This window comes from Ochlerotatus camptorhynchus, unplaced genomic scaffold (assembly GCF_037179485.1).
Source record: "Ochlerotatus camptorhynchus isolate MF236.1 unplaced genomic scaffold, CSIRO-AGI_Acam_v1.1 ptg000316l, whole genome shotgun sequence".
Taxonomy (NCBI): Eukaryota; Metazoa; Arthropoda; class Insecta; order Diptera; family Culicidae; genus Ochlerotatus; species Ochlerotatus camptorhynchus.
The window spans coordinates 4,004,628-4,148,806 of NW_027040804.1; the positions used below are offsets into that span (position 1 = coordinate 4,004,628).

A 144,179-nucleotide genomic window follows, 5' to 3' on the forward strand; every position below is an offset into this window, starting at 1 on the left:
TTCCATTTTCGAACTGTCATATTGACAACATAAAATTGACAACAAAAATGTGTGTTCGAAGATGGATGAAATCAAAACAAACATTCCAAAAACAATTTCCCCAGTTGTCACTTTCACGGATGTTTTGTGGTAGACGTCGGGTCGGCCAAGTAGAGCTCTCACTCTCCACCTGCTGCCATATCTGCTTTGGAGGTGTTTAGTGTAGGTATATTGGTGACCGATTCGTCGTTTTCGTCGCCTTGTGTCCTACCTTTGGGAGGAGGTTGTCCGTATGTGTCAGTCTAATGGTGCGTTTCGAATGTGATACACGGTTTTGTGGCAGAGATAGTAGCTGGATTCATCAACAGACGACATCGTCGCCATCGGGACGCGCCGGAGATTTAGCACTGTGAGGGAAGGAAGAAGTTGCTGTCATCGACGCTGTGCGTGTTTAGGCAACAGTTGAAGCAGGCGGAAAATTTCTGTTCGGTTTCCGTGACCCAAAATCATCCGGTCCAAGTTGATTGTCAGTCCTTCGGTAGTGCTCTGGCACCAGCGCGGGTGCCCGGCGTATTGTGTCAATGAAAAATATCTAGAGTGTTTGGCGTGTGCGTTGCGTGGCAAGTTGTGAGAGTGAAGAAAGTGCTGGAAAATCATTCCCCCCCCCATCCAACAACCGTTCAAGTGAATTCCAATTGCATTTCAAGGTTTCGGTAATTGGTGAAACCGCGAATCATACAGCCATGTCTCCAGCATTCCTAGCGGTGATAGCCGTGATCCTATGTATTCTATTTCGGATTCTGAACGTCAGCAGCCAACCGCAGGTTCCGCAGCTATTCTGCAAGGATGGCCAGTTTATGGAGTGCTTCCACAAGATCGCACCCATGCTCAGAGATCCGTAAGTACCACACAGCTCAAAATGCCTCCAATTTTATCATAATTTAATTCGAATCATGAATGCAGGATTGCACAAGAAAATGGGGAAATGACGTTCACAACAGCTGGTAAAATATGCCGAACAAATTACACCTGGTCATAATAGACCTAGTTGCATTTTTTTTTCTTCATGCCGCATACACATCGTTCGAGGCGGTTGAGTAAGTCAGCCTTTTTTGTTTGTTTTCCTTTTGTTTATGTTTTGGCCTCTGTCGGATGAGTTCGTTGGGTTTCGGCTGCAATCGTTCGCATTTGCCACCCACCAAACTGTATAAGTAAGCTATTGTACAATTGAGATACTTACTACATGGCAGAAGGGCATAGGAAATGTTTCTGAATGGAGAAAATAAAATCAAACGGTATTCATTGATGATGTCATGCCGAGCTACCTCATGTTGAAGAAATATGGTGCGAATAGGAAGCACCTACAATGGTGAGCGTTAAAAATTCTGAACCAGATTTGACTCGACAGGAAAATGTTTCGGTTGAATGTTTGAGCGCTTTGTTCTTTTTTGTTTGGCAGTCCTGATAGAAGGGTACCCACGCTAGGCTTCGGACCTACCCCAAGATCGTGAGATCGGACGGTAGCTTGGTAAAATAGATGTTCGTTCGATTTGTTTCAACAAAATTGCCTTTACTAATTTTCTACTATACAAATGTGTACACTGTTACCCTATAATGGAACTATAAATTATGGTCTTCTTCTTTTCTTTATAGGGTAAGGTGGAGTAGGATGACCAACGGCGTTTTTTCTCGTACTATTCAAAGGATAATTAATATAAACGGTTTCCTAGATGATAGTTCAGCAGCTCGTTTAGCGATTTGGGTGAAAACCAATTTAACCCATGGCACGTATTACCCTACCTTACCCTACAGTTCTCTCAATTTTATCCTAAAATGCCTAAAACTCTCGTATGCCGATGACCTGAAGTTTTACTATACGATTAAGCAACCACAAGACACACGTTTCCTGCAAAAACAACTGGAAGCCTTCGCTGAATGGTGTCATATTAATCGAATGTCGCTGAACGTGTCTAAATGTTCGGTTATCTCATTTGGCCGCAAGCACTCACTCTTCCAGTTTGGCTATGCTTTGGGAGGCGTGAACCTACAACGCGAGTCAACAGTCAAGGACTTGGGGTTTCTGGTTGATACAAAATCGACCTTCAAGGATCACGTCGCGTACGTTGTGTCTAAAGCCTAATCGCAACTAGGACGTCTACTGCCTAAAAGCTTTATATTGCTCAATTGTGAGTCCTATTTTGGAGTATTCGTCCATCATATGTTCTCCTTATCACCAGAATGACATTCGTTGCATTGAGGCTATTCAGCGAAAATTCATCCGGTTCGCTCTACGTCATCTCAGGTGGAGTGATCCATTCAACCTACCCAGTTATGAAAACCATTGTTTGCTTATAACGCTGGAGCTACTGGAAGCGAGACGCAATGTGGCAAAAGCGTGCTTTGTTGGGGATCTTCTCATCCAGAGTTTTTTCAGAGATTTGTAAGCACCTAAAGATTTTTGAAATAATTTCTGATCAACATGATATTATGAGAGAATATATGACAGATGAGATTTGGATTGCTGGGCAGATGAAGATCTTCAGAATAGTACCGTATAAACTTGAAATCTTTAACAAACAACCAGAGGACTTCACAGAGATCTTTGAGCACCTACTTACCTTAACAATCAGGCTAAGGCCTTGTTGTCCTCTGCTGTCCGAAGAAATCGTCTACACTCTACTCGATCCATGGCCACACTTCGCCAGCCTCGTAGTCTGCGAAGGGTCCGCAAGTCACCTTCTACTTGGTCGATCCACCTTGTCCGCTGCGCGCCTCTTCTTCTTGTTCCTGTTGGGTCGCTTTCTAGAACCATTTTCACTGTGTCGTCGTGCGGCATTGGTACGACGTGCCCAGCCCACCGTAGTCGCCCAATTTTTGCAATGTGGCGATGGATGGTTCTCCCATCAGCTGGTGCAATTCGCGGTTCATTCGCCTCCCCCACGTTCCGTCATCCATCTGCACTCCACCGTAGATGGTACGCAACACCTTCCGTTCGAAAACACCAAGGGCGCGTTGGTCCTCCACGAGCATAGTCCAGGTCTCGTGGCCGTAGAGGACCATTGGTCTAATCAGCGTCTTGTAGACAGTCAACTTTGTGCGGCGGCGAATTTCATTCGACCGGAGCGTCCTCCGGAGTCCAAAGTAGGCACGATTCCCTGCCATAATGCGTCTTTGAATTTCTCTGCTGGTATCATTTTCGGCGGTCACCAGTGAGCCCAAATACACGAACTCATCGACCACCACGATTTCGTCACCGTTAATCTGAACTCGGGGTGGGAGACTAACATTGTCTTCCCTAGAACCTCTTCCTTTCATGTAGTTTGTCTTTGATGCGTTGATGGCAAGCTCAATCCGCCTAGCTTCAGCCTTCAGTATGATGTACGTTTCCGCCATCGTCTCAAAGTTCCGTGCCATGATGTCAATGTCATCGGCGAAGCCAAGAAGCTGGATGAACTTCCTAAAGATCGTGCCACACGTGTCTATCCCAGCTCTTCTGATCACACCTTCTAACGCGATGTTGAATAGCAGACACGAAAGTTCATCACTTTGCCGTAACCCCCTTCGAGATTCAAAAGGACTCGAGAGTGTTCCCGATACTCGAGCAACGCACATCACTCGATCCATCGTCGCCTTGACCAATCGCGTCAGTTTATCCGGAAATCCGTACTCGTGCATAATCTGCCATAGCTGATCTCGATCGATTGTGTCGTATGCGGATTTGAAATCGATGAACAAATGATGTGTGGGCACGTTGTATTCGCGGCATTTCTGCAGAACCTGCCGAATCGCGAAAATTTGGTCCGTGGTAGCGCGGGCACCCATGAATCCCGCCTGGTATTGCCCCACGAACTCTCTTGCATATGGTGACAGACGGCGGCATAGAATTTGGGAGAGTACCTTGTAGGCGGCGCTCAGCAGTGTGATCGCGCGGTAGTTGCAGCAATCCAACTTGTCGCCCTTTTTGTAGATTGGGCATACGACACCTTCCATCCACTCCTCCGGTAATATCTCCTCCTCCCAAATCTTGGCAATTACCCAGTGCAGCGGTCTAGCCAGTGCTTCACCACCGTATTTTAATAGCTCACTTGGTAGATGATCTACACCAGTTGCTTTGTTGGTTTTCAGTCGACCGATCTCCTCCTCAACTTCTTGAAGATCAGGGGCTGGGAGCCTGTCATCTTCTGCGCGTGCTTCAAGGTCTGTTGCCGTGCCACCTTCGTTTTCTGCTGCTTCACCGTTGAGGTGCTCGTCATAGTACGGATATCCCTCCAGTCATCTTCAAGAGAAGCTGCGCCAAGCTGCTCTTCCGTGGGTAGTGCAACTTCCAGCTGCTGCGCGTAGTCCTGGGCAACTCCGGCGTCCCGTAGTTGCTCAATGCCGAGTCGCGGCGTTCGACTTCGACGGGTGATATGCACCGTCGAGAGTTTTGAGCGCATGCATACTGCAACTAGGTAGTGGTCCAAATATATGTTCGCACTGCGGTACGTTCGGACGTTGATAATGTCGGAGAAGAATTTTCCCGTCGATTAGAACGTGATCGATTTGGTTTTCTGTGTGTTGGTCAGGTGATCTCCAGGTGGCTTTGTGGATATCCTTGCGGGGGAAAAAGGTATGTACTTCGAACTACCATACCCCGAGAGGCTGCAAAGTTCACGCATCGTTGGCCGTCGTTCGATACGGCATGCTGGCTGTTTGGCCCAATTACCGGTCTATACATTGCCTCCTGTCCTACCTGAGCATCCATGTCGCCGATGACGCATTTTGACGTCCCGTTGCGAACAGCCGTCGTACACCTGCTCCAGCTGCGTATAGAACGCTTCTTTCTCGTCGTCGGGTCTCTCTTCGTGTGGGCAGTGCACGTTGATGAGGCTGCCAACCAATCACGCGTTGGCGCATCTTACCCAGCACTACAAAGCCAGTTCCCAACTCGTTGGTGGTGCCACAGCTCTGGTAGAAAGTAGCCGCTCGATGCCCGCTTTTCCATACATTTTGTCCCGTCCAGCAAAGTTCCTGCAGTGCTAAGAGTTCGAAGTTGCGTGGTTGAAGTTCGTCATAGATTAACCTATCGCAGCCCGGGAAGCCGAGTGATTTGCAGTTCCATGTTCCGAGTTTCCAATCGTAGTCCTTATTTCGTCGCGTAGGTCTGTGTCGATTGTTTCGATCCGTATTTCTTTCTTCAGTATTTGTAACTTTATGTTTTTTTATTCCAGGGTGGCTTGTTGAGCCTGCCCCAACCCCCTGTATCGCCGGGGGACCATCGTGCACAGCTCTGTTTAGAATCCCACGCTAGCACTAGGACGGTGATCAGCCGCTCCTAACATGGAGAACAGACGCCGTTTTGAGCCGCACCTCCATGGTGAACAGACGCTCGGGTTTGGTGAAGCATTTCCTCTATCACCGTACTATGGTTACCGCGCCAGTGTTCGCGTCGCACCTCTTCACATTGCTATTGCCGACCCAGGCTTCGCCACCCAGCTGTGTCCATGTTTCAGCTGGTAGTATTTTGCTATCATATGACTCGGGGAGGCGTGAGGTAGGAACTTGTGAGGACCAGGACTAGGTATTCCACTCCTTCCAGGTTGTTAACTCACCATTTTGAGCACCTGTAAATCTTTAAAAAAAACTTAAATGCCATGTTGCTCAGAAATCATCCAAAAGACCTCCTGGTGATCATATATCTCCAGAAATTCTACAATATATATGTTTTAGAATTCAGCTTGATCAGGTATCATTTTGAAAAGCTTCAACTGCCGATCAATTCAAATCACATCTCCATGATATTCTCTCAAATACCAGGTTGCTCAGAAATTATTTCATCATACATTTCCAATAACTCTTCAGGATATTTTGTCAAGACTTAAGCTTTATCATATATGTTTTTAAAGATCTTCATCCGCCCAACAATTTAAATCGCATCGCTCAGATATTATCTCAAATAGCAGGTTGCTCAGAAATTATTCCAAAGACCTCCATCATAGATCATAGATCTTCAAAAACTCCTCCGGATATTTGTTTGAGACGTCAGCTTTATCAGGTATCATACTGAAATTCTTCAACTGCCCAACAATTCAACTTACATTTCCCAGGTATCGTGCAAAATACTATGTTGCTCTAAAATTATTCAAAAGACCTCTACGTGATCAGAGATCTCCTAAAGATTCTCATGATAGGGGAAATGACTCTAATATTGGTCTATGGATCTAAGATTGGGTCCATCGCTAAAAATCTGCTATTTATCTATTTTATCTAGATGAACGCGTCTATTACAAATGGTTATTTTAGGTGGCTATTGAAAATTTAGTCAATTGCTGAATTTATGTATGGGCCCAAATTAGGGGTATTTAAGCCGACATTACATCCATTTCCCCTATGTGTTTTAGACTTCAGATTGATCATATATCATTCTGAAGATCTCCAACTGCCCAACAATTCAAATCGCATCTCCCAGTTATTCTATCAAATACCAAATTTCTCAGAAATTAATCCAAAGACCTCCAGGTGATCATAGATTTCCAAAATTTAGCCCCACGCTGCCGAAAGCATTTCGAGTCGATGGTGTGTTATAATGCAATTCCAATTCGGTGTGTTCCATTATATGTTTGCGTAGAAACTAAATGCTTTAAAGTCGGCGACATGTACATCAAAACTTGTCTGGGAGTGTGTTCAATCACTTCAAAAATTGTCTTGTCATAATCAAGTCAACTTATATTGGGTTCCTGGTCATTGCGGGATTGAGGAAAATGAAAGAGCTGATGCACTAGCAAGACTCGGATCTTCTCATAAGTTCATCGGGCCAGAGCCCTTTTGTGGCTTATCGGTTGCATCTCTTAGAATGGAGCTAAAAGCGTGGGAATCTTCAAAAGTGGAGGAAAACTGGAAGAACACTTCTATTGCTAGGCAGTCGAAGCGATTCATTAATCCAAACATTTCTGTGACCCACAAAATCCTGGAAGTTTCTCAGAAAGATCTTAGTATATATTCAGGTCTTATAACAGGTCATTGTCCGAGCCGTTATCACTTGAAGCTGATTGGAAAACTGCAAGATTATGTATGTATGCTTCTGTGGCATAGAAAAGGAAGACTCGGAACATTTACATAGCACTGTCCGGCAATTTTCAATAAAAGGCGTAAGTTCTTCGAGAAGGGGTTGATAGAACCCTTTGACATTTGGAGAACAACTCCCAGTAAGGCAGTGCACTTTATTCGAAGTATAATCCCGTGCTGGGATAATGCTATTAGTCAAACGATGGCGATCACTCCTAATAATAGTGATACGGCATTTTTATATAGCTGAAGAAAAAAAAGTGGGGATATATCACAATAGATCAGAAAAATGGTCGCAGTGATGAAAATACCCGATAAGAAAAAAAAAATGGTCTTTCCAAAGAGCTATATCTTTACCAACTGAGCTAAAGGAGGCGCAAAAATGCCAACCATCTACGCTCGACCGAGTTAAGTATTAAAGCTGTTCCACATATACCGCCCTGATTTCATCTAGGCAAATCCAAATACTTCACACCAGCGTTTATTTACACATTTTCATTCTACCGACAGTTCGGAAAACCGCACCTCATTCGATAGAAGCTACAACAAAAGCTGCGCCTCTTCGCCGCGGCGCGTGGTGCGAGGTATAGTTGTATACATTGCCATTTTTATTTTCGCTTTTCACACATATCACTACCTATAGAACAATCGAAATTAAATCACCCAAAAAGATGCACTTTGGATCCGGCTGTGATTCACTTTTTAGAACTGCAATGCGTTGTGCGTTCGAATACTGCCGCTCATCGCAAGTCGGTCCCATTTGCGTTTTTGTCACAACTCAGTTTTCCTATGGAAATGGTAGCTAATCACCCTTAGTTTTGTAATACTGGATAAACTCAACAACTTTGTGCTGGAAAAGTTTGTAGAAACAGTCAAACGGGTTGTCCCATGGCATAAGAAGGAACGGTACGAAGCAAACTTAAAACGCGTTTTTCTCGGCTTACTGATTTGTGCTATGTGCGGCAGAATACCAGTGGCTGAAAAATGTATTGCTTGCAGCTTTCAGTTTTTTATGTGGCGCAAAAACAGGGTGCCAAAGGTAGCGAGTTCAAATCCCGGTTTGGGATGGAACATTTCTCGCAAAACTATTCTAAAGATCCATTCTGATTCATATGCTCGATTGTATTCATTAATTTTCTCTTCTGAAAATAGCTCGGCTATATTTCTGTTTCCGGATGTGTTTGTCTCATTAGATGCTAAATTAGAGAGTCGTTTATTAGGGTTACCATCAATGAAAAACTGTGGAAGTGTGCTCAAAGAGCACTAATCAGAGAGCAGGTGCAAAGTCCCCATAAAATTTCCTGAAAACCTCCCCACTCATGCTATGTTGCTTCAGACAGATGTAATCACTTCAACAACGCCCACAAAGGAACCGAAATCCACGCAATTTCCAGTTATGGAAAACGAGCCCCTGATTGCGTTCTTACGAATGTGATTCATCCCACACGTAAAGACCGGGAACCTTTTACTTCCCAATCAAAACTTATCAAAGGAAATGACTTTTAACCTTTGGATCATATCGCGGGCGTCTCCTCCGCGTCCGTCCGTCCAGTCATCCGTCATCGACAGAGCAGATCAACCATGCCGCGTTTTCATTTCTTCTGCCACAAGTCATTCGGTGGTGACACATTGAATAATGGAAATTCATTCAAGTTTTCCATCCGAAACGGTTACTTTCGCTTATCTGATGGCCGGCTGAAATGGCCCGCGCCGCGTGCTCGGTGCGGTCTGTGGATAACTCATCTTATCTCGTCTAGCCATAGGGTCTTTTGAGGTTGCTACCACGATTTAATGGATGGAGGTGGGCGGTAGCACCCGTAACCATTGGAAAGTTTTATTTTATTGTACCACGTACAATAATAACCTATAGTGTGGCAACTTTGTAATGCATAGCGTAACGTTTGTGGCAGAAGATACAGATGAGATTGAGATTATTAGACGAGCTATGAAATCAAACAAAGTCATTATTTGCATCAGGAACAGTGCAGTCTCCTCTCTTATCCTAGACCCTCACTGCCCAAGTAACATCCCAAGGTTTTAAAAGCACTCTGTTGATTGACATGGTCTACAAGACTATGATAAAACTAAAATTACTACCGCGTTGTCATCGAATGTGGTATAACTGTTCACGCTGAACGGTCCTACACATTATGCACAAACACGTGCTATCTTATACCACTGACAATGTTTCTTTTTTCAAAAAATGGCTGCTTCATTCAGTATACTACTGTAAAGGTTAAGACATTATTGACCATGCGAATCTGAACATCCTCCGGATACCTAGACCAGCACCGTACTCTGCAGGTGGCAAACATGACATTTGCCACCCAAAAAATCCTGAGGAGGCGTATTAATTGGTTGTAGAATTTATTTTTTCTAATGAGAACATGTATTCTGGCAATCAAGGCCAATAACAGTTAGAAAATGATAAGTTAAAGTACATAACATGATTAGTTAAAGTACACAACTCTGGATGGGAGCTTACCATCAATCATACTGTCATTGGTCGAAAGGTACAGGTATGTCTCTATGAGATCGTCAAGTTGACGAGAATAGGACCACATATAGTGGTAGAGGCAACAACAGCTGCAATTACAAATTGACTAGATGCTTTCGTCAGATGGCGACGAACACCAAACCTAAATCACAATTTTCCACTAAATAAAATATTATGTTATTTTCTTCTGTTAATTTGAACGAACTTCTGATGTTCAGGTGTTCTGATTTCTGATTGATCGTTGGAAGAGATGTTAGTTTTTCTTTCTTATTGTTTAATTAACCATATCATATACAGGTACTGTGATTAATTCATTTTTTAGATTTTTGGAATCCGTAAACAAGCCGCTTTAACAACTACAGGGCTGATGGTGAGTCACTTTTTAGTGATTTGGTCACTTTTTTCAAGCTAGTCACTAAAGTCACTTTTTCTTGTAATCAGTCACTATTTTCAACTTTTTCAGAGTGAATTTATATGAAGATTATCATTCTTTGCTTTGTGACATTTAATCGTTTTTCTCTATCTACAGGGTGTCTACTCATTTTCCTAAATAAAATTACCTGAGTTTTCTAGGTTTTTTCCAGAACTTTAATGGAGAAGTTCCAGGCTTATAATAAAAAAGCTATTTTTAAAATGCGTTCAAAATGCTTTTTTGGAAGATAAAAAACAACAGTAATTAACCCAAACGTGTTTAAGACATGGCAATCAGTTTTACAATAAAATCCATTGAATGTTGAAGTTTAGCACTTACTTAATTTATCACTTTAATAAAGTTTAAAAAAAACGTACTTAATTTGAGTAAGTATAAGATTTAAAAATATTCAATGTTTTGAAGTTTCGTATTCCATGGACAAGTTCAAGATATTTAATTTCAAAGTGTTAATTGGAAGGAAATGCTGAGAATTTCAGTGAATATCCATAAACAAGCTGCGGGAACATAAGGGAAGTTAACACACTGAAAATATGGGGATCTTACTGGAAGCTTTAAGATCCTCAAATCTGTTCTATTAACATCCGAAAATTTCCAGGAACTTTTAAGAAGTTCCTAGAATTTCAGAGCACATCATAGGTGTTAAGCAAATTTGAGAAATATAGAAAACTTTAGGGGTATTGTGCAAATTTTTAAGAAGTTCTAAGCACCTCAGAAAAGCTATATCCAGAGATCTTTGGGGAGTTTCAGGTCTTAAGAGCAGTTCCCATGACTTTAGCTAGGACTTTTGGAGCAGTTTAATGATCTATAATTGTAATTTTAGAAAAATTGAGAATCCTTAAGATGTTCCGAGAATTTCAAGGAAGTACAGAGACCATCAGGGAATTTATGAAAACTTCACAAATATTTCCAGATGAAAACTTCAGAAATAATTCCAGAGAATTTCAGGGAAATTTATCTTCAATAAAATTGAGAGCTTTACGGAAGCTTCGAGAACATCAAGACAGATCAGAGAATCAAAGGGCATGATAAAAATGATATGAACATCCGGAAAACGTAAGAGTATTTTAAGGGTGTTATATCATGAAGATTTCAAAAACTTTTAAAAATGCGAAAATTTAGCTAAGTTGATTAGAGGATCAATTAAAAAAAGTGCGACAACTTTAAACACGCAGCGATATTTTCATGAAATTCCAGAAATCTTCTAATAAATTTAGATAGTTTCATGATATTCAGCGAAGTTCCGAGTACTTCAAGGACGATCAGATAGCTTCAGAATAATCTCATTAACCTAAGCAAATTTGCAAGGAACTCAGTGGAATAATGGGGTATTCCAAGAATTTTATGATTGATACGAAATTGTCAGGGATTTTTGAATATATATCAAAAAATCTGCCGGATTATTATTAAACAAATTTAAAGAACTTCTGGTAAGCATAGATAAGTTTAGGGAAAATAAGTGATCATTTATAATGGTTAGAATACTTAAGGAAAATTGTCGAAACATCAAGGCGAATCAATTAATTTCAGTAAAGTTGTGGGTTCTTAAAATACACTGATCAATTTAGGGCGGTTATAGAACTTTAAAGAAATTCGGTAATCGTTTAAGCAGTTTTAATAACACCAGAAAAGTCTAGCCTATTGAAGAAGTTTTAAATTAGTAAATCATAGAACTATATTAATTATTTCGTTCGAATTTCATAAAAATTGCGAAAGCACAAAAGTTCCAGAAATTTAGAAAAACTTCGAAAACTTCACCGAAGGACAGGGGTCTTTAGAAACATTTTGAGAACTTCATAGAAATCTATGGAGCTTAAGGGAAGATCCGCAGACTTCAGGTATTTTAATGAATATTAGCAAAATGTGGGAGCATTTGAAAGAAGTTTAGTAAGCTCCGAATATTTAAGCAATTTCAGGGGAAGGTCAGTCCATTAGTTTCAGAAAATTAGTGGGAAATTTGAAGCAGTTCCCAGAAGTTCACTGTAGCTTGAACATTTTTGGGACGGTTCAATTAAATTCAGCTCAGAACAACAAGCTTCATGAGAACTGCAAAAACGTTAGAGCAGTTTTTAAAATTTCAGGAAAGAACAGAGAACCTTATTAACCTTATCTCTAAGAGAAGTCACATTTTAAAGATGTTTAGAGAACTTCGGCGAATTGTTAACCCTTTAGAGAAGATGCATGATAGTTAAGAAAACTTTAGGAAGTTCTATAAAGTTCAGGGAAGTTTAAGAATTTGATGAGTAGTATTGTGAGCATCAGGCTAGTTTCTCAAACTACAAAAGAACTTCAAGGCAGTTTCATTAACTTCTGGAAAAAAATGGGAACGTTCAAGTAGTTCTGAAGACATGTTGATGTTTCAAACTCAGGGAATTTCCAGAAACTTCAAGCTTTGAAAGAATTTCTTGAACGAGATAGAAAATATATGAACATCCGGAAAACGTGAGAGTTTTTTAAACGTGTTATACTATGGAGATTTCAAGAACTTAAAAAAATGCGAAAATTTAGCTAAATTTATTAGAGAAAATCATTGAAGTTCCCTTAGTTAAAAAAATACGAGAACTTTTAGCAAGCAGTGATATCTTCAAGAAATTCTTATAAATTTAGATACTTTTAGATAATTTCATGATATTCAGCGAAGTTCCGAGTACTTCAAGGACGATCAGATAGGTTCAGAATAATCCCATTAACTTAAGCTAATTTGCAGAGACTTACAAGGAGTTCCGTGGAATTATGGGGTATTCCATGAATTTTATGATTGATCCGAAAACGTCATAACCATAGATAAGTTCAGGGAAAATTAGTGAGCGTTTATAATGCTTATAATGCTTATAATGCATAAGGAAAATTGTTGGAACTTCAAGGCAACGTTAGAAACATTGAGGAAACTTTAGGAAGTCCTATAAAGTTCAGGGAAGTTTAGGAATTTGATGAGAACTATTGTGAACATCCGGCTAGTTTCTCAAACTACAAAAGAACTGCCTTTCATTAACTTCATGAAAAATTTGGGAACTTTCAAGTAGTTCTTAAGACCTCACACACTAAAAAAATCTGAATTTTACTGGTGATGTAAACATCCATGCATGCAAACATTCATGCATGTAAACTTCCTTTTCACGTAAACTAGCAGCTTGCAAGAAATGTTGCAAACAAAGGTGGAAAGTTGCATACAATTTATGGAATATTGCATGACATGTCTCATAAATTTACACGATTTATAATGTAAATTTGTATGATTTAAGACGCTCCATTTATGTGCATCATAGTAACGGAAATATACACTACTTTTTTTTAGCTGTGCAGAATAGTCCATTCTGATTTCCTTTTAAATATTCCTTAACATTTCAATAAAGCTATCCTCCTAATTCAATTTTCTTTTAGTTTTCCTTGGAATTACCTTGACATTCTCCTTTTAAATCTCACTCCTTGGAATTCTGCTCACATTCAAAGTCTCCTTAGAATTCTGTGGCATTTCTCCTCACAAATTCCTTCGATTTATTCCCATAATTTGTTTGGCAAACCTGAATTTATTTTCCGAATTCCTTTGAAAATGTTCTGTAGTTATTCTCATGTTTAATTATAATCCTCCTTTTAGTATTTTCAAAAAGAATCTAAGGACTTATGCTCCGGATTAGTTTTCTCCCACAACTTTATATAATAATCCTCAGAAGACCCTTGAAATTTTGCTCTGAAGGAGTTGTGCTCCTTCGAAATTTTCGGAGCTTTTATTAAAATTTTCTTTTAATTCAATTCAGGGTTTATTGAAATTCTACTCAAAACTTTCAGGCTTGACAATAAATCTAAAATTCCTCAGAACTACCTTGAAAGCAGATTGCATTTGATGTTTTTCTGAAAGATTTTTTTTTCCCAGAACTTCCTTGAAATAAGATCTTTAGAAATTATAATAAAATTCCACGAGCTTTTAAAACTGTGCATGGATTTTGACTTCAGATTCTTGAAAATTTCTTTAAGAATTATAGCTTTAAAGTCCAGAACTAGTTCACATTTAAAATTTCTAGAAAATATGCATATTAGTCCACTGTGGATCTGTGTGAATGTAAATAACAAGAATCTTTAAATGCGTATATTTTAAAATTCATTCTTTTCTTTAAATATCCTCAGTAAGAAAATTATTAAATTCTCTGAGCCTTCCAGGTATTTTAAGGAAAAAATAAATTTACTGAGGATTCCCGGTTTTCCAGGTTTTTGAAGTTAGTAGCCATTGGCCATTCACTTTCTAATCAATCTTGCATTTTAAAGGTTCATAGATACTTGTTGCATAAATCAAATATGTATTTTCTCATAGGTCACTTTTTAGTCACTATTTTTACAACTATAAGTCACTATTTGGTCACTTATTTCTTCAACATGGTCACTAAAATCACTATTTTTGACAGCAGGGGTCGCTACCAGCCTTGAGAGACAAGCAACATCACAAATGTATAAGTAAACATCGGTTCGGGTGTAATCCAAAATTAAGTTAAATATACCAGAACCTGACCAATCGCAAAAAAAAACCTTCTCCGTCTCAGCCCCCAGTTTATCCCATTTCGCAATTAATCAATCCACCTGATTAGTTTGGAAAAGCCTTCTCCGTAGCAACTTTCATTGATTACATTTCCAGCCGAGTGATTTTTATTGAACGACTCCATCCAACCAGTTTCTCTTATTCCCATCCATCGTCTTCGGTTCGGTCGATCAAACAAGAAAAGTGTCTAATTTTTTGCCCATTATCGCTTCCGTTTCGGTTCGATCTGGACCCGGACGGATGGGCTGCCAGACCGCTCACCACCCATCGTGTGCTGCTTCCAATAATTGAAACATTGTCGTCTTGTAAGTTTCCTTCATTAAATGTTTGTGTTTGCACAACCGCCCAGCCCTAGTGGGGATGGAAAAGCATGTCTCAAGGTCGCCGGATGAATGTTCGGAGAGGGCCGTTTTGGGAGCACGATATCGCGGGATTGGTGTGATGTCTTTTCGGAGAAGATTTCATTAGTAAGGCTGCACTGGTTTGGTGACAGCAAAGTACACCAAACGTGTGCAAATACTGAATAAAGTAGTTCGACGTTTTATTCGTTTCGCTTAACTACCTACTGTACGGCATCCTTTTGAAGGCCATGGTGTATAGCTCTTGAGGATATTCTTAGAAGAGAGCTGCACTTCAATTGGCAGTAAAAATCGATTTTCCCTTGGAGAAAGAGTTTCGGTCGTATTCAGCGCTGGTCGTTATGCAAACGGACCGAGTAAATATTTGTACCATTACCGACAATGGATGTTGGGGAATGGGTGGTATTTTGTGATTACTTTGGGTTATCACAATCATCGAAATACTTTGTGTGAAGAGTTTTGGAAACATTTTGTGTGCGGGGAGGTCTGCAGTCAAAGCTATCTCTTTAATGGCATAGATCCAGCAGTCAAAGCTGTCATTCAACGTTAACAAAACAAAAAGTTACCACACCGTAGTTCCATCTCAAAAGATAATCCCCGTCAAGGACAGTTCACCGATTGACAGCCTCACTAAATCAATTCACTCCATTAATCATCAGCTTTCCCGAGACGACGACTACTATGATGAAAACGGAAAGAAAGAAAGAGCCCCAAACCGGTCCACATAAGGGATTATTAGCGCACCACCACACGTCGTCGTCGTCGTCCGGACCCCGGACCAGGAGGGCATTGTTGATTACATTTAGTGTTCCGGTGAAACTCCATCAAACTATGGGAATTCAGGTGGCCAATAAGAAGAAGATTGACTTTCTCCGATTCAAAATATGTGTACACCATAAATAACATACCGAACATATTTATTTGAAGTTACATGAGAATGAACATAGAAATTGTGGATTCGTACATAAAAAATCCTCTAAACCATTTATGAAAGTATAAAGTCTAAACTTAGACCTCTGCGCTGCCGCTTGATTTTGAGTCAGCGCGCCGCTGTGATCATTTTTGACACGCCGTCCGTATAATTTTCAATACGCCAACGGTGTAAAGGCTTTAATTTCCTTCTGATTTTTTTAAAAAGTATTTCTCACAAACTACACCAAGCTGGAAAATAAAGCAGGCATGTTAAGCTTTAAGACGCATAAGAATTCAAAAACAATATCTTTCATTGGTGGAAAAAGTGCCTATTTGCCCGTAATGGCAAATATTGAAGAAAGAGGCGACAAGTCAAAATTGTAACAATCACTCACTAGAAAGTCCCTATTTTCGCCATATCCGCTTGAATTGCAATGTAAAATTCGTTAAAAAAAATAATGAAAATTGTCACAGTGCTAAAGTATGCTTAGTTCTTAGTTGAAAGTTCATTAAACTAACGAACGAAAAAGTCCAAGACGATACATCATCAAAGCACATTTGAGGAGTCAAGTTTCAACTGCAAAATTAAATAATAAGGGTGACCGGGAAATCGGGATAACCGGAAAATACCGGAAATTCGATGTCACCGGGATAAACTCGTGAACTTCGATGCCAAATTGAAAAAAAAAGCGATTTAGTGATGGAAATTACGGTTGTGTAACGTGTTGTGCACATACCAAATTGTTTGATAATCGCGCAAACCTAGAATGGGGATAATCCTGTGGCATCAACTAGTATAAAGCAAAATTGTTAAGAATAAGGGAGGTTAACTAAAGATTACTTTCATACATCTATTCTGCAACGTTTGAATTTTTTTAAGTTTTGATTTGGCAGCATGACCCCAAACGCTGATTAGGTATTGAAGTATGGAATGAATACACGCGTAATAAAATCGCAGCAATGATTCGTTGGGTACAACACAGCGTACTATTTTCATGAGAACTACTTACTTTGAAGAACTAATAAAAGAACTTTTTTGCAAAGCAGTTTTGAACAGATTTTAGAATAGATTTTAGAGATATGTAATACCAAGGTACTTCGGACAATAATTTCTAGGGAGTTTTGGGTTATGACTGGAGCTCCAAGTCAATTGTGTGAGATCAGTGTTTTTTTAAGTAGTCATGTGAACAATTTCTTGGGTACAACTTCTCTGGAACTTTACATACGGCAAGTTGGAATTTAAATTATCATCCATAACTGAACATATCAAATATTTGTTTCGTCATATCAAACACTTCACCAATAAGTAGCTTTTGGTTTTATATATAGTTAATCTACTGTTTGGTTTAAGTTTAATCTGTATCCACGTCTCTAAACTTTCACCAAGTTCATGTACCTGATGAGTTTAAATTTTTATTCTTGTCAATGTCCACAAAATTCAACCCTTGGATCATTTTCGTCAATGTCCTAAAACTCTAGTTTTGTAGGTAATTCTGAGTAGAATTCCAAGGTTGCTTGAATAGGAATCAATACAAATTTTAATGAAAATTCATAACAGCTTTGACGTTAATTCTTAAGAAATTATGAGAAAATTTGAACTAACTTCATGATCATTCTGAGGAGAACTTCAAGATAATACAAAAAAGAAATCTAAGGACATTCTGAGGATAATTTAACGAAGATTCTGGGACAAAAAGAATTCGAAGCATATTTTCATGTGAGTTTTCGGAGAAATCATAGGATTACAATTGAATATGAGTATAATTTCTATCGAATCTTAAATGAATTCGGTCAAAAAATTTAAGAGGGTTCTGACAAATTTTGTGCAGAAATCTAAGAAGAACTGCAAGTAATTTTTCAGGTGAGGATTTCATAGTTGTGAGTTGAATACCAAGGAAAGGAGCAAAATTCAACGGTTATTCCAAAATATATTCAATTAGAATTTTGAGAATACTTCTATTGGATTTCTTAGGAATATCCTTGGAAAATTCTGAGCTAAATTTCAAGTGGATTTCGAGGAATATTCTATGTATATTCCGGTGTTATTTTTTCAAATAATTCAAAGGAGAATCCCAGTTGTATTTCGAAGAATCCTAAGATAATTCCATGGGAATTTCAAGATAATATTACGTAAATACTGAGGTGAACTCCAAGTGAATTTTCAGGAGAATTCTTCAGGCAATTCCTAGCAAGAATTATTAATAATGTAATGAGCATTACAGAGTGAATTAAAATAGTTTTCTAAAGATGTTATAATCTTTTTTAAAATCATATTTTTCCTTTACACCAGTCAATAATACCTATCAGAATTTCTAGCTCCAAATATTTTAAATTCCATTATACATTTGGATTGTACTTTTGAAAAATGCGTGAAATTAGGATCATAGGTTATGGTACTTTATGGTATAAACATTCGGAAAAACCTGGAAAACTCATGAAAATTCATTAAGAAAAATGAGTAGACAATAAGCTATAATAATTATCAACAATATAAAAAAAATCGTCGGGAATCTGGAATTCTTTTCCATCGTTTTTTTAATATCCCACTATATAGGGGAAATGGCTCTAATGTTGGCCTATGGATCTAAGATTGGTCCCATCGCTAAAAATCTGCTATTTATAAAATTTATCTAGATGACGCGTGGGACGGTACTAATAGATATTTTTGGTCGCTATTGAAAAATTAGTAGATTGCTGAATTTATGTTTGGGCCCAAATTAGGGACATTTAGGCTGACATTACATCCTTTTCCCCTAGTACTGTATTTTGTACGTTTAAGCTCTATGACCCTTTTTTCCCCACGGTAGCACAGGAGATCTATAGGTTTTTGGTCCGTCTTACGTATATCATCAAGGAATCAAAAATATCTCCCAATGACAAAATGACAAGCGATCAACGAACCGAATAATAACGCTATGTCAGAAGTGGAAAGCAATAATGATATAATCTTCTTCCTTCTTTTTCATGACAAGCAGCCCGTGCAACACTACTCACTCGGGGTGGTAGAAGGAAACGAGGAATGTTGGCAAGCTGCTTCACGAAGTAAAGCCGAAGATGATATGTCTTTTCTCGATTCATATCAAGCTATGTCCTCATCCGTGTATATTGCAACAAAGCAGGCAAGCAATATATCATTATCTTTCTACCACTCGGATCGAGCTATGTTGCAGAGCGAGTTTGTCATGGTAGTCGTAGCAACCGTTTTGTCTGTATCGTTGATTGCTTTATGTGTTTGGATTCGCTGGTCAGAATTGATTTGAGTTTATCTTGTGCTCACGGTTCCCCTTTATATATTTATCTCACAAGTGTCTAGAAGGCTTATCAAATAAAAAAAATTCACTTCGGAACTTCTAAATTGAGCTTGATAACTTCAAAAGTGTCTTAATCCTATGATTTGTAAATTTCCCGCATCATTTTCCTAAAATCTTGTTGTTAGAGGTATCGCATATTAATCGAAGACCCTACCCCAATCTATTATTTTGAAATGCAATTGACAACAAAGTTTAAAGATTAAAAAGATAAATAATCTGAAATTTATTAAAACTCAATCCAAAATACATCAAATTTCCGCAAAGTGCAAGCTTGAAAATAATCGAAGAATATTAACAAATCTCCAAAAACAAAACTAAGCTTAAGATCGACAAAAGGTTAATGTCGGTACTTGTTTTCCTTTGTTTAGTCTGACACCTTTCAAGTTAAAATGTATTGAAAAATTTCTTATTTCCACAATTTTAAGATTGTTTGTCAGTCTGTCCAATTTCAAATGATCCAAAATCTCGACAGGGATCTTGCGAATTGAAGTTCAAGGATTTTATTAATTCCTGGAATCTATCATAAACAATTCCGATCACTCGATATTTTACTCATCATGTCTTATTCTATTTTTTTTTACTAGTTTAAAACAGTTTATAAGCTTAAAGGTTGAACACGAAAAAATGCGGACGCATAAAAAACTTTGCCATAAAAACATTTTTTGAGATTTTTTTTTTTCAAAATTTCTTCATCATGCTAAGAGTGTATCTAGAATCATAGTAGGCATTAGTTGTCAGGATAAGTTAATGTGTTTACATCATGGCTTCACCGGAACAAGCACGTCGCGAATCGATCCTGCGCGCACAAAACGAACATCCCGGTCGCTCCTGGCGGTTTTCGATCGAATTCCTGGGCAGGAATGTTATGCCTCGGTTGACCGGAAGAGTGTAAAATCAAGAAGAAAAGTTGTGGGCTGAAAAGTGAAACTGGGACCATGAACCAGCAAATTTACCAGGAGGAGTGCCTACGGAAAAGAATACTGCCTTTTCTCGACCAGCATGAGGTGAACTGCCTATTATTGCCGGACTTGGCAAGCTACCACTACCAGGGCCCCACAAAGTCACTTTCAATCGAAAATCTTCAAGTGACGATGAAGCTCTCAACCATCACTTTCAATTGAAAGTCATTCCGTCTTCTCTACGAGCAGATCCCCGTCAACATCAACAGAACCACTTTCGATCGGTTTTCATGCTGTTTGTTTTGGCTTGACTCGTGTTCATTTCTTCTTTCATTGTCAAAAGAACTTCCTTTTGCATTGAAGCGAAGCTGTTTGATCCAAATTCGCGCAGTTTTTATGACTTTTGTTGATTGTTCACTCGGTTCATTTAAGCGTGTGCGCATAGATCTGTGCACGTGGTTGTAAAATTTATCATTGTTGGGTGGTTTGTTTACCATCAATATGGGTACTTTTTGAACCGGGGTAACGTCTAGAGATCGAAAATTGATATGCGACGCCATTTTTAAATCCAGTTTACGAAAAAGTGGGAAATGCTGTCAAATACTTATCAATCAAGGTATTTTTGGAATCGGGATAGTGTCTAGAGGATGAAAATCGATATCCGACGCCATTTTGAAATCGAAGATGGTTGCTTCCGATTTACGAAAAAGTGGAAATACAGTCAAATACTCATCAATATTGGTATTTTTGTAATCGGTGTGAAGTCTACAGATCGAAAATTGATATGCGACGCCAATTCGAAATCCAAGATGGCGGCTTCCGATTTCAGCACAAGTGAGAAATATTGTCAAATACCCATCAATATAAGTATTTTTGGAATCGCGATGCCGTCTAGAGGCCGGAAATCGATATCCGACGCCATTTTGAAATCCAATATGACGGCTTCCTATTTCAGAAAAAAAAAATGGGAAATGCTGATGCCATCCCATCAATATGGGTATTTTTGGAATCGGGGTGACGTTTGGAGATTGTAAATCAGTATCCAACGCCATTTTGTAATCCATCAAATACCCATACAAACGGTTTTTTTTTTAAGAATCCGGGTAACGTCTAGAAGTCGGGAATCGATATCCGACGCCATTTTGTAATCCAAACGACGGCTTCCGATTTGCGGAAAGTGTCAAATATCCTAAAATATGGGTATTTTCAGGATGGGGATGAGACATAGATGTCGAAAATTGATGTCACGCCGTCTTTTTTGAAATCGGGCTAACATCTAGAAGCCAGAAATCGATGTGCGACGCCATCTTTAAATTCAATTTAAGAAGAAGCATCAAATAGCCTACAAATGGCATCGAATATCGATTTTTAGCATCTACGCGTGGTCTCCGTTCCGAAAATACCCAGATCTTAGGGTATTTGACACTTTTGTGAAACCCGATGGCCGCCATATTGGATTCCAAAATGGCATCGAATATCGATTTTTGATATGTACACGTTGTCCTCATCCCGAAAATACTCATATTGTAGGGTATTTGACACCTTTTATGAAACCCTATTGTAGTTCAACATAGCATCGGATATCGATTTTCGGCAGCCACGCGTTGTCTCCGTTCCGAAAATACCCATATCTTAGGGTATTTGACACGTTTTAGGAAACTTGATGGCCGCCATTTTGGATTCCAACATAACGTCGAATATCGATTTTCCGCACCTTCATGTCGTCCTCGTTCCGAAAATACCCATATTGTGGGGTATTTGAGACTTTCCCTGACCCCGATGGTCGCCATCTTGGAGTCCAGAATGGCCTCATTAATTTAATTTTGGTTCAATATAAAATAATATATTATTACTACACCTAATCTGGATGCCTTTCCTATCGGCAACCTATATTGATGTCTGCGTCGTCAGGTCGTGACAAGTCCAATGAGCCCCGAATTGAAGTGAAAGTGGAAAAAACGAAGGAAGCAGTTTTCGAGTCATTCATGGCGTCAATTGAAACAAGTCTTTGCTTCAAATGAAATGAACTGAAGCACTCGACGAACGAAACAAGTGATAGTCCTGTCATGTTTGAAAAGAGGAATGTTCATCGTGACTCGATAACAAGAAACACGATGACTTACACGAAAATGATATTGCTCGAAATGAAGCGATTTACGGCGAGTTCATTTTCTTTTCTTTGTTTCGAAAATGCAGAACCCTGACCACTACTCAAATTTCACCAAACAGTGGTACAGCGAAAATGGCGTCACAGTGGTTCTTAAGGAGATGAATCCGGTCAATACTCTCCGGAACTAAGGCCAATTAAGGAATACTGGTCAATTGTGAAGCACATACTGAAGAAAAAGGGTGGAACTGCAATTGGCCTGAAAGATTTCAAGCGGAAATGGAATTTGGCAGCCAAACACTTAAAATGGGAACAGGGCTCGTGCAAAAGATGATGGGCCTTGTACAAATAAAATATTGATAAATGGCCCATGGTAAGAAGGAAGACTGAAACAATGGTCTTACAATAAACATAATACCTAATAATGTATAGCTGTTACATTGAACTATGAAAAATAAAACGCATTTTATACCCCCAACAAGAATTTCGTGTCCGGATTTTTTCGTGTTCAACCTTTATAATATGGCTTTCCCACAGTCGACCTAATGACTCATTCAGCCTTGTTCGGTCCAGTATTATGAATAGCAACTTCTGTTGTAGAATAATTATGCTTTTTTTCAGTAATTCATAAATTAGATCTGGGTATCTTTATCATTTAATATTTTAAAACGCTATCTCGACGTTTCATTCCTCGTTGCGGAAATAGTTCTAATAATTAGGCAATGTCTTCTTATTAGGTAATTAAGCAAAGGCGGAGCACCTTCGTGATGCAAGTTCGCAGATCGCATAAAGATGCTCATAGTTCATATCTAAAAAGCGTGACGTATTAGAGAATAGATTTATTCTAGACTTTAAATCAGGAGCCCAAATATGGTAAAATACCTTTGTTATTGAAAGTCGTGTTGTTAGTTTTTAATCTAGTTGTGCAAGGTCTTGCAATATAAACTTTTGACGAATGCGTACAGATACGAAATCTATGCCTACCTTTTTTGGATGACTGACAAATCAATTTACATGATTCTATTTCTGAACGTTTTCTGATAATGTCTAAGTCACATTTTGGTATCTTTTCAAAATGATTCTGGTCACTTTTTTAAATGATTTTAGTCACTAATTCACTATTTTTATTCATTAACACTGCTATCAGCCCTGGGTAATGTCTGTTTGTCTGTGATAAAATTTTCGTGAAATTCCGAAAAAGAATCCGTCGTATACCACAAACCCTTAAGGGCCATGCACTTATTAGGTAAGATTAAAAAAAAAAACCTTTTTTACGTTTTATTACAAGCGACGCAGTGAATCTCATAAATACTTTACGAAATCATGAAGAATCACTTGAACAATATTTATTTAAATGGTTACGTCGGTTTGCCTGTGTGTATACCATCTTTATAGATTGAACATCTATGTATTTCATCTGCAATATAATAACAGATATCAAAACCAGAATTTAATTCTGTTCGATAAGGTAGCAGTTGTTCCTTCAAAATCGGCCAAGAAATGATTAAATGGGAGGAATGCCCAATTTTTACTTAATTAAAATATGCTCAAATATAGATCTAGTGTATCAAACAATCAATTTAAGTGATAAATATATTTTTTCCACCTGTTTGTATGCCACCTTCCCATAGTGCATCGTCGTCGTCGTCGTCGTCATGCCAAATAAAAAAGGGCAACAGCTTATCTCAAATCCGGTAGCAGCATGGCAGCATGGATGGAATCATAATTTGGTACGCTTTTTCCTTCGATTCGACACGGGGGTCGTCGGCAACTGGCTATCGGAGCTTTGGTGTTGCCTTTTTAATTTTTCATATTTGGAGCGGAGACCAACCATACAAGCATGCCAATTTGTGCGGACTTTTCGTTACGTTTGTGGCACGAAAGTGTGGAACACGTGTGTGAGTGAACGTATTTCACATAAATCCACCAAAATCATAAAGTTGTACTGATTAGGGTGTTGCGTTGGAGCAATGAAAAATTTCCATTATTTGGAACGCGTACCTACGGAAGACGGAGTAAACATGTCCAAATCGTGATGTATGACCGCAGCTGGTTCGAGCCGATTTATGATGCATCGCAAAATACCGCGTGTGTTGGGGTTTAATTTGCAGCCAGTGTTCGTTCGATGTTGAGTGATATAACGGCATGGCGCGAAACAATTGATGTCAATAAACTTTTGATGGTATTTTTGTTTTGGTTTCGGAATTCGGTGTCCTAGATTTGGGTGGGAAACAGTCGAAACTGAATTGGTTTTGACTTTAAATTCTGATCGTTTCTGGATTTAGATCAACATAAGATTTTCTTCACCTTAAATAAACAAATTCAAGAACGGTTTCGACTCAGGTACTCGCGCGTGGTACTCAGTACGGAAAACAAGATCAACGAACAACAAATCAAGGAAAAATGTGTTGTCTGCAATGGTTGTAAAATTCTGAATTACTGCCTGTTAAAAACAACCATTCTTGGGAATACAATACATTTCAGTCCTCCTGTTTTAATTAGGAGTTAAACATAATCTGGGCCGGCGCCGGTGGTATAGTGGTAAGCGTGACTGCTTTCTAACACCCCAATGGGTCTGGGTTCAATCCCAACCGAGGTCGGTGGGATTTTTCTGAGGCATAAATATCTCTGGTCACGTCTTCCTTCGGAAGGGAAGTAAAGCCGTTGGTCCCGGCCCATGTGTGTTAAATGGGTGCGATATCCTACGCAGGTGTGGAAGCAGCCTTCCTGCACATTCGATTGCCGTCAATGGATGGCAATCGATGTCCGTCGGTGATTGGCACTAGATTGCGGAACAGAGACCGATGTTAAATAAAGGAAAGAATAAGAAAGAAAAACATAATCTGGAGTAAACAAAAGGAAACGGAATTTGTACTAGCGTTTTATAGTGTGGTATTTATTTTTATCCCTAAGTCAATTCCATCTGCAAAATAACATGCCAAAATGAGTCGTCACGGTAAAGTAACGACCGTACTATACTGCCTACAATTGCATATAAGTCGTCAATTTTAAGATAACAACGCTATCCACTATCAATTGGCATCTACTAGCATAGTATGTGATAAAACTACGGACTTCGATCGTTAAAATGTGAAAACAACATTAAGTCATGTTGTCTCATCAATCAGTCCCAGTCTGAAATTCCATCGTCCAGAAGTCAACTTACAGTTCTGCTTTTTGAATTACCATATTTTTCGCTGATATAACAAAACGTGCCAACTTCATTGCAACTGATTGTAACTCGAAAAAAAATAATCAATAAATATGATTTTTCAAACATTTACATGGAAATTACGACTGCGATTTTCTCAATCACCTCTATTCCCGTTTTCGTACGAATCGTTCGTTTATTATCAGTTTGTTTTCAATTCTACAAACGAGCAATTCTTTACGAATTCGCAAATCGGTTTATTTTTGTATAGGGTTAACTACCCCATTTCCGGCCTATTAAGCACAACCCGCACTTAGTATTTCTTAATCTAGCGCAGTTTAGCACCAAACGAAATGTTATTATTACTGATGGCTTCCAAATTTATTTACCTTTCTATATGTACCGTAAGATTTGGTAAAGAGAACCCAATCGTTGATATATTGTTAAAAGTCTAGCACTGTTTCTTGACGCCAAACTCGCCCTACGGATTCTAATATCGGCCTAACGCATTGAAACGCCAATGAATTCACTTCGGCCTATCGGATGAAGATAAAAAATTGTGTCGGTCGGAGCGCTTCTTTTGTTTTTGAAAATAATGGGTGCAAACCTTCATATCACGCTTTCTCATTGACTTCGTTCGGTAGCTTATTAACTAAAGTATCGTACCAAACTTGTTAACTTGTTGACTTGTCAACTCTGAAATCATGGATTTATTTGAAGTTTTCTGCACGATAGACCCAAAACGGGCGATTAGGCCGAAGTAGTTCTCTACACTGTACACAAACATCATCCTCTGATCGAATGAAACCTCAGTCCATTAGAAACAAAACACCGAAATCGCTGTTTCGAATGATAGCTGCAACCGGATGACGGTTGTTTTGAAATCAGATGATTTTTCTCTAGAATACTGGATGAAAATTGTTATGAGAAGGGATAGGGCCTCAGTTGAAATGCGTAATGCTCTCTGCAGAATGACTGTCATACTAAATGGAAATGCATTTGGTATTGGTTCAAAACGATGATGTAAATAATTCTATCGAATGTAATTTGGTTATCTGAGCTGACAAACGAGGTGGAAGCATATGCATCGCTATCAGAGCTGCTACGAGTGTAGGTAAAGGATGAAAACCAATGTTTGGCTAATTCGTGGTGGAGGAGGTTTCCTCCACCACGGAAAAATTTTCTATCCTATGGCTTATTATGGCTATGCAGTATGGAAATGTAGATAATCAAATTATAAATCTAATTAAAAGCACTTGCATGTCAAACTATTCTTAAATGTTTGTCCTCGGAGTGTCGTAAGTTTTATAGCTAATTTTCAAACGAAAATCATCCTGTATTTGGATGACAGTCATATGGATGTTCATCATCTGACGACGAATTCAACCATAAGAAAATCATCCGAAATTCAAATGCATATTGTTAAAGGGCTCGAGCAATGCAATAATCATTCGAAGTATTGCGGATGTTTTGGATCAGTGTACCCTATTTGATTTGGTTGAAAATTTACAGAAACGTTCCTTATGACCGACTATGCCTTTTTGCATCTTCATATCGCCAATATGAATCCAGCCTTATTTTTGAAAAGGGCCCATAGAAAAATATCAAGCTAACCTTCAGAAATTTTTTACTCGAAAACTGTTTGCCCGATCGGTTTGGTGTCTTGCGCAATATTGCAGATAATGGATGAACCTACTTGAAAAAAATATGCACTCTATAAAAAAACACACAACTTTTTTTTAAATTTCAAATAAAATCTTAAAAACAATTTTTCTCAAAAATAATTTTTCGTATTTTTTTTATTTTTTGATATGTTTTAGGGGACTAAAAATGCCACCTCTTTCACTATAGGTCAAGATGGAAAAATGATGGACAAAAAACTTATGATTTAAAAAAAAACCCAAGTTTTTGGAAAGATATCCAAAACATGGTCCAATCACTTTTTCGACTTTATATAATGAAAGTACATCAAATTTATAATAAAATAGCACCCAAGTAAATTTTTGCTAAGTCGCACCGTTTTCGAGATGTAGCGGCTTGAAAGTAGATATTTTTAAAATGTTGGTAGTTTTTGGCCAACACAACCAGGTATATGGCAACACAATCTAAACAACTTTTAAACGATAAAGATGTATACTCCACTATTACTTCGAGGTTAGGCAGTGGATTGAGTGATGATACGAAGGAACTTGTTCTGCAGTTTTTTGAAGACGATGAAACCAGCAGAGCAATGCCTGCGTAACAATAAGAAAAGATGGTAAGCGTCAGTCAGTTCAAAAAAGGTTAATGACGACCACTTTACGGCAGTCCTACAACCGATTCAAAGAATTTAATAGTGAAGTACAAGTTGGGTGTTCAACCTTTGCGAATCTCAGGCCTAAGAACTGTATATTGTTAACTAGTTCAGGGACACATAATGTGTGTGTATATTCATGAAAATGTTAATTTGATTATTCACAACTTAAAGACATTTGATTTGTCGATTTATTTGAAGTCGATTACAGATAGTTTTATATGTTAAAGAAAAGCAATAGATTGCTGCCTACGACGCTGTGAAAACTGCATGGATTCATCTTTTTTCGAACAAATGTTATTGGAAGAAATCGTGGAAAAAGGCATTAATGAAATACAATTTGAACAGATGTGATATTGAAACATTAGTTAAAGAGCCGGATGAATTTGTTCCTATTTAATTGGAAAATTTGATAAATTAATACCTCATGATTTTATAAAACAACAGCAGTCTTTGTTTTTGGAGAATTAAAAACAAAATTTACAGGAAGGTGAATTTGTAGTAATATGTGATTTTTCAGAAAACTACACATTTGTATTACAAGACGAAGTACAAAGTCAGCACTGGAATAATCAGCAAGCAACTATTCATCCATTTATCATTTATTTTAAACATGAAAAAAAAATTAATCATTCAAGGTATGTAGTAATTAGTAAAGATAAGAAACGTATGGCTACCAGAGCTAGTCTAGCGATAAAAAAAAAATGCAAGGGAACTATATGATTGGGCTCAGAAGCGAAACGAGGATCAGCTGACTCAAATTTTCGTTTGTTATACAACTACTGAAGAATATGAAACTCATAAACACGAGCTCAACGGACAAAACTCAAGGGCTATAATCATTCAAGGAACTCAAAAATACAGCTCATTTATTCCTATTTCTGAAAGACAAATAGAAGTCAGACCTAGAGTCAGACACTTTTCAAACTGTTATAATGAAAAGAAAATTATTGATACTAAGAATTAAAGTATGGATTTTTTTTACAACTATATCAATCTAACAATGTAAAAATAAATTAAATCATTCTCTAAAAATCGCAATTATAAGTTCTTTGCGTATGCTAGCGAGCGAAATATGTATTTGCAAGAAAATAAATTGTTTTAAAACATACACATTCCGGATAATTTAGATCATATCGATGAACCACTAAGAGCATTTTCATTGTAAAATTTTCTGATCTTTCGGAAAAAATATTTTCGGAACTGGAGAACCACGAAATACATTTAAAAATGGCCCAAAACTACCAACATTTTAAAAATATCTACTTTCAAACCACTACATCTCGAAAACGGTACGACTTAGAAAAAATTTACTTGAGTGCAATTTTATTGTAAATTTTGTGTACTTCCATTATATAAAGTCAAAACAGTAATTAGACCAAGTTTTGGATATTTTTCCAAAAAAAAAATCAGTACTTTTTTGTCCATCATTTCTCCATCTTCACCTAGAGTGCAATAGATGACATTTTTGCCCCCTAAAACATATCAACAAATAAAAAAAAAATACAAAAAATCCTTTTTTGAGAAAAATTGTTTTTAAGACTTTATTTGTAATTTAAAAAAAGATGGGTAAATTTTTTTTCGAGAGCATATATTTTTTAATAGTCTCATCTATTACCTGCAATATTGCACAAGACACCAAACTGATCGTACAAACAGGTTTCGAGTAAAACTTGTCTGAAGATAAGCTTGATATTTTTCTAGAGGCCCTTTTCAAAAATAACGCTGGATTCAAAATGGCGATATGAAGATGCAAAATGGCATTGTCGGTCTTAAGGAACGTTTCTGCAAATTTTAAACTAAATCAAAAAATACAAAAATAAACCGATTTGCGAATCCTTAGGGAATTGTTCAAACATTCAAGTTTGCCTGGTTTAGCATTTAAAAGATTAAAAGCCGTGTGATTTTTTTTCTAGTTTAGTGCTCATTTGATTTTTTATTGCCTAATTTGAGTTTTAAAATAAAATATTCTAGATGTTAAATTGAATTTTTTTAGTTGCTTCAATTTTATTTTATTTTTTTTTTATTTCTTCTGTAACTTTTCAATTGATTGTTGCTTTTTTGTGATTTTACCGGTGAAAATTATAATTTTCTATTAAAACTCTGTAATTGAAAATTTAATTTTTGTCTTTCAATTAAGGAAGTTTGAATTTCCGGTCTCAGAGATGATCATTCCTCATCTCTCTCACATTTGTCTGTCTATTGACGGTTTCAACAGTAAATTTGAGCTTATACAAAAAATGAACTACTACCATGTTTGCTGAAAATGTATATCAATGGTCCAATCAGGGGTTGAAACAGTTGACGTTTTACACTACACTCGCTTCGTTGTCGTTCGCGACAATCTGCTCTGCGACTCATGCTCTACCGTCGTCTCTCTCACACAACACGAACGGTAGAATAACATTCGAGCTAAAAGAAAATAATCAAAATAGCTATCATATGACATGTGTGATTTCGTTGTAATTCTTTAATGTGGTGTAAATTAAACCATTTCTTATAAGAAATGTTATTACTAGGACATCGTTGCTTGCTATTTTCAGAATTCACACAAGCACAACATCAGCAACTCTTATTATGAGAAAAACTAAAATACATACATTCGTGACGGTCTTCGGTGACAGTGCCGTATGACAGAGGCTGTCATATGACATTTTTGTTTGGTATTGTACTATGATAGCTTGTTTTGCAAGTGTCGGAGGCAAAGGCAGTCGATTATCACAGAAAATGTGTCGAGTACCGTGACCGCTTACAAGACTGATTCCAATATGTAAAAATGATTTTTTTTTCAGGATTTTCGCAAGCTTCAGAAATCAAGTTTTTTGTATTAATGTTTTGAAGTCATGATAACATAAATATTTGTTATGTGAGCTGTTACGAGATTTCTTTGTCCAAAAGTTTCTAAATGTTTCGATCCTTCATATTTCTCAGACTTCGAGTTTTAAAATTTTTGTTTCTAAATTATATTTTTATGTCATGATTTTTCAATCAATTTCCATATAAGATCTTTAGCTTCACGTAATGTTATGTAAAATTATTATAATCAAACAACCAATTCACCAACAATTGTGTTGTAGATTTGTTTTTATCCATCGGGTGTCTCGCGATTCGCGAGTTTGGAGTGACGTTTGACAAGCGGACAAAAAACGCATTCGTACGAAAATGGGAATAGCACAAAAACGTTCGAACGAACGATGTTCGAAAGTTAGAATTGCTTCGAACGAAAACGGAAATACGAAATTGCCTTCCTTTCGAACGAATTCGGTTCGTACGAAAACAGGAATAGAGGTGAATGTCTCGTTTTTTTCATATGGGAATGATTTGCGATTCTAGATAGTACAATATTCGCTAAAATAGCAGTGCATTGAGCTAATTTTCTCGTTCTTCTACTGTGTCAACCACGCTACAAAGTGTATTAATTTAACGTTAAGATTTTGCATAATATTCGCCACGGGGAAACGAGATATTCGCGTTTTCAGTAAGGTTCTTCCTCAACTTCGTTTGCTCGTAATTGAACTCTAGTAGATTCCTCAAGTTCTCTGTCAAGGCAGATATGGGTATTTCTAAAAATGGCTTTGTCGTCGTTCCGGATACTGATGTAGAGTTAGACAGAGTTGTCTCTAGCGGATTGACGTGCAAATTGTGCACATAGTTATACCGGCTGATATAGCCATTGACATATATGTGTAAAGTAACAAAGGGACTACTATGAACAAGATACACCCGTTACGAAACGGAACAGCAGCACCATTCAAGCGCAAACCACCATCAGCTGATGCCAGGCAACGGGGGTGATGAGATGTGGTGAGTGGGAAAAGCTTCCGAAAGTGCCACACGACACCATCGCCTAGTAGTGGAATGGCCACCCTCTCTGCTAACTAAAGTCAGCACCGCAGAGTACCTTATTGTTATGCCAGCTACGCTCTGTTGCGCGTAATTCAAAACATGATGGGCACTTTTGCTAAAACAGAGCCCTGATTTTCATTCGTTTAATTAAATTTATGTAAGCGATGTAACTCGATACGATCGGCCGATGATGGGAAGCGTAAAAGTTTGCTGAGCTGATCGCGGAATCTTTAGGGCTTGATGACTCAACTATGAAATAGTTATATATTTTAATCAATGAACTCTCGCGCAACACGAGAAAAGGGCCTATCATTGTTGATCGATTCTCTGCATCGATTTTCTCTTTCGCGAATAACCCGAGTGCAAATGAATTTTCCATTGAGTGTGTTGTTTCAGGCGCAAATTAACATCCCTTCTGTCGAGCTTAGAGGCTAGAAATTCGTTTATGTAGGCGTAGTAAACCAAAGAGATGAAGAGAATTAATCAACGAGGATAGGCTTTTTTCAAATGTTACGTAAAAACTGGTTGATATTATCAATGATGGGCCTAATTTAGTGCCTAATTGTTCGGTAACATAATGTCTATAGTCAGAGCATCAGTAATGTAGAAAGTGTTCAAATGACTGGAAATGGATGTTCTGCGTCAGAACAATAAATATTGATCTAACAAGCTAAACTTTTCAGCTTGCTTTGTAAATCAAGCAGCCATTCCAATTTGAAGAGCAGAAATTAAATTCAACTCTCGCAACAGATCAACGTTACGTTACGTTGTATGTGTTTGTCTCTGACGACACTGATTACAATCGGGCAACTTGGTCGGCACATACCGACATATGTAGGTTCCTATCACTATCACGCTATTTCAAAACCACCCAACATCGAGCGGAATCCACTCAGATTGGTCAAAACTGAACCTACTCATAAATGGGTAAACTTAGTTGGGAGTGATAAGTTGACAAATGGAAAACATCAACCTGAATCTGATTTGTGTTGTTCATTTGTCAACTTGTCACTCCCAACTTAGTTTACTCATTTTTAAGCAGCATCGATTTTGACCAATCTGGTTGGGTCATACTCAAATTTGGGTAGTTTAGAAATAGCGTGTACATTTCCCCAATCTACTCGTTGATGTCTGTCTGTTGCCTCTGATGTACGAGCGCGATGCTATTAGATAGCCTTAATGAATGAGCTGTACCCACATACATCTCTCAAATTTATAACGTATGTGCGTCGTCGCCGTCTGCATTGGACGGAGTTCAATGTAAGCCTTAAATTAATAGAACAATCTGGCATATTCCGTAATTCCATTATTATCGCTACCCTCAGCTGTTGCATGGCAAAGTTGTCCGAGGTGACTAATCAGCACGATGGCACATTTTATTTAATTTTCAGGAGATAACCCAACGTTCTTATCTGCTATCGACCTTCCACTGCTTGACAACGCGAGTGGACACTGAATTTCCGTACACGATTTGGGATTGTGCAAAAGTAGCGAATTTATAATCGATGGTACCTATACGTAATTTTCTTGGACCGGAACCCAAACAAAGCGCTTATCAAACCAGGATTCGATCAAAGTTCACGTCGTGCTGCAGCCGTGTGCGTTGGAACGCTAAACGCTTGGTCGGGTTTATGGAACTGCATTGGTGGCAGCGTTTTCAGACCAAGAGCGCTTATCACTTGCCTGGGGCAGACGCTTCACTTGAGGATTTGCTTTATTTTTTGCAAACGTGACTTTATTATTCTGCGTTGCGGATTCATAGCCATCATTTTCAGTCGTGCGATTGATGGCGTGTCAGCGCGGGGTTGTGAAATATGGAAGAGTAAGATTATTCAATGTGGAACATTCCAGCACTTGAATTTGTAGGACACTCGTTTAAAATGGAAGACTATTTGAAGCATGTATTGTTGATGAGGAATAATGCAAAGGTTATGAAAATTGATTGGTATGAAACTCAAATGTCTTGTTGGTTTAGGAGGGCAATCAACGTCTTGAAGTTTTTTTTATGTAGTCACTTTTACATTGCTATCTGCCCTACATCAATCGGTATTCAACGAGAGCAGTACCACCACAAATGTTCCTTAGAACCCCCTTTGAAATGTAACATCTACGTTGCCCCGGAGCTTAGTTAGACCACCTTTTCGTGGTACATTACGAGATGTAAGATCTACCCCTGATTCCTAGTCCTGACTGCTTCAAACTAGGTGAACATGATTTTTTCAGTAATCAAAAGAACACATCTGGTTGTCCTTGTTACTTTTCATGCCTTATTGATAGTGAAAAGACTCGGCTTTGTCCACCAACAGGGCTGGTAGCGAGTCACTTTTTAGTGACTTGGTCACTTTTTTCAAGCCAGTCACTAAAAAGTCTCCTTTTTTAAGGTCAAGTCACTAATGTCACTTTTTCTTGTAGTCAGTCACTATTTTCAACTTTTTTAGCGTGAATTTATTTCAAGGTTGATCATTCTTTGCTTTGCGACGTTTAATAGTTTTTCTCTATCTACAGGGTGTCTACTCATTTTTCTAAATAATATTTCCTGAGTTTTCCAGGTTTTTCCAGAACTTTATCGGATACATTCCAGGCTTTTAATAAGAAAGCTGTTTTTAAAATGCGTTGAAAATATGCTTTTCTGGACGATCAAAAACAACATTAATTAACCCAAACGTTTTTAAGACATGGTAATCAGTTTTAAATAATCAACTTTATACTCAAATCCATTGATAGTTGAAGTTTAGCACTTACTTAATTTCTCACTTTTAATAAAGTTAAAAAAAAAACATACTAAATTTGAGTAAGTCCAGGATCTAAAAATATTCAATGTTTTGTAGTTTCATATTCCATGTACAAGTTCAAGATATTAAATTTTTTCAAAGTGCCTGAATTAAGGAAAATATTAAATGATTTATTTCAAGTTCGTTATTAACTTTATGAAAGATAAGAGATCTTCACTGTAGTCCCATTAACTTCACAACAATTATAGGAACTTTGGAGAAGTTCTTAGGAATGAAAGGAAATGCTGAGAATTTCAGTGTAGCTCCATAAACAAACTGCGGGATCCTCAGATCGGTTCTTTTAGAGATGAACTAGCCTAAGGCTAAAAATCTCTTTAATAAAGAATTAAAAAAAAAAAAAGGTCGGTTCTTTTAACATCCGAAAATTTTCAGGAACTTTTATGGAGCTCCTAGAATTTCAAAGCACATCACAGGTGTTAAGCGAACTTGAGAAGTATAGAAACCTTTAGGGGTATTGTGCAAATTTTAAGAAATTCTAAGCACATCAGAAAAGCTAGATCTAGAGATCTTTGGGGAATTTCAGATCTTAAGAGCAGTTCCCATGGCTTTAGTTCAGACTTTTTGGAGCAGTTTAAATATCTATAATCGTAAATTTAGAAAAATTGAGAACCCTTAAGATGTTCCGAGAATTTCAGGGAAGTACAGAGACCATCAAAGAAACTTGAGATATATTTCAGGTACTTCACAGAAGTCCAAAGAATTTCAGGGAAATTTATCTTCAATAGAATTGAGAGCTTTAGGGAAGCCTCGAGAACATCAAAACAGAACAGAGAATCAAAGGGCAGTTCATATAATTTCAAGGAAATTGTAGAAACCTTAAAGAAGTTCCGGAAACTTCAGGAAAGCTCCGATAGAATTTCTGGAACGTGATAAAAATTATATGAACATCCGGAAAACGGAGATTTCAAGAACTTTAAAAAATGCGAAAATTTAACTACGTTGATTAGCGAATATCAACGAAGTTCCATTAATTAAATGAAATGCGAGAACTTTTTGCAAGCAGCGATGAATATCTTCAAGAAATTTCAGAGAACTAAGAATTTAGATAGTTGCATGATATTCAGCGAAGTTTCGAGTATTTGGAGAACGATAAGATAGCTTAAGAATAATCCCATTAACTTAAGCAAATTTGCAGCGACTTACAAGGAATTTTGTGGAATTATGGGACAACATAGTCAGTTAGAGTGATGCAAAATTTGAAATTTTCGCTCCACAATACTTAAACGATTCCAAAGCGGATCCTGACTAACCTCTCAAAATTTGAACCCATTTGGTGAGAAACTGAGATGGCACAAACCATTTGAAGTTTGTATGGGAATTACTATGGTAAAACCAAGATTTTTGTTCATGTCTATCTAATAATTCACCATATCGGTCTGCTTTTGCGGTCTGGAACTTTGCTCAAGACTACTTTTCAATTAAATGCAAGGATCGAAAGTTATCAATGGTTCAATGCGCTGATGTCTTATGATCATGCTCAATCAACTGCTCAGCAGGCAACAGTGGTGTTTCTGGCGCGTTGAATAGGACACACAAATCATGGCTACTATGTCACACTGCAAAATACAGTGTTGCCTACAGAGCAGCTGCTTGATCATGTCATAAGTTTACCAATCTCTTAAACAATTAATAAATTTTTCGTGTCTCGTTTTACATAGAAACAATCTTCAGCAAAGTTGTAGCTGAGAAAAATTTCTTTAAGAATGGCTATCGAACTGTTTCGCAGCTCAATATGGAAAAATACTAGAAGGTAATGAACAAAAAGTTGAGATTTCCCATAGTAATTTACATGTAAACGTCAAATGGCTTGTGCGAAGTCTGTTTCTAACCAAATGAGTTGTTACTTTGAGAGGCTAATCAGGACCCGATTTGAAACCATTTAAGCACTGTGGAGCGAAGAAGTCAATTTTTGCATCAGTCTAATAGTCAGTCGACAGTCGACTTTTCTACGGCCTCAAAATAACCTGCTTAGCCACCGAGAACACAACAAACAATTTTAGCTACAGATTAGCTTATACAGCCAAAATTTGCCTTATGCAGCTAATTTTTGACTGTATAAGCTAAGTTGCAGCTAAAAGTGTTTGTTGGGAAGCTCAACCACATCCTCGCTCCGGTATACAATACCTACGTACGCATCGTATCCGGCCTTCTCCCTTCCACGCCTGCAGACGCCGCATGTGTGGAAATCGGAATCCTCCCTTTCTGCTATCGATCTGCTGCAGCCATTGCTACGAAAGCTGCTGCCCTCGCTGCTAAGACATCCGGGAAAGAAAGGGTCTTTCTCCTCAACGAGGGAACAGAGCCCTCCGCATTGCAGCCAACCGTGACCTCCCCCCGGTGGCCAGGGTCCACGTGTGGATTCCAAGCCGGAGATAACTCTAAAGCTTTGAGACGTTCTGTTGCAGAGCTTCTCGGGTCGGTTTATCCGGAGCACGTTCATCGCTTTACGGACGGATCGCGTTCGCAGGCTGGAGTTGGACTCGGAGTGGCAGGACCGAACACTGCAACGAGTCAAAGTCTACCGGAGGAGTGTTCCGTCTTTTCCGTTGAAACCGAAACTATTCTAGACGCAGCCATCACTCCGGCAGATAAACCGATCCTCGTGTTAACTGACTCACACAGCGTCATCCAAGCGCTGGAAGCCGAAGCCCCGAGCCACCCCTGGATACAAGCCATTACACGATACGCCCCACATTCAACTGTCTTTACGTGGATCCCCGGACACTCCGGTGTTCCCGGAAACGAGGCTGCGGACAGACTGGCGGGATCTGGTGCATCCCGTCCCCGCTACACCAGGAACGTACCCCTCCTAGACGTCAGGCGTTGGATTGTGAATACTATTATGGAAGCCTGGCAGCAGGAATAGTTCCACTCGCGGACCACTTTCCTGAGGAAAATCAAGAAAACCGTACGCTCCTGGCTGGACAGCCAAAATTCCCAGAATTTTATGATTGATCCAAAAACTTCAGGGAATTATGAATGTATTTTATGGATTATTAAACAAATTAAGAGAACTTCAGGTAGGCGTAGAGAAGTTCAGGAAAAATAAGTAATCGTTTATAATAGTTAGAACAGTTTAGAAAAATTGTCGAAACTTCAAGGCAAATCAATTCATTTCAGTAAAGTTGCGGGTTCTTAAAATAAACTGATCAATTCAGGGCTGTTTAGAGAACTTTAAAGAAATTCAATAATCGTTTAGGTAGTTAAAATAACACCAGAAAAGTCTAGACTATTGAAGAAGTTTTAAATTAGTGTTCATGAGAACTTTCAGTGACAATCATAAAACTATATTAATTATTTCGCTCTAATTCCATGAAAATTGCGTGAGCACAAAAGTTCCAGAAATTTAGAAAAACTTCACAGAAGAGCAATGGTCTTCAGAAGCATTTTTAGAACTTCATAGAAATCTATGGAACCTAAGGGGAGATCCGGAAACTTCAGGCATTTTTCATGTACACTAGAAAGAATGCAGGAGCATTTGAAATAAGTTTAGTAAGCTCCGAAAATTTGAGCAATTTCAGGGGAAGGTCAGTCCATTAGTTCAGAAAATAAGTGGGAAATTTAAAGCAGTTCCCAGATTTACAGATAACTTCAGAGACGTTAAAAAGTTAATTGAGGTCTTCGCATAAGTTCGAAGTTCACTGAAGCTTAAAAATTTTAAAGACGGTTCAATTAAATTCAGCGCAGTACAACAAGCTTCATGTGAACTGGAAAAACGTTAGAGCATTAGAGAAGTCACAATTTAAAGAAGTTTGGGAGGTTCTGAAGCCCTCAGAATATTCCATTCCATATTCAATGGAAATTTCGATGAAGCTATCCTCCTAATTCAATTTTCTTTTAGTTTTCCTCGGAATTACCTTGAAATTCTCCACAATAAGACACCCTTTGGAAAGATTATCAGAATATTCATTGAATTCATTTCAGATTTCCTTTTGGATCTCACTCCTTCCCTTGGAATTCTATTTCGATTGAAAGTCTCCTAAGAATTCATTGGCATTTCTCCTCACAAATTCCTTTGATTTCTTCTCATAATTTGTTTGGTAAACTCTACTGAACTTATTTTTCGAATTCCTTGGAAGATGTCCTGGAGTCATTATCAGATTTAATTGTAATCCTCCTGTTAGTATTTTCGAAACAAAAAAATCCAAAAATCTGAATTTGTTTTCTCTCACAAACTTTATGAAATTATCTTCAGAATGCCCTTGGAATTTTCCTTTGAAGTTCACAGGAGTTGTGCTCCTCAGAAATTCCTAAGAGTTTTTATTAAAATTTACTTTTAATTCAATTCAGGGTCACGTTTTAGTCACCATTTTTACAACTATAAGTCACTTATTTCTTCAATATGGTCACTAAAATCACTATTTTTGACAGCAGTGATCGCTACCAGTCCTGCACCGAGGATGATCTTGAATCAAGGATCAAATGAATTAGTTAGTCTTCATCTATGTGATTCCTAATCTTCTATTCATTGTTCTCTAGTTCGAAGTGGTTAAGACTTAAGTTCTGATGTATGGTCATTATCGATGCCATTGCTTAACTTTGTTTGCTAAGGAATCCATGTTGGACTGACAAAGGGGCGTGCCTTTAGAGGGTGTTCTCGCTCTTCGAAGGGTATAAATAGTGGGACCTTTCAATTAGAATCGATTCGTTGCGATGAAAGCAAGAATGCCAACTGTATCAAACCGAATACTTCATCATTTCTCAGTACTGATGGAGTAATACGACATGCACTAAACTAAGAACACGGAATATACTACAATAGATCAAATTACTGGTCGCAGTTATGTCCCAAACAGAGGGAAAAACATCCAGATCACGATACTTTTTTTTTTTTGTCGTCCCAGCCGTGCAGCAGGATCTTGATACCATCATTATTCGCATCCATTTCCACGTGCCTGACGAAGAAAAACTTAACCCTCAAATGTTTAGTTTTCCTGCTGATCAACGCTTCCTACGAGTTCTATTTCGTCCAAAGTCATCAAATCCAGTTGACACACAGGAACTTCTCACTGTCATATACTGAACGGCATCTGCTCCCTAGGCCAAATGGGTCAATAGACCGAATTTTTTAAAGTGTTAGATTGGTCTCAGTATGTTCTTGGAAACAATCTTCAACACTCTGGGACTTTTATAATTATTCAAGATCTCTATCCGACAAACGGCATTCAAGACATTAACAATTCTTGAACTTTTAAACATTTTCCAGAAAATCTTCAAAATCTCATTTGAAGGACAAAAATTAGCGGGACAAAAATTGACGCTCGTATATGTCACTCTCAGAGCACCTAAATTTTCATGAATTTTTCTAAGTGTGTCTTTAACTTTGATGGAAAATGAAAGAAATAAAATATTTTTTTTCTCGATTACTTTTTCGAAGGGACGTATCAGCTTTTGTAAACAATGCATTTGATCGTCGATTCGAACAAACAGGAAGATGATATCCCACAATTATGTAGTACTTGCCTGACGAAGCAGCTGAAGTTATTCCACCGCTGAGTCTAAAATGGCACATGGTTCTAAATAAAGCTTTACCGTTCAAATTTACGGTTTCAATTTCTCGCCTGTTGCATCCTATTGCTATCAGTTCTGTGTCTACGTGCACGCAATCTGTTAAAAACCGAGGAAGTGATAATCATAAAATAAGCCGCCCGAAAATTGATTAACCTTGTCAACTTCACCACCTTTAAGCAAACCATCATCACTCATCCCTTGATGGACATCGAACAAAGTGACATTTGTATTTCTTATTATGTCATTTGTCGTCAGTCATACCCTACGCACAAGTCAGTCGCCAGCTCACTTGAATCATCATCCTTCATCCGGTATTTTCTCCCTCTGACCAGACCCATGAAAATAAAAAAAAAATGAAACTCATTTCTCCCGGCATAAACAGTGGCTTCTGCTAACACAGCATTTTTTTCGGTACTTGACTGGCACGAACAAAAAACCCCGATAGGGGAAGGCAGCCCAAAATGCACCCATGGAGTAAAACACCCACTTGCAGAAAATCAACGATAAATTTTCCTCTGATGCTTTTCTCGAGTGACAAATTGTATTTATTTTCATCAGAAGGTTTCACTAATATTTCCTGGTCATTAGCATTGCATTAGCTGATCAGTTGATCTTAAAATGTGTACTTAAACTAATCATGTTTTTTTAATACTTCATGCGTGAAGTTAACGATTACGATTCACATAGTTGGAGATGCTTAACGTCAAATATCACACTTAAAGTGGACCTTTTATACGATACATGAGGGAATGAAAGTTTAGAGTTGATAGTTCCGTTATAGTACGGCTCTGTGAAAATTGGTCATAGAAAGTAGAAAGCGTGCGAAGGACAATTTTGAGGAAGGCACAAATCGGGTCGAGCATCCCCTTTACAAATGGTTTAAAATAGGTCTGTTCTCGTACTTGCTTTTTTGCTTTTGCTGTAGGTTGTTGCAGCTTTCTGTAGGCTGCTGTAAGAAAATAATATGGTACAGCAAGTACGGGAGCATGCTTTTGCTTTTTGCTGCACAGAATCTTACAGCAAAGTAAGTACGGGAACAGACATATTTTAACTCATTGGTAAAGGGGATGCGCATACCGATTCGTACCTTCCTAAAAATTGTCTTGTGCTTGCTTTTTACTTTCTATATACAATTTTCACACTGCCGTACTTTAACAGAACATTCACCTACCAAATATTGTTTTGCCCATAGGAAAGTTGTGCCATGCTGTCAGTAGTGGTGAGATCGCAACTGTTAGCATACAGTGATTCATTGAAAAATGTTTCAAAAATCTTGAAAAATCATATCTTTGGAGTTTGAAATCGTGCTGTTCAACGAAAAAAAAACATGACAGCCATCACTTTGTTCTTAATTGTTGCCTCCATACGCTAGCAATTCATGATTTTGCTTAAGCGGTGCGTTTTGCACCACCGTTCCCTATAGTGTATATATTTGTATTTGTGTATCAAACGAATTCATTCATCGTCAACAAGCCAGAGTGCAAAAAAAGTACCTGACGACAGCAAAAAAATAAAACACTGGCAACTGGCGAAATGGTGCGAATAATGATGTTTCCATTCAACAAAAGAAAGGTTCAATTGAGAAGCTTTGCAGTCTTACTAGAAGGAATATGATTTTGTTTTAGTCCGGAATATATCGAAGGTTTCCATTTTCGCAGGAAAGTTGTCAATGCAGCAAGTGCCCGGGATAGCCGGGAGCGATTGTAATTGGAAAGCTTCGTGCTTCGCTCCAATTACTGCAATTAACAAACAAACGAGTCTCGTTGAGAGTGACATCAAGTTTTGAAATTGATTGTGCTTCCATCTATTTGTTCTTGAAATAAATCAACAATCAAATGATCCGAATGGATACAAAAAATCGTACTCTCCCGATGGCATCAGTCCAACTATGCCATTCAAACGAATGAAACATCATCGGTCAAGTGCAGTTGTATGTAGTTTTTTTTCGCTGGCTGCCATTGACCATCCGGAGCCTGTTGTTGTTGATGCTATCAGCTCTCAAACGGAAGCCGGAAAAAATCAATGTTGATGATTTGATTGGAAGCTCCCATTGACACATTAATGTTCAGCTATTGTTTCAATTTCAAATTCGTAAAAACCAGCTTGCAATATTACACAGCCGATGAGAGTAACTCAAAATTGAGTCGAATTCGGCTTAGAAATTTCAAAACATGGGGATACTCAGTGCGTGGGTAAAATTTTCATAGAAAATGAGTTAAATCGATGAAAATTTTTCTCAATTTACTTAAAATTCATAGACTGAGTAAAAATGGTATAGATTATCGGCCCGTGATTACTCTCTTCCTTTAAACATATAATAAACTTCATAAAACAGCGTGCCTACTACCTGAAAAACTGGAAAGCCCAGAATATTTAGAAAATTTTATTTTCTTAGAAAAACATGGAATCATCAGGGAATTTTCTCGTATATCATTTGTTCCACTTATAAGATTTCGGACAGCCTGTTTCGTGTTTTTTGAACGCATCGTTCCGTTATATTTTTGACTATTTTGAAATATCCTATTGAATCTGCTCTTTACTATCGCCATTCAGTCTCAGTTCGGTTGAAAAATACACTTAATCTTCTAGTTAACACGATATCTATCCATTGCAAGCAATATTTTGATAATTGTCCATTTTGTATTTTTTTTTCAAAATTGCGTCAATTTTTCAAACAAATTTAGCAAGGAAACGGAATTTCTGATCGAAATGACGTCTGAGGCAAATTTGTACAAAAAAAAATGGTTTGAATCATACAAATCGGAAAAGGTCCATTCAAAAAAAATTCTCGCTATTTTGCCAGAAACTGCTCTAGCTAAAAAAAAAAGTCCGAAAAACCTGTTTTTTTGTCACATTGTCCAAAATTTATAAAAAGAGCTCTAAAATCATAAAAGTACCTAAAATAATTGGTTTGTGAAAGAAGTCAATCTTTAAAATTTGTCGAACCTCTCAACGGAATCCCTTTTGAAGAGCTTTGAGTGTGTTGGTTTATTTCCTTTAAATTCCGTTATAATTGCTTATCTTTTGACAGATACGCGTATTTCGTCTACTACTTGCTAGGGCTGGTAGCAGGTCACTTTTTTGTGACTTGGTCACTATTTTGAAGCCAGTCACTAAAAACTCACTTTTTACACCAAAAAGTCACTAAAGTCACTATTTCCCTAAAAATATTCACTAAAGTCACTTTTTCACTACTAAAATAGAGTGAAATTTAAAAATATCAACAAAATGTTTAAATTGAGTACTTTGTGCCAAGTCTACAGTAGTTTTAACAATATATAGATATCTGTTAAAAAAAATTAAAATTTGAACCGCAAAACTTTAGAAGACCAGGAACACTATCGGGAAATCGGGGAAAATATATATAATTTCCCAGAAAATAAATTGTAAATCTTGTATACTTTCCATTCATTTTGGCTAAAAAAATGTTTTATGAAATTATGGAACAATAAGATATTATGATAATATTTTGTTTGTGTAAACATCAAGAAAATATTGTGAAGTTTGTGTTTGACACATAATACCAGCCAATTTTGCTACATGAGAGTCGCAATAAGCGATTTTGTCATTTAGCTCACCCACTCTTCGCGAAGAGGCGATCAGAAAATCGCTCATTGTGACTCTGTCAAAGCTAAATTTTCAGGTTTTATGTGTCAAATATCAGACTTAAAGTGAAGGTGTTATACGATAGATGAGAAGATTAAATTATAGAGTTGATAGTTCCGTTATAGTAAGGCAGTGTGAAAATTGTATATACAAAGAAGAAAGCGATCAAAGGACAATTTTGAGAAAGGTATGAAACAGGTAGTTGTTTACGTTGGATGGGACTTGAGTGTGAAACAATCGATAGTACTGTAGCCGCACATCGAAGGTACATCCCTTTTGCCGGTGGCAGGGGGAAACACCCCTCACCATCCCTCATTAACGGATGAGCTTGGTAAAGGAGATGCTCTACCCTATTCGTACCTTCCTCAAAATTGTCCTTTGTTCGCTTTCTACTTTCTGTATACAAATTTCACACTATAACGGAACTATCAACTCTTTACTTTCATCTCCTCATCTATCGCATAAAATGTCTACTTTAATCCTGATATGCTTAACATTTCCAACTACGAAAATAATCTATTTCCAAGAATTTTGTTGATTGTTCTGCAAAGATTTTTTTTATTTTTATTTTATTATTTTTGTAAAAGTTTATTTGCCTCAAAGTTTAAGAGAAGGTGAATTATTCTAAAAAAGTTCTTGAGATCATTCTGAAGAAATCATGTGAAAAGTGCTTAGCGAAATATCAAAGTTGTCTACCTACATATATGTATCAAAATGCTAAAGATTTCGAACTTAGAATCAAATTCAAGATCATAAAAAATAGGAATTACTATTTGCTAGTCATCATGTATAACGTAAGCAAAAGTAAATCATTCAAATCACTTCAAATGCTCTTCACAGGAGATTCCGTTGTGAGATTGGATTAAATTAGAGGAATTTATGAAATTTGATTTTAAGTTCCATGACAAAAAGTTTATTGCAATATCAAACCGTATTTGAATTTCTAAGTTACCATATAAATGGTTACTTATTTAGTATTTACGATTCATTATTTGGTAACTATTTCCGTAATTTTAGTCACTAAAGTCACTACTATTATATCACATCAGCACTACCAGCCCTTATCTTATTTTCAAAATATTTTGTATGGATTTGGAAAGGCAAATTTGTTTAAAGCTTATTTTCGAGACAGATCATATATAATATAAGTACGCCGAGCAATCTTCTCAGGAATTTCAAAATACGTTATAATAGGATGTAGCACTGCTTCGGCATAATTTATTCTTGACATTGTGGTGAAGTTTTCCTTGTTTTGAAGCTTTAAAACTAATGAATTAAAATCCTTAATGTTTATATAACAGTTCAGCTGTAGAAAGTTCGGTAAAAATTCGGTTATTAGTTCTCGGTCGGTAGTCGGTAATCATTTCTAAGTGTGCAAGGTAAGTAGAATAAGGAGCATTCAAATGGATTTCTGAAACGAATGCAATGAAAGTTCTGAGGTAAATCCGAAAACAATTCTAAGTACTAGTCCAAAAGTATTCTTATGCAGTTCGGGGGCGACCCCGGCGTAGTGTTTAACATTCATACCTCCCACGCCAAAGTCACGAGTTCAAATCTCATCCCCGGACAAGTCACGAATGACCCAAGAGTGTTAAAGTGACTATAATAAAAAAAAATCTTATGAAGTTTTCAAGGAAATTTCCAACGAAGTTTTGAGGTAAATTTCTAAGGAATACTTGGTTTCAGGCTATTCCTGTTATAATTTTAAGGGAATGCAAAGAAGAGTTCCTACCAAATTCGGAGGGGTATTTCAATTTGAATTTACTGGAGTACAGAGAAATTTCGAGGGAATTCTGATGATAATTCCATGGGAATTTTAGGAGAATAATTATTGAATACGCAGGAAAGTTTATTTCAGGGGATTGCGTATGTAATACACCAAACTCATTTAAGTGTTTTAAGAGAATTGTAGAGATAATCAAAAAGCCTTCCATAGTGACTTTGTAGAGTATTATAGATAGCCAATCCAAACACATAAATCAACCAATACATTTTTGATTAATAAATGTAGTTGAAAAGTCGCGGTGGAGAACTTCATGAACTGGGTCGTATCGATTTTCCATCATATTTGAACATATTTTTTTAAGGAAAACCTGGGAAAATTTGACTCACTCACTGAGTAACACCACTTTTTGCAATTTTAAGCCACATTCGCCTCAATTGTAAGTTACTCTCATCGGCCGTGCAGTAACTCGCAAATATGCGCAGCATGATTGTAAAAAGAATTCTGCCGGAGTGAAATGTTAAAATATGAAAGTTACGCTCGTCCGAAGGGGAGGATCTTGTTGATATGACAGTTCAATTTGTATAATTAGCCGAACTCACGATATCAAAGCGTCTCAGCCGCATCTAGCCGTTCAACATACCTATTAGTCGCAATTAGGAACGGTGGGTTTTGTCATTAGAGTCGCTAGTTGTGTGATTTGAAGAAAGCTTGATACCACAAACACGTGACGACGGCACCAATCGACCGTTTCTGTCACAATTGAGCACAGTGAGAGTGAGTGGTTGTCATTTTGCTTGATTAATTATAAATGTTTGCGTGGAACGGACGATCCATGCACCCATCAGTGACTGTGAAATCTAATGCAGCTGAGTATGAAATAGTCTCAATCTGTAAAAAATGCACAACCCATCCAGAGGAAGGTTGAAGAAAGAAATTACCCAGAGTATGCAATAACAATAAACACCATGTTTGGAACACAACAATTGCATGTCGAGTGCAAATGGATCCAGGTCGGACAGGTACCGAACAACATAACCAGCAATAGCGGCGGGTACAATCGTACATTTTTTTTTCTCTTCTACTGTCACTGTTGTTGATTTTGCTTTGCCATTTATTTTTGCTTTCTTCATTATGCGCATAAACATCAGGGAGATTGAAGTTGGCGGTCTGTAATTGCTTGCTACTAATCCAGTTCCTGATGGGAGTTACTCGGCACTAATTAAAAATGTTTGCCAGTTGCGCTGGTAATTTTTCGCTGGCAGTGCGGCTCATGTAATTAATTTTATGTTATTTTACATAAGTTTTGTTGTTTTAATGTTCTTGGAAGATTCGATATGGTGAAGAGACGAAAGCAGTTTGCTGTTTGTATAACCATGCATAACCAACTATAACTGACCTGACTGGAGGTTGATATATTTGAATGGCCATGATCATCGCTGCCATATTATTTTCCGCATTAAAATTTTCCCTCGATAAATGCATTCATCAATGTTCACAATGTTCACAAATAACTTAACGCAAAATTACAGTTTTATTGTGAATTACCTTGGTAATTAGATTTGTTTATTTTGAAAATATTATCGGTTTTTATACATTATCTGAAAGAGCTTCGTTTTCTAACCCATAGACTTTCATCTCGATTTTTAACTGCACTGTTTAACTCTAAACTAACAAATTAACAGCTCGCTCTAATAGAAAATCCCTATTGACGGTGATTATGACTACGCAGGACTACGTCTGTGATTTCTATATGAGGGTACACTAAATGACCGAAAATGGAACATGTAACGAAATTATGAAAGATTTTGAACGTTAATAAGTCAGCTGCCCTGGACCAATTGCAATAATTTTCCGACTGTTGATATTCAACAACAAACTATTGTAAAGTGGTAAATGTCAAGCATTGTCCAAAAGCGTCGAAATAACCAACAAATCCACCATTTACGTACATACATATGCTGCCTCCCCAACACAGTCATCAGATAATCGTTTCTAGATGAAACGTGTCTATGTAGCATTACTGCTTCCCCAACACTGTCATCAGAGAGTCGTTAGTAGACGAAGCAAGTCGAAGTGGCATTCGGCTCCGATCTTCGGGCGTGTGCGGACAGGGAGGATGCGCACATTTGCGTAACATTTTGCACACTCATTGCCATATTCAGAACCACACGCCTCCAACGACCATACAAAATGCTCTCCAGAGTTGTAATCTTGTAACCAAACTTGGAAGCAAGGATGCAAGTGATTTTGATCGATTCTCACGATCGACTTTCTGTTTCGTTAATAACGCGACGTCAAACACATTCATTGATTCGTTTGTTATTCTGGCAGAAATAGTGCGAAATAGGTTATAGTGAAACCAGAGGAAATCGATGAAGATAATTCACTTTCACCCCTCTGCTTCTAAGGCCCTTAATTCAGTCGTCGTCATAGCAATGAAATCTAGCATCGGACCGCTTTTGATTCTTGAGTTACACTTGCTGGTTGCAATTCTGCTGTTCGACATTTTCGAAGGACCACTTCGAAGAAGATAAAATTACACTAAAAGTCCAATTATTCAATTAACGGTTAACCGTAAAGCTTTTTCCAGCTATTCGATTAAATATTTATCGAATTCTCCATTATTCGAGCGCGTAACTCGTTTGATTTAGCGCAGTAGAGAAAATAAATAGAAGTACTAATTTATCTGAACATACACGGAGAAGAACCATGACGTGAAACAGAATCATATATTCGCCAAAAAAAAGTGTTAAGCGTCTTTCTGCTAAAGTCTGAGAGAAGGAGTTTAACGATAAAAGTTAAAAAGGGGAGGAGCTTTAGCTGGGTGGACACTGATATTCTGCGGCCTTCCAACCTATCGCAGACACCAGTTCAACCCCTATCCAACAGCAGACGGGCCGAGACTCTTGCGAGTGCCCAACCATTGAACCGAAGAGTATGGGATTGTCCGGTCCGATTTGCTGATCCTACACGTCATCATCATCTTCAAGATTTTCCAAAAGATTTAAATTTGTGAACTTGTCTCAACTTAAATTCATATCAAAAGGTTCTTTGCAGGGCAATCATAATCATAATAAAGAGTATAAAGAGAGAGAACCCCGCTAAAATTCCTATTCCTACACAAAACACAAGCTCCTGCTTCAGTTAACAAATAACATTTATTATATAAGACCTAAGAAGAAGAGGAGACAAATGGCTTCTTTTTGTATGTGACGTGTTCTTCTTCTCTGTCAGAAACGACCGTGCAAAAATTATTTCATTATGGGCGACGAAGTCGACTGTCAAAATAGATTCGCTGCTGTAAACATTTTCGCGTTTCAATACGTTTACCCGAACAATCAGGTGCTGGTTCACGTTTGTCAGAAAATTGGTTCATTAAAGGCCCCCTATTGTCTTCTCTTCCTCTTAGTATAAGACTACGTAGTCCTACGTCACCATTGCGTACAACCCCGTAGGGCTGTTCCTTGTAGTTTTTAGCTAATGTAATCACACTCATTTAAAATAGCTTCGGTGCTGCAAAACTGATGAATTTTTGGATTTCGGTTCCATTTGACATGCAGTTTACGAATATACAAGTTCCTCAATACCCCTAAAGAACCCAATTATATTGGAACAGAACAGATTCATAGTCAGAGTTGGATGGAAATGCTATCCACAAATGTAATAAATATATAGAATCATAGTGTTGCTTCGAAATTTCATCATGGAATTTCTTCACAATTGTTTTTCATGTTTCCGTTGTCTAATAGTTTTCAACATCACACTTAAATGCTATGGAATTCTGATCAGAGCTATTTTGTAAATCTCCTGGTGAGGCTCATAAATATCTGTGATTTGCCTTGAAATTAACCTATAAATTGTCTAGAAACTTTTCATAAAGTTGTATTGAAATCATCTCTAGACTAGCTCTAGAAGTCTCCTCAGCGTTCGTTTCGTTTGAAATTCTTCTCAAAATTCTTCTAAAATTCCCTTGAAACTCTTCTCAGAATTATTTTAGAGTCACCCTCCCTTGGAATTCTTCTTTCAGTTCCCCTGAAACTTTCTTCTACATTCCCTTGGTATCAGTGCGCAAAACAGTCATTGAGTCATTTTGATATGAATATGAACTGCCATTTGCCTCATCATTCACTGCCTCGTGAGAGTCTGAATGATTGAGAGGTAAACGAGTTACTGACAGCCGAGCACTCAGTCAGTAGCTCAGTCAACACGTTTATTCTGCTGTGATGGTACCCAATATTTGTTTTGAATGACTGAGCGTACATTTTCTACGGAAAAATGACTCAATTACATGCTGTGTGAGCGAAGACAAGCGGTGTGCGTCGCCTGCTCGTGAGTGACTAAATGTTTTTGTTGGTTCTTTCATTGCCTCGTCCTTTACCGTTTGGTACAAACGGTCTGCACAGAGCAATGCATTGAATAGTGCAGTGCTTTCACACTCAGCCTTGGCAGTCAATAATGTTAAGCTCTGCATGGTATACTCTCCAGTATTCGTTTGGAATTATCCCCAAAATTCCGTACAAATTCTCTTCATATTCTCCTTTACTTTTTTTCGAGTTCTTCTCAAAATTCTATATATTCTATAGAACTCTACTCAGAATCACCTTAAAGCTTATGTTACAATAGGGAAGACCCAGAACTCACATCATGGCATTTTATGTTCAAGATTTCTAAAACAGCTTCACAATTCCATCTTTTACTTTTCACAATGATCCATATGTAGATAGTAAGTTAGATGTGATACAGCCCCCACCGTTCACGGAATGGCAGTAGTCAAGATCCGTACATTTTACGATCTGCAACAAATATTGGAACGTTGCACGTGAGATGCCATACATTTACACACCAATTCTTCGAATACACATACTCTGGCTTTATATCAAACTACCTAGCAGACCCGGCCAACTTAGTCCCTTCCAAAATGAATTTTTCTTTTAAACAATTTCGAGCATTCACGATTCTACCCTAAATTATTTTTTTTTATCGAACATTCGCGGCCTTATGTATGCCAGTGTGTTTTATAATATGGAAGAAGAGAAGATAGTTTTCCAACTTTTCCAATTTCCTTTAAAATTTTCCAATTTTCTTGCTGTAAAAATGTTCCTTGGGCGAAGATGAACACAAGAAAAAAAGACAGCTCAAATCTGACGATCCGTTCTTGAATTATGCGAGGTATTATATATGCCACTCTGTTTTTTTTCATATATAGAAGATCCATTCAGTCAGACCGGTATTTTCGAAGTTTTCCTTTTGCTACGCTCATCCCTTTTTTGACTCTTAAATGTGACAAATCTTCGATCTGGTTTCGAAAACATTGTTGATTCCTTCCAAGGACGCCATTCTATTTGGCAATCTTTAGGTCACCGGGCTTGAATGATCGTGAGATACAGCTGTTTGCTGTTATTTGTAAGGCTCGGTGGCCTAATGATGATCGTTTTTGCTTACTGAGCAGAAGACTGATGGTTCAATCCCATACCCTTTTCCATTCCAATCCAAAGTGAATCTAGATCAAATTTACCCTTCCAACTAACAAAACTGTCGTTCCAGTGAATTCCATGTAGAAACAGAAGTACACTCGGTCTCTAGAACCATGAATTAGCCATACTTCACCACACTGATGACCGTAAGGAAAAGACCGGTGCCATTATTGATCTTTGAAGTATTGATTCAGTCAGAGTGAATGCAATACAGTAATGATCCGATTTTGTCAGCCCCTCAGCGCATCAAACTCTAATCTTTCAATAATTTTACGTAATCGTTATTCCAAATCTTTCTTATTCATCTTCAAGATGGATGTTTAAGGTACACTTTGGTGCAATTAGACCACTGGAAAAGCACATGAAATTCGTAGAACTTATCTAACGTTCGCTTTCCAAAAGGGGGCTGGCGAAATCCGGTCAAAACTGTAGTGAATTTTAATTCATCATTAGATTAAATTTCTATCGAGTCGAAGAAAATCCAAACCAGGAAATATTTCACTCACTCACTGAATACTAGTCACGCTATCCGAACAAATGGGTTATAAGCAAAGCCGATGCACAGAAAAAAATTCTCAATTTTAACTATCGCGTAAAAAATCTCCCTTCGTTTAATTCCGAGCTATACTTGGCATAAACACCGGAATGGTTTACAAGCTTGCATACAATATTGCTAATTTATGCGATATTGCGCTTAAATTTACACGTAATATCTCGTAAATTTATGCCAAATCTAGCGTTAATTTTATGTGCGCTATATCTCGCAAAAATTTACATGAATTTTTCGAACGGTGTGGAGTCTCACTCACTGAGTCTGAAATGAGCCGAGCGTAGCATTTTTCTGAGGCCTAGAATTCCTACTCACGAATCTTTCCACCGAGCCTCACAGCTTTGGGTCTGTTCATAAACTACGTAGACTCTTTGAGAGGGGGGGGGGGTTGACAAATGTCTACGGTCCAAACAAATTTCAAAAAACAAAATTATGGGCGATTGTCTACACGGGGGATGGGGGGTTCTAAAACCTCTAAAAATCGGTCTACGTAGTTTATGAACAGCCCCTTTCGGGCGAGGGGGGATGAAACGGGAGTGAGGTTTGCTGCCATTTATTATCATGATTTCTTTCACACGCTCAGTGTTCGGAAAATCGTTCTCAAATCTCATTCATTGAGCCTCATTGCGAGGGTAAACTCGAGTGCGAATGCGGCGAACAAAATTCACCCTTGAGATTCACGCACTCACACTCACAACGCCAAAAAATCATTCCAGCTTTATGCTCATAAAATCCTCTCAAAAGTCAATTGATAGCATGCTTATGTGTTAGTTTTCCAACCCTTGATACACAAACAATAGTAATAGCAGTAAATAGCGCCAACATATACAGAAATGAATTTTAGAACCTGAAAACTCATCGGTGATTTTTGCGACGTTGGATTTTGGAAGACAAAACCCATAGGCGCATAAACTCATGCGTGAGATTTGAGTTTTTGAGTTTTTCCTAACACTTTTACTCTTACATCGTAAAAATTCATGTAAATTTCTGCTATATTAAGCACATGCCTACTTTATTGACTAAATGGAAGCGCAATATAGCATAATTCTGCAATATTGTATACAATCTTGTAAGCAATTTCGATGTTTATGCCAACTATAGTTCATTAAACGTGAGGAGATTTCACATGACAATTAAAATCCAGATTTTCCAGTGCTCTCATCCTGGGTGAACTTTGAGCTTCATGCCTTGAACAAAAAAAATCATCCGGAGCAGAGTTGCGACCTATCACAATCACGATCGTCAAACAGCTGATGGTAGTAACGCTTGGTAGATTCCTATCAATGTGCTTGTCGAAGTACTCTCCATGAACATCCATCAAGTTGACGAAAGAAGTAAAAAGCAACTGGTGAATGTCGTCTGTCGATTGTCATCCGACAATCACGACACTCATCTGTGCTCGTTTTGAAACAGTTGCTGCTTTGCTTGCTTATGTGAGTGTGTTGGTGAGTGAACCCAACAGCTTCCGTTTAATTTTGCCAGCTTTGTTTGTAACTCACACAGTCCCGCGAGCCGAGACAAACTTGGAATGCGTAGACATTGTTTTCATTTTCTTCTGTCGTTTCGCTTTTTCTCATCGTCGTACTGCAAAAGTCTTCACTGGTTTCGTCGTGCTTTACATCATCGGCAGCGAGTGTTACGTTTTGCCCGTGAGTAGCGACCATTACTGGTGATTGTTGTTTGCCTTGGCTCTACCTCTCACTGCGTGACAAAACGTTCTGTCAGCTATAGTCGGTTGATGCGTTGACGAGTGTCGAGTGAGTGTCATGATATTTTGCATCACTGATCCGGTGCCTCGAAAAACGCACCTCCCGTCGCTTGAGTTCGCGCTCTCTCTCTCGCTCTTGGGGAATTTTGTTTACTTCTTCCATTTTTCTGCTGCCTAAACTAGCCGGGCAAGAGTATTTCAAAACCTCCAGTGAGTTTGAAGAGTTTCATCATGCCTGGTCGTACGATAGAATTTTGAAAATTAATAGATAAATCATAGCAATTGTTTTAAGAATCTTGGACTTCAAAAAAAAATTGAAAATTTGCTGCATTTAAGAGTAAAGAAATCAGATTTTAAGAAAATTTTCAACATTCTCAAACTTAGTTATCAAGTTCTCCTACATATAACAAAAGTATATTCTGCTACTTTGACATTTTTTTAGATCTAAGACTAAAAAAATATCTTCAAGATTTTCAGACTTAGAGAAATTTTATCTGAAGGTGCTCAAGATATTAAAAAAAATAGGTTCATGTTACAGGCAAGAACAAGGCAGGTTTCAAAAGAATTCCATATGTCCTTGGAATTTACTAAATTTTATTAGGAAAATTTGTATAAGAATTCCAATGGAATTCCGAACAGAATTTATAAGGAATTCTAGGGATATCACCAAAGTATTTTGAGAAAAGATCAAAAATAGTTCGGAGTAGAACTCTAAGGTTATTCTGGGAATAATTCCATGTTAGGTTTGTAAGAAGAGGCTCAGATGGATTAAAATTAGAGTTCTGGGAAGAATTTTGAGATAATTCTGAGGAGAATTCAATGAAGACTGTCCAATTCTAATACATATCTCAATTAAGTTTCGGGAAGAATTATGGGGATTCCAAGGGAATTCAATGCAGAGAGCGTTCCAAGGAAATTTGGAGAATAATAATGTATATATAATTTACACGAATAGCGCTCAATCGAAAAAAAAAGAATGTCAAAATCCCGGGGGAAAACCGAAAAATTGATAAATGGAGTTTGCTCAACAGTCTTATTATGCACGGTACACTGGAAAAAAATCCTCATATTGTAATCATATGTACCGTGAATGATTTTTTGCTATAAGATCTACCAAATATTATCTAGAGGTGCTTAACTGATTGACTTATGTTTATGTATGGTAGGATGAATATAATGCATAATGCATTCCTTGTGACAATTTTCCCACTAAGTATCGAATTTTTCTAGAACTGAACCAATTAATTATATGATATGAGTAGTAGCTATACTAAAGATCCGAGAGATGTCGCCCCTTCAGTGGTAGGAAAATCATTTTTGCAGTATGGAGAATATCAGAAAATCCACGATTTGTGACTAAACATGCTTTCACAGAAGGAAACAAATAAACGAGTGTTTACCTTATCACCATAGTAATGTACTCGTTCAATTTTTGTGCACCTAAAACTGCCCATAAAGACGATAATGAATAAAAACTGAAAATTTTCATGCATTTCCAAATGGTTTCCTACCATTCCCATACATTCGAAGTGACTGGCCCACTGGATGTGGATGATGTCAAAAACAACAAAACATGATTAATTGGTTGCCCTTTTCATGCCAATTGCTAGTCGTTTCAAATGAGCATATTGTATATAGGAAAATATCTTTGTCATACCGTCATTGTCATTGAAACTTTGATCAAACCATCGCTGCTCTAATCTTCCGACCCGACAAGCATTGCCTTTCCTCGAATCTAGATCCGGCTACTGAACCTAGCCTAGCTCCAAACCACTCCAAATATAGAAATGCAAATCAGTTCCGCCTGGGAGCTCTTTAGTTGAACGATACCCAAACATTTCAATTTGCCTGTTCCCTGAAAGCCAAACAAGGTAGCTAATACTAGAGATGCAACCAGAAGCACAGTGACATGGAATGAAAATAATCCTTGATCCCAATGATGGCCAATAGATTTTGGAACTTATCCCAGTGAAGCCAGCTTCGGAAGGGCTTTTTCGGGAAGATTGTGATTGATCCAAGGGCTTAGTCTGGTCTTCGGTACACACCGGGGAGATTATCTATAAAATCAATTTCGTATATGTGTGTGTGCGTTTGGAGCCCATATCCGGGACGAACGGGTTTCATTCATACGAACGACCGGAGCGGAGAGTAAACTAAATTCAATTAAGCTCAATATATCCGCTCCTCTATAGGTTTAGGTCGTTTAGGTATACCTACCGATAGCACAATAACCATTCAAAAACGTAGGTTGTAACAGTCAGCTGACTCTCGTCGTCTGCCTGGCCGTTACCGGGTGTGCCTCTTTCGTCCGTTTGGATTCCTTTGATTGACGTGAAATTCGAAACCGTATTCGAACCGAATTCCAACAAATGATGAAATTGAATTCCAGCAGAAGAGCGAATGAAACCAGCAAGGGCACTCGTACTGTGCTACTGTCATACCGTGACAATTCCGAGTAGGAGTGAATTTCAAGGGGGATGATGATGATGCTCTTGTATTTATGGCAGTCACATTTTGTGTTCCAATTCCCAAAGTGCTGCACGACATTGCCCACGTGACTGCATTTCACTCGGATCAAATGCAACGTAGTGTACCTACATTTCTTTCCATTCAAGGGCAATCTAGACTGGGAATAATGGTAGATCAGGAGGGGAGTTTCCGGAAACAGATAAAGTAATCAAACTGTGAATTGCTGGTGTTATTAACATTTAGTAAGTGGAATGCTTTCCACTGAACATTTGGAAGGTCAAGGTCTAGATGATTACTTATGTAGCGGGTAGCATGAATATCACATGTGATAGATGATAAAACGACACTGTTGCGTGCTCCGGCCTGTTATCTAGATCAGAGGTCATGGGAATTTAACATCTGGAATAAGGCTTTCAGTTCGTTTCTTTAATTTACTCTAATGATTTTCTCATTAAAGTTGCATGAAAAATGATAATGCTTCTGATAGTCATAACATTGAATGCAAGCTAGCTCGCTTTAGTAAATTTTACTTTTTGAGCACCACACTTGGCTCTCCTCTAAGTAGAGTGCGGTGCACTCTCTTAATCTTTTGTCGCCTTCCATCAAGCTCTGCTGATCACGTGACTAGCACTTTCCAACCCTTTCACACCATCATGTCACTACACTTTTCGTTGTCATTAGTTTATGTTCCCCTAAATGACTTTGCTGATGCACAATCACGCCAGTAAAAGGCATGTGAAAGAACTATCCTTTTATATATCTATCTAGGTAGGGTTAACTACCCCATTTCCGGCCTATTAAGCACAACCCACACTTAGTCTTTCTTTATCTAGCGCAGTTTAGTACCAAATGGAATGTTATCATTACTGATGGCTTCCAAATTTATTTACCTTTCCGTACGTACCAAAAGATTTGATAAAGAGAAACCAATCGTTGAGATATTGTCAAAAGTCTAACACTGCTTCTTGACGCCAAACTCGGCCTACGGATTCTAAACTCGGCCTAACGCTTTGAAACGCCATTGAAACGCCAATGAATTCACTTCGGCCTATCGGATGAAGATAAAACGAGATTCGGTCGGAGCACTTCTTTTGTTTTTGGGAATAATTGATGCAAACCTTCATATCACGCGTTCTCATTGACTTCGCTCCTTAGCTTATAAACTAAAGTATCGTACCAAACGCACAATTGACTTGTTAACTCTGAAATCAAGGATTTATTTGAAGTTTTTTGCTCGATAGGCCCAAAATGGGCGATTAGGCCGAAGTAGTTCTCTACCCTACTGGGTATAACTTTGCAGGACAACCAACGATGGTGGTAGTGGCCGACGATGAAGGCTACGACGACGAGAAAATTAATTTATACGATTATTCTAATCCATTCTTCATACTTATCCTTTAGCGACACTACATTTCCATGCACAAGTGGAAAAGCTATAGTCACCATCTTAACAAAAAACTGCCCTTCTATGAAGATGGGAGAATCCTCATCCAACTTATATACCAAGACGGTTCAAGATTACAGTGACGACTTTGAGTGCATGCTGCATTATAAACAATTATGTATTATGAACAGCAGTTTTTTATTAGTTACAATCCAGCACTTCCCAAAAATTCACCATAAATTTCCCCTCTAATCTTTCAGATACATTCCAACGCGCCTGTGGGGTTTCAGTGGCCACATCCAGACAATAATTCACAGCATCGTCGGCCGCGTGAAATGTCCCTGGCCACTGGGCGAACGGGTGTACCTTTCGCTAGCAGACGGATCAACGCTAACGTACGACCTCTACCAGCCGCTGATATCTTCCGTGGAAGGTAAGCTAATGAGCAGTGTGTAGTGATTCTGGTCACGGGATCGTAATGAGATTTAATCTATTTCGAATGACAGATGACATCACGGTGGCCATCTGTCCGGGTATTGGCAATTCATCCGAATCGGTCTACATTCGCACCTTCGTCCACTATGCCCAGTACCACGGCTATCGGTGTGCCGTGCTGAATCACATCGGTGTGCTCGACAGCGTTCAGGTTACGTCCAGTCGGATTTTCACCTACGGTAAGCTATGAGCAATTCTGAGCAATGGGACGTGTTTGATTGATTCCGGGTGCCATTAGCATCATATTCACCTAACATTTCTGTTTCGTGACAAGTATTTAGATGTAGATTTCTGACTTATATTTCCTTCTTCTGTTTAGATAATTTTAGAATAGCAAGGGTCGCCAAGCAGCAGTTTCATAAGAGCTTCCATATAGGAAGTATGAAATTTTAAAGTAATCTCATGTCATCCAATATTTCCTTTACCCGCTGAATGAATGACCAAATTTTTCAAAAATAATTGTGATTATTTGTTGATTAAATAGTGAACAGAAGTTTTGTGTCGAATGGTATAATCTAAACCTTTTCTTGAAGAGCACTTTATTGAATACAGAGACACATCCAGGTTCAAAGACAAGGTACTATAGTCCCATAGAACGCTTTTGAATATTTTTGGAATCAGTCTACTGGTTCCGGAAATATAACCGGAACATGTTCCGGTTTGTATGAGCCATGTGACCAACACAATGCTTCGTCTTAGTCGGCGTTGACATTTTACGTTTTTATTACTATCAAAATAATCACACCAAAAATCAGTGATGTTTGATTTTTCAATTATTCGATTAGCAATTACAGGGCTGATAGCGAGTCACTTTTTAGTGACTTGGTCACTTTTTTCAAGCCAGTCACTAAAAAGTCTCTTTTTTAAGGCCAAGTAACTAAAGTCACTTTTTCTTGTAATGAGTCACTATTTTCAACTTGCTTTGTGACGTGTCTACTCATCTTTATGAATAAAATTACCTGAGTTTTCCAGAACACTGAGAAAGCTATTTTTTTTTTTTTTTTTTTTTTTGTTAATTACTTTATTTGTACAGGCTCATACGAATAAACTTTACAGAGCCAAGTTATCATTTTCTTTATACATTATAAATGTCTTAAATCTAAAATTAAAGGATTGGAACCGATTACTCGCGGTCTTCTCGAGGTTAGTGGATGACAATTGTTTGGATCGGGAAAGGGAAAAGGAGATTTGGAATATGATCTATGATTCAAAAATTTCACTATTTCTAAAACAAATACTTAATCCTATCGACGTTATATCAACTCTGTAATTATACAATTATTACAGAAACAAATCTACAAAAAAAAAAAATACACCCACACATACAAAACACAAACTAAACACAAGGTTAATCAAAAAGCTATTTTTTGAATGTGTTAAAAATATTCTTTTATGTAAATCAAAACAAAAGCAATTTACCCAAACGTTTTCAAGGCATGGCAATCAGTTTTAAAGAAACAGCTTTTCAATCAAATCCATTGAATGTTAAAGTTTAACACTTACTTCATTTCTCACTTTATAAAGTTAAAAAACTTACTTTATTTGAGTAAGTCCAAGATCTAAAATTATTCAATATCTTGAAGTTTCGTATTCCATGTACAAGTTCAATTCAAATTTCGAAGTGCCAGAATCAAGGAAAAAATAAATGATTTATTTCAAGTTCGTTTAGAGATCTTAGAGCTTAGAGATCTTTACTGCAGTCCCATTAACTTCACAACAATAGTGGGAACTTTGGAGAAGAAAGAAATGCTGAGAATTTCAATAAAGCTCCATAAACAAACTGCGTGAACATAAGGGAAGTTAATACGCTGAAAATATGGAAACTGACTGGAAATCTTAGGAACCTCAAAACGGTTCATTTAGCATCGAAAATTTTCAGGAACTTTTATGAAGTTCCTAGAATTTTAGAGAACTTCCCAAGTGTCAAGCGAACTTGAGAATTATATAAAATATAAGGGGTATTGTGCTAATTTTTAAGAAGTTCTAAGTACCTCAGAAAAGCTAGATCTAGGGATCTTTGGGGAATTTAAGAATGTAATAGCAGTTTTCGTAGCTTTAGTCCAGACTATTGGAGCAGTTTAAAGATCTATAATCTTTAATTTAGAAAAAAAAAAATCAGAATAGTTCCATGATGTGCTGAAAAAAAAATCGAGAACCCTTAAGATGTTCCGATTCAGGGATGTACAGAAGCCTTCCGAGAAATTATGAAAACTTCAGAAATATTTCAGCAACTTCACAGAAGTCCAGAGAATGTCAGGGAAATTTGAAGGTGTTTACGAGAATTCTATTTATTTTCGAGCAGAACTGAGATCCTCAATAGAATTTAAAGCTTTAGGGAAGCTTCGGGAACATCAAGACAGATCAGAGAATCAAAGGGCAGTTCAAATAATTTCAAGGAATTGTAGAAACCTGTAGAAATTTAGAGAATCCCCGGAAACTTTAGCAAAGCTTCGAGAGAATTAATGGACCGTGATAAAAATTATATGAACATCCGGGAAACGTGAGAGTATTTTAAGGGTGTTATTTCATGGAAATTTCAAGAACTTAAAAAATGCGAAAATTTAGCTTTGTTGATTAGAGAACATCAACAAAGTTCCATTAATTAAAAACATGCGAGAACTTTTAGCAAGTTTCAAAGAAATCCAGAGAACTTCTAATACATTTAGATATTTTTAGATGGTTTCATGATATTCAGCGAAGTTCCGAGTACTTCGAGGACGATTAGATGGCTTCAGAATAATTCCATCAACTTAAGCAAATTTGAAGGATTATCAAACAAATTTAGAGTTCTAGAGTTCAGGTAAGTATAGATAATGCAGGGAAAATTAGTGAGCGTTTATAATTATTACAGTACTTGAGAAAAATTGTCGAAACTTTAAGGTAAATCATTTAATTTCAGTAAAGTGGCGGGTTCTTTAAAAAATACTGATAAATTCAGGGCAGTCTAGAGAACTTTGAGGAAATTCAATAATCGCTTAGGCAGTTTTAATACCACCAGGAAAGTCTAGACTATTAAAAAAGTTTTAAATTAGTGCCAATAATTTACGGGAAGTTTCATGAACTTCAGAAAAATCTTGAGAACTTTAGAGAACATCATAGTACTATATTAGCTATGTAGCTCTAATTCCATGAAAATTGTGGGAGCATAAAAGTTCCAGATGTTTAGAAAAACTTTGAAATCTTCACAGAAGGACAGTGATCTTCTGAAACATTTCGAGAACTTCATAGAAACCTATGGAGCTTAAGAGGAGATCCGCGAACTTCAGGAATTTGTATTAACATTAGCAGAATGCGGGAGCATTTGAAAGAAGTTTAATAAGCTAAGAAAATTGGAAGAATTTCTGGGGGATGTCCATTTCATTAGTTTCAGAAGATTAGTGATAATTTAAGGCAGTTCCCAGATTTTTAGATAACTTCAGATACGTTAAAAATTTCATTAAGGTCTTCCAATGAGTTAAGAAGTTCAGTGAAGCTTAAACATTTTTAGGATGGCTCAATTAAATTCAGCGCAGTACAACAAGCTTCATGAAAACTGCAAAAACCTTAGAGAAGTTTTGAGAATTTTAAAAGCTTAGAGAAGTCACATACATTTTAAAGAAGTTTAGAGAACTTCAGCGAATCGTTAAACCTTTAGATGAGATATATGGTCGTTAAAAAATAGTGGAAATTTTAGGATGTCATTTAAATTTTAGGGAAGTTTAAAATTTTAATGAGAAGTATTGTGAGCATCAGGCTAGTTTCTCAAACAAAAAAGAACTGAAAAGCAGTTTCATTAACTTCAGAAAAAATTTGGGAACTTTCAAGTAGTTCTGAAGACCTCAGATTAGTCCATTCTGATCAGTGTTGGGAAAATATCAAAAAATCAAATCTCATCAACGCCCAAGATCACGTTAGATTTTCGTAGACAAAAATCAACAAGCAAACTACTGCGGTTGTTTTTGCAAGCTGTGATATCGCAGCTCGGAATATCAAGCTAACAAAACTCACCAACTGCAAATTTCACCAAACTGTGGTGAGATTGAGTTTAATGATTTTTGCTTTACTCCCGTATGCAACCATAATTTCCATAACGGCTTGCAGCAGTCCCTTCGCGTCTGCCATTGGTGAAGATTAAAAAGAGATAGCAACTATTCTTTCTATTTCCAAAAAAAAAACGATGTGCAATGGAATCATTTATGTGTCGAGTCAACTCTCAGCTTGATTTTTGCACATTGTGAATAGTCTCGCAATATCAAAGGAGCTTGTAAAATCAATATCAAGCATGATATTTTGTTCCAATATCACGCGTGATATTGCGAGCGCATGACAGCAGAGAAATATTAATTGATTTCTGATTTTGCCAACACTGATTCTGATTTCCATTGAAATATACCTCAACATTTCGATGAAGCTTCGAATTAAATTTTCTTTCCTCGGAATCAGTTCCTCCAGTTCCTTCCAGTTTTCCTCGGAAATATCTTGAAATTCACCACAATAAGAAACCCTTTGGAAAGATTCTCCGAATATTAATTGAATTCATTTCAGATTTCTTTTTGAATCTCACTCCTTCTCTTGGAATTCTACTCACATTGAAAGTCTCCAAAGAATTCATTAGCATTTCTCCTCACAAATTCTTTAGATTTCTTCTCGTAATTTGTATGGCAAACTTTCCTGAATTTATTTTCCGAATTCCTTTGAAGATGTTCTGGAGTTATTCTCAGATTTAATTTGTTTTCTCCCACATACTTTATGAAACTATCCTCAGAAGATCATTGGAATTTTCCTCTGAAGGAGTTGCTCCTCAGAAATTACTAAGAGTTTTCATTAAAATTTGCTTTTAATTCAATTCAGAAAGCAGATTGCATTTGATGTTTTTCTGAAAGATTTTATTCCCAGAATTCGCTTGGTCTTAAGAAATTTTAATAAAATTCAACGAGCTTTTAAAACAGTGCATGGAATTTTACTCCAGATTCTTGGAAATTTCTTGAAGTATTATCGCTTTTGAGTCCAGAACTAGTTCAAATTTTAAATTTCTAGGAAATATGCATGTTCGAAAAAACAACATTTCAAGTCTCGGTTTTTGTTTTTAATTTATGTGTTACTAAAGATTAATCCACTTTATCTATAATGTTCAAAGTGAGAATGAAAATAACGAGAAAAATTAAATGCTTGTATTTTAAAATTAATTGTTTTCTTTAAAATACCCTTAGTATTAAAATTATTAAATTCTCTGAGCCTTCCAGGTATTTTAAGGAAAAATAAAGTTTCCTTAGGATTCCCGGTTTTCCAGGTTTTTGCAGTTATTAGACACCCTGACTAATATCGTGGGTTTTGTTATGAACTTTCTATTGAATCTTTCGCTTTAAAGGTTCATATCGTACATAAGTGTTTATGATATATTCATCGAATAAGTCTAAAACACCAAACATTTATTTGGTGTGCCATCAGAACAACTACTTTTCTTCTCTTAGGTCACTTTTTAGTCACTATTTTTACAACTATAAGTCACTATTTGGTCATTTATTTCTTCAACATGGTCACTAAAATCACTATTTTTGACAGCAGTGATCGCTACCAGCCCTGCAATTATATCCGGGAAAACTGAACGACAAAATCCCTAAATTATTTTCACTATTCTAAATTTTATATAAGTGGCGCCGGTGGTGTAGTGGTAAGCTTGATTACTTCTCACCCCAGCAGGCCAGGGTTCAATCTCAGTCGGCGCCGCCGGGATGTTCTGAGGCATAACATCTCTGATCACGCCTAGTAGGAAAGTAAAGCCGTAGGTCCCCGGTTCATGAGTTGATGGGTCGATAGGTGGTAGTGTCCTGGCGTCGGTAGCATTGGCACTGGCACAAGATTTACGGAAAATAAATCAAGGAAAACTGGTGGGAACTAGTGAGCGACAAAAGAGCTCAAGAACACTCTACAGTGAACTCACAGATGCTCACTCCAGAAAACACTGGAGTGGGAGAACTGGTTGGTGCTCTGGACATAGAGCAAGTGCAATTGTGATTGATTTGACGCTCCGTTTCAATTTTCCTTTCCATTCGATATTTGCGATGACGACTGTTTTTGAGCCGGGAGACTATCATTACTCCTACGGTGTACCTTCTCACGTAATCGTGTACGTATTTTTGTATGAGATTTTCACAATACAGGGCTTAAAACCGCAAACAAAATCAACACACTCGTCATCGCTAATAGGGGAAAGTAGGTAAAGGCGGACACCTTAAGGTTAAGTTACAAAATCTACACAGATATTAATATATACATATATATTTATAGGAGTATCGTCCATCCTCCGATATTTCGCTGTTTTCAACCTACCAATTTTATTTTATATTATCTTGCACATTTTGCACCATTTTAGACTCCTGTGGAATGGTTACACAGTAATAATCCACTATCTTCCGCTTCTTGCTTATGCTTGTATAATAAATAATGCTTGATAAATTGAACGTAGAAAGACATTTAAATAACTTAACAGCATCATAACACAACAAACACCAAGCTACGAAAACTTCCTCGTTTTTCCCTTCATTTGTTTTCCGTCAATCTTGTTTTCTGAACTAAGCACCAATGCTACCGACGCCAGTCATCAACTCATAGACCGGGGACCAACGGCTTTACTTCCCGCGCGTGATCAGAGATTTTATGCCTCAGAAAATCACAGTGGCGCCGACTAGGATTGAACCCTAGCTTTTAGGGTGAGAGGCAATCATGATTACCATTACACCAGCACTCCTTTCACTATTTATTACTTTTTTCTTATTAAAACATTGCTGGACAACATCTTCCCTTTTTCTTTTTTCAGCCATTTTTTTCTTATTTTCAAATTCACAATCGACACGCATGACGCGAAAAACTGATATATAGTAGGTCCATTTTACCGTATGCGTGATAATGTTTGCACCATTAAGCAATGTCAAAATTTAAAAAATTCTCAAAAACTTGGTTTTTTTTATTTATTTTAAGGGGGGATGTTTCTCAGAGTCTTAAACTATGTTAATCATCGATCGAGTTTCCACTTACTGCAATTACGGCCTCCACACGCTTCCGGAATGCACGACAGGTTTTAATAATGTAGTCTGGATCCATTTCTCTCCAGGTACGGGTCAATGTTTCTGAGGCTTGCTGTACTCGGGTGGCGTTTAGAACAGGCCTTGGCCTTCATGACGCGCCATATTTAGTAAGATGTTCCTGCAACCACATCTGAGTGCGGTTCGAGATGTGGCACGGAGCCCTATCTTGTTGAAATACAACATTTGACTTCAGACCGTACTGTTATTTGATCCACGGAAGAACATACTTACTTAAAATCCCGATGTAGACCTCCGTGTTGACCTTGCCGCCTTCTGGAATGAACACCGGGTCAATTTTTTTGCCATCGGAAGCCACCAATCCAAACACCATAACGCTAGCAGGATGCTTGGTCAGATACACGTTCTTGTGCTCGTCGGCCACGTCTTTTAACAGAAGAGAACTAATATACCGGTCGGTTCTGGAATTTGATACGGGATCGACGGTAAACATGCTCTCGTCGGTGAACAGGATTACCGGATTTTTCGCTTAAGGAAGTTCAAGATTTTCTTGCATCGTTCGACTCGTAGCTCCCGGATGCGGTTGGTAACCATGTGAGTTTTTCCCGTGCCCTCGACATTGCCCCGCAATCTTCCGTACGGTCCCGTGTTCCTTTGCCATTTTTCTTATTGAACGCACTGGATTCACCCGAATCTTCCTTTTGATAGCAGCGATAATACTCGGAACCCGAGCTGACCTCAGACGACCTGTGGCCACCTTCGGTCAGGTTACGTGCATGCAAAGAAAACCAAAGCATTGTATGCACAGGTGAAACGGGAACCTTATTTGTACGATGATGCAAACATTATCACGCATACGGTAAGCTTAATATTCTTGTAGCAATAGAATGCTTCAACAGCGCTCAAACATATGCTCTGGAGAGTAGGCTCTGCAGTGTGGTCTCTCGAGAGGTAAACCCTCGAGAGCTTTTAGCTGAGTGAACTCGAGAGCACATTAAATTCATTTCTCTATAGAGGGTGATTTTAGTTTTCACCACAAAAGTTCTTAATAAACACTCTCTCACACTTGGCTTGTCGTGCTCTCACCGTAAACGTGGTGATTTGCTCGTATGCTTTGCAATGTATACATCCTCAGAGGAGGTAAAATATATGTACGCTAGAGCTGCATTTAGGTGAAATGACAGCACTGGTTCTCCGGATAATCCGGGTTGACCGATAATGTGACCAGATTGTAATTTTTTATATATCGTTCAGAATCACGAGATCAATGCTATCCAAACGCCTAAGCTCCTGCATCGATCCTGCTCCAGTTTGCACTTCTCTAGAGCAGCTGTGGGTCAAAATAACGACGCCTCGTAGATCAATAAGTATTCCCAACTAACAATTTTAGCTGCAGACTAGCTTACACAGCCGAAAATTGCCTTATGCAGCTAATTTTTGTCTGTATAAGCTGATCTGCAGCTAAAATTGTTTGTTGGGTTGGCGCTATGTATCTACCTCCAGACCGGAAATCTGATTCGAGCAGCATTGCAAACCACATCAGTTCGATTGGTACCGTGTTCTCTCGACTAGAACAAAACGACCTAGCTCTGGTATTTGGTGACTACAATCAGTCTGGGCTCTCATGGAACGTTCTTGCAAACGATCTTCCTAGCATTGATGTTCTTCACTCGAACATGTCCGCATGCTGCTGTGTTCTCCTTGATGGTTTCAACCTGCATGGCTTAACGCAAATCAACTCGATACTGAATAGCAACTCTCGGCTGCTTGATCTCGTTCTGGCGAACGAAGCTGCAGGACTGGAATGTTCTATCCTAAAAGCCCCAGAGCCTTTGATTGGCATCGACACCAATCATCCTGCGTTGGAAGTTTCCATCAACCTATCTGTTCCTGTTCGCTACGATAACCCCCCTGTTGATGTACATGAGCTCGACTTTCGTAGAGCAGATTTCGTCGCGCTGAGTCACTCGCTTGCCCTGGCAGATTGGCAGTTCCTTGACACGTGTTCATCTATTGATGAAGCCGTCAACTACTTCGCTGAGGTCGTTGGCCGGGCAATAACTGATTCTGTCCCATTGAGGCGACCCTCTCCCAAACCCGCATGGTACAATGCTCGACTACGGAATTTGAAGCGTCTGAGATCGAAGGCCCTTCGTAAATACTGTCGTACTCGTAACCCATTCACCAAACGATTATTTTCAACAGCGAGCAACGAATATCGCACAAGGCGTGTGCAGGCTAATTTACGGCTTAATCCAAAGCAGTTCTGGTCATTTGTGAATACCAAACGAAACGAGGAGGGGCTACCAGTCGAAATTCACCTGGGTGATAGAATCGCCAGCAATTCCCTTGAGAAATGTAATCTTTTGGCAGAACATTTCAAAAGCATTTTCAATGACACTACGGCTTCGTTGTCCCAAGTTGCTGAAGCGGTGAGGGACACTCCCAGTGATGCTTTCAATTTTTCGATTACCTCGGTTACAGTAGACCTCGTCGAATCCGCCATCAAGAAGCTGAAATTTTCTAATGCTGCTGGCCCTGACGGGATCCCCTCAAGCATCCTGAAGCGATGCTGTTCAGAGCTTACAACACCGCTTTCGAAGCTGTTCAATATTTCATTATTTCATTCGGGAGTTCCCTACGCGTTGGGAATCGTTATTCATGTTCCCGATCTACAAGAAAGGAGACAAGAGAAACGTCGAAAATTACCGAGGGATCACATCACTCAGTGCCTGCTCTAAAGTTTTCGAAATCATCATCAACGACGCATTATTCTCTAGCTGCAGAAATTACATTTCTCCTGACCAACACGATTTTTATCCCAAGAGATCAGTTTCAACAAATCTAGCTCCGTTCATTTCTTTATGTCTTCAGAGTATGGAAGCTGGAGCGCAGGTGGACGTTGTATATACAGATCATAAGGCTGCATTCGACTCGGAAACTTGAAAAACTCGGTGTATCCTCGGGTTTAACTCGTTGGTTCAAGTCCTATCTGACCAATCGGGAACTTTATGTTAGAATCGGATCAGAGTAATCGGACTATTTTACAAACAGCTCCGGTGTTCCTCAAGGTAGCAACTTGGAACCATTGCTATTCTCGATTTTTGTGAATGAGGTCGGACTGATCCTCCCAACTGGTTGCCGATCGTTCTACGCGGATGATGTGAAGATCTATGTGATTGTTCGTAGCTTCGCCGATTGCTTGCGTCTTCAGCACCTAATCGATACTTTCGAAGAGTGGTGCTCAAGAAACTATCTCACGTTGAATGTAATGTAATTAATTAATTTATCTTTATTAGGGAGGCTTTCAGCCTGGGGCTGGTTCGCCTCCAGGATTGAATGTACAAAAATGTAATATTATCTCATTTCATCGCAAGCTGAAACCAGTGGCATTCAACTATACGATGAATCACCAACTTCTGCAACGTGTGGCCAATGTTCGTGACCTAGGAATCACGCTGGACTGCGCCTTAACATTCAAGCTTCATTACTCGGGCATCGTTGCGAAAGCTAACAGGCAACTCTGGTTCATTTTCTGTCTAAAAGCTCTATACTGCTCTCTAGTGCGTTCGATCTTGGAATTCAGCTCGGTAGTATGGTGCCCGTATCAAGCAGTTTGCATAGCGAGGATTGAATCTGTTCAAAGGAAATTTGTTCGGTATGCCTTTCGTCACCTTCCTTGGAATGACCCTGTGAACCTTCCGCCATACGAAGATCGTTGTCAACTCCTGGGTCTTGAAACACTAAAACATAGGCGGACGATTAGTCAGGCCGTGTTCGCAGCGAAAGTACTTATTGGTGATATCGACTCTCCAGGAATCTTGGCTGAATTCGAAATCTTCGTTTCCAATGCAAAATTTAAAATTCTCCTGCAAATCCAGTTCATAAACAAATTCGGTAAAATTTGGCATCGTTGTTGGGGACGTATACACATCTGAAGAGCAGTGGAGAAGAAAGGGTTGCGATCCACTCTACTGTATATCATATTGACTATTTCGAATCCAGATTTTAATAGGTGCCCCTCGGTACCTAGCGCTGAATCTTTCAGGTATACTATTTTATAAGGTAATCCTTCAATCACAATCGGTTTTAAACCCCACCAGCCCACCCTCTTTTCAGTTCGCTGAATATAACGCCACAAAAGGCTGTATATCATATTTACTATTTCGAATCGAGATTTGACCCCTTAGTTGTTAACGCAAAATTGGACCGACCTGCGATGAGCGGCAATGTAGATTCCGTACAGTTTAAACAACAACGACATCGTGTCAAAACGGTAGTCAGATTACAATCCTCTATTAGTGTTCGTGCTATCAGAAACACATTTACAGGTCGATTGACCAGAACACAGAAAATTCCTGGTCGTATAGTTACATTCATCACGAAACTGTCATTCCTAATGCTGGGTCAGCAACTTCGTATCAGTTTATATTTAGGTATACCTACACAGAAGCGGGTCGACCAATGTGATGTTTTTTATTGGAGAACATAGGTACTCATGGTCAGAACAAATTGTTGTAAATGTGAAGGGGAGAAAGGGTCATAAACAGTAATTGCTTTTTTTAAAGGGTAACGATTTGAACCACAAACAATTTCTGTTTGAATCTCTTTCATCTAAATTCCGTTTCAGCTTTTGAATTCACTTTTGGTTCTTTACCAAATTGTTATAATAAAAACAGGACCATTCAACTAAATTTGCACATCGACGTTCAATTCGACAGCATTTTACACATCGACTAAACTGCCCATAAAAGCATATCAGTCCCATCTGGAAAAACAACAAGCTGAGAAAAATGCTGTTGAAAATTGGTTTTCTATAGGCTCTTAGGGATGGGACAATCTAGTTTTGTCATTTTTCGCGAAATATGTTGAACAAAATATGTAACTTTTAGTCCACAGCGTAAAATGCAGGTACTTCACAATCGATTCTAATTAATAACTCATATCTGACAAAAATCCATATGGGACTGTTATTCTGTTTACTGTTATGCACTAAACAGGGTGACAAGTGAACCAGGAAAACCGGGAAAAAGTTTGGAATTTATTTTCACCAGGAAAAAACCGGGAAAAAAACCAGGAATTTCATAAGTCTACTAGGAAAATAATCTTGTTTGTATAATTTAAATAGGTTTTAAATTTTATGTATGTCAAAGTTTCTTTTTATAATCGGGTCAAAACTAACCATTTTGTTCAAGCTAAATCTTTCACACAACTTAACATTGATGAACAAAATTTACCCTGAGAATTTAGTAAATATATTTTGTATTTATTTTTAATTTCATTTTTTTTTTCTCGAATCAATTGCATGGATGATTTGTGCTTAATTGATAGCAGACTTAAGCAGTGCCGACGCGTAACTACTTTGAAGTACCTGTTCAACATGTTCAATAAAAAAGTTCTATTTCTAAAAACTTCAGATAAGGCATTCGAACTTCATGCAAGTTCTACAAAATTCGGGAAAGTCTTAAAAGTTTCAAGAAAATCCTGTGAACTACTGTGATGACCTACGACGGTCAGGAAATCTCTCCGAACCTTCAGAGAAGTTCTACAAATTTCAGAGAAATCTTACAAACTTCAGGGAAGTCCTTTAATCTTTGGGGAATAACTACGAATTTTACAGAATTTTCTACAGATTTAATGTAACTTCTACGACATTTAGGCATTGTTTAAAAATTAACGATAATCCTATGACACTTATGGATTTTTTCCGAGCTTCAGAGAAGTCTTCAATACTCTTGGGAAGTACTCTGAACTTAACATAGTTCTCCAAGCTCAAAAAAGTTCCTAGAACTTCCGAGAAGTCGATTGAACTACAGGTAGTCCTAAGAAATTTATGCAAGCTCTCCAAACATCAGTGAATTTCACTAGCGTGCACAGGGTGGGGCAAGGTGGGGCAATTGCCCGACCTTTTATAAATAAGATTTTTATTTCCACATTTACCAAATTATATTATATAAATTACTTGATTTCTTGATACCTTGATTTGAAGGTTAGGTTAGGTTATCTTTATTAGCGAGACTTTCAGCCAGAGGCTGGTTCATTTCTTCTTGATTGGAAAGTAAAATAACTTCATTTCATAATATCAGGGCACTGAAAACCTTTTATTGCGTCAATTCCATTGAGATGGTGCCTGAAAATTGCACCACAAAGGTGCATGAAGGGGCAAACTTCAATTAAATGTTTTGGTCAAAAAATTGCACGACAATGGTGCATATAATAAATTTCTGGAGTATTTTTTTTTCAAGGTGTTTCATGGAGGGTTATAAGAAGAGGGTAAAATTAAGGTTGATAAAATCCACCTTCGTTGTTGGAAAATCGAAGAAAAAGCTTTTTATTGAATATTTCTGGTGTAAAAATATCGTCAAGGTGGTGCATGGAGGGACTAATCAAAATGAATCACTCTGGTGGAAAAATTGAATCATGCTACAAATTTGGAGGTACGCATTTATCTGAAAATTTCTGGTGGAAGGTTCGCAACACTGCTTCATAGCTTCAATGAAAGTTTTTTGAAGAGGCGAAGCCTGAAAATTTCACCATAAAGGTGCATGGTGAAACAAACTTCTCTAACAATTTTTGGTGCACCGTTCTGGTGAATAGAGGAGCTTGCTTTATTGAAAATTTCTGGTGCAAAATTTACATCACTCTGATAAATGAAATGAACCGAAAATTTCTGGTGGAAAACTTGCACTGGTCTGGTAAATGAAGGCACAAGCTTTATTTAAGGGGCTATTCCCAATCTTTTGCCTTTTTTCGGCCTGTTTTTCAATTAATTTTTTTTTCAAGGAAAATGAATAGTAATGCGCCTAACTCTTTGGGATTCTTGTTTATTGAACATTAAAGTTTACAAATAATTTTTTTTCGACATAAAAAAAGACATTATTGACGTCACAAAATGGCGGCAAACAGACCCCTGTTCGCCGCAAACGCCTGGACGGGCGAAGACTTTTCTCTGGAACGGCTTCATCTGAAACAGATTTCGTGATGAAAATAATAATCTGCATAAGATTCTCTGGAGCTTCTCCCGTTGGCAGCAAAAAATCTTGCAAATTAACAAAATTAAGGCCATATGAAAAAACAGGCGATTTTTAGCCCGCTTTTTTGCAGCTTTAAGGTGCTTCAAACAATGTTAAATGTTAATATTTTTGGCTGAAAGTGGGAGAAGCTCCAAAGAATTTAATAAGGAACAAAATGCGCAAAGATTCAAGTCAATATCTCTTATAGTTTCTGAGAAAAATCTTCGCCCGATAAAAAAAATGTGGTTTCGAGAAAAACGCGTTTAAAGTTTTGACTTTAGTTAAAACCATTTTGGGGGTTCTTACCATTAGTCAGCTATGCCTGGACACCGAATTCGCTGATCGGAACGGCTTGGGGGGATGAAAGTATATAGTCTAAAGTACAAAAAAACGTAAAAAAAATGTGATTTTTTGAAAAAAAGATCGGGAATACCCCCTTAAGCTTTTCGGAAAAATTTTGGTCTTAAATTTGCATCCTCCTGCTGAATAGAGAAACAAACTTTAATGATAATTTCTGGTGCAAATTTGCACCATTCTGATGATTGGATGGGAAGCTGCTTTACTGAAATTTTTGATGAAAAATCTGAAAATAAGGGCAAGCTTGATTTGATGGAAAACCTGCAACCTTCTGATGATAGGAGAAGCAAGCTATATTGAAAATGTCGGGTGGAAAATGGAAAAAGGAAATCTGCACCAATCAGAAGATTGGAGAAGCAATTTTTATTGAACATTAACGGTGGAAAATTGGCATCGTTCTGGTCAATTGAAATTTTCTGATGTAAAATTTTCTGGGGGCATGTTTATATTGAAAATTTCTGGTGTAAGATTTGCAACAATCTGCTGCATGGAGGGGCAAGCTGAATTGAAAATTCCTGAAGTAATAATTGCACAGTTCTGGTAAATGGAGGGGCAAGCTTTATTGAACATTTCTGGTAGAAAAACTACAACGTTTTGGTGAATAGACGGACAACTTAAACTTGACTTCCGAGAAGAACCTCAAGGGTATTGAATTCTGAGGACAGTTCCAAAAGAAAAGATTTCTGGGGATGATTCCATAAAAAATCTGCGAATAATTTCTAGTGAATCCTGCAGATAGCTCTAAGATAATTTCGAAAAGAATACCGAGAGAATCAAATTTTGAATGAAATTCTAAAGGGATCTTGAGGAAAATTTCAAGGGAATCCCGAGAATAATTTCAAGCTCATTCTTGAAAAGAATTTTTGGTGAATACGGAGGAAATTCTTCTGAAACTTTAGGGGAACTTCAATTCCAATGTGTTCTGAGAAAAAAAAAGTTCTAATGTATTCCTGTAATGTAGAAGAACCTTAAGGATATTGAATTCTTAGGACAGTTCCAAAATATTTCTGGGGAGAGTTCGAAGAAAATTCTGTGGATAATTTCTAATGCATCCTGCAGATAGTTCCAAGATAATTTCGAAAAAAATACCGAGAAAATCAAATTTTGAGTGAAATTCCAAAGGGATTTTAAGCAAAATTTCAAGTGAATTTAGAGGATAATTTCTAGCTCATTCCAGGAAAAATTCTGAAACTCTAAAGGAATGTCAGTTTCAATAAGAATTTCAAAAGAGCTCTTAGGAAAGTTCTAACAAAATCCGAGAAGAACCTCAAGGATATTGAATTCTGAAAGGATTTCTGTGGAGTGTTCCAAGAAAATTCTGCGAATGATTTCTAGTGAATCCTGCAGATTGTTCCAAGATTATTCCGAATAGAATACCGAGAAAATTAAATTTTGAGTGAAATTCCAAAGGGATTATGAGAAAAACTTCAAGGGAGTACCGATAATTTCTAGCTCATTCCGGGAATAACTTCTGGATAATACTCAGGAAATTCTTCTGAAACTCTAAGGGAATTTAAGTTCCAAGGTGTTATGAGTAAAAGTTAAGAAAAGTTCAAAAAATAATTCCAGATGACTTCTGAGAAGAATTTCAAAAGAGAAAGGTAACTGAATGTAATGTTGCGGAACATTGCGAAAACCTTGCGAGCAGTTTGCGATTGTCATCAGGTATATTGATAATGATCGGCCGATGGAAACATTCGTAGGTGTGGGACGGGTGTTGAAAACAGACGCAACGACCATCTTCAATACTATTGCTGAGATCCTGACAGCGATGCAGATTTCTTGGGAGCAGGTAATGGCAGTATGTTTTGACGGTGCCAGAACAATGGCTGGCAGCACTGCTGAAGTACAAGCCAAGTTCAAGAACAAAAACAGCAATATACTTTTATGAAGAGCTTTGAGTGTGTTGGTTTATTTCCTTTTAATTCCGTTATGATTGCTTATATTTTGACAGATACGCGTATTTTATCTACTATTATACTTGCAGACTTCATCAGTGCCAAGTACTCAACACCACATACTGATCAAGATTGGATTGATCAAAAGCAATATACTGTTTGTTCACTGCTATGCGCAGTTTGAACAACAACATTGCTGCAAATGTATCATGCTGCAAATATATGACATCGCCGATGGGATTAAATTGAAAATTTCCATTGGCTGTCTGAAGGGCATTGAAGAAGATGAACCACCACCGGAGGAAAAAATAAATAAAATTAGCTAAATTGAACAGTAGGGAAACAGTGGTGGGTGGACAGCACCATCCCCCACGCACTTTGGAGTACTCCCCATCCCAAGATTAAAGCACCATAGAAAAAAAAAATGCCCCTCCTTAACAAGATTCCTGTGCACGCTAGTGGGGAATTTCCAAGAAATTAAAGAAAGACCCACAAATTTTTGGAAAACCCTTCGATATTTAAAGCCTTATGAACTTCAGGGAAGCTCTTCTAAATTTAGGGTCCTCATATATTCAGTTAAGTCCTTCAAACTTCAGGGAAGTCCTCAGATCTTCGAGAAAGTTCTTCGAACTTGAAGGAAGTCCTACGAACTTCTGAGAACTTCTACGAGCTTCGTGTTACTTCTACGATATTTAAGAAATTCCTACGAATTTCAAAAAACTCCGAACTTCAGGGAAGTCCTAAGATCTTAAAAAAAGTCCTTTGAACTTCGGGGAAAAAGAAATTCAGGCAATAAAAACTTCAATGAACCCTTCAGGAAAGACCTTAACGCTTCAGGGAAGTTCTACGAACTTTTGGGAGTTTCTATGAACTTCAGCAGTCAGTCTTTTTTAAAATAAGAAGAGTTATTAAACCAGCGTTGTTTATGAAATGATTTTGAAATCATGTTGTAATCAAAATTCCGCTAAATAAGGAAAATTTAAACAAACTGGAAATCCGTAAAATTGTTAGAAGCAAAGGTTTGTTTAAAGAGTTCTCATCCATAGTACACTTCGCAATTTCACCTTGAGATAAACTAGCCCGTTGGCTAAAAGTCTCACTAATAAAGTTAAAAAAATCGTAGTTTCAAAAACAAAAATCTCAAGATTTAGGGGCTTATAGATCTCTAAATTTTAGACATTAGATAGGGCTCCACGCTAGTCCGTCGTATCTCAGCTTTTCTTCGTCATACACCCCTAAAATCGCTCATTTTACGGGTTATCGCAAATGTTTCAGTGTCAATCGTAATTATTCTTGTAACCAAAGATGTTTTTGCAAAAACATGAGTGAAAACGCTTTGCTATTATAGTTTTAGCACATAGAACGGAAATAGGCGCCATGATACGACGAAGTAGCGCGGCTCCCTACTAGCTTCTTTATAGCAAACAATCAGATAAAGATTTCACGGCATTTACAAGAAACTTAATACCTATTTTGGTTTGTGAAATTCCGCATTGCATGAAGAATGATGGTACAAAGATTCACTTTATTTTTTTTTTTATTAAAAATTGTTTTTTTAATAGGGGAAATGACGGCTTCGGCATGACATACTATTTTCGGCAACACAAATTGAAACACTATTTTCACTGGATTTTCTTATGAAAACACTTCGCTAAATGCATGCAAACGATTCTTTATGCTTTCAGCTTCAATTTGACTATATGTTTACCACTGAGAAAAAGCAATCTAGCAAGGTTTTCTTGAAATGCAACACACGCACTACAATTGTAGCTGATTTCGAGTTGCCGATAATAGAACAGCAGATTTACATGCAGTTCAAATGGAACGGTTGCCGAAGAAAAACTGGTTGCCGACAATACTCGCTCTCACTAGAGAAGATTGGAGCTTTGTAAAAGCGATTCAAAACAGTTTTTGACCATTCTTTCGACTGAACTTGTTAGAACAGCTGGCAGCAAAAGATTGTAAACAAATCAGATAAAGATTTCACGGCATTTACAAGAACCTTAATACCTATTTTGGTTTGTGAAATTCCGCATTGCATGAAGAATGATGGTACAAAGATTCACTTTATTTTTTTTTTTTTATTAAAAATTGTTTTTTTAATAGGGGAAATGACGGCTTCGGCATGACATACTATTTTCGGCAACACAAATTGAAACACTATTTTCACTGGATTTTCTTATGAAAACACTTCGCTAAATGCATGCAAACGATTCTTTATGCTTTCAGCTTCAATTTGACTATATGTTTACCACTGAGAAAAAGCAATCTAGCAAGGTTTTCTTGAAATGCAACACACGCACTACAATTTACATGCAGTTCAAATGGAACGGTTGCCGAAGAAAAACTGGTTGCCGACAATACTCGCTCTCACTAGAGAAGATTGGAGCTTTGTAAAAGCGATTCAAAACAGTTTTTGACCATTCTTTCGACTGAACTTGTTAGAACAGCTGGCAGCAAAAGATTGTAAACAAACCAATACTGCATATGTGTCCGTTCCTTAGAGAAAAAGGCTATAGAAAGAAGGTCGCTGCTTAGGTTGCCGAGAATACGTAAATTCCCCTACATGGTTTTTAAAACCAGGAAATATTTCACTTGCCACCCTGAGTAAAGTTAAAGGAGAACACGTGCACCTAAAGCTATCTACGATAGGAATCAATTCAATTTTCCGGCCGACTCGTGTATGCCCATGAACTTTTCACGTCTGTCGGGATCTGGCATGCATAAATACATGCACAAGGGGAGTTGAGTTCATCTTGATAAGAGCTTCCCAGTGGGGGAGGAAAAACGAATCAATAAAGTTACTTTTCCCTTAAATTCGTTCAGGATTAAAGGTCTGTGCGATGGTAGAATTGTTATGAATGAGTCGCTTATACAAATTAATTTAACCCTAAGCTGCCCATTTTTCGATTCCACATGCTTTCTTCAAAAGGCCTTGGTAAGGTGAAAAAAATGATTGTATTTTTATTATCTATAGCAATTTTAGCTAACCAAACTTGGTCAGATGACAATAGAACTGGTCAAAATTTCAGAAAAAATGTTAAGTTTGGTCATTATTATGGAATTTTATCTTTGAAGATAATTTCATAGTTTTTTTTATGAAAACCATAGAAAATATTTTTTCAACACACAACTTCACAAAATTATTTTTCAACCAATGTTTTCCAAATGTTAAAAAAATAGTTTCCAACCACTTACACAACATTCGTAAAACAATCCGATTTGTGTGGGTTTGGGCAGCAGAGGGTTAGTGCTGGTAACACTACACCCAACGTCGACAGCGACGCATTTCAATCAATTTAACACGCCCTGGTCAAACAAACGACGAACAGTAGACCTATAATTGATGCTAATTGCCTTAATATCTTTCTCTTGGGTGTTCCCGGTCCCATTTTCCTCACGCAGGCCATACCGACGACTATTCGGCGATGATTAACAACCTGTTGAAGAAGTACCCGACGACCAATGTCGTGTCCGTTGGTTTCTCGCTGGGCGGTAATCTTATATCCAAGTACCTGGGCGAGGCTGTCCGACCCCAGAACATCATCGGTGGAATCTCCATCTGCCAGGGCTATAACGCTGTGGTGTAAGTGTAACGAAATTGGAACCGTTTGAATAGTGATAAATTTGATGTTTTCCTTCTTTATCGATTCCAGCGCCACACAGTGGTTACTTAAGTGGCAAAATTTCCACCGGTTCTATCTGTACGTTCTGACTGAGAACGTGAAGAGTATCATCATGAAACATCGGCATGTTCTGTTATCGGACGACATCAAACAACGATATCAGCTGAACGAACGAGATATTGCAGCGGCAGCTACGTTGCCGGAGCTGGATGAGGCCTACACCAGGCGGGTGCACAACTTCACCAACATCAAAGAGATGTACAGCTGGAGCAGTTCGCTCAACTATCTGGTCAACATCAAGCGACCGATGGTATTTGTAAACGCCAAAGATGATCCACTGGTACCAGATATGTTGCTGCATCCGATCAAGGAGTTTACAAGTAAGCGTTAAATAGACTTCCTTTGAAGTGTAATCTGCAAAATTCCGTCTCTTCACAGCAACGCAAAACCAATCGCTTTACATCGAGCTTGCCAACGGAGGTCATCTAGGTTTCTATGAAGGTGGTCTCATCTACCCGAACCCAGTTACCTGGCTGGACCGGGCCGTGGTCTCGCTGATTGGTGGCATTGTCATGTCGCACAATGATATCCTGGTGGCCAAACGGAGTGGAACCGCCATCTAAGATTCGCTAGCATTCCCCTCGCCAACGCCTAACTATGCCAGCACCAATCGGCTCTTTGACAGGTTCCATCGCTGGCTTTGGCCGCTGGTGGCAGTACCGTCGACATCTTCGCTTCGAAGCATCTTATCGGCACTGCTGAAACTACTCCTATCGGTGGTTCTGCGACGCAGGAACGAATTCAACCTGTCATCGACGGCTACAACTCCTCAAGCGTAAAACTTCAGCAATCTAGTGCCGCGATTGAATTTTTAATTCTTGAAAAATTCTACCACAATGGCGAAGGGAATGGTGGTAACTCAGCCAAATAAACTACACCGAGGGAAGCACAATAAACTTTTAGGATACTGTGAGTAGTAACAGAATCGACCGTAGGTCGCTAAATTATACAGCTAGAATCGCATAGAACGATTGTGCCCTATTACAGAGTAGATTTGTTGAAATTCGAATCCACATTCAACAAAGTAAGCAAAACACAAACGTATGCTGAAGGCAGCAAAACTGAATATCGATTATCGATTAGTGTTTGATTAGGATTAGTATACCCCAATAACCCCCTCATCCCCCTCCCCCCCCCCCTCCTTCACCACCAAATGCGATTATTTAAGCTATGTATAACAAATATTCATCGGTAGGTTATGACAAATTAACAAAACTACAAACAAAAAGAAACACGATCTGGAAATGAAATCAAACAGAACTGTGCGAAGTGGTTTAATTGTGATAAATGTAACTTATATCATTGCTTACGGAGTTGATTTTTTGTAGTTTTGGAAAAATCAGCGACAAATTCGAACTTGCTTTGATACAGACACGCGCGTAAAAAGATGGTGGCATTGTTTTGCAGCTAGTGGCGGCACTGGATTTAAGAGCACCATGAGATTTTCCGATCAATATTTGATGAGAGTACGATTAGCGACAGTGGTTTCCGAAGCGGAAGTTTATTCTTAACAGTCTTTGCTTCTTAATTGGTCAGTCCCTTGACGTATGAATGGCTGTTCGGAATGAATATTCGCAATAAAAAATGTGTCGTTTTCTTTGAAAAATGTTCAGAGGACAACATTTTATTCTTTTTTTTGGGAAATTTACAAACATTTAGAAAGAAAATCAAATATCTTTCAAGGGAATTTGCGTTGGTTTCTGATGAACTAGCAAGATGAGGTATTTGCCCCTGAGACAAAGCAAACTACGCTGACCGATGTTAGTAAACGATACCTGATCCTGAAGACTATCTGTCTGCATGGAGCGCTAGAAGATGAACGATACATGAAACAACCCACTGGATTCTAAATCAATGGCAAAGAAGCGTTAGGTTGTCACTTGAGGTGAAGCATTCGAAACGTAACATTCTCGTAGAACTAGGCTGTGAGCAAGCTTTGGCTGAGACATGTTTCCACGAAAAGCACTTCTACTTGCTCGTTATTGTGAACAATACTCTGGTGGGCACTGAAAGCGATACTGGTGAAAACGAAAAAAGCCATAAGGCTCCGAGACAGGATTTTGAGATGATTCTCGTTGATTTGAACTTCTACTACTGCTGATGTAGACGTAGACGTCGATATGGACCAAGAGGATAACGGTGTGGACCTAGTATTCAGCAAAACGTCGAGTGCCGGCGCTGACGACTAAGGCTGACACTGAAGCAGCGTTGCCAGATTGTTTTCAAGCTTATCGGTAAGCTGTAATCGGTATTTATTTATTTATCGGTATTCACTATTTTAACTAATGTCATTTTTATTTTTGACTATTTTAACTAATGTCATTTTTTTTCATATTTTTGCCGTTTTTTTTTTGTAAGGCGAAAAATCAAACATTTGAACTTAGCATGGAAAATTTACTTTCCAAGATAAGTCGGAAGAAATGTCCGGGGAATATTTGAATTAGCTTATGAAGGAAGCCGAAAAAACTTCCAGAGAACGAATAAAGAAGCACTTCTAGAGGAAGTTTGCAGAACATTCTAAGAAAAGTTGGAAAAAAATCCAGAGAACTTCCAAGACAAATATTGAGAAACCTTTGGTGAAAATTTAAAGAAACTTTCGGAATCATTAGGATGACACATACAGAGGTAGCCAGACAAGTTTCGGGAATCGGAAGTAAATTCCAACACTAGCCATTTCCAGGCCCGTAGAAGCTCGGAAAAACCATCCGATAGAAGTTGAAAAAAAAAGTCTACGGACTTCGGAGAATGGTTTATGCAGAAACATCCAGAGTAAGACGAAATAAACTTCTAGGGGAATTCGATAGTTCCTGCAGGACGAAACTTCCTAAGGTAGATTGAAAGAAATTTATGGAGAAAGTCGGAAGTCATAAGGCTTACGGAACAGTCGAATAAATTCAACCCTACTGCTTCTCTCTGCGATGACTACTATGTTGGTCATGACGAGAGAAGCAAAACAATTGGGTAAAGAATAGTTGCATTATACCATTGCCTGGAAATGCTTTCGGCAACGTGGGGCTTTAGGTAGTGATAAACGTCACTAGAAATATTTCACAGCCGCAGATAGCATATGAGCAAGTCAAACGCACCTATGGATTTGAGGACATTCCTCAAATCCACTCATCCATCAAAGTATGAGTTAGGTAAAGTAGTGCGCATTTGATTAGTATTGTCGCATTAATGGCCCTTTGCTCAATTCCAACTTCTGTTCAATTTTTACACTGCCGGACTCTAGCTGTTCTGCAGTTAAATTGTTAGTTGGGTTGCATGTTTATGCGGCATTATCTTGAGAAAGGACCTGATTTTGAGTCGATTGCGCTGGATAATTTTACTCATTTTAAGCATTATGCCAATTGACGACTCACTGTAGCATCTGCTCTCAATACTATAGATCCCTTAGGATGCTCTTTCAAGCTGCTATAACTGTTTTTTTTTGTAATACATTTACTGATCCAAACCCCAGGGACCATCTTGGGTTTTTGCATTTGAATACCTACTTGTACGAATAAACTTTGGAAACCACTGTTATGAAATGGCTTAATATATAGATGGAACACTGTGGCTAACACCTCTACCGATGATTTCAATCCATGGTTGACGAGAAACGTTCAAATAATTTTAAATTCATCATTCTGCGATAGACTGTTCATTTACGATAATGAGTATCATACATTATTTATGAAAAGTAAAATTATAGGTCCTAAACTATGATTCACTATTGACACTATATCAAATCGAATCTACTACGATACTTTCGCTTCTCTGCCATCTCATTGAAACCTATCAAAGCTTTGTTCGACTCATAATCAGAACCAGTAATACTAAAGAAGAGTTTGCCTATTGAACTCTGTGCACCCAGTACTAACCCATCTGTCCCCTAACCGTTATACCCTAGAGGACCTATTTAGTGTTTATATCCGTACTCAGCTTCGAATGAACAGTGTTTTGATACAAATTTACCTATCAGAACAGCATACACGTATTCCTATAAATCAGACGAAACGGTTCAACCAACGGATCCTGCTCGTCGACGCATCTAAACGAATCAATATCCTAACCCGCAGTCCAAAGAGCTTGGATTAAACAGTAAGCCTTTTAACATACAAATACGGAAATCAACTGAATGTTTGTATAACAATTTACTATTTAGGGTAAAACAAACTAAAACATTAACAACAGAACCGTACCGGATTACTGTGCGTAATTCAATGTGTTGTTTTTTGTTCGGTATATAGCAAGATGTAGTCGGTGTAGTCAAATCTAAACAACAAAGTAAAACCTAACGTTGGAAAACATTCCAAATTTGTTGAAGCTCCAAGTTGACGCTCAAGTTAAAGGTTTTTAGGCGAATTACAAGCACACGATCGAACGATGGTTTTAATGCGCAGGGATTTATAACGTTCACCAAAACGAAGCGGCAGTGTAGGATTAATAGGAATGATTGCTTTTAGAGAACATGGAATTGAAAATGTATGACAAAGCCCATTGCTATGGAAATGAAGCGATTACAATAAAACTAGGATAATGAAATTGTGTAGGAATATGCGTTTGGGTGTTCGTAGGTCATCTATCACATGTCCTTTTATTTGCCTTATATTCTGACAACTGCATTCTTGTAGCCAAACCGGACAATTGCTGGCAATGGAAAATATTGAATTCCAATTTTCACCGAAATGGAAACCAGGGCATTATGAAACCACCGAAGTGGAGCAATGCTCAAGTTAACATCATTTGTCTTTACCAGTACCCAAAGAATCGCTCGACTGTACCAACTAAGCTTTTCATATGCTGCGCACTGTGATCGTCCCAGCAGTTTGTCAGGATAACCATATCCGGGCACTCCGGTCAACCGATTGGTCATGTACAGTATCGCATCTGGGTTGAGGAACACGTTGAAGTACCACATGCCATCGAGCATGTATTTGGACATCCGGTGAAAATCTTCCCCAACCTTGCTGAGTGCCGGCAAGAACAATTGGTCTTGGATTTGCTGCATCCGGATTCGAGATGACGAAGGGTCAGCAGTGCAGCAGTTGAACCTGAAGGATGGTACCTGTGAATATTGGTCAGTTTGTGTGAAAGAAGCGATTCTTCTATTTACCTATCTTCTATTCCCAACATGTATCCGATGACACGCCAGAAATGGATGAATGCTTCCATATCTGCGGTGCTGAATTGGAGTCCCAGCATTCGTGGGCTTAGTGCACAGTAGCTGAAATTATAGCCAAATCAAGGGTTAAAGTTCATACCGAGCAATCCATCATCGATCTATCGATTGAGTGACGTCACGACACCCGTCGACTCACCCTACAAAGGAGTACTGCACCGCCACTATATCGCGCTGAGAGATCGTCATGCCGGGTATCTTCAAGTTCGTTCGCTTACTAGTACTCGAATGAGCTCTTCTCACACTTTCAATTGATTTCCAGACTCTGGAAAATTAATCAAAATTGCAACACCAAAGGCTATTTCTTCTGTGTTCAGTACAAACCTCGTTCCCGGTTTCAGATCCTCCGTGTACCAGCCTACAAAATACAAAAGCGTAGCCATGTAACGCCGGTACGCCGTGAGAACACTCGACGATCGCTTGGTGAACATCAACACGTTTAAAACCGATGGCAGTGCCATCACGGTAACTGTCCCGTACAGCATGGCTGCCACTATGGCATACACATTGCGGCGGTAGAATTGTTGGGCACTGAAATTGTTTCCGACATGATGAATGAGCTTTGAATATGGCAGCAGGTACTGAACTCACCGTTTGAATTTTGCCTCATCGAACCAATCCGGTAGATGCAGCTTGCATGAATCGGTAACTTTCTCTACCGGTGTACTAACTCCATCGCTGAGTAGAAGTGTAATGTAGTCTCTATCCGGATCTAAAATAAGTCCTTATTGTATGTGCTTAAAAGAATGGTCCAAGGATGTCGCTATTCACCTGTTGCCATCTGAACTAGGCTTCGGTTTTACGTGCAAATTGATTTTTGGACTGCAATCAGTCCCTGGATGTTTCGTACTAAGCATATCGCAAAAAGTGTTCAATGACTGCTATCAATTCAATGACGAACCAACCAAAATTTAATTCATGTGCTGGTTAATCAACCAAGAAAGACAGCTCAAAACAAAAGCAATATATGAACCTTTATCAGGCACCCTCGCCTCGTTTATCAATAGACACTCAAAGCAGCTGTTTGGTTTCTTTTGAGTAAAGATTTCGTCGAATTGCTTCAATTTATTTGATTTCCTTTATATGGTGACCGTTAATATATACTTTTTTTAAATTTCAATCAATAGTTCTGAAATGGAGTTGCTGTTCTATTTAATTAGGAGTCCTATTTTTTATATAAATTCACGCCTTCGAAGTGGGCAACTACAGTGCTGGAAGCAGTAGCAGATAAAAAGGTCAACTTACCGACCGCCGATGAAAATTTAGAATCTCACAGGAAAATTAAAGCTTCTGGACTCTGGACATATGCGTAGCCAGAAGGTAATTTAACTACCATGAGCAGCTGAAAAATTTTCCGGTTGTCACTAAAGGAATCTAAGGAAAATCTAAACATGATTCCAAAGCAGTTCATGGCAGAATCAAATCGAAAGAGAATCGAATAACATGGAAGAGTTTTAAGGATTTCTGAATAAAAAATTAAGAAAATCTTTGAAATCTAAAGAAGTTGATATTTAGTGTTTTGAAAAATATTTGTGTTTTCAGAATAAACGCATAGAAATGTTGAAGGATATTTCAATCTGTTGAGGGATATTTCAATATCTCACATATTTCTTTCCAGACTTCCAAAAGAATAATCTCGGGATTCTCTCTGATATTCCCTTCATAACACTAATGATACTCTGTACAACACTTTTGATATATGTTCTACATTTCCCTTCGAATCCCTTATAAATCTTACAAGAATTCGCTTCACTTTCTCTTCAGAATTCCCTGGGAATAAACTCCTCAGGAATCCATTGGATTACCTCTCAGGTTAAATACATTGGTATTCTTCACAGAAGTCCACAGGAATTCACTTCATAATATCCTTAGAATTTTATTCAGAAAGGAATCTGAACAAAATTCCTAGGTTATTATTAAGCGAATTCCTGTGGACTTCTGTGAAGAATACCAAGGTGTTTAATTTGAAAGATATCCATTGGATTTTCTCTCAAGATAAACACCTTGGTATTCTTCACAGAAGTCCACAGGAATTTACTTCATAATATGTGGATTTTTTCCAAGGGAATTATATAGGGAAAATGAAGCGAATTCTTGTAAGATTTATTAGGAATTGATGGAATTATCTCAAGGATTCCTTAGTAATTATTCCAAAATCTCCTTGAAATGTCCCTCAGCATTTTTTGGATTTCTGCTCAGAATTCCTTTAGAACTGTCCTCATATTTCCTTTAGGACTGGGATTCGAGTCAAAATTGTTTAGGAATTTTTCCTTTGAAATTATCGCTGGCATGCCTATGAATTCTTTTGCTTATGGAGGCGAACCAGCCCCAGGCTGAAAGCCTCCCTAATAAAGATAAATTAATTAATTAATTATTTTGCTTAGAAATTGTCGTCAAAATTCTCAAGAGATTAATTTAAATAACCAGAATCCTTCATATTCTTCCAATCCTCAGAGCCTTCACAGTTTTCCAAGGACCATAATCCTTTTTTTATTTAGAAATTTACAAATTCCTAAAAATGTATTCACGTTTGAAATTTTATGTATCATAGGGGTAAGAGGGGCATAGTGAACAGGTGGGACATAGTGAGCATCCCGTGCACCAGCTTGGACTTCCGGCCGTTCGGAACAAATTGGTTGGTGGTAGGATCAATATCGTAATGATATTGAACCTACTACCAGTTGATTTATTTCATGCAGCTGGAGATCCAGAGCCAAACTGCTGGATTCTCACTATGCCCCTCCTCCCCCCTATATAGGAAAAATGGCTCTAATATTTGCCCGAGGGGACAGACTCTACCTAAAATGCAGGACATTTTTACTTTGCTGTTGTGAGATGCGAGACAACTTAGTAGATAGAAAGAAGATTTTGAAGATTTCCTGTGGAGGTGGAGAGCGTTGCGAGTATATGGATTTAGATGCAAGAAATTAAAAAAGGTTTTTCGCTACCGTGAGATTTTTCGACCATAATAAATTGAGATGTAGATGTTTTGCACCCCTAATGTTAGCCTATGAATCTAAAGATTGAGCTCATCGATAAATATCTCCTGTTCTACAATTTTTTCTTAGAATAATGCATCATCTACCAAATACAAATTGATATTTTTGGTTTCTAGTGAAACATTGTCAAAAAATGCTTTCCTTCGAAGTGTATGTATGGGCCAAATATTAGGAACACTTAGGCCGACATTAAGGACCTTAACCCTATATATTATAATCCGGCTACGTGGACACTAGACTGATGAAAATTTTGACATTTTCGCTCCGCAGTGCTCATACGGTTCCAAATCGGGTCCTGATTAATCTCCCAAAATTTGAACTCATTTGCAAAGAAGCTGACTTGGCACAAACCATTTGAAGTTTATATGGAAATTACTATGGGAAATCAAAACTTTTTGTTCATTGTCTTCTTACCTTTTTCCATATTGCACTGTTCAATAATTCAAAAGCTATACTTATGGAAAATTTTCTCAGCTTCAACTTAGCAGAATATAGTTGTTGAGCCAAACGTCAAATAAAATAGTTATTAATTGTTTAAGAGATTGATAATCTTATGGCATGATCAAGCAGCTGTTATGTGAGCAACACTGTATCTTGCAGTGTGACATAGTAGCCATGATTTTTGTGCTCTATTCCAAGCGCCAGAAACACCAATGTTGCCTGCTGAACAGTTGATTGAGCATAATCGTAAGACATTAGTGGCTTGAATTATTGATAACTTTTGATGCTTACATTATATTGAAAAGTGGTTAAGGACAAAGTTGTAGCTGAGAAAATTTTCTACGAGCTTAGTTATTATTTTTTAAAGCAGAGCGATATGGTAAATTGTTAGATGGATATGAACAAAACATTTGGTTTTCCTATAGTAATTTCCATATAAAATTCAAATGGTTTGTGCCAAGTCAGTTTCTTATCGAATGAGTTCAAATTTTTGGAGACTAATCAGGCCCGATTTGGAACCGTTTTAGGCACTGTGGAGCGAAAATGTCAAAATTTGCATCAGTCTAGTGGACACGCTTCGATAGAATAGTAGATTTTGGCCACGGAACCAGTGCCGAATGCGGTGGACATTTTGAAGCGGAAGCGTAGTTCTGATATGCCTAAACGAACGTAACGATTTCATCTTAAATCGATGACCAATAAACAAAATTGCACTAGACTTCATGCGTTGACTCCCGAAATCTCAAGGTGTAACTGCCGCAAACACCGGTGCTTCTCGGGAATCACAAACAGAACACAATGCACCTTCAAAGGACGTTGGCGTGCCCAAATGTCCAGGATGGAATGCATCGACATCCATACACTTAGTCCATCAATCTAGACACTTTTAAAAGTTCTACCGCCCCGAGTGAGTTGTATCGCACGGACTACTTGTTATGAAAAGAACGAAGAAGATTATATCATTATTGCTTTCCACTTCTGACATAGCGCTATCATTCGCTTCGTTGATCGCTTGTCATTTTGTCATTTGGAGGCATTTTTGATTCCTTGGAGAACTTTTGTATGTTGATTATGGAATGGCTGAGGAGAATTCCTAAGGAATAATAATACAGTAAGGGTCCGGTTTTGGCATCACGTTTCGATAATCATTAATTTGCATACACTCTGCACTTTGAAGAACTTCACTCTATTCAATGTATTTATATTTTTATAGATTTTGCGAGGTTTTGGAGCTGTTCAGATAATCAGGTTTACAATAAAGAAAATTTGTGGAAAGTTAAAGACAAATTAAAAAAAAGATGTATTTCCAAAATCGGGCCCTTATTGCAATTGTACACTCTAAAAAATCTTCACGTCCGATTTACGTGAAATATCACGCACCTGATCTGTATTTAGAAAATCTCAAATGTTACGTAACGTTAGTAACTTTGACCTGCATTACATGTCATGTCCACTGAAAATGTTGGTGAAATTGACCGTATATTCACGTAAACAGATTTGTGTGTTTGGGACTTCGATATTTCCGCGAAACGAGATTTACGTGATTTTCAGGTATGCAAAAAAAAAAACAATATGGCGTCACCGAGTGGGGTGGAAGAAATCCTCAAAGATTCAAAAGTTCTCAGCAGTTGGACGGTAATTAGATTTACATTAATAAATTTATGATTATATGTAGCCTTTTTCTAGTAGTAGTTTCAGACGATGGCATCAGCAGGTGTTAATATTTTGTCAGAATTAAAAAAAAACTCATACACGTTTCTACCTTACAATAATCAATTAGTCAATATTTACAATTTTATGAGTAGAATAAATATTAATTTAAACACTTGAAATTTATATCTTCCCGATAAAATTGCATAATATTGACTGCTTCTATATATACTTCTTATTGTTCTCATTAAAAATTCACGTACAAATTACATTAAAAGCATTTTAAACAAAACGGAATGTCACGTAAAATTTACCATATATCCAGTAGTTTAAGGATAAATCGTCACCTCCATGTGAGTTTGATCCGGACGAAGTGAATCAAACATTCGCAGCCAACTTTACAAACAGCACCCGAGTAGCAAGAGCTTCGAGATCAGCACCTCCTTCACCGTATAGCTTCTCTTTCCAACCTGTGCGGTACTGGGAAGTTGTCAATGCTATCTGGGATATTAAATCAAACGCTATTAGGATGGACGGTTTACCGATTACCTTCGTTAAGATCATCCTACCGTTTGTCATGCAACACATTACTCATCTGTTCAACATGTTCATAGAAACATCTACCTTTCCCGATTGCTGGAAGCACGTAAAAATTTTGCCTCTGAAAAAGAAAGCGCGTTTAAACGATATTACCAATCTGCGCCCAAACAGCATACTTTGCGCGTTGTCGAAGGTTTTTGAGAAGCTTCTCAAACAGCAAATGTCCTTGTACATCGAAGGTAACAACCTGCTGGCTGACTGTCAGGCTGGTTTCCATGGAGGCCAGAGTATCAAAACTGCGGTTCTTCGAGTGCACGACGACTTAGGAGCCATCGTTGATAAAAAAAAAAAAAATGTGCTGGTATACTGCTACTTCTGGACTTCTCCAAGGCTTTCGATACTATCCCTCATAGCAAACTATTAGCAAAGCTGGAAGTACAGTTCAACTTTTCCTTTGGTGCTGTAAACCTGATGGAGTCGTACCTTCGTGGAAGAAGACAGACGGTATTCTGTGGTGATCGCTGTTCCAGCAGCGCCGAGGTGCCGTCCGGCGTACCTCAAGGCTCAGTGCTTGGTCCTCTACTTTTCTGCTGCCATATTAACGACCTACCGACGGTGCTGCAGTTCTGTTCTATTCAGATTTTTGCCGATGATGTGGAACTTTACGTCTCGGTCCTTGTGCTCGTGAGTTGGTCAGGATGGTGAATGCAGATCTCGAACGTCGCGGCGAAACGACCTTCACGTGAATCCAGCAAAGAGTTCCACCCGTACCGGGAATTGTGATGGACGGTCAGAGCATCGGATGGTCGGAAAGTGCGAGCAACCTAGGGTTCATCTTCCAAAGTGATCTACAGTGGGATGGCATGATAACGCAACAGTGTGGAAAGATCTATGCTTGTCTTCGCTCGCTATACTGCTGTACCTCCACCGCGCCGACTGAGACCAGATTGAAACTCTTCAAATCCTTGATCCTACCACATTTCTTGTTCGGCGATGTTCTACATATCCGTCCTAGTGCAAGCTGCTTCGACCGATTACGTGTGGCGCTAAACTACAGCAGTGAGATACGTCTATGGATTGAGCCGCTACGACCATGTGAGTCACCTGCAACAGAACCTCATTGGATGTTCGTTACAAAACTTCTACGCATATCGCTCCTGCATTTTCCTGAGAAAACTGCTATCAACACAGTCCCCAGCTATACTTCATGGCAGACTCATCCTAGCTCGAGGTCGTCGCTTGCAGAACCTAGTAATACCAGCTAAAAACACCGCAGGTTACGCCAGTTCACTGTTCGTTCGAGGTGTGGTAAACTACAACTCGTTACCACCCGCAGTAAAGCGCTCTTCGTCGGAAGCGATTTTCAAGAGTGGCTGCATCAATTTTTGGTGCCAAATGAATTAGAGAGTTTTATAAATTGAATAGGCTAGGTAGTGATGATTTTCTGGTCAAACTAAGGCCATAATCGTCAAGGAGTTTTCCCTTCTCGGCTTGAAAAAGGTTTTCGATATGCTGGGCATAGATTAAAATTCAATACGTATCAGCAAGAAGGAGAAACACGTGTGATTCTGAGACAAACAAAAACATTCACAAATTCCACATTTTTCGGAATTTCAAAAAATATTAGGGATCGCGATGTTTAAAAAAATTATATTTTTGGGACTTTGAAATCTAAAGGGCCACCCACATTTGATGCGTTTGCGTTGCGTTGGCGATAGTTTGACAGTTAGACAATAGATTTAGCTTTCACTTTGTCGCAACGCATCATATCCGGATGTAATGTGGATGGCCTTTAATGAAATTTGATAATTTTGGAAAATGTGCGTTGTATCATCAAAGTAACAATTTTGATTTTTATGAGGGTTCTGTTTACCATGATTTAGACTTGAAGAATGCTTTAAAACCTCAATAAAACTTGCAATGTTATATGGGTCAGAATCCGTATGATATTAGGCAGTTTCCACTCTGAGACGTTTCTTTTTTTTTTTTTTTTTTGAGTAAGCAGAATTAGACATAAAATTATGTTCTGAAATTATTTTAAACTTATAATGCTGGACGTGAAGAATTATTGTGGATATGTTTCCCCTTGTATTTAGAAACTTGTCACTTTTTTAAATTTATTTTCGATCAGTATCCGTTCCGCCACGTAACCAACAATCACCTCCACCTGAACCCTACATATCGAACCCATGTGTTGATGAGCCAGAACCAACGGATTTACTTTCCTTTCGATGTGATCAGAGATTTTTTTACTCAGAATATATCAACGACCCTCGGCTGGGATTGAACCCAAAACCACTGGGATGAGAAAGCAATCACGCTTACCACATTACAACCGGCGCCGTCAAAACGTGGAACTTGATTTTTCATTTAGGATAGTAGTAAACTCTCACTACGCCTCTAGATCCAATAGAAAAACTGGTTGGGTGTTCCGATTCAGACTGGAACGATGATTTCAAGACTTGGAAGTCTGCCGTCGTTATGTTCCCAAAAAACAACAGCTTATACAGGCAAACATAAGCTGTGTAACCAAATTTTTGTCTATACCAGCTGTTCGGCAGCGAAATTTGGTTTAGTTGGGTTGTATGTTTATGCGGCATTATCTTGAGAAAGTGCCTGAGTTTGGGTCGATTGCGCTAGATAATTTGACTCATCTTAATTTTACATTTTACAACACCATTGACGACTCACTATAACACCTTCCTTAAATGCTGTAGATCCCTTAGGAGGCCCTTTCAAGCTGCTATAACCGTTTTTTTACTTTGACTGATTCAAACCCCAGGAACCATCTTGAGTAGGTATTCATACTTGTACGAATAAACTTTGGAAACCACTGTCATGAAATGGCTTAATGTATAGATGGAACACTGTGGCTAACACCTCTACCGATGATTTCAATCCATGGTTGACGAGAAACGTTCAAATAATTTTAAATTCATCATTCTGCAATAGACTGTTCATTTACGATAATGAATATCATACATTATTTATGAAAAGTAAAATTAAAGGTCCTAAACTATGATTCACTATTGACACTATATCAAATCGAATCTACTACGATACTTTCGCTTCTCTGCCATCTCATTGAAACCTATCAAAGCTTTGTTCGACTCATAATCAGAACCAGTAATACTAAAGAAGAGTTTGCCTATTGAACTCTGTGCACCCAGTACTAACCCATCTGTCCCCTAACCGTTATACCCTAGAGGACCTATTTAGTGTTTATATCCGTACTCAGCTTCGAATGAACAGTGTTTTGATACAAATTTACCTATCAGAACAGCATACACGTATTCCTATAAATCAGACGAAACGGTTCAACCAACGGATCCTGCTCGTCGACGCATCTAAACGAATCAATATCCTAACCCGCAGTCCAAAGAGCTTGGATTAAACAGTAAGCCTTTTAACATACAAATACGGAAATCAACTGAATGTTTGTATAACAATTTACTATTTAGGGTAAAACAAACTAAAACATAAACAACAGAACCGTACCGGATTACTGTGCGTAATTCAATGTGTTGTTTTTTGTTCGGTATATAGCAAGATGTAGTCGGTGTAGTCAAATCTAAACAACAAAACAAAACCTAACGTTGGAAAACATTCCAAATTTGTTGAAGCTCCAAGTTGACGCTCAAGTTAAAGGTTTTTAGGCGAATTACAAGCACACGATCGAACGATGGTTTTAATGCGCAGGGATTTATAACGTTCACCAAAACGAAGCGGCAGTGTAGGATTAATAGGAATGGTTGCTTTTAGAGAACATGGAATTGAAAATGTATGACAAAGCCCATTGCTATGGAAATGAAGCGATTACAATAAAACTAGGATAATGAAATTGTGTAGGAATATGCGTTTGGGTGTTCGTAGGTCATCTATCACATGTCCTTTTATTTGATTTATATTCTGACAACTGCATTCTTGTAGCCAAATCGGACAATTGCTGGCAGTGGAAAATATGGAATTCCAATATTCACCGAAATGGAAACCAGGGCATTATGAAACCACCGAAGTGGAGCAATGCTCAAGTTAACATCATGTGTCTTTACCAGTATCCAAAGAATCGCCCGACTGTACCAACTAAGCTTTTCATATGCTGCGCACTGTGATCGTCCCAGCAGTTTGTCAGGATAACCATATCCGGGCACTCCATTCAACCGATAGGTCATGTACAGTATCGCATCTGGGTTGAGGAACACGTTGAAATACCACATGCCATCGAGCATGTATTTGGACATCCGGTGAAAATCTTCCCCAACCTTGCTGAGTGCCGGCAAGAACAATTGGTCTTGGATTTGCTGCATCCGGATTCGAGATGACGAGGGGTCAGCAGTGCAGCAGTTGAACCTGAAGGATGGTACCTGTGAATATGGGTCAGTTTGTGTGAAAGAAGCGATTCTTCTATTTACCTATCTTCTATTCCCAACATGTATCCGATGACACGCCAGAAATGGATGAATGCTTCCATGTCTGCGGTGCTGTATTGGAGTCCCAGCATTCGTGGGCTTAGTGCACAGTAGCTGAAAGTATAGCCAAATCAAGGGTTGAAAGTTTATACCGAGCAATCCATCATCGATCTATCGATTAAGTCACGTCACGACACCTGTCGACTCACCCTACAAAGGAGTACTGCACCACCACCATATCGCGCTGAGAGATCGTCATACCAGGTATCTTCAAGTTCGTTCGCTTACTAGTACTCGAATGAGCTCTTCTCACACTTTCAATTGATTTCCAGACTCTGGAAAATAAATCAAAACTCAGTTCTGATAATTGCAACACGAGACGCTTTTTCTTCTGTGTTCAGCACAAACCTCGTTCCCGGTTTCAGATCCTCCGTGTACCAGCCTACAAAATACAAAATCGTAGCCATGTAACGCCGGTACGCCGTGAGAACACTCGACGATCGCTTGGTGAACATCAACACGTTTAGAACCGACGGCAGTGCCATCACGGCAACCGCCCCGTACAGTACGGCTATCACTATGGCATACACATTCCGGCGGTAGAATTGTTGGGCACTGAAATTGTTTCCGACATGATGAATGAGGTTTGAATACGACAGCAGGTGCTGAACACTCACCGTTTGAATTTTGCCTCATCGAACCAATCCGGTAGATGCAGCTTGCATGAATCGGTAACTTTTTCTACCGGTGTACTAACTCCATCGCTGAGTAGAAGTGTAATGTAGTCTTTATCCGGATCTAAAATAAGCCCTTATTATATGTGCTTAAATGATTGGTTCAAGGATTTCGCTATTCACCTGTTGCCATCTGAAATGGGTTTCGGTTTTACGTGCAAATTGATTTTTGGACTGCAATCAGTCCCTGGATGTTTCGTACTAAGCATATCGCAAAAAGTGTACTACTATTATGCTATCAGCTCAAAACACGAACCAACCATAGCTTAATTCGTGTGCTGGTTAATCTACCAAGAAAGACAACTCAAAACAAAAGCAACACATGAACCTTTATCAGGCACCCTCGCTTCGTTTATCAATATACACTCAAAGAAGCTGTTTGGTAGGTTTCTTTAGATTAAAGATTTCTTCGAATTTCTGCAACTCATTTGATTTCCTAAATAAATCGTTTTTTTTTAATTACGATCAGTAGTTTTGAAACGTTTCATTAGGAACCCTATTTTTTATTTGAATTTGCACACATTTGAAGTGGGTTATAACAGTGCTCGAATCAGTAAGTAATGATGGGAGTTGAGTAGGGTGAGTTTACATGTCAACTTACCGATTATACCACGAAGAAAATTCAGAATATCCAATTTTGGAATTAAAAAATCAGAACCCAGCTAATAATTTGATGCTTAACAAGTGTTGTTCAATCGATTATAATTCAGCCTTAGTTTGAATAATTGTTGTACATAGACCAAGTTAACATTTGTTCAGCTTTTAAACATCTAAATCTGGTGATTTCACTCTGCCAAAAGCTTAGCAGTATATAAATTATAAGCTTTTTAAGGCATTAAATAACAGTCTTTTCCAACCGCTTCATATCTTATATTTTTTTATGGGACTGCAACAAGGTGCTGACTAATTGACCACTTTGTCAAACAATTTTGGCGTGACTTTCTACCAGCAATTTCACAAAACTGGACCAACTAATGAAACGCACAAATGTTGGCTACTTTTCTCGAGGTTCTAGAAGAAAAAATCTCAAAATAATGTTTTATTTCAAAGTTCGAGTGGTAGTAAACGTCATTTTAAGTGCTCGAATGAAGTGGTGTTTTACGTTCGCTCCTTTACATCGGTCATTTCAGTGGTTAATTGGATTTACATTCTTATATTGTTATTATAAGTCTACAAATTAACTTTGCATTTCGAGATTCGTACCGGCAGTCCCTGATTCACAGGCATCAAGCATACCCAAGTAACAATTCAAGCTGAACAGTAAGAGCAGAAGCTGATTATTGGTTGTTTTAAGGTGTACAAAGCTGATTAACGGCATGCTGAATAGGGTAAATGATTTTAATGTTGGCCTATGGATCTAAGATTGAGCCCATCGCTAAAAATCAGCTATTTATCAATTTTATCTAGATGAACGCGTCATTAGGACGGTACTAATGGATATTTTTGGTCGCTATTGAAAATTTATTTAATTCCTGAATTTATGTATGGGCCCAAATTAGGGGCATTTAGGCCGACATTACATCCATTTCCTCTATATAGTTGATTAGTAGTACATGATTGCTGTGCTAATTGTATCCCCATAATTCAACCTCAATAAGTGAATTGATCTAAAGATTGAACAAGCCTTATTTTAGCTTAACATCACTCCACAAATCAGCAATGCACTACAAATATTTTGATAGCCTGATTTGTTAAATGTAGTCAGTGGGCCGTATGAACAAAAAGAGTTGACTTTACTTTCCCGTGCTTTTCTTACGGGAAAAGTAAAGTAAACGCTTTTATTCATACGACCTAGTGTCACTCGTTGCATTTCTGGCATTTTATTTCTTCTAAATTCACTGCCTACCTTTCTAATACCAAGCAGCGGCAGCAGTAGAGACAAGCTAGATGAGCTTTTTAGGAATAGCTTCAGGAAGTAGTAGGCTGCGACGACGGTACGAAAAAGTCCAAGTAACCGATGACGAAACACGTCGAACATATAAAAGAAGTTGTTGAATTGCCGGCTGATTGCTCGAATTGGCTCGTGTTGTAATTTTTAATATGTGCCTCCGACTTGGATACTTCCACTCGTGTTGAAAGTCAGCTAAAGTCATACCCATCCGGGAGCCTGGGAAGGATCCGTCCTCTCCTTCAAGTTATCGACCAATCAGCCTTCTCTCATGGTTATCAAAACTGTTCGAAAGAGCAGTCTATCACCGGCTTCTAACATGTGCCGGAGAAAACAACTTGTTACTCGAGGAACAGTTTGGTTTTCGGAAAGGTCGTTCGACCGTCCACCAGCTGACTCGAGTAACAAACATTCTCAGACGGAACAAGTCCGTGTCGAAAACATCTGCCATGGCGTTGTTGGACGTTGAAAAAGCGTTCGACAATGTCTGGCATGATGGCCTGGTGTTCAAATTGCAGCAGTATGGTCTTCCAATCTTTCTAGTGAAGATAATGAATAACTATCGATCGGACAGGACGTTCCGCGTCTTTCTGAATGGCATCACATCGGATGCTTTCAACATCGGTGCCGGGGTTCCACAAGGAAGCATCCTTGGCCCCATTTTATTCAACCTGTTCACCTCCGATATGCCGGCTCTCCCTGATGGTGGACCGTTGTCTCTGTTCGCTAATGACACATCCATCGTCTACAAGGGTAGGGTCATCGGAGCTCTGACTGCCAAACTGCAGAGAAGCCTGGACGTCCTGTCTGAATATTTCAACAGCTGGAAGATCCGTATCAACGCGGCAAAGCCCCAGGTCATCATCTTTCCACACTCAAAATCTCCCAGACTTGTTCCGTCGGAGAATAATAAGATCTGCCTGAACGGCACAGTGTTGGAATGGTCGAAAGAGGTAGTCTACCTCGGCTTAACACTAGACAGCAAGCTGATTTTCATGACAGAACGTGACAGTGTTGTGATCATCGTAATTACTAGCTCATTTTATGTTATTAAAGTTACTTGTACCGAGAAAATCTTAATAATATATTCACTCTACCGATTACATACGGTTGTTTGCTTAAATTTATCTAAATCATATAGTAATGTTGATGTCAAAACTGCAGAAGAATTATTCTCATGACAGATTGATTATTGAAAAATGACAAGAAAGCTAATGATAGGTAGTTTCATCACCGACAAACCGACATGACTGACCATAGCAAAACAATAAAATTTCTGACCAAAGCGCACTACTGACATCTGGCTCCGTGTTCGGGGGAAATATTTAGCTAAGCCATGAACCCACATGCATAAGTTATGAATTGATAAGTATCTGATCTATTCTGGACATATCATTTTTATCTAGATCAAAAATTCCTATAGTTTTGATAGTTCGGATCACTGCACATTTAAATCGGCCGTTTACGATTTTCGGGCATAAGTCAGAATTAAGTGTCATGTCGGTTTCATACCGTGATAGTGAGAGGACCTGTTTACTCGTCGTCATATGATGGCCGTGATATTTACCAGCTCTGGCAGGAACAGCAATAGAAAAAGCCGCACCCGTGGGAGCTGCATCGCTAATTCGTGTAGCCGTGTCCGAGGCTGGAAACCTCGGTCCGGTCACGACAGCTGTATGCAGCTAAGAATAGCAGGTTTATTTGAAAAATTTCCATCTGACAAATTTAAGTGAAAATTCACCAAATGGCAGTGCTGTCAGTGGCAATTTTTAACAGAAAATTGATTCGCCTTCAATGACCAATTGGGCAATAGTATTTATTGACAAATTGGTCATTGATGCCAAATTTATAGAGGAAATCAGAAAATTCTAGCGGCCGTAACGGCAATTTTAACCCCTACCCTTTACAGAAGTTTCTGACTGCAGTTGAACGTCTGTTCTCTGTGGTTCAACGTCATTCGAGAAACTATTTCGGAACCACGAGATGTTCAAAAAGCAAAAATACTAAACATTTTCTTAGATCAAATAGGTGATAAATGGTCTATTGCGAAATTTGATAAAGCCTATGCAAGTGTTTCAAGTAGCGATTTGCGATTTAGCATTACACTGATTTAAAAATGGGACCAATGTAACCGTAAGCTCGGCGCCTATTTATCGCAACACGCTGAATGGTTGAAGCAGACAACAAAAAGAAAATTGACCGGCCATCGGTGTCCTCCGCAGAATTATCAATTCGAACCAAAAGGTAGTTGTATAACAGATAAAAACTTACCTGTTTTCGTTATGTTTTGTTTTGGAGAATGTATGAGCATAACACACAACCTCTGAACTACTCTACACTGCGCTGAAGTTAAGGGAAGAAGGCTGGAAGGAATGTGCTAATTTTGATCAAGTTATTAGCGAAAATTCAGCTGTGCAATTAATGAAACTGCAAACAAAACTAAATCAATCAAACCTCCAGTGAAGTTCAGATCTGAGGAAGGAGTTTCTGTAATTCTTGAAGAATAAGGCATATCCACCATCAGACTCTATTAAAGTGGCCGCTAAAAGTGCTTCAGCTTCAGATCATTCTTGATCACGATTTGTTCACAGATTCCACTCAATCTGATCTGCAGTTTATGCACGAAATCTTACTCAAACCTTACATTTATTTTCCTTCAATAAACAATTTTCACATAGGCTTTCCTTAAACCATGCTTCACCATTGCCAACACGGGGAAGTACTTATTAACTACGTTCGTATTGAATCGGAACATCCAATTGCTGTACAATCGTAGCACGGTAATATTCAGTAGAACTTCGTGGATCGTCATAAGTACAAACAGCATCACCCGGCTAAACCAACCTAGGTCCTTATAAACAGGCCTGGTGCCATCTCGAGGTTCAACGGACCAGTAGTAGTGACCGGGAACACTCGACAGACGCCTGGTGAGAAACATGAACGCATCATACTCCAATAACGTACTGTAGCACCACATCCCATCGATCATGGCTCGGGTCATATGGGTGAACTCGGCGCTAGGGTTCTGCAACCCGGGACGCATAAAGTGGTCGTTTACCAGCATCATTCTTTGGTAGGAAGCGTTGAGCTCATCGGTGCACAGGTTGAATCTAAGGATGTTAAGGTCAGAAACATAAATTCGACTGAACGTGGTGGTACTCACCGGTCCTCCAGTCCCAGCATGAAGCCAATAGTTCGCCACAGATGAATGAATCCTTCCATGCCTTCTCGGCTGTATTGAACGCCGAGTTTTCGGTGGCTCAGTACAACGTATCTGTGAGTAGATGATTGGTAAGACTTGATAAAAATAATTTAAAAAAAACATTGTTTGAATTTACCCCACAAAACCAAACTGTGTAATGGCGACGTCCTTTTGGGAAACGAGCATCCTCGAGTCCTTCGCGTTAGCTCGTTTGCCACTGACGGTGTGAATTCGACGTACGTATTCCAGAGATTTCCATGATCTGAAATGAAGGCCAAAACAATGTTGTCAAAAGAGATACAGATTCTTCAAAAACTGGCAACGAATCATAGGATTAAAAGGTTCGTCAATTACACGGTGTTACACGACAATAAAAATTTTCTGGTGACCTATTGTAGGCTGTTATACACCCCGTACAGACTATGGCTTATATCATGTAATATAGGCTGTCTTGCGATGAGCAATCATACGTAGGATTTTCACTGAAAACTAGATGTATGAGTGCTCATTGCAAAACAGTCTATGTTACATGATATAAGCCATAGTCTGTACGGGGTATTAGTCTAGTCGAGTACACCATGAAATCACATTTGCAATTATTCTAACACCCCCAAAATTTAACGTTATTGTTACAAAACCGATTTTGGGAAAGCGACCGCATACTATCAAGAGTAACTCTATCATTTTCAACTGATTTTTTTTATTTTAATAGGTTTTGGAGAGTAAAAAGACAGAGCTTTCGAAACATATACACATGGTGATTTACTGAAATTCGTTGAGATTTTTTTTATAAAATATGACTATACAAACATATATTTTTCTTTCAAAGTGTTTTTTATGTTACTTCATACGCGAAGTTAACGATTTTCAGAACTATTCCACAGCCGCAGTCAGTTTATGAGCAAAAAGAGGGACGCACATTTTTGCCTGTGGACTTGGAGACATACTTCAAGTCCCCGCGTACATCGTACGGGTTAGGCAAAAATGTGCGTCTATCTTTCAAAACTGTCGCATTAATGGCCCTTCGCTCATTTTCAACTTCTATTCAATTTTCATACTGCCGTACTCTAACGGAACTATCCACCTACCCTCTTCTAAAGATCATTCTCTAGCTAATAAATCATCATCACACTAAAGCTTCATGTTAGCATTTCCAACCAACTCTGATATATTTTTCTAACTTTAGCCCTAACTAACAACCTACAAACTTGAAAAATTCATTCTATTTTTTTTATTCGTAACACTGTTATGCTTCAACATTTAAGAATGTAAGCAACCACCCGGGTAATATTAATGTAAAGGCTTGAATGAGGTTCCACAGTCCGAACACGCACTGGATTACATACCAGCGAGCTGTATGTCTATGGCGTTCCAGTACTTGGCAATGACAGACAATAAAACGCGGAGTAATATCGTTTAATTGATCAGTCTTCAGATGCTATCGTAATGAACTTTTATGTCAATTATAGAGACGTAGCTGCGCAGTGTGTCTGTATATTAACTTAGCGATGCACAGTATTTTAAAAGTCTATTGTCAGACTCTTAATTAATAGCTCCAAAGCTACTTCCATTCATTTGGCATACAAAAAAGTGTAACGGTATTATTGAATCATAATATGCAAATGTAAAAGTAACAAGAAGAGGTTGATGGTTGAAAGCTGAAATCTAAAAATCTGATCAGATATTAATTTTTCTATATTGTATGTCTATTGATAAGCCTTAAGTTGTCTACTAACGCAGCAGCAACCAGATTTTATTAAAATAATTTGTTCGCAAAATAAATGCATTTTAAGATTGCACTCATATTGTGCAAAATTTTGTAACCATCGTCACTTTCATAGTTCTTCTATTCTGCAACGGGGCTAACTTTGATTTGCCAATTAGTACTGTCGCATTAATTACCCTTCGCTCAATTTCAAGTTCTGTTCAATGTTCACACTGCCGTACTCTGCCCAAGCAACACAAATGTTATATTATAGTTTATATAATCTTTGTATAACTTGTTTTGGATGAACAGAAGTTTACTCAAATGCTACGTAATGATTCAATTCTTTTCTACAATGATTCAACAATTTCCGAGCTAAATCCAATCTTTTCAAATTTGGTTTAAAAATTTTAGAAGTGAGACCAAATCAGAAACGAGTCAGGAGTTTCCTAACTGAGGTTTCACTTTTCAAAGTAGATTCAAAACTGAGTCTGAACTTTTTTGAAGTGAGTTCAAACTTTCGAATAAGTCATCAACATTTTCCTAACTGAGTCTAAATTTTCTGCTATGTTATTCAATCCTTTTTAAAGTTGTCAAAAGCGGCGCCGGTGGTGTAGTGGTAAGCGTGATTACCTCTGGGTTCAATCCCAGTCGGCACCTCCGGGATGTTCTGAGGTATAACATCTCTGATCACGGGAAGTAAAGCCGTTGGTCCCCGGTTCATGAGTTGATGGGTCGATAGGTAGGGTCCAGGTGTGGGAGCTGCCTCCCTGGCGTCGGTAGCATTGGTGCTCAGCACGGAAAACAAGATCGACGGAAAACAAACCAAGGAAAAAAAAAAGTTGTCAAAGTTTTCCTGAAGTGATTCAACATATCCCGAATCCAAGCTTTAAAGAATTGGTTTCGCATTTTCTGAAGTGATGCAACATTAGCTGATTTAATCCCTTTCCTAGATGAATCCAAGGTCTCCTGCATTGATTCAACGTTTTCCGAACTGAAACCAAACTTGTCAGAGCGGGTTTGACATTTTCCTAAGTGAGCTCCAGATTTTTCTTAACTGCTTTGGCATTTGACAAGGACTCAATCTTGCTTAGGTCATCTAGCTTTCCTAAAAGTGTAGAAAGTTTTTCGAAGTCAACTTTTTTGAGCTTAAATTTTTCAAACGGAGTCCAACTTTTTCAAAAGTGGTTCAAGTTCAATACCTATCTCAGGAAGTCCAAACTTTTCTGTTGAGTGATTGAATTATATTTAATGTTAGTCTGAGCTTTCCTGAAGAGATTTAACTAACTTTTAACGTAGATTCCGCGTAGATTCACATCCTTTGAAGCTGATATTTTAAAGAAATGGACCTTCGTGTGTTCATACCTGATGGTTGATTTTTTTAAGCCAGCACAATTGTTGAGAAAACTGGGTTTACATCCATAAAAGTACGTATTTTTATAGCAATTTGGGTTTCTTGATCAGCCAAGTTGTATTTTGGCTCCGTCCTTTGAAAAACAGGCCTTTGTGAGTTCATACGTGATGGTAGATTTGTTTGAAGCCAGGTTGTATTTCGGTTCAATCGTTTGAAATTTGTGCTTGGATTTTATAGAATGGAACTTGCTGTATACCGGAAGAACGAACCTGGTTAATATTAAAAAAATAAGGCATTTTCATAGAAAATTGATTTTTCTGTTTCGCCGAACTGAATTTTGGTTCCTATCTGTGAAAAATAGACTTGTATTTTATAGAATAGAAGTTGCTGAAACCATACGTGAGAGTTGAATTTCTTCAATTTTTGAGAATACCGAGTTTAAATTCATAAAAGCACCTACGTATTTTCATAAAAAAAACTTTGATTTAGTGTTCTGCCACGTTGAATTTCGGCTCCGATCTTTGAAAATAGACTTGGATTTTAAAGAATTGCTGAATCCATACGTATTTTCATAGAAATTTGGTTTTTCAGTTCTGCCAAATTGCATTTCGACTCATATCTTTGAAAAATAGGCTTGTATTTGATAGAATGGTCCTTGCTGAATCCATACGTGAAGGTTGAACCGGGTTTGTAATTCGAAAAGTATTTTTTTTTTCGAAATTTGGTTTTCCTTTTCTGCTAATTTGGATTTTGATACTGTCCTTTGAATTCATATGTGATGGTTATTTTTTTAAGCACACACAAAGCCAGGTTTAAATTGACAAAACTACGTATATTAGTTTGGTTTTTATGTTCAGCCAAGATGGATTTTGGCTCATTCCTTTGAATATTAGGCTTGGATTTTGTTGAATAGACCTTCCTGAATCCATACCTCTAGTTGGATTTTTTGAAGCACGCACAATTGTTGAGAAAACTGAGTTTAAATTCACCAAGTAGGTATTTTCATATCAATTTGGGTTTCCTGTTCTGCCATGTAATATTTGAATAATGAGGAACTATCGAAAACAGAACGTTTTTTTATAAGAACTGTTACGTATATGGTATTCCGCTTGATGGTTTATCCGGAACTTAACAATACCTAAAAATCAATTGCTTTGATCGTAATCATCTACATTATTACCAATGTTCTTCCTTGAAAGGATACAAAAACTTATGCGCGAAATGTCTTGTTGATAACCCGAGCGTTACACATAATAAAGTCAACATTTGTGGCAAAAATCACGGCTTCAAAGAATTATAAGGCTAAAGCGAAGGCTAAGAAAAAAATGTTAGCCTTTCAAATATACGGTTTAGATGTAATGTAAAACTAATTTTAAATGTTTTTTTTTGTTTATTTTTTGGTGCGAGCGTCGAGTGACAGAGGTATTCATCGGCACAGCTTTCATCGTGATGGGCGAAATGCAGAAGCGCGTGATCGGTTGGTGGCCGATCGACGAAAGAATGTGCAGGTTGAGGATCAAGGGCCGATTCTTCAACTTTAGCATAATCAACGTGCACAGCCCTCACTCCGGAAGCACTGATGATGACAAGGACGCATTCTACGCGCAGCTCGACCGCGAGTACGATCACTGCCCAAGCCACGACGTCAAGATCATCATAGGAGACCTAAACGCTCAGGTAGGCTAGGAGGAGGAATTCAGACCGACGATTGGAAAGTTCAGCGCCCACCAGCTGACGAACGGGAACGGCCTACGACTCATCGATTTCGCCGTCTCCAAGAACATGGCCATACGTAGCACCTTCTTCCAACACCACCTTCCCTATCGTTACACCTGGAGATCACCACAGCAGACGGAATCGCAAATCGACCACGTTCTGATTGATGGACGGCACTTCTCCGACATTATCGACGTCAGGACCTATCGTGGCGCTAACATCGACTCTGACCACTACCTGGTGATGGTCAAACTGCGCCCAAAACTTTCCGTCATCAACAATGTACGGTACCGACGCCCGCCACGGTACAACCTAGAACGATTGAAGCAACCGGATATCGCGTTAGCATACGCGCAGAATATCGAGGCAGCGTTGCCAGAGGAGGGCGAGCTTGATGTGCCCCCTCTAGAGGACTGCTGGAGTACAGTAAAAGCAGTCATCACCGACGCAGCCGAGAGCACCATCGGGTACGTGGAAAGAAGTCGACGGAATGAATGGTTCGACGAGGAGTGCAGAGCGATTTTGGAGGAGAAGAACGCAGTGCGGGCGGTAATGCTGCAGCATGGAACCCGACAGAACGTGTAACGGTATAAACAGAAGCGGAAACAGCAGACCCGCATCTTTCGGGAGAAAAAACGCCGCCTGGAAGAAGCGTAGTGCGAGGAAATGGAACTGCTGTGCCGTTCCCAAGAAACACGGAAGTTCTACCAGAAGCTCAACGCATCCCGCAACGGCTTCGTGCCGCGAGCTGAAATGTGCAAGGATAAGGACGGGAGCCTCTTGACGGACGGACGTGAGGTGATTGAAAGGTGGAAGCAGCACTTCGATGCGCACCTGAATGGCGAGGAGAACGTAGGCACGGGAGACCAGCGCAATGGAGGAAACAACTACGTCAGTGCAGCAGAGGACAGAACTGACCCAACTCCCACGCTGAGGGAAGTTAAGGACTCCATTCTGCAGCTCAAAAACAACAAAGCAGCTGGTAAGGATGGTATCGCAGCCGAACTCATCAAGATGGGCCCAGAAAAGTTGGCCACCTGCCTGCACCGGATGATAGTCAGGATCTGGGAATCAGAACAGCTACCGGAGGAGTGGAAGGAGGGGGTAATCTGCCCCATTCACAAGAAAGGCGACCATTTGGAATGTGAGAACTTCAGAGCGATCACCATTTTGAATGCCGTCTACAAAGTGCTTTCCCAGATCATCTTCCGTCGTCTATCACCTAAAATGACCGAGTTCGTGGGAAGTTATCAAGCCGGCTTCATTGAAGGCCGATCAACAACGGACCAGATCTTCACCGTATGGCAAATCCTCCAGAAATGCCGTGAATACCAGGTCCCAACGCATCATTTGTTCATCGACTTTAAGGCGGCATACGACAGTATCGACCGCACAGAGCTATGGAAAATCATGGACAAGAACGGCTTTCCTGGGAAGCTGATCAGACTGATCAAAGCAACGATGGACGGTGTGCAAAACTGCGTAAAGGTTTCGGGTGAACTATCCAGTTCATTCGAATCTCGCCGGGGACTGCGACAAGGTGACGGACTCTCATGCCTACTCTTCAACATTGCTCTAGAAGGTGTAATGCGACGAGCCGGGCTCAACAGCCGGGGTACGATTGTCGCGAAATCCGGTCAATTTGTGTGCTTTGCGGACGACATGGACATTATCGCAAGAACATTTGGAACGGTAGCAGAACTATACACCCGCCTGAAACACGAAGCAGCAAAGGTCGGACTGGTGGTGAGTGCGTCAAAAACAAAGTACATGCTAGTAGGCGGAACCGAACATGACAGGATTCGTCTAGGAAGTAATGTCACGATAGACGGGGATAATTTCGAGGTAGTGGAGGAATTCGTTTACCTTGGATCCTTAATGACGGCTGACAACAATGTGAGTCGTGAAATACGAAGGCGCATCATCAGTGGAAGTCGTGCCTACTACGGGCTCCAGAAGAAACTACGGTCAAAAAAGATTCACCCCCGCACCAAATGTACCATGTACAGAACGCCAATAAGACCGGTGGTCCTCTATGGACACGAGACATGGACTATGCTCGAGGAGGACCTGCAAGCACTCGGAGTTTTCGAGCGACGTGTGCTAAGAACGATCTTCGGCGGTGTGCAGGAGAACGGTGAGTGGCGGCGAAGAATGAACCACGAGCTCGCTGCACTTTACGGCGAACCCAGCATCCAGAAGGTGGCCAAAGCCGGAAGGATGCGGTGGGCAGGGCATGTTGCAAGAATGCCGGACAACAACCCTGCAAAGTTGGTGTTCGCTACTAATCCGGTTGGCACAAGAAGGCGTGGAGCGCAGAGAGCACGATGGGCGGACTAGGTAGAGCGTGATCTAGCGAGCATGGGGCATAACCGAGGATGGAGAGCGGCAGCCGCAAACCGAGTATTGTGGCGTACTATTGTTGATTATGTCTTATCTTAAATGTGATGTTGTACAAATAAATGTATGTATGTATGTCGAGTAACAAAAGAAAAGCTTGTGATTTGTTCCGGCCATCCAGTCATAATAAATATTTAATTTTCAGTCAATTCAAATCAGTGTTGGCAAAATCAAAAATCAATTGATATTTTTCCGCTCTCATGCGCTCGCAATATCACGCGTGATAATGGAACAAAATATCATACTTGATACTGATTTTACAAGCTCCTTTGATATTGCGAGACTATTCACAATGGGCAACAATCAAACTGTGAGTTGACTCGACACAAAAATGATTCCATTGCACATTATTTTTTTAGAACGAGAAAGCATAGTTTGCTATCTCTTTTTGATCTTCACCGATGGCAGACGCGAAGGGACTGCTGCAAGCCGTTATGGAAGTTTCGGTTGCATTCGGGTGTAGAGCAAAATTTATTAAACTCAATCTCACCACAGTTTGGTGAGTTTTGTTAGCTTGATATTCCGAGCTGCGATATCACAGCTTGCAAAATCAACCGCAGTAGTTTGCTTGTTGATTTTTGTCCACGAAAATCAAGCGTAATCTTGGGCGTTGGTGAGATTTGATATTTTGATATTTTCTCAACACTGTTTCAAATTGTCATTGCTCGCAACGATGCCTTGTTCTGTTTTTCATTGGGCCCCTTATTCACGCCATGTGTGTTCATTCATGCAAGCGAATGAATGGTAAGCGGGTCTACCAGTAAGAGTATTTCACTTCCGTCGTTGCTGGTGACTATTAGGTATTGCAGCTTGATGTCACAAATGAACTCAGTGTTAATCGGCTGAACCTTTTTGATAGTTTAGTGGTACTGTTAGAAGTTTTTTCGCAAAAAATAATTGTAAAAATTCCTAATTTTAATTTGACAAATTATAGAGGAAATTCGCAGTGAACATTGCGAAAGTGTGGTTTACATTTCATTGCAGTCAGAAATATTATCGAGAAAATATACCCAAGAAAAAAAATCGACCAACTGTCATCCGATTGAGGTTAACCCCGGCGGTGCAAAACATTATACAATTCATTACGTTGCCCTTGCCATGTATCAGCACGAATGTAGTGGAAACAACGGAAATAAAAATTCGCATTTTCAGACCTGATCATTGCTGGGGAGGGACGTACCAACAATCAATACGAAACTAACGATTTTAAATTGGCTCACCACTTTAGTAGCCTATTGGTCCCAAGCAAACGATTAACGTACCCTATTCTAGTTGAAATTCTATTACTACACTATGTTTGTTTTGATTCGCTATGAAAGTTTGACAGATAACATCAGGGGTGTGTGGATTCATGCAGAACATGCAGGGGTGAGTGAAATAGCTTGGGACTGCTTGGGACCGTTGTTCTGGTACTGAGTGAGCCAAAAATAATAATGATTTTCTTCGGGACCCAGTGGTCTTAGAGTTACCTCTATGGACGTACTGTCAAATCAGCCTACTGATCATTCTTGTATGAAACGGGTTCCAAACGTAAACAAACGCTGTAGGTTTCTTATGGCTTGTTTACGTTTGAAACCAGTTATGCGAGGTAGGCGACGATTGTTCGTATTTGACAGCCACCTCCCCCCCTTGGATCATTGTGTATGAATGAAGATCTGTTCATTTTCAATCTGTCAAAAACGAAACAAGCTTTTAGTGATGGTTCCATTATGATTCTATAAATTGATACCAGCCAGATGAGCGTTGAATTTCTTAACATATTTATTTTATAAAAACGGTACACGTGTAGCAGCTATATTTGATTTCCAACAAAGGTTTGTGTCAGTAATCCTTGTTCTGGCAACACTGGCCGTTCCCCTGCCGCATCGCTGCAGTGAATTTGAACGATGAGGTAGTAAGTATGACAGATAAAGTGACGATAGGATAAATTATTTAAAAACATGTTGTATTTTCATACAAATACTAAATACCGACGACATACTCCGTAGTATGACTGAAAATTCAGTTTGTGTTAAACGGTGATCGACCTAGTAATCCATACGGTATAATCATAGATGTAACTAAGGTATAATAGTGTTCAGTATATTGGCGTCTAACCTAATTCTCAATTAAAAAAATGTTTTGCCTCCCCCCCCCCCCCACCCTCCTCCTAATTCGAAACCACCACACTACACTAAACTGATGCAAAATTGAAATTATCACTCCACAGTGCACGAACGGTTCAAAATTGGGTCCTGATTAGCCTCCCAAAATATGAACTCATTTAGTGAGAAATTACTTTGCCCAAACCATTTGAAGTTTATATGGAAATTACTATGGGGAATCCTAATTTTTTGTTCATATCTGTATAAAATTTCACTATGTCGCTCTGCTCTGAATGATTCAAGTCACTTATGCCTTATGATTATGCTCAATCAACTGTGCAGCAGGCAATATTGGTGTTTCAGGCGCGTAGAATAAAGCACATCAATCATGGCTACCATGTCGTTCTCAAGGGGGGAGGCGGCTTTCAAATACGAACAATCGTCGCCTACCTCGCATAACTGGTTCCAAACGTAAACAAGCCATAAGAATCCTACAGGGTTTGTTTACGCTTGGAACCAATTTCATACAAGAATGATCAGTAGGCTGATTTGACAGCACGTACCCCCCAGGTCGTTCTGCAAAAAACAATGTTGCCTCCAAAACAGCTGCTTGATCATGCCATAAGGTTATCAATCTCTCAGACAATTGATAACTATTTAAATTGACGTTTGGTTGCAAAACGATCTTGTGCCAAGTTGTAGCTGAGAAATTTCCCATTAAGAATAGCTAGAGAAAATTTTAACAGTCCCCTCCCTAGCTGGAAAAAGGCTAGAAGATAAAGAACGAAAAGTTTTGATTTCCCATAGTAATTTCGATATAAACTTCAAATGGTTTGTGCCAATTCAGCTAAGAACCAAATGAGTTCAAATTTTGAGTAGCTAATCAATCGTTAGAATCGTTTGAGCACTGTGGAGAGAAAAAAAATCAAATTATGCATCAATCTAATGTACACTGTCTATTATCGCATATCAGTCCCATATGGACAAAGAAGACATTGAGAATTTGTAGTTGAACCTACAAAGTGTAAATGTAAATATTTGTAAATCATAGTAAATTTATTGATAATTTTTGCAAGTTAAAATCAGAGGCAATGAAACTTGCATGTTTTGTTCTATCATCGAAAAATATAGCGATTCAAAAAGCAGAACTCTAACTTGACCTCTGGACGAATAAATTTCAAGATAGGATTGATATGCGCTTACTTTGCTTGATGAGGCAAACTGACTTCATGTTGCTTTCACATTTTACATTATCAAAGTCCGCACTTTTATCACATAATATGAATTGACGAAACCCCACATGGGATTGATATGCGTACACCTTTTTATATTCATAAGTATACACTTTTTTATATTCAGGGAACGAGCTCCGTATACCCCGCCCTTGCATTGATAATCATTATTCTATCTTATCGCTTGTGTTAGTTGAGTACACCTGAATACTGACGCAGTATGTACTCAACCTACTCACAATGCATAACAACAGAAACGTGTATAGTCATCATCATCATCATCATCATCATCATCATCATCATCATCATCACATCACTCACTTGGATCCCGGGCGCAATTCCTCAAAGTACCAATTCAACGTATGCAGCACGGTGAGTACGTAACGCTTGTAGGCCGTCGTCGTCGTTGACGATTGCTGGGTGAATATCAGCACTTCCAATATCGAAGGAATGGCGAGCACCGAAATTAGGCCGCAAAATCCGGCCGTTACCACCGCGGACAGATTTTCCTGGAAAAACTGTTGACCACTGCAATTGAACGATTTCAACAGCCATAACGTGTGTTTGGAAAATTCTAATTCAGTTAAGCTGTTTACCGCTTAAATTTTTCCTCGTCATACCAAGGCGGTAGATGAATTTCGTAGCTGCCAACATCAACGTCGATCGGGATATTTGCTCCATCGTTGACCAAAGCTTCAATGTAATGCACTTCTTTGCCTGTAGTTGAACAAAAATAATCTCACTTGAAATCAATTTCCGAATGAACTGAGCATAGTCAATATTGGATAATACCAATAACTGATTCCAGAACTCTTCTTTCATCCTTCGTAGGAGTCATGGCCAGAAAGAATTGAAGGATGCACTTTACAATTGAGAAAATAATTCGAATATTTCTGTATTCAAATGTGAAACAGCCATGAACGACAAAGGTAGATGTTACACAAGCTCGTAACCAAGATCAACTGATGGCAGTCGATGTGAATGACTAGGGCAAACCATATGAGCTTCACGCGGTGTGAATTGCTACCGTAGTGGACTGAAAATCAATCTGAATTGAGGGTGATAAAATAGGAATATTTTTAAGACGTTCTTTAACATTCATCACAAATAGATTGAGCAATTTAATTCTGAATTCAAACTATCCGGAATAAGGTACAGCACGGTTCAGAAACCTGGCTCAGCTTGCGAATGTAAGTATGTACAATGGTGTTATTTTTTCCTTGCTTCCCTTAACGGATGATGAATACCGGTTGTTTTTGTTTTTTTTATTGGATGCGTTTACGTTGAAACTGACTTAAAGCGTAATACACATTTTTATAAGTTATACACAATCACCAGAGACGCAGATCGGACACAGTCAATGATTATTCACACTAATAGCGAGTTCGTTTATTATTCAGTTCCAACCTGGATCGGGTATCAAGATTGGGCCTGCTTGGTTTCTGACAAACGTCAGTTTGCTCGTTTGTTTTTAAAACCTAGCTCAGGTTGAGGTTCACACTGACAAAAAGTTCGGTTTCGTACTGGGTTGGAACTGGTGTTAGGGTAACTGATGTTGGTTGGACATATTTAGGCCGGTTTCACACGACGTCAACATTCATGTCGTATTTTTTTATGATTTCAACATATAATTATGAAAAATGCATGATTAGGGGAAAGATCTACCTTTCTTGCTTCTAATAATAACATAAAAAGTTAAATATTATGAACAAATGATTTTATAAAACGTTTTTATTCAGCAAAGAATTATGATGTTGTTTGGAACTAAAAAATGATGATGGTTGGACCTATTTATTTTTGCAAATGCTAGTTTAGCCCATATTTGTTCAAAAACTTTGTTTAAAGCTTATTGGTATCATGAAAAAACCCTTTTTATACAGTTTTTATGAATTTGCTATTTAAAAAAATCAAGAAATTTGTTTTTAAAAAAGTTGACTTTCCACGCATTAGCTATTCATCATGGCTCATTTTCTCGGAAATCATTGACCCGATTTGGAAAATTTTTAACGTCGGTATTGTGGTCCCATTGAAAGCTATCGAATATTTTTGGAATCGGTCAACTGGTTCCGGAGATATGGCCGGAACAAGTTCCAGGGTATATGGAACATGGACCTAATTCTGACATGGAAGAAATAAAACCTATCATGCAACACTTCACATTACTTCCAAATTCGATAACAAGATCAATAACAAAATTGAGTGCCTTGGACCACATTGGCAGGGATTTGTACCTAAATTATTTTGAAACCAGCATTTCACATTACTTTTATTTTTGATTCGATTTACGTGCAAAATAATAATTGATTGCATCGCAATATTTTGCAAATTTCTTGGTGCCATTAATTAACCAACTACCCAACTAACATTTTCAGCTTTATAAGACAACTTTTCCAGCGTTGTGCTGTAAAGTAGCTGAAACAAAGCTGCAGATACAGCTATAAGCAGAAGCTAGCAAAATTGTTTTGGAGAGCGTTTACTCAACTTCGTCACAACGCTAATTTCACTTCTATGCAACTATTAATCTATTAATCAACTTTCAACTTAAAGCTTCAAAACAAAGCTAATAAAGGGTGTCCACGATGAAATTGCCACACACAAAATTGATTCGCAAAATTCGAGTTTTCATCCGATTGCCATCAAATTTTCAGGGATTGAGAAATAACTATTAAACTTCATTTTACCATTTTACTCGTATTTTATTTACAGTCCATACGCAAATGCCCGCACCTTGGCCTTAACCCCGGCCATAAGATTCTGCACAACCTGTGAATCAACCGTTTTTTGCATGTAAACCCATACTTTCTTCAGTTCCTCGACTGTCTTCACTACCTTAGGTCGTTTAAGAAGGTGCTGCTTCATAATCGCCCAGTACTTCTCGATGGGGCGGAGCTCCGGAGTGTTGGGAGGGTTGAACATTTTCGGCACGAAATTGACCTTATTGTTCGCATACCACTTCAGCACGTCCTTGGAGTAGTGGCATGAGGCCAAATCCGGCCAGAAGATTGTTGGGACGTTGTGGGCCTTCAGGAGAGGAAGAAGCCGCTTCTGGAGGCACTCTTTTATGTACACCTGTCCGTTCATCGTGTCCTGGGTCACGAAAGGTGCACTCCGCTTCCCGCACGTGCAGATGGCTTGCCAAACCAGGAATTTCTTCGCAAATTTGGACATCTCCGGAACGCTGAACTTATCCTTGGCCGTGAAAAACAGGTTGCCGGGGATCTGTTTGAAGTCGGCCTTCACATATGTTTCGTCGTCCATGATGCAGCATTCAACTTTCGTCAGCATGTTGAGGTACAACTTCCTGGCACGGGTTTTGGCGGACTTGTTCTGCTTCTCGTCGCGATTAGGGGCCTTTTGTACCTTGAACGTTCGAAGCCCAGCCTTAGTTTTGGCCTTCTGGACAAAACTTCGGCTTAGGTGCAGCTTCTTAACCACATCCCTAACGGAGGCGTTCGGATTTCGGTTGAAGGCCCCAACTACGCGGTTGTGATTTTTGGTGTTGTACGGAATACTTTTTCCTTCACTTCTGGGCTTCCGATCGGTGGTCAACCGTTCCTCGAACCGCTTAATCACTCGCGACACCGTGGAATTCGCGATTCCCAACGTTTTAGCGATGGAACGATGCGAGAGATCCTTGTTCTCGTGATGAATGCGCAAGATTTTATCACGCACGAGCTGTTCTTTCGACTCCATTTCCGCGAGTTTTGATCACAGGACTTTAAAACTTGCAGGATGTAAATAATGCACTATGAACTAAATCCACCCAAATTTTCATTAAATTCTAGCCAACGGTTAAAAAGTAAGAGCAATTTCATAGTGTGGCAATTTCATCGTGGACACCCTTTAAAGCGAATATATTACTCATTTGATGGCTTCTACACAACAAATCACTCTTGCTGAATAACATAAACATCAAAAGTGCTTTTTCAACAACTAAACAACCTGTACTCAACTAGTAAACTGTGTTAGCGCTACTTTGAAAGTTATATTACAGTCAACTAGGTTTATTTTAAGATTTGTGTAGTTGTACAGCTTTTACTCTGCTCTTTTACAAAGCTGAATTAACTAGTCGAGAAAAGTGATTCATGTGCACTATTATAAAGCCTCTACTCAGCAATCTTGTTGTAGAAGGGCATATTAACTTGTTCACGTCAGTTCAAAGTGTTGGCGTAGCGAAGTTGGCAGCATCAAGGTTCGTCGTCTCGAGTTCGATTCCAGCGTAAATAATTTGATGGTGTGCTTAAACTAATTTCGATTAATTTGATTCGCGGTAAAATACACATGGTAAATTCCTCCAACAAAACAAAAAGCGTAAACAATATTCAACCTGGCGTCAAGAGAAAGCTGTGTAGTGATTATTGGATAAATCGGGTAAAGGTTTAGTATAAGCGCCCTTCAAGTTCACACACAACTAAACAGCAGGATAACAGCTGAATAGAAGCGTAAATAGATATGCAATAAGAGCTTGTCCCAACCGTCACAACAGCCATAAGTAGCTGACTAAATTCGCCAGATTTGTTTGTATAGAGTTTAAGTAAAGATTTCCTCATATCGTATAACATTTGAATACAGCTAATTCCTTTCCCAACAATGTATGGAGAAAACAAGAATTTGGACTGGTAATGGTTCTTAACAACCCATTATTTGCAAGGTTCACTTCCAAAAAACCATGATAGGGTAGAGCCAACAATCAATACGAAACTAACGATTTTAAATTGGCTCACTGCTTGACTAGCCTATTGGTCCCAAGCAAACGATTAACGTACCCCATTCTAGTCGAAATTCTAGTACTACACTATGTTTGTTTTGATTCGCTATGAAAGTTTGACAGATAAAATGAGGGGTTAGTGTATTTTCCTATGTTTCGAGGGGTGAATCGATTAGCTTGGGACCGAAGATAGTACCAGAGCTGAGCCAAAAAGTTGAGCTCGTTTCTTCGGGACCTTCTGGTCTTAGAGTTACCTCTATGGTAGAGCGCTACTTCGTCGTAATCGCCCATTTCCGTTCTATCGATCAGAAAAGATCAATAATATCAATGATTTCACCATGCTTTAATCAATAATAGGTTTGTTCTGATGCGTTAGTTCATTAGCTACAACATAAATCCTGTTAGAGCGCATTGTATGAATATTTACGCTCATTGTTCTCAAAACAAAAGAAGCGCTCCTAGCGAATCCTCTTCTTCTACGTTTATCTGTAGAACGAAGAAAATCTAATAGCGTTTCAATGCGTTAGGACGGAATTGAAACTCGTAGAACGAATTTAGAATCAAGAAGCAGTGTTAGATTTTCAGGGCTGGTAGCAGGTCACTTTTTAGTGACTTGGTCACTATTTTCAAGTTCAAGTTTTTTTCTTCAAAAAGTCACTAAAGTCACTATTCATTAAAATTTAGTCACTAAAGTCACTTTTTACGACCAATGTTGAGAGTCAAGAATTTGACTTTAAAAACCCAAATAAAATCTGACAAGAAGAGTTGCAAACATATGGAAACGTTAACTGTTGACGGAATCTAATATTTTGATTTTTTTTTTATCTCGAACATAGACCTATCATAAATTTTCAGATATTTCGAAAAATGTTCTACTTTTAATATTCTGGCTATTTTCATTGAGATCTTGAGAGTTGTTCAAGCCTACACTACAAAAAAAAAGTTACTTAAAATTCACCTGAAAAGGCACGTAGATATTTTCACATAGAAATCAATTGATTTTCACGAAAATTTGATCGGACTTTCCAATGATCTTCAAATTGGCATCACTTAAAAGTTACGGGAATTGGCAAGTAAATTTTACTGGATTTTGTAGTAATGATAAGGTAAATTGGTGATTTACTACAGATATATATTTCGATTTATTTGAGTCATTAAATGATTGTATTCTAGGAAAAAACACTTATTTACATTATTTAATAATTGGGTTCTTTAAGGGTATTGAGGTAAATGCATATTCGTAATCTGCATTAAAAATAGAACCCAAACCCAAAATTTCATCAATTTTGGTACACTGGAACTATTTTAAATATGTACAATTACATTTGCACAAATCACCTTATTAGCGCCCCTCGGTTTCACTTTGTATGGGAGCGAGCTGTCAGTTTGTCAGTTTAGTGTCAAACAGTGAAGTTATTATTTTGCTTTAAATCTTGATTTAAAAATCGAAATGAAAGTGTGTGGGTTCGAAAAAAATATCGCTGTGCTCAGAAAACGTAGTAGCACCCTTATAGTTCATAAAATATAAAACTTATATTTGAAAACATGAACAATCCTGGCAATTCCAACTCGTCCAACAACGACGAAAGCGCACTTTATTCAATGGCCATTTTTGAATTACGAATACGACAAGAAATTCAAGATAGAGCTGGAATTAGGGCGTAACAGATTTTGTAAACAATGACTTCTTTCGATGATGATGATGATGATGATGTGCGGCACGTGAACCTTCTTGAATTCCTATTTGGAAGAGGTTACCTGAATTTTCAGGTAAAAATTACCTTTCCCGTTGGTTGTAAAAAAATGGTCTAGAAAAATTTTCAAGCTCTCGACATTTGTTCAAAAGCCAGAAATTTGAATGATCTGTAACTCCTCGGTAGCTTTAGTATCGGTCCAAACATCGAGAAAAATAAACCATGTCACAGGTTCTTGAGTTCTTTTTTAAGTCCATTAAATTGTATTGTATTTTTTGTCCATACTTACCGGTAATACAAAAGCAAAAAATCCAGGTCCAGGTCTTAGAAAAAAAAAATTAAAGAACTCTAAAATGTATTCCTAAATCTCTAATTTTTCACGATCGAAATTTCAAGTCCTAGAAGCATTCAATTTTGTTTTATGTCCGTGATCATTCCATCTCGGTGATAATATTGAGATTTTTTTCTTAAACTGCGATTTAGAAAAGCTGTCTAGATCCCACACAGATAAAAATCTGAATTTTAATAGTGATGTAAACATTCATTCACGTAAACTTGTATTTCATTTCACGCAACCGAGCAACTTGTAAACAATGTTGTTTACAATAATGGGCTTTTGTATACAATATTTGCTACATTACATGAAATGTTTCAGAACTTTACATTATATATAATGTAAACTTATATGATATGTGACGCTCCAATTATGTGCATCATACTGAACAGAAATTTACACTACTTTTTCAAACTGTTATGATTTTTTTTCTATGTGTGTTGAGGTGTTACATACGATTCCATTCTTGGGATGAATGGAGCAAAGTAAAAAACGACCAGTACGTTATAGCGACTACAAATAATAGAAGGATCTTTTATTAATATAATCATGGCTAACTTAGATCTTTATACATTTAATTCTGGACTGCTGTTCTTCATGTTGTTAAATGCATCGCTTCATATTTATCCTAGATTCCCAAAAAATACTATCCTAAAATTGTTAAAAATTGTCTAAAATCGGTACTTTGAACATTTTTCTCTGTGCCTCAATTTCGCGATCTAATAACAAATTCGTGTGAGGAAATGGAGTTTAGAATTGGACCGTGCTCTTGCTTATTCAATATATGCTTTTTTTTATAACAAATTGATGTGATCTTTAAATCATTTGTTTTATTTTAAAAAGCATGAAAAATATCGGAATAATGGAACAATATCTTTCCGACCAATAAATGTCACTATTGGTCACTTTTTAATTGTTTAAAGGTCACTATTTGGTCACTAATTTCGTTATTTTAGTCACTAAAGTCACTACTATTACATCACATACCCACTACCAGCCCTGGATTTTAGACAATATCTCAACAATTTGTGACTCTTTATCAAATCCAACGGTACGTATGGAAAGGTGAATAAATTTGCAAGTCATCTTCGACAGAAATATTCCATTTTTTGTTTGATCTCGTTCAGAAAAGAGAGGTAAAGCGCGGGTTGTGCTTAGTAGGACGGAAATTAGATCAAAAACCTTAGATAAGGTTAAAACTTTATCACACAAACGTTCATGTAATGTTCTATAACCATTTCAGTTAAAGTTTAGCAGGGATTATAAACAATGTTTAACCATTTTTGATAAGGTCAAGAAATGGTTCGCATTTATGTGGGAAGCGCTATTGAACAACATTACAAAGCTTGTAGTAGAAGTAACATTGAGCAATCAATTTGATTAGTTTGACAATGTTTTGTAATAGAATTTATCTGAATAATACACTATTATCAACAATCAATACGAAACTTACGATTTAAAATTGGCACACTACTTGACTAGCCTATTGGTCCCAAGCAAACGATTAACGTACCCCATTCTAGTCAAAATTCTAGCACTACACAATGTTTGTTTTGGTTCGCTATGAAGGTTTGACAGATAAAATGAGGGGTTAGTGGATTTTTCTATGTTTCGAGGGGTGAATCGATTAGCTTGGGACCGAAAAAAGTACCAGAGCTGAGCCAAAAAGTTGATCACGTTTCTTCGGGACCTCCTAGTCTTAGAGTTACCTCTATGCTATTATTGAATACAGCAACCCCAACAAACAATTTGAGTTGATCAACAGCTGATTAAGCTATTTTTTAGATGAAGAAGCTTGTTTTTGCCTGAGTAAGCTCTTATTCAACATTCAATGTTTGTTGGGACAATTTCGTAATACTCGCACGCTAGAATGCAAATTATTTCGGGTGAAAATGGAGAATTATCGCTTTCTTGCTCTCAATTAGTGTGTTGTTGACTTGCCATCGCTAGTAATGTTTAAGAGATGAACTAGCCTATGGCTAAAAATCTCTTTAATAAAGAAAAAAAAAAGCTAGTAATGTTTGGCATGTGCGTTTTTGACATTTGCTTCCAAAAGCAAAACTAATCAAATTCAATGGATGAAAACAGTGGTGCCAATTCAAATGATAATCATTTGATTTAAAAGTGTTATACAGTCAAGGGGTAAGTCACTCAGCACTTTGTGCCGAAATTAGATTCGGCACAGCTTGGGAACATCCATCGGCAAACGTTTACTACAATCTCGTAGGCATTGGATTGTTGTAAATAAAATGGGAGCACTGCTAGACAACAGGTGTTGGACATTGAAGTTGTTATTTGTTAAGTTTAGTTATTTGGACATTGAAGTTGTTCAAAACAAGTGCTGTTTGTAGGATTCTTTATAATAAAAGTGGAGTATTAATGTTACACAATTTGTCTTTATTTCACGCCCACACTGTCTTTAACTTCCGTACACCTTCTCACTCCAGATCCAACTCCCCGTCTTTCTATGCCTACTCTGATCGATCATTTTCTTCTAATCCCCTGAGGTGTAGGACCCTACACTGTTTGACCATAGAGGTAACTCTAAGACAAGTAGGTCCCGAAGAAACGTGCTCAACTTTTTGGCTCACCTCTGGTACTATCTTCGGTCCCAAGCTTGTCGAATCACCCCTCGAAACATAGGAAAAACCAATAACCCCTCATTTTATCTGTCAAACTTTCATAGCGAATCAAAACAAACATTGCGTAGTACTAGAATTTCGACTAGAATAGGGTACGTTAATCGTTTGCTTGGGACCAATAGGCTACTAAAGTGGTGAGCCAATTAAAAATCGTTAGTTTCATATTGATGTAACTCTAAGACTACTGGGTCCCGAAGAAAATCATTATTATTTTTGGCTCACTCAGTACCAGAACAACGGTCCCAAGCAGTCCCAAGCTATTTCACTCACCCCTGCATGTTCTGCATGAATCCACACACCCCTGATGTTATCTGTCAAACTTTCATAGCGAATCAAAACAAACATAGTGTAGTAATAGAATTTCGACTAGAATAGGGTACGTTAATCGTTTGCTTGGGACCAATAGGCTACTAAAGTGGTGAGCCAATTTAAAATCGTTAGTTTCGTATTGATTGTTGGTATTACTCCATCACTATTGAGAAATGATGAAGTATTCGGTTTTGATACAGTTGTTATTCTTGCCTTCATCGCAAGGAATCGATTCTACTTTGAAAGGTACCGCTATTTATACCCTTCCAAGTGTTTGAACACCCTCCACAGGCGCGCCCCTTTGTCAGTCAGAATTGGATTCCTTTAGCAATAAAAATGACACCAATAATAACCTTGCATCAGACCCCTAGTCTTTATCACTTCAAACTAGGAAACAACGAATAGAAGATTAGGAATCACATAGGTGAAGACAAAAAACGAGAAAAGAAGCCAGGTAACAACCCCCACAACAATACCAACAAAAACAGCGGCAGTAACAACTACACTATTGGCAATTGCAACAATAACAACAACAACAACAACAACAACAATAACAACAACAACAACAATAACAACAACACCAACAACAACAACAACAACAACACCAACGACAACAACAACAACAGCAACAACAACAGCAACAACAACAACTACAACAACAACAACAACAACAGCAATAACAACAACATCAACAACAACAGCAATAACAACAACATCAACAACAACAGGACCCGAAGCAGCCATCTCTACAACAGCACTGCATTACCTTTCACGCTAACTTGAATGTACCCATTAAATGCGTAAATTTGACTCATTTTATGCTATTATTCCAAACTGTCAAAAAATGGGTATCTTCAAAAAATGAAAAGCGGGTAATTTTTAATCATTTTAAGATTATCTTCTTGCAATAAAAATGGGTAAAAAAGGGTTTGGTGAAATGGAAGAGCAAAGTGTTTTGAAAGTTAACGGATTTCGCGTGTGCTATGTCCTGCAAATTGATCGGAATTCGAGCGATAAATACCGCGTTTCAAAAAAATATGCGGCGGAGGCAGCAGATTCTTTCCGGCCGGTGTTGATTCTGGTGAAAAGGGTGATCGGGTAGTTCCATTATTTCCATAAGAGTCAAATCGCAAACCTAAGTGTTGGGGAAGATCCGAGAGAAGATCAGCACGGCATTTCTGTGTGCTTTCAAGACCCGATTGCTACGAAGAATGTAATTATGATTAAATTTAGGTATGTATTCTAAAAACCGACGGTCCCGTTTCAGGTTAGCAGATTAATAGCGGGTTCGGAGAATAAAACGATGGTTATATGCCCAGGAATCCAAATCCGATGGTACATTTGGAACGAATAGAGGCAACTTCTTTACCCTACAAAAATTACAATAATGTCTACAACTTACTGCAACACTCGCATATTCCAGTACATCGGTTAATTCTAGTGTTTATGATTACCTATGTGATTATGTTTAATAAAGACTATGAAGTGTTTTAATGATTTTAGCTTTTACAAATGTTCAAATCCCTTATATTTCTCAGTGCTTATATTTGATGGCAGCCAGCCCAATGAAGCAAATAAAAAAAACAATCAATAAAACGGTTACTTTTTACTCATTTACAGAAAAAACAAGATGATTAAAAACTACCCATTTTATGAAGTATTATTCGAATACTCATTAATGAGTAAAGTCGCTTTTACTCATTTCATGAGTTAAGCCACTTTTCTTCAAAATGAGTCAAATTTTACTCATTAATGGGTACTTTAGAGTTAGCGTGTTGGATAAAGAACTTTTGGCTGCTGAACGAATACAATTTTCTCGGCCACCCAAAGAAAGCGGACTAAATTTCATTAATTTCGAAAAAGGGGAAACTATTAACCCTTATCGAACTGAAAAACCAACTGAGCGAGAACACCCTCCTCTTCTGGACCCCATGCGTCCGCCAATAGTGAGACTTACTGAACAGTCCGTAACTGGCGACCAACGCTTCCTGAAGGCGCGTCTAAGGGACCCGAAAATTATGGACATTGTTCGGACCTACCTCTCCTTTCTGCATGACCAGCCATCATCAACATGTATTCGCAGAATCACCAAAACCAGTGCTATTCTAATGCTAGCAGTTGAAGGACTACCAAAAGACAGAAATCTCCTGCACGAAATTTTCCTGGACGTCCATGAAGAACTTGGAATTACTCGAAACGACGCCTTGGCAGACCTGCAATCCTACCGTACATTCCTGTCCAGTGAACGCACGCAACGGCTACAATCTACTAGGGAGGCCGCCCTCAAATTTTACAATCCTGTAAATTTTCAACGCCGCTGACGCACCTTGAGGAAGACTCATTATTTCTATATAACGATGCTCGGCATGAGACTGAGGTAACTAATAATAACAATGACCATACTTTATCAACCGACGTATTTCCAACAATTTCTTCACACAGACAGAATGCGACTGAAATTTTGATTTATTGTCAAAATTTCAATCGCATGAAAAGCCCAGCTAAAATGAAGGAAATTTATCAAAATTTATTATGCTCATCCTTTTCGGTCATTCTGGCAACTGAAACAAGCTGGGACAAAAGCGTAAAAAGTGAAGAAATCTTTGGAAATGCCTTTAATGTATTCAGAGACGACAGAAATTTTCATGCAACACAGAAGAAGTCAGGTGGTGGAGTTCTTATAGCTCTTTCGGCCAATTTTAACTCAGAAATTATCTTTACACAAAAATTTACAGAATTTGAGCATATTTGGGTGAAATCACACATAGCCGGTGAAACGCACGTGTTCGCCTCAGTGTATTTTCCACCAGACCATGCTCATAAAAGCACTTATGAAGCCTTCTTCCAAAGTGCTGAACAAATTCTATCTGACCTTCCTCCTGAGGTTAAAGTTCACATCTATGGAGACTTTAATCAACGCCATGCTGACTTCATTCTGGACTCTGAAATTGAATGAATCTTACTCCCAGTTGTTAGGGATAATGAAACATTGCAGTTCATTTTTGACAAAACTGCTAATTTAGGACTGAACCAAATTAACCACATCAAAAACCAACAAAATTGCTATTTGGACTTTTTACTAACGAATATTTATGAAGATTTCTGTGTGACCGAATCACTAAATCCACTGTGGAAAAATGAAGCGTTTCACACAGCTATTGAATATTCTTTATTTGTGCATGAAAACCAAAGACCCAACGACTGCGAATACGAAGAAGTCTTTGAATACAAATTAGCAGACTACGAAAAAATAAAATTTAAATTAAACAGTGTCAATTGGCAATTAATTTTAAGGAATGTAGGAAATGTCGAAATTGGTATAGACGTGTTCTACAAAATTTTAACAGAAATAATTTCGGAAGAAATACCTTTGAAGAAAAAAATACGTAACAGAAACACACAAAATCCAGTCTGGTTTAACAGACAAATAAAAAACTTGAAAAATCGGAAGCAAAAAGCACATAAAATTTATAAAAAACACAATAGTAGTAATAATTTATTAATTTATTTGGATCTATGCGATCAACTGAATTTAGCTATCAGTACTGCATTTCAAGAATATAATGCAAAAACTGAACGTGAAATAAAGTCCTGTCCGAAGAACTTCTTTAATTACGTAAAAACGAAATTAAAATCTGACAATTTTCCTTCAATAATGCATCTAGACGAAAATGTCGGTGATAGTTCGGAAAAAAAACTGTAATCTATTCGCAAAATTTTTTCAAGAAATTTATACGACATTTTCTGAAGAAGATCGTGACCGCGATTATTTTGCATTTTATCTAGAATTTTCAAGGGACATTGGCCTCAATCAACTTCAAGTGCAGGACATTTTGCAGGCTTTAAAAAATTTAGATGCCTCAAAAGGTCCTGGACCTGACGGAATTCCTCCAGTATTTATTAAATGTCTAGCAATGGAACTCACTGCTCCATTGTTTTGGCTTTTTAATATGTCCCTGGAATCCGGAACCTTCCCTAAAATTTGGAAAAGCTCATTTCTAGTACCTATCTTTAAATCTGGTCGAAAATCTGACGTACGTAATTATCGTGGTATAGCCATTATCTCTTGCATTCCTAAGCTTTTCGAGTCAATTATCAACGAAAAATTATTTCTCCAAATCAAAAATAGAATTACTGACATGCAACACGGCTTTTTCAAGGGTCGTTCGACCTCGACCAACTTACTTGAATTTATAGACTATTCATTGAATGCAATGGATAATGGAAACCACGTAGAAGCTCTCTATACAGACTTTAGCAAGGCATTTGACCGCATTGACATACCAATGTTACTCTTTAAACTGCAAAAAATTGGAATTAAGTCAGGGCTCCTGAAATGGCTTGAATCATATTTAACTAACCGCCAACAAATAATTAAATTCGACGGAAAGAAATCGAGCCCAATTTAAGTCACTTCAGGCGTCCCCCAAGGCTCTCATTTGGGACCTCTCCTTTTTATTCTATACGTAAACGACATATCTCAAAAAACTTAAATTGCTTATTTATGCCGACGACATGAAGCTCTTTTTGGAAATAAGAAATGAAGAAGACATCAATATATTCCGGAATGAAATACACATATTCTACATATGGTGCAAAAAAAGTCTACTAGAATTGAATGTAAAAAAATGTAACTTAATATCATTTAGTAGAAAAAGAACAACTTCAAACATTTCAATTGCATTAGGAAATCAAACTGTAGACAAATGTGAAAGAGTTAGGGATTTAGGAGTTATCTTAGACTCTAAGCTAACTTTCATAGACCATTACAATACAATTATTCACAGGGCAAATAACATGCTAGGCTTTATCAAGCGCTTTTGCTATAACTTTCAGGACCCTTACACAATTAAAACACTATATATTGCCTATGTGAGGTCAATACTGGAATATTGCAGCATTGTATGGTCTCCATTTTCAATCACGCACGAAGAAAGATTAGAATCAGTACAAAAACAATTTCTATTATACGCTCTTCGTAAATTAGGTTGGACTTCATTTCCTCTTCCATCATATGAAGCACGCTGCATGCTTATAAACATACAAACATTAAAAGAGCGTCGTGAATATGCAATGGTTTCATTTGTAAACGATATCGTTTCGCAGCGCATTGACTCCACAGAACTTTTATCAAAATTAAATTTCCATGCATCCACTCGGCAACTCCGAAATCGAAATTTATTTGCCATAAAACATCATCGCACAAATTATGCAAAATATGGGCCATTAAGCCGCATGATGGCCTCTTACAATAAACACTGCGAAACCATTGACTTTACAATGTCTCGGAATAAACTAAAGCAATATTTTTATTCCATAAGAAATCACAACTCATAAAAGAAAATACAAGAAAGCTGACACTACTTTTTTTATATAAATATATATTTAAGAAAACAAAACTGTATTAGTTGTACTATTCTACGTTGGTTGACGAAATAAATAAATAAATAAATAAATAACTAACTCATTTTTTTCTTGTTTCAAGATCATCCTTGGTCCAGGCAACCCGAGGACTTATCACTATCAACAAGGCATAAAAAGTAACAAGGACTAAGATGTGTTCCTTTGATTTCTGAAAAATCCTGTTCCCCTAGTTTGAAGTAGTCAAGACTAGAAATCGGTGGTAGATCTTACATCCCGTAAAGTACCACGAAAAGGTGATCTACCCACGTAACGGGGCCGTTGTTATCTTAAAATTGACGAAAATTCACATGGGACCGATATGCGATTATAGGAAATTTACTCACGTTGTTCCCGGTTTCAGTTCGTGAAAGTACCAATTCATCACGTACATCACAGTTCGTACGTAGCGCCCGTATGCCATGTCCGGTGTCGAGGATCTTTCGGTGAAAATCAGCACCTTCAATATTGATGGAATGGCAAGCACGGACACAAGGCCGCACAATGAAGCCGTTCCAATCGCCACATAGTTATCGCGGAAGAATCGTTGTCCACTAAAAGTTAGACTCGAGATCAGTTCAATACAATTGTCTCAAATAGGCCATTGGTGATTCGCACCGTTTGAATTTTGTTTCTTCGAACCATGGTGGAAAGCAGATTTGGAACATTGGATCGTGGCTATCCACTGGAATCAACGCTGCATTGTTGGTAAGATCTTCTATGTAACGTTCAGCATTATTTTCTAACAAACAAACATTTTTGTAATTTTGCACTTGGTTGAAATCATTAATCAATGTTTTAGGTACCAACCGATTGTTGAATCCATAATGCTCTTGAAGGCATTGTTGCAAACAGCAATGACCGACAACCATGGAAAAACTAAGCCGATCATTACTTTAAAAATGGCTTTATTCTGCTTTAGGGACGGTTCGCTCTTCCTAGTGATACGCATTACGTGACCAGACGGTAAATATTACTTTATTCGAATCTTCCCTTTAAGCTGGGTTTATACAGGGCAAGTCAAATGATCAACTCAGTTGAATTCAATTGACTTGAAAGTTGAGCCTGGTTCAACTTTTTTCTATTCAAGTGAGTTGATCAAGTCAGCTTAGTTTACACGTTCAATTCGCGTTCAAGTCAGTTGAATTCAACTGAGTTGATCAATTGACTTGCCCTTTCTAAACCCAACTTTAAAGCTGGGTTTAGATAGGGCAAGTCAATTGATCAAGTCAGTTGAATTCAACTGACTTGAACGCGAATTGAACGTGTAAACCAAGCCATTCAACTGACTTGATCAACTCACTTGAATTGCAAAAAGTTGAACCAGGCTCAACTTTTCAAGCCAATTGAATTCAACTGAGTTGATCAAGTGACTTGCCTAGTCTAAACCCAGCTTAAGGCCCAAATACACGTTTCAAGTGAGTTGATTCAACTCAACCTGAAAAGGATAGGACCAAGAGGGCTACCCTGTGGAACCCCAGCATCAACATTGAACGTATCAGAAGGTGAATTGTTTTTAAAAAACCTGGAATGATCTGCCCGACAAGTAGTTTTTAATGATCTTGACAAGAAAGATCGGGAAGTTGTATCGATGCAGCTTGTACACTAGGCCATCATGCCAGACATTTTCGAATGCCTTCTCGACGTCCAACTATGCCATGGCAGATGTATTGGAAACGGACTTGTTCCGCTAGATGATGTTAGTAACCCGTGCGAGTTGGTGGATGGTAGAGTGGCCTTTCCTAAACCCGAATTGCTCTTTGAGAAAGATGTTATTATCATTTGAAAACACCAGCAGACGGCTGAGTATCAACTTTTAGAATAGCTTCGAGATGGAGGACAAGAGGCTGATGGGGCGATAGCTTTTAACACTGATAGGGTCTTTGCCAGGCTTGTGGATTGGAATGACTTTGGCTAACTTCCAGCATGCAGGGAAGTAGCCAAGCATCAAACACTTATTGAAGACCGCTGCAAGGTGCTCGAAGAAGTCAACACTTAAGTTTTTCAACTCGAGGTTGACCACTCCATCGACAATCATGTTCTTGGTTGATTTAATCGCTGCTGTCACATCATCAGCCGATATTCTACTTTCGTCAGGGACAACTACGGGGGTGGCAGCGACTCTAGACATTGCATGCGGTACTGCAAGCTCGTGGGGACTCACCACCCAAGTAACAATTTTGGTTTTATGAGGGTTCTGTAGACCATAATTTAGTCTTGTAGAATGCTATAAAACCTCTATAAAACCTGCAATGTTAGTTGGGCATGGCCAAGGTTATGTGGATTCACAAAGTGTTGACCAAGAGCATTGGCCTTTTCAACTGGGGTTATGAGTAAGGATGGATCCGAATTCTGATGAGGAGAGGAAAGGAGAGGGATGGGCTTATTTTTTGAAACCTTTGCTATTTTCCAGAATGGCTTAGCACAAGCTGGGAGAGAGCGAATCTTGTTTGCAAAATTGATATTTCTGAGATCCACCATGCTGGCTTGGATGATTTTGTTCAAACGGTTGCAATTGGTCTTCATGTTAGGCAACCCAATACGCTGGTACCATAGAGGTAACTCTAAGACTAGAAGGTCCCGAAGAAACGTGCTCAACTTTTTGGCTCAGCTCTGGTACTCTCTTCGGTCCCAAGCTAATCGATTCACCCCTCAAAACATAGGAAAAACCAATAACCCCTCATTTTATCAGTCAACTTTCATAGCGAATCAAAACAAACATTGCGTAGTACTAGAATTTCGACTAGAATAGGGTACGTTAATCGTTTGCTTGGGACCAATAGGCTAGTCAAGTAGTGAGCCAATTTAAATTCGTTAGTTTCGTATTGATTGTTGCTGGTACTGCCTACGAATCGTGTTGCGGAGTCTAATTCAGAGCAGTGATGCAAAATATCATGACACTCACGTGACACTCGTCTTCGCATCAACCGACTATCGCTGACAGATCGTTTTGTCACGCAGTGAGAGTTAGAGCCATGGCAAACAACAATCATCAGTAATGGTCGCTGCTCACAAGCAAAACGTTACACTCGCTGCTGATAATGAATAGCACAACGAAAACAGTGAAGACTTCTGCAGTACGATCATGAGATAAAGTGAAACGACAGAAGAAAATGAAAACAATGCCTACGCATTCCAAGTTTGTCTCGGCAGGCGCGAGTGTGTGAGTTACAAACAAAGCAGGCAACATTAAACGGAAGCTGTTGGGCTCACTCACCAACACACTCTCATAAGCAAGCAAAGCAGCAACTGCTTCAAAACGAGCACAGATGAGTGTCGTGATTGTCAGGAATGACCAGATCGGTGATGGATCACAACAGAAGACGACATTCACCAGTTGCTTTTTACTTCTTTCGTCAACTTGATGGATTGTCATGGAGAGAGCTTCGACGAGTACATTGATAGGAATGTACAAAGCGTTACTACCATCAGCTGTTTGATGATGGTGATTGTGATAGGTCGCAACTCTGGTTCAGAGTATTACTCATCTGTTTGGATCTTGGAACATTTTGCTCCGTGGCCCGGGAAATCACTTCATCGCAAGCTGCCTGTTGGCCCGGACCTTATATAAACGTCATTGGTGATAGCATGCCTGGACTAAAGCCCTCTAGTTAAAGTATGGATGACTGTCACCACAAAACTGAAAAAAAGCTGTTCCAATTGAGCAAAGCGGTGTAATTTGACGATTCGATTGGAACAACTTTTGACAGACGTCCATACTTTTACTGTAGGACTTTAGCCTGGACGAGATACCATTTACGCCAAATCGATCAAATGCATTGTTTATAAAAGCTGATACGTCCCTTTGAAAAGCTATCGAGAAATGTGACTTAGAAAAGGCTTGGAAAATATTTTTCTGTGAATATTTTCAAATTTGATTTATGTCGCATACCCTTCGTGACTCTCTGTCTCGTTGAGGTGACAAGACTCTCCGTGCAAATCAAATTGAGAGTCACCTCACACGAGGTGACAATTATCACCTCACCGGTGAGAGAGAGACACGTGACTCGCAGAATAGGGGGGATAGTCACCCTTCCAAAGTAACAATATTGATTTTATGAGGGTTCTGTCCTACAGTAGGCCATGAGTTAAAAACTTGTACAATGCTTTAAAACCTCGATAAAACTTGCACTTTTACTTGGGTTACCCCAGCAACAAAAGATAACAGATGAAATTACAATTACAAACACTTCGAAGCAATCTGAATGGTTACAACTTAAGTGCAACGTTTATTCGCATTATCGTCCTCCCAGATGCTATCAGTAATCCATTGAAGCACTGTCGAAACATGTTGAACTTCATCAGAACTTCATGAATGCTGAGAATAACAAATAGCACAATGCGGCTTTTCCAACCCAGTTGTTGTAACTGCTTCGGAATATATCCATCTTCACTCCCGTCCGTCCAGTATTGGTCAAACCCTGGTGAATCGGCCACCCGCCCTGCACAGTACATCAGAGCATCGTAGTCTAGGAGCAAATTGAAACACCACAAGCCTCCGAGTAGGAGACGGCACGCTTCCTCGAACTTTTCCGTTCGTTTCGCGAATGCAGGTTTGATGAACTTCTGTAGAAGTTGATCCATCCGCACATGGGTTTCCTCTGATGATTCGGCGCAAAGGTTAAATCTGAAATGATTTGAGTTAATACCAATGAAATAAATCCTAACAGTTCCACACTTATACTGGTCTTCCATTCCAAGCAGATATCCGAATACTCTCCAAAAATGACATAGAGCATCTAGATCTTCTGTAATGTTTTGAGCACCCACCATCGTTGGAGCCAGTATCACATACCTGCCGATTAATGATATTTTCATGATAGACCTGAAGCTTCCCCGTTCCAATCAGCTGAACATTACCCTAGGAAAGCGAACTGTGTAACTGCCATATCCCTCTGGGAGATAATAATCCCATAGTTCCTAGCTTCCGCACGTCGCAGAATAGTGGAATGAACTCGTCGCACGTGGATCAGCGACTGAAAGGAGCTGCAGTAGAACATTGATAACAGTACAATCAAGCTTGCAATTAAATAATAATATTGCTGACCCATTTCCTGGTGCCTTTAGATCATCGCTGTACCAGTTGATGGTATGCTTCAGAGCGGCTAAATAACGTCTGGCGGCAACGCGGAACGATGGCTTTCCGGTGGTGAAGACAAGGGCACTCAGGATCGACGGAATCGCCAGTACGGTCAACAATCCACAAATGGTTGCATAGTAAATGGCGGCGAAGTTTCGTTTGAAGTATTGCTGGGCACTGTTGATATACAATAGGAATACAGTCAACTCTCCACAGCTCGATGTCCACTAGCTCGATATCGAGTTATAGAACCACAGTAAACATTAGATTCATGGCTACTGTGATAGCGATGGGATTGTTCTTCTATAACTCGATAATTCTAGATAGAGTTGGAATTAGGGCGTAACAGCTTTTGTAAACAATGACTCCTCTCGATGATTTCTAGAAATCCAAGGCTCGCCCACTCAAATCAACGTCCCCATCGGGTAGGGGAAGACTTCTCCTTCCAGTTAGTTATGTTGGTTTGCGTGGGCGTGCCTTGAGTTTCGAGAGAATTAATTGTTTACAAAAGCTGTTACGCCCTAATTCCAGCTCTATCAAGAATTATTCTATAACTAGATGGTTCCTTGAAATATCGCGTTGTAGAGAGTTCACTGTAGTTAAATAATTCACGAACTGGCAGTTTGGGGAAGAAATTTAGACCAACCGTTTGAATTTTTGCTCGTCGTACCAGTCGGGCAGCGTGACTTCACCCAGGTCGTCTTTCAGTGATTTCTTTTCACCCTGGGTGAGTAGATTTTCCAAATAGTTCGAACACATCCTGTCTGGTTGAACGTTGATGTGGTACTGACTGCTGCATGGCACGTGTCCATGCACTTCTGCGATGCTTTTATTATTTGAATGACAAGGATCTGGATGTCTCCCTTAGCTCAGTCGGTAAAGCCGCAGCTACAATGGAGGTTCGATTCCCGGTACAGTCGAGTAATTTTTCGGTTCGAAAAAAATTTCTCGACTTCTCTGGGCAATAGCGTTGTGATTGTACTTGCCACACAATTATACTAATGCAAAAATGGTAGAGGTATGGAAAACTCGCAATGAATAACTGTGGAAGTGCATCTAGAACACTAAGTTGAGAGCACGCAATCAGCTAATATGCAATAAGCAATAAGCTTGAAATTGCGAAGAAGAAGAAGAAGGATCTGGAAGCTGTATATGACTAGAACATTACCTAGATAAGAGCTAATCTACGCGCAATGGTATGCCTTTTTAAATAGTAATTAAATTGTTTATACCGTTTAATGGACCTGCCTTATTTTTTGTATTTAATTTAAAAAAAAAGTAATGGTCGGCTGAACTGACTAAGGCATAATAATTTAAAAGAGAAACCTCCACACAACAGAACTGCTCTATTAGTGTACAATCGTTCTTTAATATGCTACTGTTTTGAATTCCTTTATGCCTGTTGATGGTTCGGTTTGAGTTGGTTTGATGTTTACGCTGAACTAAGTTAATGAGCTGCTGTTGTGTCTATCGATCTCACTGTCGATTGTGTATTGCAACGTTTAGGATGAACCTGGTTGATGGGTTTTATAGCTTTTATATAATTTTTTAATTCATGTCAACTGCACTTGGGTGACCGAGGGATCCTTCAAAATTGCTACCCACCAAATTACTAACTCCTGAAGGATAAGGGAGAGGGGGGCGACCCCGGTGTAGCGGTAAGCATCCATACCTCTCACGCCAAAGTCACGAGTTCTAATCTCACCCCGGACAAGTCACGAATGACCCAAGAGCATTAAAGTGACTATAATAATAATAATAAAAAAAAAGGATAAGGGAGAAGGTTGTGGCATGATGCGACGCGAAGAGGGTTGTTTATAATTAGAACAGTCTGATACCGCATGACTTCATCTAAGGGTTGTAAAATGAGAAAAAACATGAAGAGGGAGGTAACCGGACTCCCTCACCTCCTTGGCATCTTGTGACGCCTGTACTCGCAAACAATATTCAAATCGTCTTCAGGCAAGTATACATACATAAGCTACAGCAATTTTCCTGATCAGCTTCCGTGTTCCAGTACAACGCCTCAAGCATCTGCCGGCTATTTCCAGTTGAGAAACACTTCTGATACTGCTCATTCACAACATCCGCTTTATTGTTCGTCCTAATTCATCTCCGGGATGCACAATAAACCGCTCTTTGGAAGCTCCTGGTTCCTCCAGCCTAGTCGTGCCGATTCCTGCCAGCGTTCAGCATAGTCGTCCTGGACCTGTGGCTGGATATGAATCAGGAGTCTTCCACCTTGCCTCTACAGGCAAGTACAATCAATATATTGACTATTCACAGCCTGATGCCGATCAGCAATTCGGACTATGTTAGTCATTGTGACGCGCCGTAGAAAGCCCCATGGAAGCACCCAATCCCTCCGTCTCAGTCCTGCCATCAGCAGCCTTCGTTCATCATAGTCGTCCCGGACCTGCTGTCGGATGTGGAGAGGGGGACTTCCAACCCACTCACTATGTCGAATATCCAATCAGACTTGATGATGGTCATTTATTGCCTGATGTATCTGTGATTTCCAGGGAGAGCAGTCGTTCGATTCCTTACCGCAAGCAGGACGTGTTGATCTTCTACCAAAACGCCGGTGGAATGAATTCCGATGTTGAAGAGTACCGCCTAGCTGTATCGGATTGTTGCTACGATGTAATTGTCCTGTGCGAAACGTGGCTCGATTATCGAACGCTTTCCAGTCAAGTCTTCGGTCCTGACTACAAGGTCTTTCGTTGCGATCGGAATCCTAATAACAGCCGTAAATCTACTGGTGGAGGTATCCTTGTAGCTGTCCGTGGTGGGTTGGAGGCTAAGGCCATCGAGAACGATTCATGGAACTATGTTGAGCAGGTTTGGACAGGCGTCAATCTGGGTGATCGTATACTATTTCTATGCGCTCTGAACATTCCACCTGATCGAGTCCGGGACAATAAACTCATCGATACTCACTGTCGGTTAGTTTTCACAGACTTCAATCCGCCAGGCATTTTGTGGAGCGGATTCCTGTATCCAGATCCTGATAGCTCTACATTTCACGCAGGAGCTATTAGCCTTCTCAACCATTGCAGCGCAGCGACGGTTTCTCCAATTAACCATGTAGTTAACGAAAATGATCGTAGTTTGGACCTCTGCTTCGTGAGCACACAGGACGGGGCTCCATTAATTTCCTCGGCTCCTTGTGCACTAACTAAGCTAGTTCCACCACAAACGAAGTGACAGACGGCTAAATGGCGAAGAAATCCATTTAAATAATGTGGTTCACTGTAACAGAATTTTCTTGGAAGCTTGTGCCATCATCCACCAGATGGGTTAGTTTTTTTGTTTTGATTTGAACAAAGTTGATTTTGTGTACACGGCGAATGAGAACGACTCAAATTTGAGTTTAGTTCACTCATAATCGCCAAAAGTGCAGGAACTCAGCGATGAGTAAAATTTGTCTCATGGTTTCCTGTGGAAAACCTAAAAAATCTGCCGGAAAATGAGGAAATTTACAAAAAATTTATTCAGTCTCGGAGTAGTACCAATAGACTGAGTGAATCCAATCTTTACTTTTCTCAAATTCAGGAATTTTTCCCTGGAAAATCCTGGGAAAACATGAGGCAAATTAACTCATCGCTGAGTTCCTGCACTTTTGGCGATTATGAGTGAACTAAACTCAAATTTGAGTCGTTCTCATTCGCCGTGTACAATGATTCTTTGACAGTGTGCAAAGAGTGCGTATCATTTTATCATTTTTTAATGCATTTCAGTTTTGAGTAGAGTGATAGAGATAGAACCATAGAGGTAACTCTAAGACCACTGGGTCCCGAAGAAAATCATTATTATTTTTGGCTCACTCAGTACCAGAACAACGGTCCCAAGCAGTCCCAAGCTATTTCACTCACCCCTGCATGTTCTGCATGAATCCACACACCCCTGATGTTATCTGTCAAACTTTCATAGCGAATCAAAACAAACATAGTGTAGTAATAGAATTTCAACTAGAATAGGGTACGTTAATCGTTTGCTTGGGACCAATAGGCTACTAAAGTGGTGAGCCAATTTAAAATCGTTAGTTTCATATTGATTGTTGGTAGTAGCAACAATCAATACGAAACTAACGATTTTAAATTGGCTCACCACTTTAGTAGCCTATTGGTCCCAAGCAAACGATTAACGTACCCTATTCTAGTTGAAATTCTATTACTACACTATGTTTGTTTTGATTCGCTATGAAAGTTTGACAGATAACATCAGGGGTGTGTGGATTCATGCAGAACATGCAGGAGTGAGTGAAATAGCTTGGGACTGCTTGGGACCGTTGTTCTGGTACTGAGTGAGCCAAAAATAATAATGATTTTCTTCGGGACCCAGTGGTCTTAGAGTTACCTCTATGGTAGTAGTGTTGCCATGTGGTACAATCCAGAAGTAGTGGTGTTGCCATGTGGTACACTGAAAAATTGCAATAGCAGGTTAGTCACCAAAGTTTTCGAGCCGCTCCGTCTGTCACTTCGTTTGTGGTTCCACATCACCCTCCTATAATTGTCACTGGTGAGGACAAACTCGTGCGTGATTTCGACGAATATCCTGCTACGGTTTCTTATGACTTTCGTAAAGCTGACCACCGTAGCATCATAGATGTATTGTCTAGCATGGTATGGGAGAACACCCTTGATCCAGATGACGTTGAGGCTGCAGCGCAAACCCTTTCACATGTCTTGGCATATGTCATTGACAGACACGTCCCGAAAAGAACTCACCGCAAAGTGTCTCACCCTCCCTGGCAGACGAGAGAGCTACGTAGGTTGAAGTCAATCAAGAGAGCAGCATTGAGAAGATTTACGAAGTATCGTACGCTTCCTCTGAAACTACATTATGTGAGGCTGAATCACATGTACCAGCGAGTCAGTCGTGAATGCGTTTCAAGTTTCCAACGAGGCATCCAGCGCAAACTTAAGCTGCACCCGAAATCCTTTTGGAACTACGTGAACGAGCAACGCAGGAAATCCGGCCTCCCATCGTCTATGAAATTCAACGGAGAAGTTGCTGCCACCGTTAAGGATATATACCGCCTTTTTTCCGACAAGTTTGCCAGTGTATTCACTAATAAGATATTAACTGACGACCATATTAAGCTAGCTGCCAGGAACGTTCCAGTAAATGATCAAACGCTGGGTGCAATTGCTGTTAATGCTGAGATGATTTCTAAGGCCGCGACTCTGCTCAAGTCCTCCTTCAATCCTGAACCTGATGGAGTTCCATCTGTATTTTTGAAGAGACATATTGCTAGCTTGTTAATTCCGCTTCTTCGCCTGTTCCGAATGTCTCTCTCCAGTGACATATTTCCATCTTGCTGTCCCATTGCAAGCAGTATTTGAGTGCTGATCAACATGGGTTTACTGTCGGCCGCTCTACAACCACCAATCTGCTGTGTCTCACATCGTAATCGAAAGCATGTCGGATCGGGTTCAAACGGACGTTATCTTTTCAGACCTATCCGCAGCATTCGACAAGTTGAACCATGCTATTGCGATTGCTAAACTTGGCAGGCTCGGTGTATGCGGTAATCTTCTGAGTTGGTTAGATCAGCTAGCTTCTTCGCTACATCAGGTATACCTCAGGGAAGCCACATGGGACCTTTAATTTTTATACTGTTCTTCAACGACGTGCATCTGGTCATCGAAGCTCCTCGGTTATCATATGCAGATGACCTCAAAATCTTCCTACGAATCCACTCGACTGCTGACTGTCTCTTTTTCTTCAACGTCAGCTGAATGTATTCGCTAGTTGGTGCAGTTTAAACAGAATTGTAGTGAACCCAGCTAAATGCTCCGCTATTACGTTCTCACGAAAACAACAACCGATATTATTTAGCTATGACCTGATTGGCTCGACAATCGAACGAGTGAATCAGGTTAAAGACTTGGGTGTGATTTTGGATTCGCAGCTTTCATTCAAGCAACACATTGCATATGTTGTCGATAAGGCGTCAAGAACTTTAGGGTTCATTTTTAGGATAGCTAAAAACTTCACTGATATCTACTGTCTAAAATCTCTCTATTGTTCGCTTGTTCGATCTTACTTAACAATCCTGCGCACGTCCAGGGGTGCAAAGGGCCTTTGTGAAAGATTTCAATCCTGGGCGATTACTAGCTTTGGCCTTGACCTGTGCCCAAGTCTAATTTCGGTCAACGTTCTTAATTTCACTGTTTAGACTCTACTGCGATATCCGGCTGGATTCCAGTCCAGTGCTTGCTTGCAGATTTCGTTTCCGCTCCGTCGTAGTGTTTAGCCGACCCACCTCCACTTCCGTTCACGAATTTCTGTCTCTATCGGCTTCTGATGGCACAAACGATGAAGCTCGGAATTTGAGATCCAATTGTGGGCCCACCAGGCACGAATTATGTACCGCAGGCATCGGTTGATAAACACCTGCAGCTTCTGAGTGTTCTCCGCTGATACGCACCATGTTTCAATGGTGTATAACAGCCAGGGCGTCACAATATCAGCTTCAATCGACCAAATCGATGTGACGAAGAGACTGCTGGCTTTCTTTTTCTGTTAAAGTCGAACAGCTTCGCAGCATTCTAGAACCTCAGTCGGCGTGCACAAACAAATGTTCAATCGCTTGTCTCTCTTTCTCCCGTCGCTCCATTGGTCTTCCTTTCAAGCTTCGGTGAAACGGATGAGCGAAAGAGCGCTCGACTTTGATAGTGTTCTCTTTCATGAAACACATCAACAGAGGTTTCATGACGTATATGACGGAAAATGAAATTACATATTTAAAGTATTTCTCACGTGAAAACACTTGAAGATTAAACGTTATATGTTGAATTTATCTTCCACCCACAAATTTATCTAAAAAAAATTAACGAAAACGGGACATAACGCATTTTAAACAAATTGAAAGAGCGGTGATAGAGTGTTCGTGAAAGGGGATTGAAAGCCATAATTAGGTTTCGTTTAACTAGAAAATCGACGTTAGTTACGTTGAAAGCGATGAGCAAAGCAACGACGAGAAGTTCCACAGCCAGCCTTTCCTTCTAAGCGTCCTTTTCTTGCTGAGTCTAGCTAGGCGTTATAGAAATGAAGCGTCGAACACGTATGTATGAGAGAAACAATACACGAGTTCATTTTAGAGCTTCGAAAATGTAGAGCCCTGATAACAGCACAGACTTCACGTTCGAGTTAAAAATTCGGATTTTGGTGCGTCGACTGATCTGATTCACTCTCCATACATTTCGTAAACTGGCAAAAGCAGCCATCGCCTTCTATAATGCCGTCCGACGCTATCTGGCTGCCAAGATATTGGAAGCTTTCGACTTTCTCCACTGCCTGCCCAGCTACCGTGAAATTGGAACGGTTTTCCGTGTTGACATCCAACGATTTGGTCTTGTTGACGCTGATGATCGTCGAGCTTACTCAGCATGTCAGAGCGCCGTTGTGCTAATAACGCAACATCATCTGCCAAATCGAAGTCGTTGAGATACTCCATGGTAATAGCAAATAGGCTGCCACAGCAACCCACGGTTCGGTACACGGTCAACGGCTCCAACCATAATCTCGTCGATTACGATGAGGAACAGTAGCGGTGATAATATACATCCTTGCCTCACACCCGCGAATACCCGAATCGGGTCAGACAAAGCTCCGTTGTACAACACTGCATGAGAAAGCCTCGTACTTCGCTTCGATGACGATCTTATCAGGGACTTCCTTGCGTCTCAGAGCGCCCACAAGTTTTCGTGGTTTAGTCGGTCGAAAGCTTTTTCGTAGTCAATGAATACCAAGTACAGGGACTCTTGGAACTCATTGACCTGCTCCAAGATGATGCGGAGCGTAACAATATGGTCCACACAGGATCTTCCAGCACGGAATCCTGCCTGCTGTCGTCGGAGAGTCGCGTCCATTGAGGATAACTTTACACAGAACATTGAGAACAATACACAGTAACATGGTGCCTCGCCAGTTATCGCATACAGTTGGATCCCCCTTCTTGGGGACTTTTATCAAGACGCCCTACATCCAGTCGACCGGAAAAGTCGCGGTGTCCCAGCTTGTTCGATCGACGCTTGAGTATTGTTCAGCGGTTTGGAGCCCAAACTACAACAACGGTGCCGAGAGAATAGAATCTGTTCAACGTCGCTTTCTTCGTTTTGCGTTGCGTAGATTGCCTTGGAATGATCCGTATCGATTACCCAGTTACGAAAGCCGTTGTCAACTTATCGACCTAGAACAACTCCGGACTAGAAGAGACACAAGCAGAGCCCTAACCGTGGCCGATATCCTGCAAGGAGGGACAGATTGCGAGGCTATCCTGAGGCAAATTGACCTGAATGTTCAACCCCGACCGCTTTGTAATAACCTTATGCTAAGACTGCCTCTACGTCGCGCAAATTATAGAGCATACTGTGCGGACTGCAGAGAACATTCAACAGAGTTGCATCTGTCTTCGACTTTCATCTCTCCCGTGATGCGCTTCGTCGAAAGTTTTCTTCTGTTTTTCGCCGGCAGGAGTAACTGACTATAAGATAGGGGAAATGTAGGTAATGTTGGCCTAAATGTCCCTAATTTGGGCCCATACATAAATTCAGCAAACGACTAAATTTTCAATAGGGACCAAAAATATCCATTAGTACCGTCCCAATGACGCGTTCATCTAGATAAAATTGATGAATAGCAGATTTTTAGCGATGGGCCCAATATTAGATCCATAGGCCAACATTAGAGCCATTTCCCATATATGTTTTTTTTTATGTTATGACTATGCTTGAAGTTATTTTTTTTGACGTTGGATAACGTCTTTCGGCAACATACGGGGGTACAAAATTGAAAACAGTCATTTTGATGCGTTACGAAAAATTAAAAGATTTTGAACGATAATAACTCAACCGTCTCTCGATAGATTTACGAGATAATGGCATCAATCGATTGGAAATATTTCTAGCAATTTGCTGAACGTTTCAAAACTATTGATTTCATTCTGTAAACTATTGAAAAATGGTTAAAAGTAAACCATTGTCTAAAGATGGTGAAAATCGATTGATTTTTTTATATTCTTATACTTTCTCCAACCGAGACATCAGATGCGAGTATCTGACACCTCTGATATTTTCTGTTCTACTATATAAGCGTCCAACAAGGTCGCCCGTTCCATCATTGTCAACAATTTCAGCCCAACAAAACGGCCCTTTTCAGGGCCACCAAACTTTCGCAAAAGAGTTATTAAGGAATATTCCTAAAATATAATATACACAATTAAGTACAACACATAACAGACGTTATCCAACGCCAACCCTGAGGTCGTATCTAGTATACAACCCTTCCAACTTTTTACTATAGTTCACTGAGGCAAATAGACTTAAGAATTTCATAAGGCTCGAATTATGAACGACACATATGAATTTCATAAGCACGACTTATGAAAATTTTTCGTCTTACATGAGGTAGCTCTTCTACGCCATTAGTCATTTCATTAGCGTTGACAGACGAGTGGTCCAGACACAGGACTCGTAATCTCAAAGTCCATGGTTCGGTTTCAGTCGCTCACTTTCATTATTTTTTTTGTCGATATTATTTTTCATAAGGCAAATCAATGAAATTCATACCGATTCCTTGTGGCTAAAATTCATAAGTGGTTCTTATGGAATTCTTACGTTCTTTTGCCTCAGTGTTGATAAGGTTAACATCATTAACGGCGCCGGTGGTGTAGTGGTAAGCGTGATTACCTCTCACCCCAGCAGGCATGGGTTCAATACCAGTCGGCGCCGCCGGGATGTTCTGAGGCATAACATCTCTGATCACGCCTTCCTTCGGATGGGAAGTAAAGCCGTTGGTCCCCGGTTCATGAGTTGATGGGTCGATAGGTAGGGTCCAGGTGTGGGAGCTGCCTTCCTGGCACGTCGGTAGCATTGGTGCTCAGCACGGAAAACAAGATCGACGGAAAAAACAAACCAAAGGAAAAAAAAGGTTAACATCATTGGGGCTTTTGATGTAAAACAACAATAAATCTAAATAGTGTAAATGTTACACTAAATCACAATTTCTCCTGACTCTGACCAATGCATCACCGACAAACCGACATGAAACTTAAGCCTAACTTTCGCTCGAAAATCTATAACAGCCGATTCAAATGTACACCCGAGGGGTGCGACACATCTAAATCTCGATTTTAAATGGTCGAAAAATCTCACACTAGCGAACCAATCTACGATAAATCTTTTTTCATCTCTTGCATCTAAACCCATCTCCTCGTATCGCTCCCCACCTTTTTGCAGGAAATCTTCAAAATCATAATCTATCGTGTTTCTATCTATTAAGCGCGAGTGCATCTCACAACAACAAAGCAAAAAATTCCTGCATCTTAGATAGAGTCGCCCCCCTCGTGTACACCCATCTGATCTGTCAAAACATAGAAAAATTTGTTGTGTCAATATCAATCAATGTCACTCGCCGCAATGTCAATGAGCAAATAACATTAATATCATAAAAGAACCTACTGAAAATCAAAGTTTAAATAGATCAAACGGTTAAATTTGCCTATCCTAGAGAGTCATGTGGCACCGTACAATAAACACCCTTTCCCGAATTCGGGCTCCCAAATCTCAAATTGGAAATCGGATTCTAATGCAGTTCATATTGGTATGGTACTTTCAACTTTTCCAACAATTTATTTGAATGGTATATGTATATAAAGGTAGCTCGTCTCAATATAAACTAAAAACTGCCTTCAAAAAAAAAAAAAGGTATACGATTAAGCCTAGTTCACTAATCCTAGCCAATAATGTTAAGCTAATGAAGTAAATTATCGAAAACGCATCAACGCAACCGCGGCCCGGGTGTCGCACGGCTAGTAAACGCGATCTTGATAGCTGTTGTCCTGTGGGCGCTGTTGCATTGTGTTGACCATCTGTTGCTGGTACTGCCGCATCTGGCAGGCCCGCCTCGGAGGCGTCAGATACTCGAACATGCTCTGCGTGTGCTGAGACAACATCTTGCTCAGGTCGCTCGGCATCGGATCAGTCCAGAAGAAGTCATGATTCAAAGCGGAATCGGCATCGATGCGCTCCTTCGGATCCAGGATAAGCAGCTTATCCAGCAGATCGACCCCATTTGTGTCCTTCACGTATGGCCGAAGACGGTCGCGTACCTTCCGCTTGTGTCCCATCGGATGTTCCATTTTCTGATAGAGCTCCAAGCTTTCAACGCCCGGCCATACGTCCGGTGTGAACGATCCACACAGCTGAGAAATGAAAATCAGCTGCTGTTGTTCCGTTGCGCCCTGCATGATAGGCGAACGGGTCCACATTTCCGCCATAATACAGCCAGCGCCCCACATATCCACCGGAGGTCCATAGTTACGATCGCCCAGCAGCAATTCCGGGGGACGATACCATAATGTGACGACACGGTTTGTATACCGATTGGCTTGTCCGTTCTTAGTGATGCTGAACGCTCGAGCCAAACCAAAATCGGCCAATTTGAGAACGCCATTCTTCGTAATCAGTACGTTGGCAGCCTTCATATCGCGATGAAGTATCTTATTGCTATGGATGTAGTACAGGCCGTTCAGCAGCTGCTGCATGACCTTCTTGATCTCGCCCAGACTGAACTTGACATTGATATTCGACAGCAGCCCGGCCAGATCATGCTCGCAGAAATCAAACACCAAATAGAACGTTGACCGATACCGATTGTTGGCCGTTGCCTTCGTACGACAGATCTCGATCAAATTAACAACGTTCTCGTGCTTCAGCAGCTGCAGGATCCGGATCTCCCGCAGGGCCGTAATCGGAAAACCTTCCTTCTCGTTATCCATCAGAACCTTCTTCATGGCGACAAACTTCTTGTTGGATTTCTTCTCGCGAGCTTTGAATACCTCGCTGAAAAAAAAAAACAAGAACCGAAAAAAATTAATCCATTGTCCACTAGCAAACCCAGATTCTGACGCACCCGAAGGTTCCCTGTCCGATTTTCGCAACCTTCTCGTATTTGCTCGATTCGTCGCAATAGGGAAAGTCATAATCTTCGATGTACTTTTGCTTCTCCGCCATGCTGAGCACTGTACTCGAGGTGGACATCTGCATCCCGGAAGAGTGTCCCTCGCGTCCGGACGAGCTCATGGTGGCGGTGAATAGTACGACAACGGCGGAAAAGAATAATGATTCAGAACTGGCAAACTTTACGAGAAAAACTACGGAAATGATTCGCGTTCGATCAGGAAAACCCCGTTCCTTTATTATTCGATGAGGGATGCTCATGCAACGTCATAGATAACACGTTTGGCAATGTTGATTGCTCATCTCTTTCATTCTCCCGCTGCTCTTACTAACAATGGGGGTGACGTTAAGTCTTTGTCACTTGAAAACAGAGGGAGAGTGAAAGAGATAATAAATTTGCATTGCCAAGCATGTTTTCTAGGATGTATTGATTTTGATGCTCACCGGATGACAGATGATTGCTGTCACATTAGAAAATAAGGGCTAAGTTCACGCACTGTGCTCGCGCCCAGTCGGTCAAAATTCGGAAAGCAAAAATTGGGCGATCTAGAATCAATCAATCAGGGTTAATCGATATTTTGAAGTACATTCAAAATTACTATTTTTCTGAAATAGATTAAAATTTAATCCTTTTTTATATTTATTCGTTATACACAGCGCTTAGATTTAAAAGTAATCTATAGAAGATTGAATTTCTATACTAGGTTATCATAGTTTGTTAGTAAACACTTCACGCGTGAAAAATCAGTTGCTAGTTTGTTGTCGTAAACAGTCGGAACAAGAAACAAATATAAGCCGAGATATTGGGCCGTATGAATAAAAAGAGTTTACTTTACTTTCCCGTGCTTTTCTTACGGGGAAAGTAAAGTAAACACTTTTATTCATACGACCTATTAGCTTTAGACGAAGAAAACCAACAATGAGATCGAGTTGGAAAAAAATTGAGGAATATCGATGGACCGTCGGAGAGAACGCAAATTTTCCAGAAATGGTATTGATTCATTTAGAGGGCCGTTGATGATTCAATGTTCGCTCTTTCGCTGACTAAATCTTAGCTGAAAATTCAAGACCAACAATTGAAATGGCCTTAACTCCATTTTGTAAACAAACCTTGTAAGGCCATTTTCTCGCAAACCGAAACCTTAATTCGCAAACCTAAACCACAATCGGGTAGAGGATAATTTCCCCTACCTGTTCATTATGTTGGTTTGCCTTTGCGGACTTCGGTTCACGAGAAAACGGCCTTACAAGGTTTGTTTACAAAATGGAGTTAAGGCCATTTCAATTGTTGGTCTTGAATTGTCTACAAATTGCTCAGCAGATCCAATCACTTATCAACATTCTCCAGGAACATAAAATCCAGCGGTTTCCAGTTGAAGGTCGAGGAAAACGAAGCACAGTGATTAAGGATTTAATATCAACTTATGTAATCATCAAATTTCATTAACACATTATTCGTTGATGTTCATATATATGCAATTTTAAAAAGTGAATTTGACAAGAAACAACAACAACAACCAACGAAAATACATTTTCGCTGATAAATCCCTTTAATACATCATTCGCATACTCGCTTTTTATACTTTCTCATGCATAAACCATTTTTATGCTAAGTTCGTATTCTCTCTATACGGATCTATGCGTCGGTCGGGAAAGTTATGATTTGGCGTAGCTTTAATCTATTTAGATTTGAATATCTTTTGAGTGTAGTTAGCAGTTGCTGACTCGATATTTGTGTGATCGAAATGAAGCAAAATTTTGCTGATTTTAGACTTGATGAAAGATCAGCAAACGTTTCAGCAAAATAATGCTGCTGAATTTTTCAGCTATTCCAACTTCTGTCAAAATGACAACCTTTTACTGAAAATCAGCAATATTTCTTTACTGATCTTTCAGCAATTCAAAATTGGTTTCTTTAATTTTGAAAAATATATCGGTTTTTAGATATCATCTGAAAGACCTTCGTTTTCTGAGCACAGCGATATTTTTTTTCAAACCCTCGCACTTTCATCTCGATTTTTAAATCAAGATTTAAAGCAAAATAATAACATCACTGTTTGACACTAAACTGACAAACTGACAGCTCGCTCCCATATAAACTGACACCGAGGGGCGCTAATAAGGTGATTTTTGCAAATGTAATCGTACTTATTTAAAATAGTTCCAGTGTACCAAAATTGATGAAATTTTGGGTTTGGGTTCCATTTTCAATGCAGATTACGAATATGCATTAACCTCAATACCCTTAAAGAACCCAATTCTGACATTTGGCAGCATACACAGCAAAAAAAAATGTAATATCGATCAACGTAATTCAAGCTGATGTATGAAATAATGATGTAATAGCAAAACGCATATACAATATTACATCAATGGATGTAATTTTGTTCGCAAAATCGATGTACATTGTACAATGTGATATTACACAACCAATGGATTGACCTGGTTGCAGCAGTTTCGATGTAATATTCAACAACTTTTTTTGCTGTGTAACCAGTGTTCGAGCCAGTTTCCTAACCTATATAATTTTATTTGTTTGTAGTTTTTTTATACCTCTTCCTCCTGCTGCGGTTTAACCGCTGGTGTACGAATGCAAAAGTACTTGCGACTGTGATGCTAACAGTTTGACAGCTCTTTGACTGGGTTTTAGTTTATGTTAGCTGATTTTTTCGGTAAAAATATAGTTTGCTGTTTTTCAGTAAAGCATTGGATTGCTGATCATGATCGAGGGGTGTGACACATCTAAATCTCAATTCTAGATGCTCAAAAAATCTCACACTAGCGAATCAATCTTCGAAAAATCATCTTTCATTTCTCGCATCTACTTGCATCGTGCTTCATCTTTTTGCAGGAAATCTTCAAAATCGACATAAATCTTCCTTGTATCTATTCAGCGTGCGTGCAGCTAGCCACAGCAAAACACAATCTTTTGTGCATCGTAGATAGAGTCGTCCCCCTCGATCATGATCCAGTTTTACATTTTTACATAGGTACACACAAAGAAAAGTCGTTGCTAAAATTAATAAAACCATTGGTAGAATTAAAAGTTTGCATTGGTTCTTTTTGGTAGAAAGCGGTTGTCTTTCAAAACAAAAGTCAGCCAAGTGTTAAAGCAAAAGTTGACCGCTCACTACTTTCAAAAGTTAAAACTTTCAAAATAAATTGTACTACTGTCTCGGGAGTGGTGGAATTAAAATGGCATCTTTTCAATTCAAAACAAAGTTTCGGTTTGAAAATGTGATATATTTGAAACAATAAATAACATTTTTAATAGAAAAAACTAAATTTTGAAATTAAAAACATGCATTTTCATTGTAATATCATCTTTTTTTCATTTTAAATTCTAAATAATATATAATTTATGCAAAACAGATCAAAAATGTATTTATTTTCATTTCCTTTTCAACTAATTAACAATTATGTAACGAAATTCACAAAGAGACACAGATAGACATCCCGGTAAGTGAGGGTTGATACG

At 38.8% G+C, this 144,179-nt stretch overlaps 6 protein-coding genes across 7 annotated transcripts; 1 reads left to right on the forward strand and 5 right to left on the reverse strand.

The window, feature by feature from the left end:
• The first annotated feature begins 606 nt into the window (after positions 1-606).
• Positions 607-79,335, forward strand: Hydr2 (abhydrolase domain-containing protein 2). The gene is made up of 6 exons (XM_065229583.1): positions 607-877; positions 56,837-57,009; positions 57,083-57,250; positions 76,767-76,947; positions 77,018-77,367; positions 77,426-79,335. The coding sequence occupies exons 1-6, from the start codon at positions 723-725 to the stop codon at positions 77,608-77,610; spliced, it is 1,212 nt and encodes a 403-aa protein (XP_065085655.1). The 5' UTR covers positions 607-722; the 3' UTR covers positions 77,611-79,335.
• Positions 79,336-81,599: 2,264 nt separating this feature from the next.
• LOC135707675 (uncharacterized) lies at positions 81,600-82,992 on the reverse strand. Its single transcript, XM_065229524.1, has 6 exons — positions 82,983-82,992; positions 82,803-82,935; positions 82,536-82,742; positions 82,351-82,476; positions 82,146-82,256; positions 81,600-82,083 (listed from the first exon to the last, which is right to left on the reverse strand). Exons 1-6 carry the CDS (start codon positions 82,990-82,992, stop codon positions 81,636-81,638), a joined length of 1,035 nt encoding a protein of 344 aa, XP_065085596.1. The 3' UTR covers positions 81,600-81,635.
• Positions 82,993-91,707: 8,715 nt separating this feature from the next.
• On the reverse strand, positions 91,708-93,207 carry LOC135707708 (uncharacterized). The gene is made up of 6 exons (XM_065229589.1): positions 93,108-93,207; positions 92,928-93,048; positions 92,659-92,865; positions 92,460-92,585; positions 92,254-92,364; positions 91,708-92,191 (listed from the first exon to the last, which is right to left on the reverse strand). The coding sequence occupies exons 1-6, from the start codon at positions 93,115-93,117 to the stop codon at positions 91,744-91,746; spliced, it is 1,023 nt and encodes a 340-aa protein (XP_065085661.1). The 5' UTR covers positions 93,118-93,207; the 3' UTR covers positions 91,708-91,743.
• A 3,195-nt stretch (positions 93,208-96,402) lies between these two features.
• LOC135707681 (uncharacterized) lies at positions 96,403-109,506 on the reverse strand. Of its 2 annotated transcripts, none has more exons than XM_065229531.1 (6): positions 109,358-109,506; positions 109,186-109,282; positions 108,887-109,093; positions 98,211-98,336; positions 98,036-98,146; positions 96,403-97,982 (listed from the first exon to the last, which is right to left on the reverse strand). In XM_065229531.1, the coding sequence occupies exons 1-6, from the start codon at positions 109,401-109,403 to the stop codon at positions 97,529-97,531; spliced, it is 1,041 nt and encodes a 346-aa protein (XP_065085603.1). In that variant the 5' UTR covers positions 109,404-109,506; the 3' UTR covers positions 96,403-97,528. The 2 variants fall into 2 exon arrangements, with proteins under 2 accessions (XP_065085603.1, XP_065085602.1); XM_065229530.1 differs by having other exon boundaries at positions 109,162-109,282.
• Positions 109,507-127,795: 18,289 nt separating this feature from the next.
• LOC135707738 (uncharacterized) lies at positions 127,796-129,504 on the reverse strand. The gene is made up of 5 exons (XM_065229620.1): positions 129,379-129,504; positions 128,700-128,909; positions 128,513-128,638; positions 128,337-128,447; positions 127,796-128,279 (listed from the first exon to the last, which is right to left on the reverse strand). The coding sequence occupies exons 1-5, from the start codon at positions 129,489-129,491 to the stop codon at positions 127,862-127,864; spliced, it is 978 nt and encodes a 325-aa protein (XP_065085692.1). The 5' UTR covers positions 129,492-129,504; the 3' UTR covers positions 127,796-127,861.
• A 9,913-nt stretch (positions 129,505-139,417) lies between these two features.
• Cdk9 (Cyclin-dependent kinase 9) lies at positions 139,418-140,916 on the reverse strand. Its single transcript, XM_065229584.1, has 2 exons — positions 140,655-140,916; positions 139,418-140,584 (listed from the first exon to the last, which is right to left on the reverse strand). The coding sequence occupies exons 1-2, from the start codon at positions 140,822-140,824 to the stop codon at positions 139,552-139,554; spliced, it is 1,203 nt and encodes a 400-aa protein (XP_065085656.1). The 5' UTR covers positions 140,825-140,916; the 3' UTR covers positions 139,418-139,551.
• Between the last annotated feature and the right edge of the window lie 3,263 nt (positions 140,917-144,179).

Excerpts from the sequence above, each read along its gene's own strand:
- Hydr2 (XM_065229583.1), top strand. The coding sequence starts at position 723 with ATGTCTCCAGCATTCCTAGCGGTGATAGCCGTGATCCTATGTATTCTA. Across the intron at positions 57,010-57,082 it reads GCTGATATCTTCCGTGGAAG|ATGACATCACGGTGGCCATC; the intron begins GTAAGCTAATGA and ends TTCGAATGACAG. Across the intron at positions 57,251-76,766 it reads CAGTCGGATTTTCACCTACG|GCCATACCGACGACTATTCG; the intron begins GTAAGCTATGAG and ends TTCCTCACGCAG.
- LOC135707675 (XM_065229524.1), bottom strand. Across the intron at positions 82,477-82,535 it reads GATCTGAAACCGGGAACGAG|AGTCTGGAAATCAATTGAAA; the intron begins GTTTGTACTGAA and ends TTAATTTTCCAG. Across the intron at positions 82,084-82,145 it reads ATGTTGGGAATAGAAGATAG|GTTCAACTGCTGCACTGCTG; the intron begins GTAAATAGAAGA and ends ACCATCCTTCAG.
- LOC135707708 (XM_065229589.1), bottom strand. Across the intron at positions 92,866-92,927 it reads GATGAGGCAAAATTCAAACG|TGCCCAACAATTCTACCGCC; the intron begins GTGAGTGTTCAG and ends AAACAATTTCAG. Across the intron at positions 92,192-92,253 it reads ATGTTGGGAATAGAAGATAG|GTTCAACTGCTGCACTGCTG; the intron begins GTAAATAGAAGA and ends ACCATCCTTCAG.
- LOC135707681 (XM_065229530.1), bottom strand. The coding sequence starts at position 109,403 with ATGACTCCTACGAAGGATGAAAGAAGAGTTCTGGAATCAGTTATTG. Across the intron at positions 98,337-108,886 it reads GAATTGCGCCCGGGATCCAA|ATCATGGAAATCTCTGGAAT; the intron begins GTGAGTGATGTG and ends CCTTCATTTCAG. Across the intron at positions 97,983-98,035 it reads ATGCTGGGACTGGAGGACCG|ATTCAACCTGTGCACCGATG; the intron begins GTGAGTACCACC and ends TAACATCCTTAG.
- LOC135707738 (XM_065229620.1), bottom strand. The coding sequence starts at position 129,491 with ATGTGTTCGAACTATTTGGAAAATCTACTCACCCAGGGTGAAAAGAAA. Across the intron at positions 128,910-129,378 it reads GACGAGCAAAAATTCAAACG|TGCCCAGCAATACTTCAAAC; the intron begins GTTGGTCTAAAT and ends GTATATCAACAG. Across the intron at positions 128,639-128,699 it reads CTAAAGGCACCAGGAAATGG|CTCCTTTCAGTCGCTGATCC; the intron begins GTCAGCAATATT and ends GTTCTACTGCAG.
- Cdk9 (XM_065229584.1), bottom strand. The coding sequence starts at position 140,824 with ATGAGCTCGTCCGGACGCGAGGGACACTCTTCCGGGATGCAGATGTCC. Across the intron at positions 140,585-140,654 it reads ATCGGACAGGGAACCTTCGG|CGAGGTATTCAAAGCTCGCG; the intron begins GTGCGTCAGAAT and ends TTTTTTTTTCAG.